The sequence below is a fragment of the Homo sapiens genome, chromosome 2 (assembly GCF_000001405.40).
Source record: "Homo sapiens chromosome 2, GRCh38.p14 Primary Assembly".
Lineage (NCBI taxonomy): Eukaryota > Metazoa > Chordata > Mammalia > Primates > Hominidae > Homo > Homo sapiens.
In genome coordinates this window covers 85,807,959-85,926,496 of record NC_000002.12, presented here as the reverse complement: position 1 = coordinate 85,926,496, position 118,538 = coordinate 85,807,959, and the positions used below count along the sequence as shown (strand labels likewise).

General features: G+C 45.0%; 1 protein-coding gene, 3 long non-coding RNA genes and 1 pseudogene across 23 annotated transcripts, besides 13 other annotated features; 3 read left to right on the top strand and 2 right to left on the bottom strand.

Moving 5' to 3' along the window:
* Positions 1,722 to 1,771: an enhancer, noted in NCBI's record as "active region_16147". NCBI's record gives its function as "activates an Ori minimal core promoter by ATAC-STARR-seq in GM12878 lymphoblastoid cells {active_cell/tissue: GM12878}" and the evidence as "EXISTENCE:reporter gene assay evidence [ECO:0000049][PMID:35858748]".
* LOC124906030 (uncharacterized) lies at positions 21,006 to 21,875 on the top strand. The gene is made up of 3 exons (XR_007087119.1): positions 21,006 to 21,194; positions 21,375 to 21,512; positions 21,804 to 21,875. It is a non-coding gene; the product is annotated as an uncharacterized LOC124906030 (long non-coding RNA).
* Positions 34,245 to 37,217, bottom strand: ST3GAL5-AS1 (ST3GAL5 antisense RNA 1). The gene is made up of 3 exons (NR_110569.1): positions 36,694 to 37,217; positions 35,292 to 35,321; positions 34,245 to 34,806 (listed from the first exon to the last, which is right to left on the bottom strand). It is a non-coding gene; the product is annotated as an ST3GAL5 antisense RNA 1 (long non-coding RNA).
* Positions 37,106 to 37,725: a silencer, noted in NCBI's record as "silent region_11709". NCBI's record gives its function as "represses an Ori minimal core promoter by ATAC-STARR-seq in GM12878 lymphoblastoid cells {active_cell/tissue: GM12878}" and the evidence as "EXISTENCE:reporter gene assay evidence [ECO:0000049][PMID:35858748]".
* ST3GAL5 (ST3 beta-galactoside alpha-2,3-sialyltransferase 5) lies at positions 37,463 to 89,377 on the top strand. 20 transcript variants are annotated; one of them, NM_001354223.2, is made up of 9 exons: positions 37,507 to 37,673; positions 56,239 to 56,425; positions 58,439 to 58,652; positions 63,012 to 63,135; positions 65,205 to 65,316; positions 78,116 to 78,636; positions 79,934 to 80,120; positions 81,943 to 82,101; positions 86,105 to 89,377. In NM_001354223.2, the coding sequence occupies exons 6-9, from the start codon at positions 78,359 to 78,361 to the stop codon at positions 86,351 to 86,353; spliced, it is 873 nt and encodes a 290-aa protein (NP_001341152.1). In that variant the 5' UTR covers positions 37,507 to 37,673; positions 56,239 to 56,425; positions 58,439 to 58,652; positions 63,012 to 63,135; positions 65,205 to 65,316; positions 78,116 to 78,358; the 3' UTR covers positions 86,354 to 89,377. The 20 variants fall into 20 exon arrangements, 18 of the variants coding, with proteins under 18 accessions (NP_001350776.1, XP_047302197.1, NP_001341152.1 ...); NM_001354234.1 differs by lacking the exons at positions 37,507 to 37,673; positions 56,239 to 56,425; positions 58,439 to 58,652 and adding exons at positions 37,750 to 37,889; positions 73,497 to 73,637; positions 74,794 to 75,233 and having other exon boundaries at positions 78,293 to 78,636; positions 86,105 to 87,364; NM_001354233.2 differs by lacking the exons at positions 56,239 to 56,425; positions 58,439 to 58,652 and adding an exon at positions 74,794 to 75,233.
* Positions 37,766 to 37,885: a silencer, noted in NCBI's record as "silent region_11708". NCBI's record gives its function as "represses an Ori minimal core promoter by ATAC-STARR-seq in GM12878 lymphoblastoid cells {active_cell/tissue: GM12878}" and the evidence as "EXISTENCE:reporter gene assay evidence [ECO:0000049][PMID:35858748]".
* Positions 37,766 to 38,327: a biological region, named in NCBI's record as "H3K4me1 hESC enhancer GRCh37_chr2:86115293-86115793".
* Positions 37,827 to 38,327: an enhancer, noted in NCBI's record as "H3K4me1 hESC enhancer chr2:86115293-86115793 (GRCh37/hg19 assembly coordinates)". NCBI's record gives its function as "activates a minimal SCP1, AML or CMV promoter by ChIP-STARR-seq in primed H9 embryonic stem cells {active_cell/tissue: H9 hESC(primed)}" and the evidence as "EXISTENCE:reporter gene assay evidence [ECO:0000049][PMID:30033119]".
* Positions 38,056 to 38,135: an enhancer, noted in NCBI's record as "active region_16146". NCBI's record gives its function as "activates an Ori minimal core promoter by ATAC-STARR-seq in GM12878 lymphoblastoid cells {active_cell/tissue: GM12878}" and the evidence as "EXISTENCE:reporter gene assay evidence [ECO:0000049][PMID:35858748]".
* Positions 38,666 to 38,795: an enhancer, noted in NCBI's record as "active region_16145". NCBI's record gives its function as "activates an Ori minimal core promoter by ATAC-STARR-seq in GM12878 lymphoblastoid cells {active_cell/tissue: GM12878}" and the evidence as "EXISTENCE:reporter gene assay evidence [ECO:0000049][PMID:35858748]".
* Positions 38,806 to 38,925: an enhancer, noted in NCBI's record as "active region_16144". NCBI's record gives its function as "activates an Ori minimal core promoter by ATAC-STARR-seq in GM12878 lymphoblastoid cells {active_cell/tissue: GM12878}" and the evidence as "EXISTENCE:reporter gene assay evidence [ECO:0000049][PMID:35858748]".
* Positions 65,121 to 65,200: an enhancer, noted in NCBI's record as "active region_16143". NCBI's record gives its function as "activates an Ori minimal core promoter by ATAC-STARR-seq in GM12878 lymphoblastoid cells {active_cell/tissue: GM12878}" and the evidence as "EXISTENCE:reporter gene assay evidence [ECO:0000049][PMID:35858748]".
* Positions 72,301 to 72,430: an enhancer, noted in NCBI's record as "active region_16142". NCBI's record gives its function as "activates an Ori minimal core promoter by ATAC-STARR-seq in GM12878 lymphoblastoid cells {active_cell/tissue: GM12878}" and the evidence as "EXISTENCE:reporter gene assay evidence [ECO:0000049][PMID:35858748]".
* Positions 72,801 to 72,900: an enhancer, noted in NCBI's record as "active region_16141". NCBI's record gives its function as "activates an Ori minimal core promoter by ATAC-STARR-seq in GM12878 lymphoblastoid cells {active_cell/tissue: GM12878}" and the evidence as "EXISTENCE:reporter gene assay evidence [ECO:0000049][PMID:35858748]".
* Positions 72,911 to 73,050: an enhancer, noted in NCBI's record as "active region_16140". NCBI's record gives its function as "activates an Ori minimal core promoter by ATAC-STARR-seq in GM12878 lymphoblastoid cells {active_cell/tissue: GM12878}" and the evidence as "EXISTENCE:reporter gene assay evidence [ECO:0000049][PMID:35858748]".
* Positions 78,933 to 78,992: an enhancer, noted in NCBI's record as "active region_16139". NCBI's record gives its function as "activates an Ori minimal core promoter by ATAC-STARR-seq in GM12878 lymphoblastoid cells {active_cell/tissue: GM12878}" and the evidence as "EXISTENCE:reporter gene assay evidence [ECO:0000049][PMID:35858748]".
* On the bottom strand, positions 99,709 to 111,367 carry LOC284950 (uncharacterized). The gene is made up of 3 exons (NR_038888.1): positions 111,142 to 111,367; positions 108,101 to 108,189; positions 99,709 to 102,501 (listed from the first exon to the last, which is right to left on the bottom strand). It is a non-coding gene; the product is annotated as an uncharacterized LOC284950 (long non-coding RNA).
* On the top strand, positions 105,885 to 106,062 carry RN7SKP83 (RN7SK pseudogene 83; annotated as a pseudogene).
* Positions 111,368 to 118,538: the final 7,171 nt, after the last annotated feature.

The following is a 118,538-nucleotide window of genomic DNA, read 5'->3' as shown; positions in this document are numbered from 1 at the left end:
CTTCTTTTTTTTTTTTTTTTTTTTTTAGTTTGAGATGCAGTTTCACTCTTGTTGCCCAGGCCGGAGTGCAATGGCGAAATCTCGGCTCACTGCAACCTCCGCCTCCCAGGTGTAAGTGAAGAATCGCTGCCTCAGCCTCTCAAGTAGCTAGAATTACAAGCATGTACCACCACGCCTGGCTAATTTTGTATTTTTAGTAGAGACAGGGTTTCTCTGTGTTGGCCAGGCTGGTCTCGAACTCCTGACCTCAGGTGATATGCCACCTCTGCCTCCCACAGTGCTGGGATTATGATCATCGCATCCCCATCCTTCTTTACTTGAACAACTTTGACTTGTTTAAATGTCAGCTTGACCACTTGCCTTGTGGGAAGCATTTTTGGAGCCCTCCAAGTCTGAGTTAGTGCCCCCGCTCTCTGCTCCTGCAGCTGGTGTACACTTCCCCGTTGCAGAATTAATCATTCTGTACTCTAACTGCCTTCTGACTTTCTGCAACTGAATCCTGAGTGGTCAGCAGTGTCTGCACATGGAAGCCCCACACATACTTGTTGGAGGAGGAATTAATGAATGACTGCTCAACACCGCCTCTTTCACCGTTAGTCCACCCCGCCCTGTCTCCACCTTGTATTGTACATCTTGTATGAGACACGTTAACACTTTATTTGGTGAATCCTAGCAAGGCCTGGAAGAGAGGCCAAAGCAACAGAGGATAGGACCTTCAGGGGGTTGGGGACAGCAGGTGTTCATTAACTGGTACAGAAGTATTTCAATATTTTAACAACCAGTAACACAACTGTTGTGTGTCCTACTTGTGTGCATTGTTTATTCCACCAATGACTTCCCTGAAGTGATCAGCAACCACGGTCACTGGCAGGATTGTGCAGAGTGGAGTGGGCTGAGAGCTTGGAAGGACATCTCTTCTGCTGGTTGCCCAAAGCAGCATCACTGATGCATATTAGCCAGTTATTCATGGTTGAGATAGGGAGACAATAAGCCTCTGTGACATTTCTCTGGGACCTGGGGTTTGAGAAGCACTCCAGGATAGGGAAGGACAGAAGCTGGTACTGATGTAGCTCCTGCACCAAACAATAGCTTTGTGTGTGTCTGTGTGTGTCTGTGTGTGTGAGAGAGAGAGAGAGAGAGCTTGTGTTTGGTGTGCCATTATGCATGGTTAGCATCTGCATGTATGTGATGGGTATTTGTATGTGGTCTGTAAGTGTATGTGCGGTGTGAGGGGTGGTTTGGTGTGTATTTGTGCTGTATGCCATGGATATGGTGTGTAGATGTGGTTGTGGTTGTGTGCATGTGCCTATGTGTGTGCATGTATGTGTGGTGTGTATTATGAAGGTACTGAGGCAAGTGTTCTGGATGAGACTGAGGAGATGGTGACAGAGAGAGAAAAGAATGGAGGGGACCATCCCTTAGCCAACTCCTGGAAGTTCGTTGTATGTGGTCATCCAAGTGGGCAGAGTGAACAGGAGACCTGGCTGGGACCACCAGCAGCCAGCAGGACAGAAACATAGAGGAGGAAGAGAGAGCCCCAGTGATCACCTCGCCTGATCGGGAGAGTGTCTTCCCTCTGCTGGGCGGGCAGAAAGCATGTTCTAAAGACAGAAAATTTAGCAAAAAAGGGAGAAAGGGCTCCCCAGTTTCCTTTGCAACTTCTGCACCGTTTCTGTTTTGTTTTTGTTTTTGGTATAGCTCTGTGCCAGAAACAGCTTGCCCAATCGAGCATGTGAGGGAAAACTCATGGCCTCTCAGGCCACATCAAACAAAGCAAGGCCTTCAGCACAAGAGAGATTTTTGCTCTTCTTGGCAGGGATGACATCCTGGAGATTATAAAGGATTTGGGTCAGGGAGAGTCATCAAGAACATCCTGTTCCAGGAGCCCTGAGGCCCCGAGGCCCAGGATGGAGGACAGGTGACAAATACATTGCCCAGGGTCACACCACTGTTTCTTTCTGGTGGTTGAGTGTTAGCAGAGCCCCAGACTGATTTATTGATCAGGTTATTGGAAGGGCAAAGTCTCCCCCAGGCTTCCTGATTATCAGTCCAGAGCTCTTTCCACCTCCCCAGCTAACAGGAGACCCATGGTCTCCTCCAACCCTGTGGAACCTTCTTTTTTTTTTTTTTTCTTTTTTTTTTGAGACAGAGTCTTGCTGTGTCGCCCAGGCTGGAGTGCGGTGGCGCAATCTTGGCTCACTGCAACCTCCGCCTTCCAGGTTCAAGCAATTCTCCTGCCTCAGCCTCCTGAGTAGCTGGGACTACAGGCACACGCCACCACGCCCAGCTAATTTTTGTATTTTTAGTAGAGACGGGGTTTCACCATGTTGGCCTGGATGGTTTCGATCTCTTGACCTCGTGATCAGCTTGCCTCGGCCTCCCAAAGTGCTGGGATTACAGGTGTGAGCCACCACACCCGGCCATTTTCAGAAAATTCTTTCACAAATGATTAACTGACAACACAAAATGAAAATGTTGCCAGCTGGCTGCTGACCACATATGACAAACCACCTCTCCACCACTAAAGTCACCAGTGCCCCATTAACACTTGGGACATGGATCTCCTCAGTTTGTTGTTGGAACATTTGAGGAAATAGCCCAACTTAAAAAAAAAAGTTTTAAAAATGAGGTATAATTTATACACAGTGAAATGCTCAGATCTAACCTACAGAGTTTGATGATTACTGGCAAATGCATTCACCATGTAGCCATTACCCCAATTAAGATAGAAAGCATTTCATCACTTAGAAAGTTCCCTCTTGCCCTTTTCCAGTCAACCCCAATTGTTCTGATTTCTATCACCATAGATTGGTTTTGCCTTTTGTTGAATGTCATATAAATGGGATCATACAGTATACAGTCTCCTATGTCTGGCTTCCTTCATGCAGCATAATATCTGTGAGATTCATCTACATTGTTGTGTATATTAGCAGTCCCTTCCTTTTATTGTGGAATACTTTTCCATTGCATGCATATTCCACAATTTGTGTATCCATTTATCTGTTGTTGGATGTTACATTTGGATTTTTCCAGTTTCTGGCTACTAAGAATAAAGTTGCTGTGAACATTTAGGTACCAGTTTTTGTGTAGGGTGGATGGACATAGGTTTCATTTGTCTAAGGTAAAAATACCTAGAGGTGGAATTTCTGGGTCACAAGATACATGTATGTTTAACTGTATTTAAAAAAAAAAAAAGCCGGGAGTGGTGGCTCTCGCCTGTAATCCCAGCACTTTGGGAGGCCAAGGCAGGCGGATCACGAGGTCAAGAGATCGAGACCATCCTGGCCAACATGGTGAAATCCCATCTCTACTAAAAATACAAAAAATTAGCCGGGAGTGGTGGCAGGCACCCGTAGTCCCAGCTACTCGGGAGGCTGAGGCAGGAGAATCACTTGAACCCAGAAGGCAGAGGTTTCAGTGAGCTGGGATTGTGCCACTGCACTCCAGCCTGGGGACAGAGTGAGACTCCGTCTCAAACAAACAAACAAAAAAACCTCCATGAGGAGGGGGTGGCCACAGCTGTTACTGAAAGTAACCATTTTGGCTGGGTGCAGTGGCTTATGCTTGTAATCCCAACACTTTAGGAGGCTGAAGCGGGTGAATCACTTGAGGCCAGGAGTTTGAGACCAGCCTGGGCAACATGGAGAAACCCCATCTCTACAAAAAATAAATAAAAAAAAAAATTAGCGGGGCATGGTGGCAGGTGCCTATGGTCCCTGCTACTAGGAAGGCTGAGGTGGGAAGATCACTTGAGCTCAGGAGGCAGAGGTTGCAGTGAGCTGAGATGGCACCACTGCTCTCTAGCCTGGGCTACAGAACAAAACCCTGTCTCAAAAAACAACAACAAAAGTAACTGTTTAATTTGCTGAACTAACCAATAGATTTCATAATTGGTGCTAACTTTGGGTTGTACCCAAGAAAATGCTTCTTCATGTTACTAATGGAAGCGGACTAAGTAAAGTTGAAATAGATACACTGAGATTATTTACACCAAAAGTTTGACCAAACCTTTTGGAAATTTGCCTTAAGCTCCACTGATTACAATTAAGCAGGATGATTCATTAAGAATGTAAATAATGGAAAGGTCAGCCTTTGAAAACCAATCTGAGTGCTGAATTTTTACTGCTGTAGACTTAGTCTTACCCCAGGAAAGATAAACGGAATTCTTTGTAACTCAAGGGACAAGTTGCCTGGGCTTTCACTCTCTTGTAGATGTACCTTCAAGCCCAATTGTAATAGAAAATGGCATGATGAAGCTTTTGTGTTTGGGGAATTTGAACGGGAAAAATGGGTCTGACTCTGGCTGGCCCCCGGGGAAGTGGGGCAGAGGAAAATGGCTTCTGGCCCTACATAGAGGTGTTGCAGTCTCACCAACCCACCTTAATGTAGCAGTTTCTCTTTGTCTTAACTGGTACCCCAGGTCCTTTGTCCTATGTCCAAGAAAATTAGGAACGCAGACACAAACATGGTGTTGGAGGGAAAGTTTAATAAGTGAAAGAAATAAAGCTCTCTGCAGCAGAGAGAGGAGTCAGAGTGGATTGCCAGGTTACAGCTGAGAAACCCCTCTCATCTCTGTAGCAGTTTGAGTAACTTCTCTTATCAGTAAGGCTGTCTGTGCGACGCCCCTTATCTCATGCAGCTGTGGGTATGTTTTTAGGTAAGCACAAAGCACAGCTTCTCTTGTTTGTATACTGTGAGTTTGTTTTAGGTAATCCCCCCTCCTCCGTGTGCAAGTTCTCACCATGTATCTGACTGAAAAAGGGAGAAAATTTTTTCCTGGGAGCTTGCTAATTAGACAAAGAATAAAGAACTCCTGTGCGGGATCCTGTTTGTTTATCTGTCCAGGTCCAGCCTGAGTTTTGTTTTGTTTTATTTTCCCCAGGTTGTTTTATTTTTGTCTGTTCCAGCAACTTTTCAGGCAGGCTGCTTCTGCACTCTGAATTTTTCCCAAATGATTTTTCCCACTTTCCTTCTCCCTTAGAGGCATCCTGAACTACTCTGTTTGTCTTGGCAAAACCTTAGAGAAAAGGCTGCAGGTGTCTGGTTAGGCTGAAACTAGGGACTGTGGCCTAAAAAGCTCATGTGAGAGGCTGGACTAGCTTAATCTGTAACCGGGGAAGTGGGATCATCAGAACTGGAAGCTACACTGGGAGCTGAATTGTAGGACAGCAGCAGCAGCAGGTTCCTGGGAGGTCTCCGGGGACCAAGACTGCAGACATTGAATTTCCTGGCAATCTTGGTTGTCCTCTGTATAAATGAATCATTGTTTATCATTCTGCAGACGCTTCTGGTGTTAGAATTTTACACTCATACCCTTTGTTATGTGATTTTGCAGTGCCCTCCATTAGTGTGAGTGCAGTATACCTCCACCAAGCCCGGCAGCCCTGTAGCCTGATGCAGAGCCTCCCAGCCAACCCACAGCCCTGAGGGCAAGGAAAACAAAAGCTCATTGTTGTATGCTCATGGTTTGTTATGCAGAATTATTATAGCATTTGCTGACTGATACATCTACCAAATACCTGGTCTTTTCTTTCATAATAATGCAAACCCCAATTTTTAACTGGCTCTTTGGAATAAGGCTAAATTTCCCAGCCTTTCTTACAGCTAGATATGATCATACTAGTGAGTTCTGGTCAATTAGATGTTAGTAGAAGTGGTTGGGCATGGTGGCTCACGCCTGTAATCCTAACACTTTGGGAAGCTTAGGCAGGCGGATCATTTGAGGTCAGGAGTTTGAAACCAGCCTGGCCAACGTGGTGAAACCCCATCTGTACTAAAAATACAAAAAAAGTTAGCCAGGTGTAGTGGCGGGCGCCTATAATCCCAGACACTCGGGAGGTTGAGGCAGGAGAATTGCTTGACCCCAGGAGGCGAAGGTTACAGTGAGCCAAGATCGTGCCACTGCACTCCAGCCTAGGTGACAGGGTAAGACCCCATCTCAAAAAAAAAAAAAGTTAGTAGAAGTGTTTGTGGCAACTTCTGAGACCTTTCCTTAAAAGCCAATGGCATGCAATCTTCATCTCTGTCTTCATCCTGCTGTCTGGAACAAGGATATAACAGCTGGAGCTCTAGCTGACATTTTGTATCCTGAGAAAGTTGCTCGTGCCCTAGGGAAGATGGAGCTGTGAGCTACCTGGAGCTACCTGGATTATTCTATGAGAGAGAAACAAACTGTTCTTTAAGCCTCTTCATCTCTACCATTCCCCTGCCGAACTTACTCCTGACACAGTTCTCAAGCCAGCTCTTACTAAGTCTGAAGAATAATTGTGATATTACTTATGAGCAGACTACTGACTATTGTGTAGCAATGATCAACTGTTATCTATACAAAGCAAAATGGGTACAGCACCAAATAGTTTAAAGTCGATCTCTCAGGAGGGAGGATAGAGAGTGATTGATAACAGTATTGGTTCCATTAGGAGTTATAAAAATGTTCTACTATGAAATAGTGGTGATGGTTGCACAACTCTGTGAATACACTAAAAAACAGAACTGCATACTTTAAAAGGGTGAATTTTGGCCCAGTGTGGTGGCTCATGTCTATAATCCCAGCACTTTGGAAGGCCGAGGCAGGAAGATTGTTTGAGCTCAGGGGTTCGTGATCAGCGTGGGCAACGTGATGAGAGCCCGTCTCCACAACAAAATTTTATAATTAGCTGGGTGTGGTGGTGTGCACCTATAGTCCTAGCTACTTGGGAGACAAAGGTGGGCGGATCGCTTGAACCTAGGAGGTCGAGGCTGAAGTGAGCAGTGATCATGCCACTGCACTCCAGCCTGGGTGACAGCAGAGTGAGACCCTGTTTCGAAAAAAAGCGGGGGTGGTGAATTTTATGGTACTTGAATTATATTGCAATAAAGCTGTTACCAAAAAAATCAATCTCTTGTTTATTGTTTATGCCTTTGTCTTGTTTTTGTTTGTTTGTTTGTTTTGAGATGGAGTCTTACTCTGTCACCCAGGCTGGAGTACAGTGGCATGATCTCGGCTCACTGCAACCTCCGCCTCCCAGGTTCAAGCAATTCTCCTGAGTAGTCAGCCTCCCAAGTAGCTGGGATTACAGGTGCCTGTCACCACACTTGGATAATTTTTGTATTTTTAGTAGAGATGGGGGTTTTGTATTTTTAGTAGAGATGGGGTTTCACCATGTTGGCCAGGCTGGTCTCGAGCTCCTGACCTCAGGTTATCCACCCGCTTTGGCCTCCCAAAGTGCTGGGATTACAGGCGTGAGCCACCGCACCTGGCCTATTTATGCCTTTGTGAGGGATGTATTATTTCTCCCACTTTACAGTACACAAAACTAAGGCTCAGAGAGCTGAAGTGACCCTCCCAGTTTATACACCTCATAAATGTCAAAGACAAGGCTGGAACTCAGGTATCCTGACACCAGCACTGTGATGCTTCCTTTCCAACCCCCGAGTGTGTTTGGCCCTCCTAGGGCCATGAGGCATCTGGATTCAAGGACTATTAGACAACTTTGAGTGATGGGTCAAGCTTGTTTTCAGCTCTTCCTTTCAGCACCTTCTCTTCTGGCTCCCCCATCCTCTGCTCGCCCGCTTGTCATGCCAACAGTCCTGGTTGCTCAGGGTCCCTGCGTGCTCTATTTGACAAGCATTCTTGCCAAGAAATAGAAAAAGATATTTGACTGATCTAAACCAACATAACACAATTGCAAATAGGTTTTCCCATGTTGCCATGTACCCCAACTCTCACATGTCCCTATCCCCAGTAGCTGGAGGTGTAGGACCTTACCATCTGGGGGAATTTCAATTGACAGCAACACACATTTATGGGAGGGTTCTTTGAACCAGCCACTTTGATGGATGCTTTTAGATGCGTTCCTACTGAAACTTCCCCACAGTCCATGGAATATGAGTATAGCTGAGCCCATTTTACAGATAAGGAAACTGAAGCTTAGGAAAGGTTAGGTAACCTACCCAAGTTTTTGCAGATAGTGACCAAGCCAGCATTCCAACCCGGGTATCCTAATTTGAAATTCATCATTCTTTTCCTTATTTTGTATGTGCGTTTGTCAGTGTTCCCCATGAGGTCTAACACATTTCTGGAGCAAGGCAGGAGATATCAAGGAGGTGACAAAAAACAAATAAATGAAAGCCAGCCTTTGCCAGCTTGCCCAGAGGCCTTTTTTTCTTAAGGAAGATTTATGAATCAGCCCTCAACCCAAGCACACACATATGTGGCAACAAGACTCACTCTAAGGTTTTTGTTTTCAACAGAAGACAGCCAACTGCCTGGCATTGGCATGGTTTGTGCATAAAATGGGTAGGAAAAGAATGGGAGGAAGAGATGCAGCACAAGTTTTGCTTTATCTTCTTAGAGGCAACAAGGGCTGCTGAGGGGATGGAAGCCAAACATCCTGAGAGGGGAGTCACTTGAGAGAGTTTGAGGTTGATTAAGTTTCAAGGGAACTCACAAACTACAGAAGGAAAAGGAATGTTGGTAAAGTAATGGGCTGGCAAGATGTAGAAACTCTTGCCAAATTAATGCCATATGATGTTATTTACAAGACCTTACCTCCTTCCAAAATGGATTGTAGGTAGATGAACACTGGGCCCTTTGCTGGTATTGTGGTCACTACTTGGCCTGGGACACTACTCTACTGGCCCCAGTGCCACCAATGCTTTGCCATCAACCGCAGAAGGAATTCCAATTACTTTGTTCAGTCTAGATTTATTTATTTATTTATTTATTTATTTATCCATCTGAAGATGGAGTTTCACTTTTGTTGCCCAGGCTGGAGTGTAATGGTGTGATCTTGGCTCACTGCAACCTCCGCCTCCTGGGTTCAAGCGATTCTCCTGTCTCAGCCTCCTGAGTAGCTGATATTACAGGCACGCGTCACCACACCCAGCTAATTTTTTTGTATTTTTAGTAAAGACAGGGTTTCACCACATTGGCCAGGCTGGTCTCGAACTCCTGACCTCAAATGATCCACCCACCTCGGCCTCCCAAAGTACTGAAATTAAACATGTGAGCCACCATGCCCAGCCCAGTCTAGATTTCAAAGTCCCAGGTGGCCGGGCGTGGTGGCTCAAGCCTGTAATACCAGCACTTTGGGAGGCTGAGGTGGGCAGATAATGAGGTCAGGAGATTGAGACCAACCTGGCTAACACGGTGAAACCCTGTCTTACTAAAAATACAAAAAATTAGCCGGGGGTGGTGGCGGCCACCTGTAGTCCCAGTTACTCAGGAGGCTGAGGCGGGAGAATGGCGTGAACCCAGGAGGCAGAGCTTGCAGTGAGCCGAGATCGCACCACTGCACTCCAGCCTGGGTGACAGAGCGAGATTCCGTCTCAAAATAAATAAATAAATAAAAACTAAAATTTAAAAAAAGTCCCAGGTGAGGATCTGATTAGCTGTACTTGGTTTGTATATCTGTGTTCCTGCTACCAGAGGTCCAGGGGAGTTTTTCACTTTCTCAGCATCCAAGATGAGACCCTCACACAAGGGCAGATTCCCCACAATCAGGAAGTAGTCTCAGATGTCAACAATAATAACAAAAAAAGTCTACTATAATTGAGATAATGATATCTACTTCTTAGAGTTGCTGGGAGCATTGGATAAGATCATTCATTTATTCTGCCACAATTTATTGAGTTATTTCCAATACCCTAAGCACTGTGCTAGGTGTAGGGTAGTGCCTGTAAGTCCTGGCAAAAATAAGCACTCGATAAATAACAACTATCTTAAAAGATGCCATAAATGGACATGGAAAGGAAGCAAATGGTACCTAGAAGTTTTTTTTTTTTATTATTGATTTATTTGAGATGGAGTTTCACTCTTGTTGCCCAGGCTGGAGTGCAGTGGCGCGATCTCAGCTTACCGCAACCTCCGCCTCCTGGGTTTAACCAATTCTCCTGCCTCAGCCTCCCAAGTAGCTGGGATTGTAGGCATGTGCCACCACACCCAGCTAATTTTTTGTATTTTTAGTAGAGACAGGGTTTCACCGTGTTAGCTAGGATGGTCTCAATCTCCCAACCTCAGGTGATCTGCCTGCCTTGGCCTCCCAAAATGCTGGGATTACAGGCATGAACCACCATGCCCAGCCGGAGGATTTTTTTAGTTGAATATTCAACTGAGCTCTGATCTCTGAGCTTCCTGGAAGCCAATGGGAGTAGTAATTCTAACAACAATAACATCAAAGAGCTAATTTATTGGGTATTTTCTATGTGCTAGGCACTGTGCTAAACATTGTACATGTATTAACTCACTCCCAGTCCTCATGATAACTCAATAAAATAGATATGGTGATGATGATGATTTTACAGTCCAGCACATCTAACCAAGATCACCCAGTTAGTGAATGGAAGCACAAGGAATTGAACTCATATCTTTCTGACCGCAGAGCCCAAACTATTAACCACTGCCCTGTAATTCTCTCTAGCACCAAACATCTGGAATGAACTACGGAGGGCTGCCAGCTTCCATTGCCATAAGTCAAGCCTTTGTAAAGCTCCCAAGGTCTGTTTATAAAGGCTGAAAAGGCACATGATTTATCCCTTGCCATCTTTTCCACATTTTTGTTTACTAGGCTGGTTTGCATTTTATGCAATGGATTTAAAATTTCCCTTTCTTTAGCTTGCTTAGGAATAGTGGCAGAAGCAAGTGAGAAGGAAGTGAGAAGGTGCTGAGGATGGATGTGAAGCAAAACCTTTTACCCAGTCATGGTAGATTTGCCATGGCAGCGAGCCTGGCAGGAGATGGGCCTTTAATCATCTATTTTCCATTAATTCTTGGAACCAGTGCTTCCTTGGCACAATGGTGAAAAAAACAAGATTGGTTTTATGCTCAAAAATGTAGGGGCTGGAAGGGACCTTAGATCTTCTAGTCCAGTTGTTTCCAAGTGTTTTTAAAGCAGTGGAACCCATTCCTTAAAGGAAATTTTCACAAAAGCTCACATTCTAAAATAGACCAAACAGGAGCTGCTATGGCAGAAGTAAGGCTGGGGGCCCAGAGCAGCTTGAGAATCGCTGAGTCCGGCCCCCGTGATACAGGTGAGGAAATGGAGGCCTGAAAATGAGAGTGACTTGTCCATGGTCTCATGGCCTTTTAGTGGCAGAGTCAGCTCCCAGGCCCAGCACCTGTACCCAAGGCAGTGCCCTCTCTGCTAGAGCATGGCTCTTGGCTCCTTCCAACTCAGCACCTCCCCACTCAGGACTCCTCCTCCAGCCTCATGAAGGTAAAACAGAAGGAGCCATTTCACTAAAAACCCTAGAAGACATTGGAGCACAAGCAGTTCATCCCCTTAGAATCCTCTAACAGAGTGATGCTGAGCAGGGAGAGCTGCTCCCTTCCTTGTTGCCACAGGTGGCTGTGCAGCAGGAATGCCATGTCACATGTGCTTCAAGAGGACATGAAGAATTATTGATGATGCCTGGGGGAGGTGCAGTGGCCTGAGGACGTGTGCTAGGATGGAAATAGCAATGATGTCTGTGTGGTCAAGGTTCCATCAGGAAGTAAACAGCATCTCAAACTGGGTGTCTCAGGAGCATGTAGTGAAGGACCGCTTGCAGGGATGTGGGCAAGGTTAAGGGGTGGTGAAGCATGACAGAGCTAGCAACAGCAGGAAGCCTTTACCTCTCCTGGATCTGAGGGGGGCAAGGGCAGGTGTGTTTAGAATATCGGCCACTTGATAAGAGTTGCAGCCTTTGTTATGGGAATACCAATTTGTTATGGGAATACCAATTCATTGCAGGGAGAGAGCAGGATATAAATACTCTGATCTCATTCTCCTCTAGCCCCTGCCTCCAGTGCCTTTCGTTGGCTGAACCTGACCAGAAGCTAGGGCAAAGTAGACTGGATGATGCAATTCATAAAGGTCAGCATTTCAGGACACCAAGCATGGCAGAGGAGGGTGGAGAGGAGGGTCTGGAGGGATACTATGGCTTAAATATGTTCTCCAAAGTTCATATGTTGGAAACTTAATCCCCAGTGAAACAGTGTTAAGAGGTGGGACCTTTGAGAGGTGAATAGGTCATGAGGGCTTCACCCACATGAATGGATTAATGCTATGATTGTGGGAGTGGGTTCATTATCGTGGAGTTGGGAGTGAGCTCCTAATGGAAAAATGAGTGTGGCCCCCTTTGGCTCTTGCTGTCTCTTGCGTGTGCTCTCTTACCCTTCCATGTTCCACCATGGGATGACACAGCAAGAAGGCCTTCACCAGATGCTGACTCCCTGATCTTGGACTTTCCAGCTTCCTGAATTGTGAGAAATAAATTTCTGTTCATTATAAATTATCCAGTCTGTGGTATTATGTTATAACAGCACAAAATTGACTAAAACAAGGGGCACACAGAATATAACCAATGCAGTATTATCCAGTAGAAGCAGCAGTGTCCATCCAGTAGGCCTCAGAAAGAGCTGGCTACACTTGTTCATGAGTACATATGAGTCACTCCCAGAAATTCTCATGGGGCACAGGAACTTTGTAGGGCTGATGTAGGGAAGAACTTGAGAAATAAGGTCATAACTATGACCTCATTTATACCTACTGAGGCATGGGGAAACTTAGTACACTTTATTACTAAAGCCTAGCTCCCCTGAGATTGGCAGTGGTGGGATAATGTCTGGGTTAAAGGGGCAAGTGAGGTCCCCAAAGGTTTTCTTTGTCCCTGGAGACATCTTCATCTCCAGCATTCTTGCTACCATGGCAGCCACAGGGAAGTGTGGCTTTCTCCTTGCCTTTGATATCTACAATATTGCAATGCAATTCTGACACTAGCTATCCATAGTGGACCAGACTCCACAAGTTAAGGACACAGTCCTCGGCTGGGCACAGTGGCTCACGCCCGTAATCCCAGCACTTTGGGAGGCCGAGGCAGGTGGATCACGAGGTCAGGAGATCAAGACCATCCTGGCTAACATGGTGAAACCCCGTCTCTACTAAAAATACAAAAAATTAGCCAGGTGTGGTGGCGGGTGCCTGTAGTCCCAGCTAATTAGGAGGCTGAGGCAGGAGAATGGTGTGAACCTGGGAGGCGGAGCTTGCAGTGAGCTGAGATCGTGCCACTGCACTCCAGCCTGGGCGGCAGAGCAAGACTCCATCTCAAAAAAAAAAAAAAAAAAAAGGACACAGTCCTCAACAAAACTGCCCTCACTTCAGATGTCAGTCACAGTATGGGGTCCCCAGGCCACTTGCAGTTTTAATCAACTGGCTATAAATTCAGGGGTTCCTACTATCCCCTCATGTTTGATAATTTGCTAGAATGACTCGCAGAACTCAGGAAAGCACTATACTTATGATTTCAGTTGTATTATAAAGTGTAAAAATCAGAACCAGTCAAATGAAAAGACTTATAGGGCGAGGTCTAGGAAGGTCCCAAACATGGAGCTTCTGTGTCCTCCCCACATGAAACCAGGGCACATCACCCTCCCAGCATATCGATGTATTCACCAGCCAGGAGGTTTGCCTGAGCCTTAGTATCTAGAGTTTTGTTTGTTTGTTTTTTGTTTTTCTTTTTTGAGACAAAGTATTGCTCTGTCGCCAAAGCTGGAATGCAGTGGTGTGATCTCAGCTCACTGCAACCTCTGCCTCCTGGGTTCAAGCGATTCTCCTGTCTCAGCCTCCCAAGTAGCTGGGATTACAGGCATGCACCACCATGCCCGGCTAATTTTTGTATTTTTAGTAGAGACAGGGTTTCACCATGTTGGCCAGGCTGGTCTCAAACTCCTGACCTCAGGTGATCCGCCCGCCTCAGCCTCCCAAAGTGCTGGGATTACAGGCATGAACCACCGTGCCCAGCCAGTATCTAGAGTTTTTATTGGGGTTTCATTACATAGGCATGATTGAGTGACTCGGCCACATGATCAAACTTGATCTCCAGCTTCCTACCCCTCTAGGCTCAAATTCCAACCCTCTAATCACATATGTAGTTGGTCTTTCCAGCCTGGCCAGCCTCCATGGGCCCGCCATTAGTCACCTTGTTAGCATAAACTCAGGAGTAATCCCAGGGGCTCACCACGGATAACAAATATTCTTCTACCACTCAGAAAATTCCAAGGGTTTAGAAACTCTGTCCCATGAATCCAAAAACAAAGACCAGACAAACTATGACACAACAATATCTGTAGCACGGCTGTCACAAGGCAGAAACACTTCAGGATCTGACTAAAGGCTGGCACTGAGAAGGCGGGGGTTTTCCTTGGTCCCAGCCTGCTATGTTCTTAGCGACTGATTGGAGTGTTGTGTAGAGGCTTCTGTGGCTACATCCAGGACCAGCTGGAGGGAGTAATATGGTTAACCAGTCATGACAGCCCTTGCTAAGAAGAGGATAAGAAGGGGAAAGCAGGAGTATGCATGTTGGATACTTGCTAATCCTGGGCTAAGGGATTTTTTTCTTTTTTCTCTTTTTTTAAAGAGAACAACCGCAGAGTAATGAAAATGATAATGCTGTTTGCAAACAAAAGTTTGCTCTCATGAAAAGAATAAAAACCTGGGACTCCAATTCACTATGCCTAAAGGAAAAAATTAAGCTGAAAGCTGACTCATTCAAGAAACTGCCTTTCCTTTTGTTCCTAAGCAGATAGCTACAGAAAAAAAAAGAGCATGGTGATGTATGCCCAGTTACTTGGGAGGCTGAGGTGTGAGGATCACTTCAGCCCACTGCAGTCCACTCTGGGCAACAGAGCAAGACCCTGTCTCAAAAAAAAGGCCGGGCACGGTGGCTCACGCCTGTAATCCCAGCACTTTGGGAGGCCGAGGTGGGTGGATCACGAGGTCAGGAGATCGAGACCATCCTGGCTAACACGGTGAAAACCCATTTCTACTAAAAATACAAAAAATTAGCTGGGCGTGGTGGTCGGCGCCTGTGGTCCCAGCTACTTGGGAGGCTGAGGCAGGAGAATGGTGTGAACCCAGGAGGTGAAGCTTGCAGTGAGCCGAGATGGTGCCACTGCACTCCAGCCTGGGCGACAGAGCGGGACTCTGTCTCAAAAAAAAGAAACAAAAAATCACATTTACCCCAAATGATTGTCTTAATGAATGTGGGCCTCTTCCAGGGACTATCATGTCAACCCACCCATGTAGAGAGCTGATATTCAGCTCATACGTACTGGTTATCAGACCAATTGTTAAATGATTTGAAACACTTTCAGATCGTTGGTAAATCATTGCTGCTCCCCTCTCCCAGAGTGCCCGCCTATCATTCTGGCTTTCCTGGCCCCTCCCCTGGGACCACGATGGCTATATATAGTCATTTGCAGAGTGCAGTGCAAAATGAAAATGCAGAGCTCTTGTTCAAAAATGATTAGGCTGGGCATGGTGGCATATGCCTATAGTCTCAGCTATTCCAAACACTGAGGCAGGAGGATTGCTTGAGCCCAAGAGTTCGAGGCTGTAGTGCACTATGATCACACAGAGCCACCGCACTTCAGCCTGGGCAACATAGTGAGACTACATTTAAAAATATATATATTAATGCCCATAAAGCCAGCCCTGCCCACGTCCCTCTCCAGACCTCTTCACAATCTAATCGAAGGCTAGCTTCATGGCCAACATCCTTCTGATTAATAGTAGTTGGCAGAACACTTCAGCTGTTCACCTCCATTACCCCTGCAAATGCAGGAGGAGCATGTAATGTGACCAAGAAATCAATGTTTTCAGACACTGACCTTTGGGGGTTGTTACTGCAGCATAACTCAGTGCATCCTACTAACAGTCACCAACGCCCTTTAAGTTCCTAAATATTTGATTATCATTTTGCCCACATGGTTTTGTCTTTGCATCACAAACAGGACAACTGAGAGTTGTTTTTTGGCAGGAACATGGTTTGACTGTTACTGGAAACTCTTTCTCAGGATTACACAAGGCAAAACAGGATTCCCAAACCCTATTTTTTTTTTTTTTTTTTTTTTTTTTGAGACAGAGTCTCTCTCGGTCGCCCAGGCTGGAGTGCAGTGGATTGATCTCCGCTCACTGCAACCTCCACCTCCTGGGTTCAAGAGATTCTCCTGCCTCAGCCTCCTGAGTAGCTGGGACTACAGGCGCATGCCACCACACCCGGCTAATTTTTTGTATTTTTAGTAGAGACTGGGCTTCACCGTGTTAGCCAGGATGGTCTCGATCTCCTGACCTCGTGATCTATCTGCCTCAGCCTCCCAAAATGCTGGGATTACAGGCGTGAGCAACCACGTCTGGCCTCCAAACCCTATTTTCAACCAGTGTCCTTTGCCAATACAATGCAGCAGATGCTTTCTACCAATATTCAGATAAAATAGTAAAATGTGTATTTATAAATGTTTTAATATGTCACAAGATTAAAAGACTTATGTCTTCATTGGATGCTTTTCTTTTTGTTTTATTTTATTTTTATTTATTTATTTATTTATTTTGAGATGGAATCTCGCTCTTATTGCCCAGGCTGGAGTACAGTGGCACAATCTCGGCTCACTGCAACCTCCACCTCCCAGGTTCAAGCAATTCTCCTGCCTCAGCCTCCCGAGTAGCTGGGATTAGAGACATGCACAGCTAATTTTTGTATTTTTAGTAGAGACAGGGTTTCACCATGTTGGCCAGTTTGGTCTCAAACTCCTGACCTCATGATCCACCCGCCTTGGCCTCCCAAAGTGCTGGGATTACAGACGTGAGCCACCGAGCCCGGCCGTTATTGTATTTTTATTATTTGAGATAGTCTCACTCTCTCACCCAGGCTGGAGTACAGTGGCATGATCTTGACCCACTGCAGCCTCTACCTCCCAGGCTTAAGCAATCCTCCCACCTCAGCCTCCAGAATAGCTGGGGCTACAGGCGTGCACCATCGTGCCCAGCTAATTTTGTTTATTTTTTATAGAGATGGGGTCTCACTGTGTTACCCAGGCTGGTCTCAAACTCCTGGGCTCTGGCGATCCTTGTGCCTGGGCCTGCCAAGGTGCTAGGATTACAAGTGCGAGCCACCGCCTGGCCTTGGATGCTTTTCTTAAGTGAGTGCCTACAACTCTCACTTCTGATCTGATGTGGCTGCCCGAGGAGGAGGAAGGGGAAGAAAGCAGTAGTTTTAGCATTTCTTGATTTGTGCAGCTGATCTCCTTCCTAGAGGAAAATTGGGTGAGCAGAGAAAAGAACAAAAGGCTGAGGAGGGTTGGCGTCCAAGGGGAGCTCCCAGCCCCTCTCCACCCCTCCCTCTCCTACTCTATCCCACAGAGGAAGGGAATGGAGTTGGGGTCTGAATCGTCAGTGTTGATTAAGGAGCAGGGAATGTAGGATTAAAAAAATAATGTAGTGAGGAGTTCCAGGCAAGGGAGGGTGGGGCAGGGGATTGTTAGGGCAGTGAAACTACTCTGTATGATACTACAGTGGTGGATCCATGTCATCATACATGTGTCAGAACCTATGGAATGTGCAATGCTAACAGTGAATGCTAATGTAAACCATGGACTTCAATTAACAATATCATTATATCAAGATTGGCTCATCAGTTGTAACTAATGTACTATACTATGTTAATAACGGGCAACTTGGTGGTGGTGAGGGAGTATGTGGGAGCTCTGTGTATTTTCTGCTCAATTTTTCTACAAACCTAACACTGATCCCAAAACCGAAGTCTATTAGTTTAAAAATAATAAAATAGACATATATTGGGTGTCTAGCTATAGATTTCAGTTTTATTATAACTGAAACAACATTCTTGCTTCTCACTGCCTGTTATGACTCTTTTTCCACCAGGCCTCTCCTAAGCAACAGGATGGAAAGATAAAGGTAATATTGACTGTGAGCTAAGAAGAAAGACCAAAAGAGGCCACTTGGCCTGCTGTGACTTTGGACTCAAGGCCACTGTGTACAGTTGCCCAGGTGGTGCACTGCACAAGGACACCACATCAAAGAGGATACATTCTCCTTATAGTCATTAGAGCTTTGTATATTGATTATGCAAATTCCAATAAGCGCTTTTTTCTAATTTGCTCAAAGGCTAGTGGTGACCCTGTCTAGGCCCTAAGCCTTCTGAAGGGTGGGAGACCTCCAAGGGGCCCAGCCTTGCTTACCTAGAGGCAGTTTTGAGTTTGAGGGTGAAACCCCTGCACATTTTCCACTTTCCAGAACCTTGATGTGTGGCAGGTTATGACAAGACCTGTGCATGGGAAGCCCAGAAAGGTACATAAATGGAAAACTGTGAAACCTTGTCACCCAGGTGCAGAAAAGAAGAGATTGGCAAGAACTTGGGCTGGCTCAGACACAAGTTCAGGCATCAGAACCCACACATGGTTCTGGTTTCTAGAAGAACAGGCATGGTTTCTAGAAGGGCAGATTAATGTCGTGTATGAGCGTGTCAGTGGGTTCAGGATGCTGATGCCTGGGGGTAGAAACGGTGGAGGGCCTGCAGCTCTTCTCCTCCATCCAAACTGCCAAGACTGCTGAACTTTGGGCGTGCCCACATGAGACACAAGGGTGAGCTGCATCTGCCCTTCCGCCCCCATCTTTACACTGCTGATTCACTGCTTTGAGAACAAGCCCACATAAGACCAAGTATGCCCTGAACCTACGGGGGCCTGTCTTCCCATCTGCACATGGCTCTGGGTGTGGCCTTGCATGGGGGAGGCCTGGGGATTTGGCTGTCGTGGGACGTGCAGGTGGACAACTCTCTATGTAAACCTCCGTGAGTCCACTACCATGGCTTACAGTGATGTTTTATGTTAAAGGATTTTATGGGGAGATAACAACAATAACATTTTGGAAACAGGAAAGCAAACAAATGAGGAATATTTGACTGAAAGCCAAGTCTCGAGCTTGAATTGCGGAAGGCCAGAACCACTGTTTGACACCACAGCCTCCTCAAACCACAGACTTGGGGCTGGGTGCCGTGGCTCAAACCTGTAATCCCAGCACTTTGGGAGGCTGAGACGGGTGGATCACCTGAGGTCAGGAGTTCGAGACCAGCCTGGCCAACATGGTGAAACCCCACCTGTACTAAAAATACAAAAAAAATAGCCAGGTGTGGTAGTGGGTGCCTATAATCCCAGCTACTTGGGAGGCTGAGGCAGAAGAATTGCTTGAGCCGGGAAGACAGAGGTTGAAGTGAGCCGAGATCATTGCAACCAGCCAAGGTAACAAGAGCAAAACTCTGTCCCCCACCCCAACAAAAAAAGAAAAAAAACGAAAAGAAAAGACAGACTTGGAAGTCCCAGGAACGTGGGGACGTGGCAGGCGGTTCACGGCTTGTTAACATGGAAGGGACTAGGAGGAGAGCTGTGTGTGAAGTAGTTCCAGTTAGCGCATGTCAATTACTTAGTAAGCCATATTTACACTTGGTGAGCAATCTATGGGGGTCTTTCTAGGTCTTTCTAAGGCTCCTTAATGCCCTCCTCAACTCCATTCCACTGGTCACCTTCCCTTCTCTCCCCTCAGTGGGCGTCTGGAGCTTTACTCTCTGGAAAGGGTGATAGAGGCAGGTCTCCGGACTGGAGCCCAAGATTGGTGAAGTGTGGGGTGTGGAATGGAAAACAGAGATGGAGGACAGATGTCACTGACTGCTAAACTCAGGGACTCCCAGCCTTTCTCACTGCACAGGGGCCACAGCGTGCTGGCAGCCTCACCCCACCTTCCAGGCAGGTCCCTGGAGGACTCCTCTCTGGGGAGTCTGAACAGCACAAGAGGAAAAACCTAAAGACACTGCTGCTTGGGTTCTGTGGGAAGCAGCAAGTCCAGACCCCCTACAGTCTGACCTGGTACCATCCACACATGCTTAATTAATAAGGAAGTGTCACCCATGGTGGGCCTTAGGGAATTTTAAGAGGACTTACAGAATTTGGGGTGGAAGGAATCATATAAGAAATGTGCAGAGGCTGGGCACGGTGGCTTACGCCTGTAATCCCAGCACTTTGGGAGGCCGAGGCGGGCGGATCATCTGAGGTCAGGAGTTCAAGACCAGCTCGGCCAACACGGTGAAACCCCATCTCTACTAAAAATACAAAAATTACCTGGGTGTAGTGGTGTGCGCCTGTAATCCCAGCTACTCGGGAGGTGGAGGCAGGAGAATCCCTTGAGCCTGGGAGGCGGAGGTTCGAGTGAGCCGAGATCATGCCACTGCACTCCAGCCTGGATGACAGAGCGAGACTCCCTCTCAAAAAGAAAGGGAAGGAAGGAAGGAAGGAGGAAGGAAGAAAGGAAGGAAAGAAAGAAAGAAAGAAGGGAAAGGAAAGGAAAGAGGGAGGGAGGATGGAAGGAAGGAAGGAAGGAAGGGAAAGAAAGAAAAAGAAAGAAGGAAAGAAGGAAGGGAAGGAAGGGAAGGGAAGGGAAGGGAAGAAGGAAAGAAGGAAGGAAGGAAGGGAGGGAGGAAGGGAGGGAAGGAGGGAGGGAGGGAGGGAGGGAGGGAGGGAGGGAGGGTGCAGAGACAGGATTGTGTGATGCCATTCAGAGACATGGTGAGTAGGGCACTGGGCCAGCCACCAGGCAAGGGTAGAAGGAAAAATAGGAAATGAGGTTGAAGAGGCTGGCTGGGACCAACAGGTGCCTGATAAAGGACCCTGGGGGTGAGTAGGTACAAGTCAAATTCCCCTTTCCAAGGCCACACACCCCGGCATGAGGCTGCATCAGCCAGGGGAGACAGTGCATCTAGCCCTGGAGACCAGAAGGAGGAAGACCTCTAAGGCTGGGCTTAGGAGACAGAATTTAGTTCAGGAGATAATGGGGAGCCTGCTGAGAGTTTAGAAACAGGGGAGGAACATGGGGGATTGAGTTAGACTTAAGGAAGAATTAATTTCTGAGCCAGACACTGTAAGAGGTGACGCTGGGCTACATCAAAATTAACTGGGAAACTCTTTCTGATGAACTGGTGTCTGTACAATAGGAAGAGATGGAAGACTAGAAAACAGGAATTGCTCAGAAAGGAATTGAGCTCTTTGGATGGGAAACAAGAACTCCGATGGAATGCAGGAGGAAGGATTGAGCAAGAGAGAAGGAAAGTGGCTGCCAACCTGTCCAAGTGGAGAAAAAGACCTTAAACACAACAGGGGACTTCATGCGTCTCTAAATGCTTTGGCAGGTTTCTTTGCCTACATCAGCCTCACACTGGAATGCAAGGAAAGAATTATATCCTTTTCCCACTGCTGTGGTATTTCAGCTGAAATCAGCCTCATCAAAGCAGCAACTATGTACCAAGGGGTTGACAAATAGAGGAAATTTGTGAAGCTGGGCTTCTTGGCAAGTGTTTTGTCCTTGGAAATTCTGTTCCTCTCAGCCTTCTGGGTAAGGACTTCCCTTACATAGCAACAAGGTCCATCGCCTTAGGATGACAGAGGGCAATGCCAGCAAATTGCCCAGCGAAGGAAGCAGCACCACTGAATAGGAAGTTGCTCCTCCTCCCCAGCCTGCCTGTAAACTTGAAATTTTTTCTTTTTTGCTTTTTCTTTTTTCTTTTTGAGACAGGGGCTCGCTCTGTCACCCAGGTCGGAGTGTAATGGTGTGATCACAGCTCACTGCAGCCTCAACCTTCTGGGCTCAAGTGATCCTTATGCCTCAGCCTCCTGAGCAACTGGGACTACAGGCATGTGCCACCATGCCCAGGTAATTTATTGTTTTTTTGTCTGTTTGTTTGTTTGCTTGTAGAGACAGTGTCTTCCTATGTTGCTCAGGCTGGTCTCAAACTCCTAAACTTGAGCGATCTTCCCATCTTGACCTCACAAAGTGCTGGGATTACAGATGTGAGCTGCTACACCCGGTCTGAACTTGGAATTAATTCCGTACTCTTATCGCTGAATAAAGGCATTGAAAGTTATGGTTACAAGTACAAATAACTGTCTAGAAAGGGGGCAAACACTTCATTACTAACCATTCACATCATGGTTTATTTAACAGGACTCAAAGGAGATAGGAGATTCCAGGATAAAGAATATATATTAATCACACTTTAGAGTACAGTGAAGACTTTCACAAGCATTATCTTGATCCTTAGAGCAATGCAGAGGGCCTTATGATTATCACTCTCTTACAGGTAAGGGAATCAGGACCCACAGAGGTTCAGTGACTTGCCCAAGAATACACTGGTAGCTGTCGGCAGAGCTGGGACTTGAATCCTAGGCCCCTGACCTCCAGTCCGATGTCCTTTCCTAGGTGTGGATGGTGGTGTGGGAGCTGTGAAGGTCCAGGGTTATGTGTGGTGGGGAAGGGTGTCCAGAGGACCTGAGAGGACAAGCTGGGGAACTGCTTTGGGCCAACCCCACCTGCTGGGTTGAAGTCACAGTCAGGTGCCCCAAATCTCACCTGTTGTCAAGGCCTCTTCCCACAGCTCTGGGTGAGATGGAAAAAGAGGAAAAGAAAATAGGTGGCAGTGAACTCCAGGCCATCAGTCCACCCCCAAACCCAACCTTCCATCCTGGTTCCTGGCTCCACTGGAGGGGCTTGTCCTGGAGAGCCAGCCCCACAGTCACTACGAGCTCAAGGTTTCCCTATCAGAAGCAAGACTGCAGGGTAAGGGCTGGGGAACTCTGTCCCCCCGACATGTGACCACGCTAGCTCAGAGTCCAAGGATGCTGAGGTGCTCAGAGCTCGGAGCTGCCTGCCTGTGTGTGAGCCCAGTCCGTGGGTAAACATGGAGGCTGCTCTTGGGGTAGGAGTTGGACACGCTCCACGACGGATTCTGCCTTCTGAGCTCAGGCCCTGGACAGATGTTTACAGGAACTATGAAAGAGATAAAGAAACAGCCATAACTCTGCATTCAAACACCTAGAGCCCAGATGGGCTGCCACTTGAGGCCAAAGCCACCCTTGTTCAAGGTCCGTGGGGTAGGGGAGATCCACGCACAGAGGAAAACGCCAGGGGATGGAACAATTTATAAGTTGTGGGAACTCTGGCCCCAACCTCAGGAGGGGACACCAACAAGACTTCTTTTATCTCTAGGAGGAAGGCTAAAGTGTTCTCTGAAGCTGGACTCCTTTGGGAATTCAGAGCTTTCCTGGCTCACCCCCCACGCACAGTGCACACGCACTTAGCAGTTTGTACACCATGACCAGAGATGCACAGATCCAAGGCTGCCCATCTAAGAACCTCAGCTGGAAAACCCAGGACCCAGAATGAGTCTGGGTGACCACGCCTCACCCCTTTCCCTCAGACCTCTCTGGGAAGAACAAGAGACTGAGCAAGGCCACCCCCTGTCCTACCCCCAACTCAGATCACGTCTCTAGTATACAATGTTAAAATAAATCACTGTTAAAAAAATTACTGGGAGGAGGTTGGATGCGGCAGCTCACGCCTGTAATCCCAGCACTTTGGGAGGCCAAGGTGGGCAGATCACCTGAGGTCTGGAGTTCGAGACCAGCCTGGCCAACGTGGTGAAACCCCGTCTCCACTAAAAATACAAAAATTAGCCAGGTGTAGTGGCAGCTGCCTGTAATCTCAGCTACTCAGGAGGTTGAGGTAGGAGAATCACTTGAACCAGGGAGGCAGAGATTGCAGTGAGCTGAGATCACACCACTGCACTCTGGCCTGGGCGACAGAGCGAGACTCTTATCTCAAAAAAAAAAAAAAAACGCATACACACACAAAATTAGCTGGGCATGGTGGCACACACCTGTGGTCCCAGCTACTCGGGAGGCCGAGGCATGAGAATCGCTTGAACCCGGAAGGTGGAGGTTGCAGTGAGCTGAGATCACGCCACTGCCCTGCAGCCTGGGGGACAGAGCAAAACATTGTCTCAAAAAAAAAAAAAATTACCAGGATGAGCATTCATCTGTCACCCATTAGAACGTCTTTTGTGCTTTAATGTTCTTAATGGCCTAATGAATGCAGCTTGCTCAACGTAGCCCTATGAAGGGCCTATTTGAGTCAGACTTGGTGGGGGATGCTGATGATACAAAGAGGAATTCAGTGTGATCATAGAAGCAGTCACAGTGTAGTCAGGGAAACACATACACTACTTGTCACCATTCAAGCCAGTGCTAAGTAGAGTTGTGGGAGGACAGGGAGGGAATTATTATTTCTGGAAAGAGAGGGAAAGTTGGGCAGCAGGTTTTGAGAGGAAGAGATGTAGGGGGCTTTGCACCTTTGCCAGACAGGACTCCTGATCAAAGGACAGCGGTGAAACACAGGTGTGTTGAAGAAGAGGCAAGACTCTCATAGGGCTGATGCATGACATCCGGGAGTCCTGGGGAAGGGGAGGAAAGAGGTGAGCTGGCCACAATCCCATTTACATCTGGGGCCCAGCAGAACATGGATTAGGATGGGGAAGAAAGTGTAAGAGTGAGAGATTCATAAGAGGACATTACAATATGAACACTTGGGCATTGTTAACAGAACTGACCAATTTCTCCCTTGAGAAGCAGTATGTATGGGGAGAAACACATCCAACCAGGGATACTGTTCCTAGCTCTGGCACTCACAGGCTGGGGGATGTTGGATAAGGAATTCCCTCCTGGGTCTCAGCTGGCACCTATATGGGTGTGAAAAATGTGTGCCTACCACTGGTGGGGTTTGATACTGCATCCCCCTAGCAGGAGACAGATGGCCTCATGAAAGGGGGTAGGTGAGGAGGGCTTAATGAAGGGACTATTTATAAAGGGGTGGGCATAGTTAAGGGAGCCAAGAAGAGGTGGGGAAACTCGGGGGACTTGCAACAGCTGGAAGCATTGTCACTCTTGGACCTGAAGGAGCAAAAGGTTGAAACTCTTTCTACAGCCATGAGAGAGGGGCTGCCTGATGAGACCCATGGCCTTTGTTAGAGAATGCAGCTACTGCCAACTGGGGCAGGGTAGGGTGGAGGTCAGGGTGATAAATATCCCAACCTCTAACTATCCTCCAGTGCCTCTTGGCTGAATACACCCCGAAGCCAGAAGACAAGAGAACCAGTTGAGGTTAGCCTGTGGAGGGCAGCTTCTGAGACAGAGCAGGATGGGAAGTGGATCAGAAGGAGGAGTCAGTGGAAACTATCTCACACAGGTGGTAGGCTGACACATTTATTGTAATAGTTGTATGTTAATTTTAATGGGTAATAAAAAGAATATACCTTGCATATCAAACCTATGAGTACACAGCTGTTATTGCTTAGGATAAAGCTAAAGCAGATATTTAAATGAAAAAAGACAATTTAAAGAAAAATATAATAGTATGGGTGGTATGAGGATATGACAAAAATCACAAAGAGGATGTATGTAAAGATGAAATTTGGGAAATTCTGGGTAGGATGATATATAAGACTTCTTCCAGCTCTGACATTCTGGGTTTCTAAGTGTCTACATGCAGCTGTACCGAGTACAAGGAAAATACCAGGAACCATGATAATGTACTTTCAGACCATCTTAGTTCAGTACAATGTTATGATCGTGAGTAATATGGTGAGATGATCACAGAACTCCTAGTTGTTCCACTGCTCTTTTTAGATTTTTTTTTTCTTAAAGATTAAAAAAAGCACAAGGCTGGGAGGCCAAGGCAGGTGGATCACCTGAGGTCAGGAGTTCAAGACCAGCCTGACCAACATGGAGAAACCCTGTCTCTACTAAAAATACAAAATTAGCCAGGCATGGTGGCACATGCCTGTAATCCCAGTTACTCGGGAGGCTGAGGCAGGAGAATTGCTTGAACCCAGGAGGCGAAGGTTGCAGTGAGCCGAGATAGCATCATTGCACTCCAGCCTGGGCAACAAGAGTGAAACTCCGTCTCGAAAACAAACAAACAGACAAAACAAACAAACAAACAAACCCCACAAGGCTACCAAAAGATTTGAGCAAGAACATTCATAGCAGCATTATCTGCTATAGCCTCCAACTTGAAACAATTCAAATATCCACCAAGGGGATTGAAAAAATACTGTGATCTATTCATGCTCTGCAGCAATGAAAATAAACACATTTAAGCTACCTGCAGCAACATGGATGAACCTTACAGGTGCCATTTTGAGTGAAAGGAAGCAGACACAGAGAGTCCACACTATAGGATTTCTTTTATACAAAGTTCAAAATCAGGCTAACCTAACCTATGTAACGGAAGTCAGAGGAGTGGCTGCCACAGCAGGAAAACACTGAGAGGGTGGTGACCGTAAAGAGCCATGAGGCAGGCTCAGGAAGACAGGCAATGTTCTGTTTCTTGGCCTAGGTGGCTACATGGTATGTTCACTTAGAGAAAATTTATTGAGCTATACATTTATGGTTTTGTAACTTTCTAGTATGCCTCTTATATTTCTGTGAATACATTTACTGTTCTAAGTGTATATGAAAATGAAAAGGTATGATTTTTTTCTTGTTGACCCTAGAAAAATGGCCACAAAGGATGATGTTCTCTGGGATAAGCAGAGATGATGTGTCCCTGATGACTGAAGGCTTGATTAGTTCTCCCATTTCCACTATCTCCCTTCTCCCATTTGCTTCAGTCTCCATTCTTGGTGGAGCTTCTGCAATCCACAAACATTTTGCAATGTGATTGGCATTATGATTGCTTAGAAGCAATCCCGTGGGATTGGCAGTAACAGTGCTCTTGTTCTAAATCTGGTTCTACCTGGTTGACCAGATGGCTTATTTTAGCCTCTGTTTCTTATACAGAGTCAGAAAAATAGGTCAGGGGCCTGCTCCTTGGTCTGTGGTTGGTACTCTTGTTCCTACTTACCATTAGTCTGGCACTTGACATAAGCTGCCCTGGGGCCCACAGAGATGCCACCACCATGCATAGCCCAGCCACAGTCTGGACCATAAGACTTCCAACTTCCTGCACAGCTGTGGCGTTTAGTGGTCAGTACCTGGGTATTCATGGACATCTCTATCATGCACTTCAGGGGAACTGGACACAGGTCCTGGCCTCTCCAGGAAGCCCCACCCCTCTAGTACTGCTCCATCCCACCATACCTCAGTCAAGGGAAACCCAAATCCCTAGGGCGTAGATCTCCTGAAGGGGTGAAGGGACAAAACAACATCTCCAATTGTCTGAGAATGAGACTGGGGGAGGAAGAAGAAATAACTAAGTTCTACCAGGTTGTTTGCCCTACCCACTAAAACCCAGGCACTATGCCCTTTTCCATGGAATGTTCAGAGAAAATGAAGCTCCTGCCTCTAAGCACCTGACAGGCCCAATTGAGAATGTAAGTGCATCCCTGAGTTTAAGAAAACACTAAAACAAAAACTGGCCAGAAAAGCTAGTGTTTGAAGAAGCAGCAGAGGCCTGGTCCCCTCTCCAGTTGATCTTGCATACTCTACCATGTTACCATTTCCACATTACCACTTTTATCAGACCTTTAGGCCCTCCACATAGAAGTTTCGTTTCACCCACACAGTATTTGTCTGCCCTGCAATTAAATACATTTTAAAATTTGTTGTTAACATTTAAAAATTGAGATAATTCAACTTTTAAAAATCCAGATTTCTGACCTTTCTTGAAAAATCTAAAGATCTAGCGACACAGAGTGTTTGACTCCTATAAGCCAGCAATTGGCAGAAGTTGAGCAGGGGCTGTCCCCTTTAGATGGAGCTCTCCAGCTGCCATAGTCCCTACTACCTATTGTCCCCACTTACTATTGCCTCACACCCCTTTAGTTTGCCCTTGATCTTGAAAGATTTCCTTGTTTCTACAATTCAGGGTTGACAGTTATCTTCTCCTAGAACTTTGCAGACACTCCCTGTCTTCTGGCAATTTTCAGCATAATTTCTATTTCCCTGTAGATAATTTGTCTTTTCTCTGTGGCTTCTTTTAAGATCTCCTTTTTGTCTCTAGTGATCAGCAGTTTCACTGTGATGTTTCTAATATTTCTGTTAATTTTCCTGCTTATTGATTTTGGGGAGTTCTTACATCTAAAGGTTGTGTATTTTTGATTCTGGAAAAAATTCCATCATTATTTCTTTAGTTATTGCCTCTGAACCATTTTCTCTATTTTTTATTTCTGGAAATCTGAGTAGGCATGTGCTAGACTTTTGGTTTATTCTATCCTCCACATCCCTTAGTCTCATTTGCATTTCCTGTAACCTTTTTTCTGTCAGTGTTGCATTTTGGGTAATTTCTTTGTGTCCATCTTTCAATTCACTAATTGTATCTTTATCTCTCTCTTTTATTGTTTAACTGGCCTACTGAATTATTGTTGGTAGTCTCTTACTTCCTACTCATACTTTCAATACCTTCTTTTATTTCTAGAAACATACTGAACAACCTTATTTTATGTTTTGAGTCTTCTAATTCATTATCTGAATCTTCATTTTATTATTTTGCCAATTTTTGCCATTTTATTATTTTTGCAGTTAAGTGATGTCTTAAACTGCAAATTCAAATTCCTTGGAATTCTGGAGGAACTGTCTTAGTCTTGGGTCTAGAGAGCATGCTGCTACAGGTGATTTGCTTTTTACAAGTGTCTAAGGGAATTACCAACCTGGGACCACTTTAAAATAATGTTTGGCTTGAAGGTTTTCACTCACAAAGGTGGTATGAATTCCTGTCCCAAATGCATGAATGTGGGCTTTTGGTTAGGAATTCTTAGGGGAAACTTTTGTCTTTGTTTTGGTTCCACTCTGAGCTAAAATGAGGTATCTTAAGGCAAATTGACTATCTATGGCAAGCATTCCTTTGTTTCCTTTGGGGAGAAAAGTCCAACCACCCTTGCTGAAATTTCCACCCTTTGAGGGCTCTGGTGTGCATAAGGATTTCCAATCTGATTTCACCCTCTGCTCCAGTCTAGATTTTGTCTCCTATCTCCAGCCTGCTGCTTGGCCAGTATTAGCAGGTGGCTTCAGGGCAAGTGCTGGCTCCTGCTCACCTCTCGGGATTAACACTTTCTCATTGTTCGACCTCAGAGGAGTTTCCTCCCATTCCTGCCAGCCCAGCCTTGCTACAAAACATGTTTTAATAGTTTCCCCAGTATCTTAGGGGTTTTGAGTTGGCAGATTTCTCCAGAATCTGCTTTGCCATGTTGCTAGAGACATGGCACTCACTTTTCTAGCATCATTTTCCAGTAGTTCCCCAGAATCCTTTGCATATCCTATTTCTTCTTCCTAGACAACCCTTCCTCATCTTCTCCATTTGCTAAATCATATTATGGTGGGCAGAATTCTAAGATAGCTCCCAATATTCCTGGCTCTCGGGATATGCACACTTTCAGTCATTCAAACATGAATCTAAGTGTTGCTGCGGAGAGCTTTTGCGGATGTAATTAAGGTCCCAAATCTGTTGACCTTAAAATAAGGAGATGATCTAGGCAGGCCTGCCCTAATCACATGGGCCTTTTAAAAGCAGAGAGTTTTGTCTGAATGGCAGCAGAAGAGAAATTGATAGAGCTGTGCTCTGGCTGCCCTGGAAGAAAGCAAGTGTCCACACCACGAACTTCCCATGGGACCACATGGCAAGGAACTTCCTATGGGGCCACCCTAGGAGCTGAGGGGGGAGGGTCTCTGGCCAACAGCTAGCAAGAAAATGAGGACCTCAATCCTATTATAACTGTAAGGAAATAAATTCTGCCACAAAGCAATGATCTTGGATGAGGACACTGAGCCCAGATAGGAAATGCAGCCCTGACCACCACCTTGATTGATTTCTTTTTTTCCTTTGAGAAAGGGGTCTTGCTCTGTCACCTAGGCTGGAGTGCAGTGGCATGAGCATGGATCACTGTAGCCTTGACCTCCAGGTCTCAGGTGATCCACCCACCTCAGCCTTCCAAGTAGCTGGACCAGGCATGTGTCACCATGCCTGGTTAATTTTTGTATTTTTTGTAGAGACGGGGTCTCACCATGTTGTCCAGGCTGGTCTCGAACTCCTGGGCTCAAGCTATTGGCCCGCCTCCACCTCCAAAAGTGCTGGGATTACAGGCGTGAGCCACTGTACCCAGCCCCACCATCTTGATTTTGAAAACTGGCCCAATTGTCCCATAGAACTGATATTTATTGTTTCTTTTGAATAAACATGGAAATTGACCCCTCAAGTCTTGAAACTTGAGAAATTACATTTTTGTTATCTGGGTTCCTTTCTCTGGAAACCATCGGGCCTTCCAGGTAGTATCAAGGAACAGAAACTTACATATCACTGAATCTGGACAATGAGATGCCAGACTCCTCATCTGCCAGAAGACCACTTGCTTACTGTTGACCAACTCCTCTTCCTTACTCCTTCCTAATTCCTATTTTCACAGCCGTGGTTACATTTCTTCCTTGGTATTTAAACCCCTAATTTTATTTATTTATTTATTTTTATCTATTTATTTATTTTGAAATGGAATTTCGCTCTTGTCACTCAGGCTGGAGCGCAATGGCACAATCTCGGCTCACTGAAACCTCCACCTCCTGGGTTCAAGCGATTCTCCTGCCTCAGCCTCCTAAGTAGCTGAGACTAAAGGCACATGCCATCATGCCCAGCTAATTTTTGTATTTTTAGTAGAGACAGGGTTTTGCCACATTGGCCAGGCTGGTCTTGAACTTCTGACCTCAGGTGATCTGCCTGCCTCGGCCTCTCAAAGTGCGGGGATTACAGGCATGAGCCACTGCACCTGGCCTAAACCCCTAATTTTAGTAGGTCAGGGAAATAGATTTGAAACTGTTCTCCTATCTCCTTGGCTGTAGCAACAGACTAAAGCCTTCTTCACTGACAATACTTATTGTCTCAGTGATTGGCTTTCTGTGCTGGGAGTAGTGGGACTTAGACCAAAGCCCTATTTTGGTAACAATTTCAGTCATGTGAGCCCCTGGGTGGAGAATCCAGCTATACTGTACCTGACTTAAACTGTGAGATAATAAAGATGTGTCGTTTTAATCTAATTTGTGGTAATGTATTACACAGAAATAAAATAAGTATAGCCTGAAACTAATATGCCTATCAGTATACCTACCTTATCCTTCAAAACCAGTCTCACCCCTTTAAGAGGTGGCCTTGAGCTCCAAGACGGATTCTGCTGTGCCCCCTTGATGCTCCTAGGGCTCTTTTTTTGGGGGTGGGAGGACAGGGTCTCACTCTGTCACCCAGGCTAGAGTGCAGTGGTTTGATCATGGCTCACTGCAGCCTCAAACTCCTCAAGCAACCCTCCTGCCTCAGCCTCCCAAGTAGCAGGGACCACATGTGCAAGCTACCACATCCAGCTAATTTTTTAAATTTTTTTGTAGAGATGAGGTCTCACTATATTACCCAGGCTAGTCTCAAACTCAGGGTCAAGCGATCCTCCCACCTTGGCCTCCCAAAGGGCTGAGATTGCAAGAGTGAGCCACTGCACCCTGCCTTTGGCTCCTTGTTAGTTTTTCTCTTATCTTGTTGTTTTACTGGTTTTTGTTTGTTTGTTTGTTAGAAGTGTCTTTCTCTTCTGTTAGACCATTTGATCCTTCAGGGTGAGGACTATGTCTTAGTGTATTAGTCTGTTTTCATGCTGCTGATAAAGACATACCCATGACTGGGTAATTTATAAAGAAAAAGAGGTTTAATGGACTCACAGTTCCATGTGGCGGGGAGGCCTCACAATCACAGTGGAAGGTGAAAGGCACATCTTACATGGCGGCAGACAAGAGAGAATGAGAACTGAGCGAAAGGGGTTTCCCCTTATAAAACCATCAGATCACATGAGACTTCTTCACTACCACAAGAACAGTCTGGAGGAAACTGCCCCCATGATTTAATTATCTCCCACTGGGTCCCTCCCACAACATGTAGGAATTATGGGAGCTACAATTCAAGATGAGGTTTGGGTGGGGACACAGCCAAACCCTATCACTTAGGTAGGCTTGAGGCAAGAGAATAAGGTCTGGAGGCAGGGAACCTAAGGCTGATTTGCACTGACTTCCTAAAATTGAATCAGATGGAAAACCCCACCTCTCCATACCCAAGTAACAAAAGGATCAGAGGCCACTCCCTTTGCACTGCATCACAGATGAAAAATGGAAAGTACCTCTGACTGGTCCCCTCCCGCAACCAATCAGACTGGTCACGGTTCACTCCTTTGTTTACATAGGGTATAACCAAGTAACCAGTGGGAAACCTCTAGAGGGTATTTAAACCCCAGAAAATTCTGTAACCAGCCCTCTTGAACCATTCACTCGGGCCATTCCTACTCTGTGGAGTATACTTTCATTTCAATAAATCTGCGCTTTCTTTCCTTCATTCTTTTGTTGCTTTGTTTGTGCATTTTGTCCAATTCTTTGTTCAAAACGCCAAGAACCTGGACGACTACTGATTTGTCAGGACCCTCTACTGGTAACAGGCTCTGGACTCTGACATCCTGGGTTTGAATCCTGACTTTGTGACCCTGGGCAGGTTGTTTTATCTCCTTAAGTTTCTCTAAGCCTCGGGTTCCTTGGGTAAGATATGGGGATAAGAGACCCTACCTTAAAGGGACACTGTGAAGATAAAATGAAGTAATTTATGTTATGCACTTAGCATGATGCCTCACACATAATAGGCTCTCAGCAAATATTTGTAGAATGAATATATGGGTGAGGGACAGACAGAAGGGCAGCCTGAAGATGTGCCTGGATCTGTCAATATGCATCACTCCACTAACAGAAGAATTCATTCCATGAGGGATTGTTTCCTCAATCTGAGCCTCCTCTGCCAACCGCCAGCCTTCCCATGATGTTTTTGTGTCATCTTTTTCCCTCCTTTGTTTGTTTTACTCCCGCTTCTCCTGTGATTGCTCACAGGAAAACATTCCTAGAAAAACCTCAAGAGACCAACTTCCTTTGTGCTTCAGGGCAGCAGACAGAGCCTGTGTTCTGTTGGCTACAGCTGTGCTCCAGCCCCCGAGGGCCTGCGGAAGAGACAACGTCTCAGGGGGACCAGACAGAAGTCCAACATAAAAAGACAATGCTTCAGTAAGTAACCTGGGCCTGAAACTCCAACACGACAAGGTTATGTCACAGGGCAAGGGACCCCTCACCCCTCCTGCCTCACAGACTTCCTCGGTCTTGGCTGCCACCAACATCTTTCTTCCCGCCTTTCCTTCTGGCCACCTACAAATCAGTCACATCAGCATCACCCCTAACAGTTTCAAAGACACTGGGCCCTCAGGGAAGGCACAGCTTCTGTCATGGCATGGGATGAGGGCCATTTGGCAGGCAAAAAGAAACAGGCCGTTTGGAGAGACCTCTTTGAGACCTCAGTAATTTGAACCAATGACTCCCTACATTTTTACTTATTGCAAAAAACAACATTATAACAACATTAAAACAGATTTGTTAAAAAGGAAGAAAGATTACTTGTGATCCCACCACCCTAACACAACTATTTTCTTTTTCCAAGTTCTCTTCCAGTTTTTGGCCACATGATAGATGTTTGCATACGATGTGTTGCCTTTTTAATTTTTTTCACTTAATATTATATCCTAAGTCTTTTCCAGTATTGACATATGATCTTCACGTTGGCCACATTTTTCTCCCTGCAAATATTCCAGCCAATTAGACTGAGGCATAATTAATGATTTCTTAACCTTTGGGGATTCTTGTTCATCCCCTGGAATCTCTGAGGTTGGCTCTTGGCAAAGCTGTAAATGAAAGTAAGTTTGGTTTTGGGGCCCATCTGCATCCCTTGCAAATCTTCTTTCTTCCCTGCTAGCAGTTCTAGCCTAAGAGTTCTATTGCCATATCCCATTCCCCAACCTGTTCTCTAATATTGCGCTGCCAGTCATTGCACTATCAAAAAAAGTAATAATATAGGTTCTAATTTTTCCTCAGTGTAAAAGCAATACATATGCATGTTGACCAATATGGGAAATACAGAAAAGCAAAAATAAAAATAAGAAGTAAAAATCTGCTATAATCTTGCTGCTTACGATCATATGCCGCTGAAGATCCCATTTGCCTGAGCTAGGTACTTTCCTCCTGGACCCTTCTCTGCCTTCCAGCCTCATTTCATCATTGCAACTTGTGTTGCATAAGTAGGTACATAGCGAATCAGTTGGGGCATCTGGGGTTGGCTAGTTGAAACCACAGAGGAACTTACTATCTCATACAGGTGAAATGTACGGAGGCAAGATGGACTTCAGGACTGGTTTGATTTAGTGACTCAAAAATGTCATAAAGGAAATGGTTTCTTTCTAACCGTGGTCTTCTGCTTCCCACAGCATTACTTTCTTCCTAAAATAAGCTCTTCTTGTAGTCCAAGATGTCTGTCTTACCAACAGCTTCTGAGGCTACTTACTGCCTAGTTCTTGTCTAGCAGAACATGAAAGCATCTCTCCCCCAGCATCCAATAAATTCCTGAGACTTCCTCTGATTGGATCAGTGTGGTTCCTGTGGCTACCCATGAACCATTCCTAGTGGCAAGGAGGATGGGGCAATGGGGCTATCTGGGTGGCTGAGACCAGTAAGTCTCAAACTCTGGTCTCAGGATCAATTTACACACCTAGAAATTACTGAGGATCCCAAAGAATCTTTTTGACATGGTCTTTCTCTTGATATTTGCCAAATTAAAAATTAAAACTGAGAAATTTTTAAATATTTAATTTAATTTAAATATTTAAATTTTAAAATATTTATTAAGTCATTAAAATAATAAATCTGGCTGGGCATTGTGGTTCACACCTATAATCCCAGCACTTTGGGAGGCTGAGGAGGGTGGATCACCTGAGGTCCGGAGTTCTTGACCAGCCTGGCCAACATGGTGAAACCCCATCTGTACTAAAAATACAAATATTAGCTGGGCATGGTGGTACGTGCCTGTAATCCCAGCTACTTCTGGAGGCTAAGGCAGGAGAATCACCTGAACCTGGGAGGTGGAGGTTGCAGTGAGCCATGATTGTACCATTGCACTCCAGCCTGGGTGGCAGAGCAAGACTCTGTCTCAAGTAAAAAATAAATAAATAAAATAATAATAATAATAAATCCATTGCATGTTAATATATATTGATAAAAAATAACTTCTTTTTTTTAGACAGAGTTTCGCTCTGTCACCCAGGCTAGAGTGCACTAGCGTGATCTCGGCTCACTGCAACCTCTGCCTCCTGGGTTCAAGCAATTTTCCTGCCTCAGCCTCCTGAGTAGCTGGGATTACAGGCACATGCCACCATGCCCAGCTAATTTTTTGTACTTTTAGCAGAGACAGGGTTTCACCATGTTGTCCAGGCTGGTCTCAAACTCCTGACCTCAAGTAATCTGCCCACCTCGGCTTCCCAAAGTGCTGGGATCACAGGTGCGAGCCACCATGCCCAGCCAAAAAATAACTGGTTTTGGCTGCATGCAGTGGCTCACATCTGTGATCCCAGCACTTTGGGAGGCCCAGGCAGGAGGAACACTTGAGCCTAGGAGTTTGAGGCCAGCCTGGGCAACAGAGGGAGACTGCTGTCTCTACAAAAAATTAGAAATTAGCCTGGCATGGTGTTGGGTACCTGTAGTTCCAGCTACTTGGGAGGCTGAGGTAGGAGGATTGCTTGAGCCCAGGAGGTGGAGGTTGCAGTGAGCCAAGATCGTGCCACTGCACTCCAGCTTGGATGACAGAGTGAATCTGTCTCTAAAAAAGAAAAAAAAAAAAACGCTGCTGTCCTGGATTTGTAAGTAGCCTGAGTGACTCTTTGCTAGTCACTATTCAGAAGCTTCTCTGAGATCAGCCACTGACTTGGAGAGATAACAGTAAGGCTTTGAGATCTAGAGGCTGATCTTAGTCTGCTGTTTGGAGATCTCTGCCTTAATCCAGAATAATAGCTGAGGATGTCTCTGTGGCTGATGAAGAAAAGGAAGTTTGCAGGCCTGCTTGTCTTGCTGCCCAAGTGGGTCAACCTAATGTGAGTGGAGTGAATGAGGTAGTAAGGGCTTAACAGATGTCTTGTGATTCTGGGACAGGAGGCAGCTTCAAGTTCCTTTTCTTCCTCACCCCCACCTTACACCCATCCTTGGAAGCTGGGATACTGCTGACTCTCATGGCAGCCATAACGCTATCAGCGCCTGGCTTTGCCGACAAGGGGAATCTGGAAGAGAAGGGGAAGGACAGGGGAGACAAAGAGAGGTAAAGAGTGTTGCATCAAGCACATGTGTCAGAAGTGTTCAAACCAGAGCGCCTCCATTTTGAGTGAGGGCTAGAAAAATGAGGCTGGGACTTGCTAGGCTGCATTTCCTGAAAGCTAGGCATTCCTAGCCTCTAGGTGTTTATGGTTAAGAGAACAAATTAATAATGCTTACTAAACAGACCCAGACTTGAGAGAGTCCAGATATCCCGATATCTGGAGAACAAAGGCATTCCTAATTTTGCTTTAAAAATAATAATATTGATTATTGCAAAATATAGTAATTAGGGAAAATTAATCCTTTATCACAAACCCTTGTAGCAGAAGACATCTGCCCATATATACAAGCATTACAAGCATTGTACCTTAGTTGGATATGTCCCTCCTCTTATTTTCAGGAATGCCCTGCTGGAGTGCAGTGGCGATCTCGGCTCACTGTAGCCTCTGCCTCCCGGGTTCAAGCGATTCTCCTGCCTCAGCCCCGTGAGTAGCTGAGACAACAGGCTTGCGCCACCACGCCCGGCCAATATTTGTATTTCTAGTAGAGACGGGGTTTTGCCATGTTGGCCAGCTGGTCTTGAACTCCTGACATCAGGTGATCTGTCCGTCTCAGCCTCCCAAAGTGCTGGGATTACGCGTGAGCCACTGTGCCCAGCCACCACTTTACTTTCTTAATAAACTTGCTTTTACTTTGCACTGTGGACTTACTCTGAATTGTTTCTTGCGTGAGATCGAAGAACCCTCTCTTGGGGTCTAGATCGGGACCCCTTTCCTGTAACACATGGGCCTTGGGCTGATCTCCAAGATTAAGAGGGCAAGATACTCAGCTGCAAGGGTCAGCTGTCGCTGACCCCAGCAGCTGCTCTGCCTTGGCCAACTTACCGGATTTAAATCGCCCAGTGACAGCTTTTCCTCCAGTATTTTCAAAATGCTCCCAATATCCTCACGTTAGAACAATCCAGAAATAGTCTTATGGTAAAACTCTTTTGGGAAATGTGAAAGTAGAGTCCTCCCACCTTTTCCTTTGCAACGCTTTTGCCCCAACCTCGATCGCCCAGGCAGCACATTTTTTCCGGCACCCCCACCAAGGGAAGAACAGAGACATCTCCAAACCAGCTGCCCTGCGCCAAGCTGTTACAAAATAGAGCCACAAGTCTCCCGGTTTATGCAAACATATTTGGCTCGGTGTCTAGGATCTTCTTTTTCAAACTCAGAAGGAGATCACAGGCACACGGCCGCGGTGCTGTGTACGCCCCTCTGAAAGGAAGTTCTGCAAGTCGACCGACTTCACTGGCTTCACTGAAGTCCGGTCCGAAACCACCGGAAAGTTGCAGGCGCACAGTATACGTTCAGCTGTGTCCAAGAAATAACCTATCAATCACTGCCTTAAGCTTTGTTTCCTTCCTGAATTTTCTTATTTTCACGAATATTTATGCTTTCACAAACTGTATGTCATTTCCTCTCCAGAACCAAGGGGGGCTCGCCCCAGCCTGGCCCCCGCCCCGGGTGCGTCCCTGCAGGGGGCGCCCTGCTCTGGCAATGCCCACCGCACCGCAGGGCTGACTGGCCGCGCGCCCGGGGGCGGGGGCCGCCGCGGAGGCATCGTGCTCTCCGATTGGCCGTCCGCGTCCTCGTGACGTCAGACCCCGCCCACGCGCCCCTCCTCCGCATCTGAGCGGGGGAGCGGCGGCCCCCAGCTGAATGGGCGCGAGAGCGGCGCTGGGGGCGGGTGGGGGCGCGGGGTACCGGGCTGGCGGCCGGCCGGCGCCCCCTCATTAGTATGCGGACGAAGGCGGCGGGCTGCGCGGAGCGGCGTCCCCTGCAGCCGCGGACCGAGGCAGCGGCGGCACCTGCCGGCCGAGGTACGTGGCGCAGCCCCCTCCTCGGCGTCGCGGGGGCCCGCGGGCTGGGGGCTGCGGCGGCGACTTGTCTCTTCCCGGGCCGGCTGGGCGCGGCGTTTCCGCCTCGAACCCCGCGGGCAGCGCCCAGGGCACGACACCCTCAGGCGAGCCCGGCTGGGGCGCGGGCGGAGGGTCGTGGTCCCGGGCCGTGTGGACCGGGCGGGGGGTCCCACGCAGGTGTGTACGCGGTAGAGGGTGGGGCGGACCGCCGGGTGTCGGGTCCCGCCGCAGTGGCCCTTTCCCCGCCGCTTTCCGCTGCAGCTCGGGATTTAATTCATTGCTGGAAGCTTCGGAGTTAGCAGAGCCGAGTTAACTCGTTTTCCTGGGATGGGCTTAGGGAACCCCCTGCAAGGTTACTAGCAGCTCCTGAAACCTCTCTCTGCATCCATCGGGGAGGCGTGATGTGGGGCCGCTGGTAGAAATTTGCCGGTGACCTTCCCTGCACCCTCTCTGCAGCCAGCCTTGCGGAGAAGACAGGTTTTGGCGACCTTTTGATTTCTTCTGAATTGTAAGCCGTGGCTTGACGCGGGTGTGCATTCATTGTACGCCTTGCGTGTGTAAGTAACGCAGGGTTTTCCGAGAGCATCCCCGAGGAGCCCTGCCCTTGCCTCACACCCGCTTGGTGACCTTGGCAGACACTGATCCCCCTGTGGGGCTCGGGCTCATGGTCTCTCCTGAGAAGCTTACCCTGCCGATGGCCGAGGTCCCTTCCAGGCCCCGGGTTTTTCTAATCATAAAAAAATACGTTTACGAGGGTAGAGGATCCTGCAGAATCTCTAGCTGACTCGGAAGACGAATTTTATATCCTCATGTCTTAAGTCATGCATGCGGCTTTTGCTTAATTAGGCATCGTTCATTTGAAGGGGAAAATGGTTTTATGTGCTGCGCTTCATCTGGCACCAGTGGTTGCCTGCTCCTCGTGGCAGGGCCGTGCTGGGTGTCACAGAGAGGAAGGAGACTCATCTCCTGCCCTCTGGTGTTTAGCTGCCCTCCCCCGGGCTTATGGCTGCTAATCCTTTTCCACGGAAGGATACAGCTGCTGAAACTGTGGAAGAGGAATCCATTTCTGCTGCATGAAGGGGCACAGACTTGAATACAGTCAGGACAGGTTGTGGTTTCACTTGTGTAATCCTGAGAGCTTGACAGCTTCGAGGAGTGTCTAACATTGCTAGTAACAGAGCCTAGAAGCACCTGAATTCCAGCTGTCACTTGGAGAAGGAGAGATTCATACGAACTGCGAGAGCATATAACCAGCATGTCTTGAGTCTTTTACCCATGTGCCTGTTATATGGATGCTGCTGTTTTTGTAAGATGAAATGACCCTTGGATATTCTGGGTTATGATCAGCATTTCTTCGTCTAGGCGAGAAAAGAAACAGGTGAGATAGGAAGGCATGAAGGGGCTCATGGAAGAGAGAGGGCTGACAGGCAGAAATTTTGAGAGCTCACATTTACGACTATTTGGACAGTTCTTATAATTTTGGCATAAATTGTAAATTGTTGCATGTTATCAAAATAGATTGGTGATGAACGTTAAGGATATATCCGTGGCAGAATAAGAACACACTCTTTGTTCTTTGGTTTGCTCCTCTAGTTCTTCCCTGCTTGCCTTGTGGGACTATTTGCAGCAATGAGGGGAATTTATCTAGCAGGTTGGCCTCGGGAGGCAATGAATGAAAAGAGGTTGGTGAGTCCTCTGTGGGAGTCCATTCCAGGTCCTGGAGGGCTGAGGTGGGTGTCTTGGAGCCAGCAGTTTCTGGGAGAAGGGATAAAGCTCACCTTCCACACCCTCCTGGCTCCTGAGGAGCGATTTAATCCGCACTGCCTGTGGACACGATGGAGGACTGAGATCACTCCCGAAGGGCATGCTCCGTGGTTTTAGTCTGCTGGGAAGCTCTGGCAGAAGTAAAACAACTGGGAATATACACATGTTAATGATGCTCCAAGCTGCCTAACTGCTGAGGAAGGAAAAGCAAGGGCTGGATCAGTGTGGGTGGCATAAGTTAGCAAAGGCATCCAAAGTGGGGTGAATCACAGGCCTGGTGTGGGAGGAAACCATAAATATGACGGTGACACGCAGGCTCGCCCGGGAGACAGCCAGCTTAAGCACACGTGCAGAGGAGAAGCAAGTGAAATGCGTAAGGGAGCAGGAGAAAAATCAGCTTTGAGGCTTCAAGGACACTACCAGGCTTGTCTTACCTGGACACCAGACAGACAAAACTTTTTTTTCCTCTTTTTTTTTTAAGTATAGCATAGATACTAGGAAAGTAGACATACCATAAGTGTCCTGCTCAATGAATTTTCCAGACTGAACATGCCCATGCACTCAGCACTTAGATCAACAAACAGAACTGGCCGGGACCCTGGGAGCTCCCCTTGTGTTGTACTCCAGTCGCGGCCTCCCCCAGGATCAGCCTTGAACTCCTGGAGTCAAGCAATCCTCCTGCCTTAGCCTCCTCAGTAGCTGAGACTACGGGCACACACCACCAGACCCAGCTAATTTGTTTTATTTTATTTTGTAGAGACGGCTCCCACTGTGTTGTCCAGGCTGGTCTCTGGCAACTCCTAGCCTCAAACTATTCTCCCACATTGCCCTCCCAAAGCGCTGAGATTACAGGCGTGAGCAATTGCGCCTGGCTGGCTAGTGTATGCCTTCTTTCCTTAAGCATTGAGTTTCTGAGAATCACTCATGATGCTGCCCATGGTTGAAGCATGTTCACTCTCATTGGTGATAGGGGCCATTGGGTGAATATACCACATAGTCACGCATTGTTAGTGGACATTTGGGCAGTTTGCAGCATTTGTCTGTTACAGAAAGTGCCGCTGTGACCACTCTAGTGTCTGGCTTTGGTACATATGTGTCTGCATTTCTGATAGGTCCATACCTAGGCATGGTATTGCTGTTTTAGGAGCCACAGGCACAGCTATTTTACTCCAGTTTTTTTTTTCTTTTTTTTTTTTTTGAGACAGAGTCTCGCCGTCGCCCAGGCTGGAGTGCAGTGGCACGATCTCAGTTCACTGCAGGCTCCGCCTCCGGGGTTCACGCCATTCTGCCTCAGCTTCCCGAGTAGCTGGGACTACAGGCGCCTGCCACCTCGCCCGGCTAATTTTTTGTATTTTTAGTAGAGACAGGGTTTCACTGTGTTAGCCAGGATGGTCTCGATTTCCTGACCTCGTGATCCGCCCACCTCGGCCTCCCAAAGTGCTGGGATTACAGGCGTGAGCCACCGCGCCCGACCTTATTCCAGTTTTGAAATGATCACACTGGTAGTTCCTCACTGTTCGCTGATGAGGGCCACAGTTCTAAGGAGACTGGGGAAGGAATCAGGAGTCCTTCTGGCAGTCAGGATCAGTTTCTACCTGGCTGTGTATGGTGCCAGCAAGTGTGGTCACCTATAGGCCCCAGTCTCCCAGTGGGTCAGGCAGCAGGGCAAGGTGAGCTGTGAGGAACCCTTAGCTCCCCAAGAGCCTCTGACCTAAGGGAAGTGTTTCTCTGGTGAAACTGCCTGGCTTGGTCTCAACTCCCACCCTTGTTGCTGCAAACAAACCACTCCTCTCTGAGCTCTCATAATACTGCACTTCCTATACTTTATGTCTACTTCTGTGGCCTGCTTTCTCTGCATTTCTGCTAAAAATTATCCGTGACCTAGAGGAAAAGCCCATTTCTTATTTGGGTTTTTGAGGCCATGTAAGACATTTTTGTTGTCCCGTTATTACAGCATGGAAAAATGTTCAGGATTAAGTTATTGGATGGTTCACCAAGTCCTGTACCCATGAATTCTTTCCTTTTTTCCTTCAATTTTTAACATCTGGGATTATAACAGTTAAGTATCATGTGATAGGATAGGATCAGTTTGATAAAAATAACAGATTAGAAAGGTCTGCTTTGGTGGAATAGTACTTCTGTCTTTTGACTGTTAAGGCTGTTTTTAAGACCATCTCTTTTTCATAATTCAGAGCTTATGTGTATTGAGTTCTGAGCAGGGGCAGTTTTTCTGTTACACGTGTCGTTTCTTCCTCAGCCTTCCTCTCTCCTCCTCAGCCTCTGTGTTTTTATCCTCTTCTGCCCTGTTCTTCACCCCCTTTTTGCTTTTCATAAACATCTTATTCTCATCTCTAATCTATACTCTAGCAGAAAAGAGTAGGACAAGTATGGCCTCTGATACTCTCCTCTCTTTGCTTGTCACTTTCTGCAGTCCAGTTGTTGTCACCCAGGACTTAGGGACTGATGTGGGCTTCTTGCTCATCCTTCGTCTAGATCACCACTGTCCAGTGGAAACATAACCTGAGCCACTTGTCCAATTTTATATTTTCTAGTAACTACATTTTAAAAATTGAAAAGAAACAGGTAGATCAAAGTTTCAATTTCCCAAAAAGTTTCCATTTCTAAACTCTTATGCACCTAATAACACAGCTGCACACTATGTAAATTATTAATGAGCTGCTTTATATTCTGCTTTTCACAGTAAATTCACTCCCTGCCCCCACAAATGAACCCACATGCTACAAAACATAGATATGACAAAAAGAAATAAGTGCTTTCCTACTCACTTTATTCTCATCTATTGTAGACATGTTATATATACTAACTAATGTAATGTTCACCACAGCCCTCAGTGTTTGGTACCATTGTCATCCCCATTTTATAAAGGAGGGTATTGAGGAACAGAGGTTAAGAAGCCATAGGGGGCAGAGCTGGGTTCAGACTCAGGCAGTCTGGCCTAGAGGTGGTAAATGAGGCTGTCGTATCCATGTCTTTGTGGTCTGTAGTGCATTCCCAGCCTGCCCCTTGGAACAGCTACTGGTGAAATTGGCGAGGGTGATCTTAGGGGCCTGAGAGATGGCTCCATCCTGTCAGGTGAGTGGGCTCCTGGGCAGTGCCGTCATCACTTCCCTGGAGCTCCACAGCAGCCTCTTAACTGGTCCTGCTTCGTGAGAGGACTTCCCCATCTCCAGTCCAGCCTCGAGAGAGGTCTCCAAAATCCAATTCCACTTTAAACCACCTCACCACTGGTTGCTCCCTTTTATTCTTAGAGTAAAATTGCAGCCCCCTGTGGCATGGACTGCTTGCTTTTCTAGCGTCTCAGGGTGCTGTGCCCTCCTGGGTAGACCCTTTAGGCACACTGCACTTGGCGTTCTTTAGGCACGCTGCACTTGACATTCTGCCATCCGTCCCCACTGTCCCTGCTCCCGAGGCACCTGCCTCTCCCATCCCATTCCAGTTCCTATTCAGGCCTGGGCAGAAACGTTCTTTCCTCTGGGAACCCTTTCCTAAGACACACATTGTATTAGTCCGTTTTCACACTGCTGATAAAGAGATACCCCAGACTGGGCAATTTACAAAAGAAAGAGGTTTAATTGGACTTACAGTTCCACGTGGCTGGGGAAGGTCTCACAATCATGGTGGAGGGCAAAAGGCACTTCTTGCATGGTGGAGGCAAGAGAGAAGGAAGAAGAAGCAAAAGCAGAAACCCCTGATAAACCCATCAGATCTCATGAGACTTATTCACTATCATGAGAATAACATGGGAAAGACCGGCCCCCATGATTCAATTACCTCCCCCGGGTCCCTCCCACAACATGTGGGAATTCTGGGAGACACAATTCAAGTTGAGATTTGGGTGGAGACAGAGCCAAATCATAGCATTCCTCCCCTGGCCCCTCCAAATCTCATGTCCTCTCATTTCAAAACCAATCGTGCCTTCTCAACACTCACCCAAAGTCTTAGCTCATTTCAGCATTAACCCAAAAGTCCACCGACCAAAGTCTCATCTGAGACAAGCCAAGTCCCTTCTGCCTATGGGCCTATAAAATCAAAAGCAAGTTAGATACAATAGGGGTACAGGCATTGGGATAGCCATTCCAAATGGGAGAAATTGGCCAAAACAAAGGGGCTACAGGCACCATGCAAGTCCGAAATCCAGTGGAGCAGTCAATTTTTTTTTTTTTTTGAGACAGAGTCTCTCTCCGTTGCACAGGCTGGAGTGCAATGGCGTGCGATCTCAGCTCACTGCAACCTCCGCCTCCTGGGTTCAAGTGATTCTCCTGCCTCAGTCTCCCAAGTAGCTGGGATTACAGGTGTGTGCCACCACATCCGGCTAATTTTTTTTTGTATTTTTAGTAGAGATGGGGTTTCACCATGTTGGCCAGGCTGGTCTTGAACTCCTGACCTCAAGTGATCCACCTCGGCCTCCCAAAGTGCTAGGATTACAGGTGTGAGCTACTACACCTGGCCCAAATCTTAAAGTTCCAAAATGATCTCCTTTGACTCCATGTCTCTCATCCAGGTCATGCTGATACAAGAGGTAAGTTTCCATGGTCTTGGGCAGCTCTGCCCCTGTGGCTTTGCAGGTTACGCCCTCCCTCCTAGCCACTTTCATGGGCTGGTGTTGAGTGTCTACAGCTTTTCCAGGCACACGGTACAAGCTGTCAGTGGATCTACCATTCTGGGGTCTGGAGGACGGTGGCCCTCTTCTCACAGCTCCACTAGGTAGTGCCCCAGTAGGGACTCTGTGTGGCTGCTCTGACCCCACATTTCCCTTCTGCACTGCCCTAACAGAGGTTCTCCATGAGGTCCCCGCCCCTGCAGCAAACTTTTGCCTGGGCATCCAGGTGTTTCCATACATCTTCTGAAATCTAGGCAGAGGTTCCCAAACCTCAGTTCTTGACTAGGCTGCCAAGGCTTGGGGCTTCCACCCTCTGAAGCCACAGCCCAAGCTGTACATTGGCCCCTTTCAGCCACGGCTGGAGTGGCTGGGACACAGGGCACTAAGTCCCTAGGCTGCACACAGCATGGGGACTCTGGGCCTAGCCCATGAAACCACTTTTTCCTCCTGGGCCTCCAGGCCTGTGATGGGAGGGACTGCTGTGAAGGTCTCTCACATTGCCTGGAGACATTTTCCCCAGGGTCTTGGGGATTAACATTAGTCTCCTTGCTACTTATGCAAATTTCTGCAGCTGGCTTGAATTTCTCCCCAGAAAATGGGGTTTCCTTTTCTGTCACATAGTCAGGCTGCAAATTTTCTCAACTTTTATGCTCTGTTCCCCTTTTAAAACTGAATGCCTTTAACAGTACCCACGTCACCTCTTGACTGCTTTCCTGCTTAGAAATTTCTTCCACCAGATACCCTAAATCATCTCTCTCAACTTCAAAGTTCCACACATTTCTACGGCAGGGGCAAAATGCTGCCAGTCTCTTTGCTAAAACATAAAAGAGTCACCTTTGCTTCAGTTCCCAACAAGTTCCTCATCTCCATCTGAGACCACCTCAACCTGGATATTTATTGTCCATGCTACTATCAGCATTTTGGGCAAAGTCATTCAACAAGCCTCCAGAAAATTCCAAACTTTCCCACATTTTCCTTTCTTTTTCTGAGCCCTTCAAACTGTTCCAATCTCTGCCTGTTACACAGTTTTAAAGTTGCTTCCAGATTTTCAGGTATCTTTTCAGCTACGCCCCATCTACTGGTACCAATTTACTGTATTAGTCCATTTTCACACTGCTGATAAAGACATACCCAAGACTGGGCAATTTATACAAGAAAGAGGTTTAATTGGATTTACAGTTCCACATGTCTGGGGAAGGTCTCACAATCATGGTAGAGGGCAAAAGGCACTTCTTACATGGCAGCAGCAAGAGAGAATGAGGAAGCAGAAAAAGCAGAAACCCCTGATAAATGCATCAGATCTCATGAGACTTATTCAGTATGAGAATAGCACAGGAAAGACCAGCCCCCGTGATTCAATTACCTCCCCTGGGTCCCTCCCACAACACGTGGGAATTCTGGGAGATACAATTCAAGTTGAGATTTGGGTGGGGACAGAGCCAAACCATATCACACATACACCCCAAATCTGAAACATCATCTGACACTCTGCCCGCATGTCCAACATAGATAAGTTAAAATAGACCTACTTGTCTATTTTTTAAAATGAGATTATGAGAGTTTTTTTTTTTCTTTTTAGACAGATTCTTGGTCTGTCACCCAGGCTGGAGTGCAGTGGCACCATCTTGGCTCACTGCAACCTCAGCCTCCCAGGAGCAACTGGTTCTCCTGTCTCAGCCTCCCGAGTAGCTGGGACTACAGGTGCACGCCACCAAGCCCAGCTAATTTTTGTATTTTTAGTAGAGACAGGGTTTTGCCATGTTGGTCAGGCTGGTCTTGAACTCCTGACCTAAGGTGATCCACCCACCTCAGCCTCCCAAAGTGCTGGGATTACAGGCATGAGCCACCATGCCCAGCCTATGAGAGCTTTTTGAAGGAGGGACAGTGCGTGTGTTTCTTGTTGCTATCTCCCCAGGCACATACTCCTATTTGATCAAAAATGGGTTGTATAATTAAAAACTGTTATGTCTGTTGGGGAGCCTGCCCAAATGCTGGTTTCCCAGAATTTCAGAGCCAACAGTAAAAGAGATGTGAGTGGGGTGTAAAAGAAAATTATATGTTTTAGTTAGACCTGAATATATGTTGTTGGTTTTAGAAATGGAAATGTAACTTGTTCTGAGTTTTAAGCAGCCCAAACAAAATCTCCTTTTGTCTCCTGTACAATTCCTCCCTCTCCTTCCAACCCTAAATTGCCAGGTCCTGCCAAACTCCGGGTTGTCACTGTCCCAGTCACTGTCCCTCCAGTTCCTTTTCTAGGGTCATTATTTTCTGATTTGGGGCTTTCTATGACTCCTCTGGTTCTTCTGTTCCTATAAGACATACAGGATTACTGAATACCATGGGTTATTGGAAAAAACTGCCTAGCAAATTCCCTATCTTCCCTTCCCATCCACCTGGACAGCTGTTCCCTGAAGAATATTTCTAAGATCCTATTTGGTGATATCACTTTTATAGTCCAAAACCTTAAGAACTTTCACCTTATGCTTTCTGCGGCAGTGGGATCTTCATTGTTTTAGAAATTGCCCACAAACTTTCCCATCATCTGATACCCTGTGTTCCCCATTCTGCTCAAGTTTAGTAAAAGGCCCATATGTTGGAGCCTTTGGGTACTGGGTCCCAGAATTGCTTTTTGTTAACTGTCAGTTCTGCTGACTTTCACTTTCTCCTGTTAAGTATTATTTATTCAGCCCAACTACTTGTATTTCCTTTGGGTTAAGAGGGAAATGTTCCATTAAACATTTAGCTTCTAGATTTTGCCTTATTTGGGGTATTCATGGGGTTGCCACAGAGTTGTTCTCTCATAGCAGATTCTGCGTGTATAATGTGCTGTCACACAGGCCCACCACAGGAAAGCTATTATGTAAAAGCTTGATGGGACCCCAGGGGGAGGGGCAGTTCTAGGGGCAATTTCTTCAGTTTACCCCTAGTGTCATGTCTTGCTCCCTCTGGCCTCTTTCTCTTTGAGGGACACCCCTACCTTCACCATTAAATCATTTTGAGAAACAGTAACATTTGAAGCCTTCTTGCATACCTTCTCCCCTGCGACTCCCCTCTTTAGCCACCTGAATTTGTTACACAGGATGGGTCTTGGCTGGCCCAGTGCTATAATAATAGCCCCTCCTGGCTTGGGCACCAAGTCCTGTGGCACCTTCCTCCTCCACATCTCTTGGTTGGCCACCTTCCGGCCTTTCTGGCTGTGGCTCAGCTCCTCCGTCACCCCTCACTGCACTGATCTCAGTGGTCTTTTGATTACCCTGTCCCTTGGCCTCTTTCATGCCAGTATGAGCTCACCACTCTCCTACTTAAGAACCACTTAGGGCCATCCTCCTTTGTGTAACATAAGAGAGCCTGGTTCCTTCCTAGCTGCGTCTTCTGCCCACTGTTCCCCAGGCCCCTGTAATCTGGCCCGAGCACACACCTCTCTCTGTGTGTCTTGGCATTACCTTCCTTCTGTCTGGAATGCCGCCTCCTCTCTCTGTCCTGTCTCCAGAGTCTTAGTCATTCTTCGAGGACCCATTCATACATAACCTCCTCAGGGAGGCCTCCCTGATTTCCTCTGATGGAGCCTGTGGTTTCCTGCCCAGGATGCACAAGGTCTACTGTAGCTCCTCTATCACAGCGTTATTTGGTATTTCGAGTATTTGGGCATTTTCAGTTTTCCTAGCTGGATTATTCATTTAAAGAGGAAAGCGGCTGTGTCTTATTTATTTTTATATTCCCAGTGCTTGGTGTATGGAAGAAGCTTATGAAATTTTTATTTAAAGGATTGTTAGGTAAACAAAGAAAATTAGACAACCATACAGACCAGCCCTTCTCAACTGAGGTTCTACAAGAGACTTTTGTCCCAATACTGTCAGGCGACCATTGTATGTTATGAATTAACTTCTCTCCTTGCTTCTGGAATGATTCTAGTTATAGATCATTCCTGGGAGAATTGAGAAAAATCTGTTCTTTTTTGTAGGACTTCATTCCCGAGTGGAATGCACCTTGAATGAGGCTGGTGTAGATAGCATGACCCCCGTCATGATAGTATATCTATGCAAAGAGCAGAGGCTGACAGAATACAGACCAGAATGTTAACAGTGGGTATCACTGGGTTGTAAGATAACAGTGATTTTTAAATGTTCTGTTCTTATATTATTTTCTGAAATTTCTACTTGTGTCCTAACAGGGTTTTTAAAATATTTCTTGGGTAAGGCAAATCAGAGTTTCTAAACCTGGTCATCAGTTGAGAGTAGAGTTCTTGTTTTTAAATGTAGCTGCCTACATTGTGCCACAGTGAGCTGGGAATCACCAAGCTGAGCCGTGCAGCGTTGCCCTTGGAAAATCAGGCATTGGTGTGAGGATGGCTCCAGCTGTTAGCTCTCTGGACCTGGGTGTCTCTTCTTGCTGCCACTGGACACTTTGTGAATTGAAGGGCTAAGTTTCTAGCAGACATGGAAGCACCAATAGAGAAATTACCATACTCCCAACTCATATATACTGTATTCTCAAAAGAAAATCTAAAGGTTATTTTTTTTTCTTAATAGCTAAGAGTGAACATAAATGGGGAAATTAAGTCTGATAGGAGTCTTACATGTTAATTTTTGTTCATCACCTACTGTTTTATCCAGCCCTAGTTTCATTCCTGAGGTTTGAATTTGTTTGACCTCACAGAGTCATATCCTTCTCCTGCAAGAATCTACTGGTGGATACTGAAACAAGTAGATTTGATGATAAACAGGATATTTACTTAGTCTGTAAGTATCTCCCATCAAGTCACTTATTAATTACGAAGGGAAAATAGTCAACTCGACAGTGGAAGAACCTGGCATCTACCACCTTAACCCTTAATCAAATCAACATCACATGCCTCCTGAGAAGTGCTTTGAGAAGCGCACAGGATCACTTCTGTGATATTCCAGCCAAAAATGCATAAGTTGAATCTAATCATGAAGAAACATTAGACAAACTCCAGTTGAGGGACTTTCTACAAAATAATTGGCTGTACTTTTCAAAAATGCCAAGGTCATGAAAGATAAAGGAACGGTTTCAGATTAAAGAAGGCTAAAGGAACATAACAGTGAATGCCAAATGATCCTGGACTGGACCCTGTAACAGAAAATAAGAAAATGACATATATTCTTGCTATTTTTGTTCTAAGGCCATCACTGGGACTAATGGAGAAATTTATATAAGGTATTTAGGTAACAGTACTGAATCAGTGTTAATTTCCTAATTATGATTATGCTGTGGTTGTTTAAAGGGGATGTCTTTGTTTTTAGGAAATACTAAAATATTTAGGGGTAGGTGTCATCATGTCTTCAAGTTTCAAATGGTCCAATAAATATGCACACAGTATACCAATGGAATGGCAGCACAAATGTGGTAAAATGGTAACAACTGGGGAGTCTGGTTAAAGGGCAGATGGAAATTCTTTATGCTGTTTTTGCAACTTTAAGTTTGAAATTATTTCAAGATAAAGTTTAAAAACTGCAGCCTCCAGGTCTTGGGTGCTGTGGCCAGTCTAGCATCAGAAGCCACCATAGGGCTTTTCAGTGTCTGCCCTTTCCGTGGTCATTATAGAAGTCACGCCCACAGCACTGAGCTTTCTTGCAGAATTTGTTTTGTCTCCTCTGGTACCATCAGGAAACAGTGTAGAGGGTCGGGCGTGGTGGCTCACACCTCCCAGCACTTTGGGAGGCTGAGGTGGGCAGATCACTTGAGGTCAGGAGTTCAAGACCAGCCTGGCCAACAAGGTGAAACCCCGTCTCTACTAAAAATACAAAAATTAGCTGGGTGCGGTGGCACGCACCTATAATCCCAGCTACTCTGGAGGTTGAGGCAGGAGAATCCCTTGAAACCTGGGAGGCGGAGGTTGCGGCGCCGAGATCATGCCACCTCACTGCAGCCTGGGCAACAGAGTGAGACTCCGTCTCAAAAAAAAAAAAAAAAAAAGGAAAAAGAAAAAGAAAAGAAAACAGGGTGGAGGAACACTTAACAGTGTGGCTTTGCTGAACCTGAAGGTTCCTTCCAGCCCCCAACCACCCATTGCCACTGCTATTTTAGGGGACTGCAGTCCTTGTAGCTGTCCTCAGGCATCTGGTCAACCAACTCTGACCCATACATTTACCTGGTTTAGACTAGCCCTACAGCTGCCCCTGAAAGAGGCTTCCCAGGCAGAATATAAGTTTTAAAATATATTTAAACACATTTGAGGGTGTTTATGCCCAGAGATCAGTGCACTTCACCAGGGTGCTTTGGTGGACCTCTTGGAGGGTGCATTTTACCCAAATCCTCAGCATTTGCCAGTTAAAGATGGGTCTCTCCACTACCTTGACAGAACTCAGGTTGTATGTTTTGGCAGAAATCACGAATTTATTATGTCCTGCATGATGAAGAGGGTCCTTCCTCAGCCCCACTTTTAAAACCTAGTTTAGGGCAACCTTCTACGCTTCTGGCTGGAACCTCTCCTGTGGGGAGGGGAGCAGGCGGCAGGTCTTGGAATCAGAGGAGGATCTCTGAGGTGCTGCCTGTAATCGCTTTGTGGGTAGGTCTGCTTATAAGAATTCGCAAAGAGGAGTTCCTCTGAAACTCCCTAGCCCCGGGAAACAGAAAGAAGAACAGTGCTGGGGCTTCTCTTCCTGTTCCTGTCTTTTCCTTCCAGTTCCCCCTTCCCAGAATTTCCTGTCTCTCAACCTCCACTCTGTTTTCTCCGCCCCAGTGTTCCCCCACTCTCTTTCATTTTTATTGTCTTAAATCCACTTCTCCCACTTATTCCAGCTTTCTGGTTTTCTCCCCTAGATGGCTATAACATATTAGCATCAATTGAGTAAGCTAAGCTTCATGTTTCTTGTTCTTCCTTTGAAATGTAGATGAGTGAGAATCGTAACATTTTATTGGAGGAAGGAGCCATAGAAATGTTGTCACCCAACCCTGCTTTCTACAGATTACCAAACATCCTCAAAGAGATTGAGTGATTTGGCTGTTATCAAATAGCCAAACAGTTGAGTATTTCATCTCTTTGCTCTTCTCTTTAAAAAAAAAAAAAAAAAAAATCAGGCAAGTGTGGTAACTCACGCCTGCAAATTCCAGTACTTTGGGAGGCTGAGGTGGGAGGATTGCTTGGGGCCAGGGGTTTGAGACCAGCCTGGGCAATAAAGCTTAGACTCTATCTCTACAAAAAAATTAAAAATGTAGCCGGGTGTGGTGGTATACACCTATCGTCCTAGCTACGGGAGGCTGAGGCAGAAGGATCACTTGAGCCTAGGAGTTCGAGGTTACACTGAGCTGTGATCACGCCACTGCACTCCAGCCTGGCTGACAGAGCGAGACCTTGTCTCAAAAACAACAACAAAAAGATCCGTTTGCCATTTTCTTCCATGGTGGGGGGGAGACAGTCATTTTATATTGTTCCCCTAGCCTCCCCTCAACAAACACATATGGTGGGTCTTGTTTGAAAAAGTATCTCAATCCCTGTTTTCCATCTGCCTGGTGCCATCTGGACATTGAATAAATGCCCAATGATTATGATACTTGGACACCTGGAAGGTCTGGTCTTCACAGTGGTCTCTTGTTAGGACCGTGGTGAATTTGGGTTAACTTTGTGTGGGGATCTAGTTGCAGGCCACTGATCATTCATTCTTCTGTTCATTCACTCTGCAGGTGCTTGTTAAATGCCTTTTATATGCGAGGTACTTTTTAGGTTCCTGGATTACAGCAGCGAACAAAATGGACACAGTCCCTAAGCTGGGAGTCTTATATTTTAGTAGGGAGAGCAGAGAATAGGCAAATATGTATCAGTGGCAATGAATGCTATGAAGTAAAGCAGGAAAGTGAGGGGGTGGAAGTCGTGTTTTACAGAGGGTGGTCAAGGAAGGCAACTTTTGAATGAAAACCAGAACGGAGATGGTGGGGAGGGAGCCATCCAGAGAGGCAGCAGAGGAAGGGCAAGTCGAGCACGAGGCCCCCTTGGTTGACATGGAGTGAGGAGGAGAGTGTGAGATAGGTGGAAGCGGAACTGGGCTCTGAGAGTAACTGCCCTCTTGACATCTTTACCTCTTCAGTAAAGTCTTGGAGAAATCCCATCGTGCGTGCTGGGAACATTATAGTTTTAGAGAATGTTCATATAGTCCAAGGGCTCAGAATTAATTGCCTTAACACTTTTACATTTATAAAAAGCAGGCAATTGAATGACAGTAATGATGTGTTCTCAACACTAGAGGAATAGTAGATTTGAAGTAGATTAAAAAGCACGAGAATCACTGAAGTGCTTGCATCTTGGTTGATGGTCAAAATTAGTACAGTATTGATTGTGCGTTCACACAGCAACATTTTAATTTTTTTCATTGCAGAAGGTAGGTCCTCATAACTCTGCTCAGTTTGTAGGAGAATCTGAAAATATGTAGGCTAAAAATCTGTTGTTAATTACACGGCTTTCCTCCAGCTGTGAGAAACTTGCTGGTGGGCAGGATTTCTCAAAGTGCTGCACCCACATAACACTGGGGAACTTGGTTAACATGCACAGTCAGCATCCTCACCTGGACCTACCACCAGGGGGGACATTCTGGGGATGAAGTGTGGGAATCTGTATGCTTTGCAGCCTCTTCCAGTGGTTGTTTTTTTGTTTTGTTTTTTTGTTTTCTCCTGATGCTCCAGCTAAGGTCCCTCCTGGGGCGTCAGGCCTGGTTCTTAGCTGTTTGTGGGATTTACCGACCTGGCAGCCCACAGGCGTTTGGGACTCTGCAAGGCCAAGCTGAACTTAGTGTCTCCATGGCATTTTCTCCTCTTCATGGCCTCTCTCTACAGAGGGCTCCTCTTTCCTCCCTGTGACCTGAGTCATCCTCTCCCTTGACTCTCGCCTCATCTGATCCATCCCAGGTCCTGTCCGTGCTGAGCCTGTGGTGCCCAGAGTGCTGTGGTAGCCCCTCAGTAGCCTCCCTCCTCCCTTGTCCCCACTGCTGCCCCATGATTTTCTCCACGTTTCATGTCCCCTTCCTGAATAAAATCCTCCAGGGCCCTTCATCATCCATGATCTTTTTGACCTTTACCTTAATCTACCTTGACCTTGCTAACCCAACTTGACTCCTGATTTGCTGAGGGAGTTCCCAGGATGAAGAGAGTAGGCCTGGGCAGAGCTGAGCAAAGCCATGGTCTCAGCCCAGAGCTCGGGAACTTGAATTGCTCTCACGGTGGTCCCATCTCCAGGCGAGGGGGCCAGCCTTTAACATGTCAGTCATTCAGTGTCTGGGGATGGAAGGCAGATGTGCAGAGAAGGGGACACCCGTGTTCTAGTAGCAGCCAACATTCAGTGGCCACAGCAGGGCCACAACGCTGCTCTCGTCCTGCCTGCACCCCCCAGCCCCACCTTGGGGCAGGACTTGCTTGGCCCCTTCATTCTGTCTGCCCACAGCACACCATGTCTTGCCTCCTCTCGGCCGCCCCATGCCGCTGCTGTAGTTGTAGCTGTTGCATGTGGTCGCTAGGCGGCTTTAACCTGCATGCATCCCAACACTGTCTTCTTGGCTGAGGTAAGGCTTCCTGCCTTGTCTTCCGTTCTCCTTTGCCAAGTGGAATTCTTCCTCTCAAACACAAAACTCCAACGGTGACTTGAATGGCTGTTTTCTCCCTTCCCCACGGATGGTAGGTCCCTGTCTAGGTGCACGGGTACCAGGTGCACAGATGGTAGGTACCAGTCTAGGTGCACGGGAGAGGGCAGTTCATTTGTTCTGCACAGTGGGTGGCTTGGGGCCTACTTCAGTCAGACCTGCTGCAGAAGTTCCAGCCGGCCCCGTGCACGTTCCCAAGTACCTCCTGGACATTTTTTTTTTTTTTTTGAGATGGAGCTTTTCTTTCTGTTGCCCAGGCTGCAGTGCAGTGGCACAATCTCGGCTCACTGCAACCTCCACCTCCTGGGTTCAAGCGATTCTTCTGCCTCAGCCTCCCAAGTAGCTGGGATTACAAGCGTGCGCCACCATGCCCAGCTAATTTTTGTATTTTTAGTAGAGATGGGGTTTCACCATGTTGGCCAGGCTGATCTCGAACTCCTGACCTCAGGTGATCCGCCTGCCTCGCCTCGTGGACAGTTTCATGTGGTAATTTATCATCTCAAATTCATCATCTCCCCTCAAGGACAACAATTGACTTCCATTCCTATTTCTTTCTCTGATTGGGACCGAGGTTTGTCCCTGTTCTGCTTCTGTTCATCACCACTCTTGCTTTTGTTTGTCTTCTGTTCGTCATCAGTCTTGCCTTTGTTCTGGCTCAGAGACCTCTGTCCCCATTCCTTCCCCGTCCCCCTCACCAGGGTAGGCCTCGGGCTCCCCTCCTGCCTGGACACCACAGTAGGGAGGGCCCAGGATCCTGCCTTGTCGCCCACCCAGCATGCAGCAGACTAGGCTTGTCTCCTGCTGTGCTGGGAAGTCCTTCTGCTCTTGGAATCCTCCCACCCCACAGAGTGTGCTCTGCTGGCCATATTAGCCTATAAGCTGCACCTGCTTGCCTTCCCACACAGTCCACTGCAGCTATGTTGGTTTATTCTCTGCTTTCCCAACTTCAGATTTTTGTTTATAACCGTCTGTGCCCTGGTGTGACTTCACTATTTTAGAAAGCAGCCCCCTCCCGACATTACAAATACCCTCCTCTTGTTCCAGGTCCTCCCCATTCTGACCACCCTGCTGCTGGAAAAGTATGGGTGTGGAGGTGCATAGATGTGGGCTGGAGTTCTCAGCTCTGTGTCTACCCATGTGTGTCCTCTGGCAGGTTAAATGCAGACAGCAATCCAGTGATATAAGTTTTTTTAGGTTCACTAGATCATATGTCGGCTTATCCCTCTCAATAAATATCAGTGCCTTACTCATGCACCAGTAATTATCTGTATAGTTAATTTGGCAATTCATCATGTACTGCTTTATGGCATTTATTCTACTCTTACATTAAATGGTTAATTCTTAATTTTGAAGAAGTTAAATGTCTTACAAATTGACTGAAAGCCCAAATTTGCCCTTATATTTCTTCATTAGGGCCTTAAGAATTATTGAAAATACAGAAATAAGTTCTAGTGTTTGATAGCATAGTAGGGTGCCTATAGTAAACAGTAATTTGTTGTGTAATTCAAAGTAACTAGAAGAGAAGATTTGAAATATTCCCAACACAAAGAAATGATAAATGAGCCTTGGCAGCATAGTGAGACCTCGTCTCTACTAAAAATTAAAAAAATCAGCTGGGTATGGTGGTGCACACCTATAGTTCCAGCTACTTGGAGGGCTAAGGTGGGAAAATTGCTTGAGCCGGGAGGTCAAGGCTGCGGTGAGCCATGATTGCACCACTGCACTCTAGCCTGGGCAAAAGAGTAAGACCTTGTCTCAAAAAAAAAAAAAAAAAGATAAATGGTTGAGGTGATGGATATCCTAATTACCCTGATTTGATCATTGTAAATTGTATGCATGTATCCAAATATCACATGTATTCCATAAACATGTAGGATTCCAGCACTTTGGGCGGCCAAGGCGGGCGGATCACCTGAGGTCAGGAGTTTGAGACCATGGTGAAACCCTGTCTCTACTGAAAATACAAAAATTAGCTGGGCATGGTGGCGGGCACCTGTAATCCCAGCTACGTGGGAGGTTTAGGCAAGAGAATCACTTGAACCCAGGAGGCAGAGGTTGTAGTGAGCCAAGATGGTGCCATTGCACTTCAGCCCGGGCAACAAGAGCGAAACTCCGTCTCAAAAAAAAAAAAAAAGTGTACGATTATTTATCATTTTAAAAAGCACACAAAAAAGAATTATTTCTTCATATGGGCTCTTTAAGAAGAATCTGTTACATTTTAATATGTGGGTAGAGAAATATAATTTTGAAAGTCAGGCCTTTTCTGCATAAAGGTGGTTGCTGAAGCCATGATGCGGAGGCTGTTCCTGGCAGCCTGAGTGAGAAGAGTATCAAATTGTTAAGCCCTGGGGATCCTAACTCTTAGGAGATGAAAAAGGAGAACGAGGAGGGAGCCACAGGACAGAAGAAGACAGGCCAGCCTTGTGATGGCCTGCCAACAAAAGCCTTGGAGGAAGGCCTATAACCACCATCGCCTCCGAAACCCTCATAAGAAACTGCGTATTTATTCAGTAAACAGATATGGATGCCCTTTATATGCCTCTTCCCTTCCTAGGCACTGTGAAGACAGTGGTGTGCAAAGCAGAGACCCCTGCTTGCATGGAATCTGCATTCTAGTGGGGGAGACAAGACAAACGTGTAATTCAAAAGTAAAAAACTTATGAAGAATCACATGTCTCATGATTAGTGTTATAAAGAAAAAAGAAAGCATGCATACAGGAATATCCACATAAGCAATTTTGGTAAGTAGGGCATGTCTGTAGTTTTATTATTCTAACACAAGCATTCACATTATGTAAGTTAATTGAATTAAGGAGAGGGTCTCGTTTGCTTAACTGAACGGAGGCTATGTGTGCGTGTGTGTGCGCGCTCACCATTGGCTGGGTGGCTTCAGTGTGGGGAGCTATTTGTGACACCCTGTGTCTCTAGCTGAAGCTGCAGTGCCAGAACAGATCAGGTGAGAAAGTGTGAGCCTTCTGAAGGGAGGGGCCTCTGTCATCCTTTGTCCGTTGGGATTCACTCACCATCTCTTTGGAAGCCCAGTGAGGCTTCCACAGAAAGGGAGCAACCCAGTTCCTGCCCGCTGAGGCAAACTGGACTTGCTGAGTGCTGACATCCTTTATTTTGCACCTCCATAAATCTGTTTTTTTCCAGTTCAGCAAACGTGTGGTCCTTTCTTAGTGAAGTTCCTCATGATTTGTTTCTGCTTTTTAAGCCTAAATGCTTAATTTTGGGGATATTTTTGTCCCATACTAAAGAGATGATCAAGGGATCCTAAAAATATTTTATTTGGGTGATTTTCAAATGTCTTTTCATAGCTTAAATTTCAATCGTAGCTTAAGGATTTCCTCCCTAAGTGAAAATAGTTTCAGTTTTTCAAAAATAGAACTGGTAATGTATGGAATTCAGGTAGTAAAAAAAAAAAAAGGAATGCAAAAAGAAATAAACTCACTCACAATTGCACCACCAGGCCATGCATGGTGGCTCACGCCCTTAACCCCAACACTTTGGGAGGTGAGGCGGGAGGATCGCTTGAGGCCAGGAGTTTGGGACCAGCCTGGGCAACAGAGAGAGACCCCATCTCTACAAATAAACAGATAGCTGGGTGCAATGGCACATGCCTATAGTTCCAGCTACTGAGAAGACCAAAGTGGGAGTATCGCTTGAGCCCAGGAGTTTGAAGGTGCAGTGAGTTATGATCACACCACTGCACTGTTGCCTTGGCAACAGAGCAAGACCCTATCTCTAAAAAAACAAAGACAAAACAATTGTACTAACTGTTGATGACAGGTGTACTTTCTTCCAGATGCCTCTACGCCTATAATTACCTATGGCTACGTGAACACTCTTCCCCTGCAGTCTGATCGTTTTTTGTTGGTTAAAAGTATAATTGCCGGCTGGGTGCGGTGGCTCACGCCTGTAATCCCAGCACTTCGGGAGGCTGAGACGGGTGGATCACCTGAGGTCAGGAGTTTGAGACCAGCCTGGCCAACATGATGAAACCTTGTCTGTACTAAAAATACAAAAATTAGCCAGGTGTGGTGGCGCATGCCTGTAGTCCCAGCTACTCGGGAGGCTGAGGCAGGAGAATTGCTTGAACCCGGGAGGCAGAGGTTGCAGTGAGCCAAGATCACGCCACTGCACTCCAGCCTGGGCGACAGAGTGAGACTCCATCTCAAAAAAAAAAAAAAAGTTTAATTGCCAGCTGGGCATGATGGCTCACAACTGTAATCCCAGCACTTTGGGAGGCCAAGGCTGGTGGGTGGCTTGAGCCCAGGAGTTAGAGACCAGCCTGGGCAACATGGCAAAACCCCGTCTATACAAAAAAAAAAAAAAATACAAAAATTAACTCGGCATGGTGGTGTGTGCCTGTAGTCCCAGCTACTCAGGAGGCTGAGGTGGGAAGATGGCCTGAGCCTAGGAGGTTGAGGCCGCAGTGAGCTGTGATCACACCACTGTACTCCAGCCAGGGTGACAGAGCAAGATCCCATCTCAAACCAAAAAGCAAAAGTATAATTGCTATTGAAATTTATGACACAGTTATTCTAGCAATTAACAAAGCATGCCCCTGATTCAATGTTCATGTAATCCAACCTTCAACTGCCACCTTTTCACCGAACAGAAAATCGCAAACAAAAGAAATGAGTGAAAACAGTCCAGATGGTGTCAAGGTGATCATGACTTTCAGCTGATAAGCCCTGGCTTCTCCAAGGGATCATGGAGAGGCCACTCTGCCGTTTGTCTGTTGTTCCCAGCTTGGCCCTTCTCTTGTGATGTTGAGGGACGTGGAATCCACATGGTCCCTTGCAAATCAGAAGAAGTAATGCCTGCTGAGCTGAAGTAGAGGGATTTGATGAAACTTCTTGGGAAGTCAAACTCTTATACTGTGGAGGCTAAAGCAATGCCATCTTGGATGCTAATCTGCCATGTTGACTTCTGACTAACCCCAGTCCCAGGAAGGCTTCTAAGGTTTCTACTTTCATATACTTACTGTAAATCTTGCCCTTAGGTCAAAACAGTCTTGCCGTTATACCATAAGTCCTGCCCTTCGGCAAATTCTTGCATTTTCCTGAGGGTTGGATGTCAATGTCCTATACATTCCTTCAGTATGGTATTTAAGACCTGGGTGTATACACCCTCAGTCTGGGGAGTAATAGCATGGGCAACCATTATCCTGTCTCGCCGCCACCCAGGACATGGCTTCTGTTCGTAAGTCCCCATCACACGTTTCTTTCTGAGAAACTGGATTCGTCAGCCTCTTCCTTGGCCTTTGGGGGTGGGTTTGCATATGCCTGCCCACCACAGAGCACATACCTTTAATAGATATATCCCAGGAGGTAACTACATGTGTAGATGCATAGATTTTTATAAAACTGCCTTTTTCTTATATTTTTCAGTGTCAATAAATGTGAAGTACTGAGTACTTTAAGCTAGTGCTTCTCAAACTTTAATATGCATATGAATGTCCCAGGATCTCATTAAAATGCTGAGTCAGCAAGACTGGGGCGGGCCTGAGACTCTGCATTTCTAACCCACTTCCAGGTTACACTGATGCTGTCAGTCAGAGACCCTGCTGTGTAGCAAGATCTTAAGGACTGTAGAGTATTCATGTAGTTTGTGCTGTAATTTACCAACAAATTTCCTGCTGTTGGACATTTTTGATGTTTCATTTATTATTATTTTTTTGTAGAGGCAGGGTCTCACTGTGTTGCCCAGGCTGGTCTCAAACTCCTGGCCTCAAGTGATCATCCCATCCCCGTCTCCCAAAGGTGTGAGCTACCACACCCAGCCATTTTAGATGTTTCAATAGAGTTTATGCTTTATTCTTGCCATTATAATTTCTGTTAACATTCAGTTTTAGTTTTACTCTTAATCAGTATTGAGAAAATGCTTTTCTTGGAAGTTTATCTTGTTTGATGACAGGCTACAAACATGTAATGCACATTTCATTCCATTCGAGATGTTTCTTAAGGGGCTGCTGTGTGCCAATCTCTGTCCTAGGTTTTAGGGATACAAAGGTGAACAGAGTTCTGGCTCTGCAGCTCATTCCTCCAGGAGTCTGCAAAAGAAAATTCAGTTCATTGTGGTAAACAGAGATAGGGACGTGCCCAGGGATGGATGTGGTGGTGAAAAATGACCTCAGAGATAAGGAAAGAGATGCTTGAGCTGGGTTTAAGGATGAAAAGTAGCTCAGCAGGCAGATTATTGGGTGGGATTCCAGATTGTGAGCACATCCTGTGCAAAGGCACTGAAGTAACAATTTGGCACATCCAGGTTTCTAACAGTACTTCTTTGTGCAGTGTGATAGACAGGTTTGTCACATGGAGTCACAGAATCTGAAATAAGCTGGGAACCAGTAGGCAGATATGTATTTTTGAAAGACGGCTTTGAGGCGATAAAATTGAGATCAGGGCATTCGAGGTAAGTGACTTCTATTAAAGGCATGTAGTGAACAGGAAAAATTCAGGAGGTATTATTGGCAGGCCCTGGGGATTGACTGGGGTTGAGAATGAAAGTCTGGTTGACCTGCAGGTTTTCATCTTATGGCTGAACAGATGGTTCAGATACCAAAGAATGAAAGGAATAGAAGAAAATGCCAGGTTCCATTTAGGAATGTTGCTTGAGGTGAAGATAGCAAACAAGACATTAGGTATACAGGTCTGGGCTTAGGTGAGAGGTCCACATTAGAGAGATGGATTTGGTCTTCAGGGAGCCATTGTCACCCCTAGTCTGAAGCTTGTACTTGTCACAAAGTTACTGGAAGTGCCACAGCATCTGCTGCCTAAAAACCCAAGAATCCGAATGCACACGACTGCTGCAGGAGTCACATGTAGACACCTTCCCTTGCCTGCTACTACTGCTATCCAAAGCTTCACCAAGTCAGGGGAAAAGAAAGATTGCCTCCCAGTCTTTCACCAGCACATCCTAGGATCACAACTTTACGAGAAGCCAGCTGGTAAGAGAGAGTTCGGAAAATATTTACAGGCTTATAGTCTGACGGGCAGAGTAGAACAAGAGCCAGAGCACTGTCTGGCTCAGCAACAGAGCACCTGGAGGCGGAAGCCCTGGAGTCTTTCTCATACTCTTACCACAGTCATCTTTGTTCTCTGGAGGTCCACTTTGGTGTGAACTGAGTATCATTCCAGTCATCTCAGAAGTTTCCATTTTAAATATGCACAGGCTACAGGTAGCCTGCTGATTCCCACCACTTGGCTGACTGTACATGAAGTAACCACAGAATTGTGGTATTTGAAAACCTTCCAGGATCTCAGTTGTTCTAACTTCTCATTTAATAATTCAGCAGATTCTTCAGCAAAGGTTTATTAATAAGGCCCTCAACACTTATTGAAACTATTTTGATAGAATTATACATAATGATAAAAACTCTTGCTACACAGAATTAGAATTAAGGAGTTAAGGAAGAGATTGTTTACAGTAGCAGAAAAAAAAAACTTGAATGCCTGTTTAGTTTAAGATAAACAGATTTTTTTCAAAGAAGATGGTAAAACCCTAACGGGAAAAATGAAGTGAATAATGAATGAGATATAACTTCTTCCATCCAACTAAAAACTATAGTGAAGACATTATTTCTTAAATTAATATATGCATTTATTATAATAGTAACTAGTGCCTATATTAGTTAAGATATAATTTTGCCTTTAATTAACCATTCCTTAAACAAGACAGAAGCTTATTCCTCTATCATAGACCAGTCCAGAAGTAGAGTGGCAGCTCTCTGCCCTATGGGATTGTCCCAGGGGCCCCAGCTCCTTCTCTTGTTGTTCCACCATCCTTGAGTAATGTCCTCTCTGTGTGGTCCAGAGTGGCAGATCATGGTCCATATTTCAGTCAGGAGGCAGAGGGGATACAGGAGAAGCCAGAGTATGCCAAGGGAAGCACCTTGAGAATTGCACAGGATGCTTCTGCTCATATCCCATTGGCTAAAACTTAGTCTTGAGTCCTAGCTCCAAGGGAGACTGGGAAATGTAGTCTTCATTCTGGGAGGTACTATGCCCCACTAAAAATCCAGAGCTGTATTAAGTTGAGTTAGGGGAAAGCGAATATGGGGGAGACGGACCAATCCCTACTACAGTACTATTGGAATATTATTTAGAACTTGAAAATTGCTAATAAAATTATTTCAAAAGAATAAATAGGCAGGCACACAACATATTTTTTAAGAAAAGTGTTTTTAAATTGCCATATTCTCTCTTTTTCTTTTTTTTTTTTGATGTAACACTTCTGCTTTTAATGTAACTTTCTTTTTAAACTTTTTTATTATATAAATTTTAACCATACACAGAAGTGGGGAGAATTGTGTAGTGAGCCCTAGACCCATCTCCCAGGTTTAGTAAGTTATCAGCTTAAAGTTAGTTTTATCTATTCTCCCTGGCCCTCCACTTATCCCCTTCCTGAGTTCTTGAAGCAGATCTCATTTTTGCTATTTGATCTGTAGATATTTCTGTATGTAGCTCTAAAAGGTAAAAGGTCCTTTTTAAAAAAAATAAACTTTAAAGTTTAGGATAATTGTATTCACATGCGGTTGTAAAACATAATCTGGAGAGATTTTGTGTATGCTTTACTCATTTTCCCCCATGATAGCATCCTGCAAAACTATAGTACCATATCACAGCTGGAATCTGACATGGATACAGTCAAGATGTAGAACATCTCCATCCTCACAAGAGTCCTTCGTGTTGCCCTTTTATAGCCATATCTACCTATCTACCTCCCCTTCCACAACCCCTGACACTCACTAGTCTGTTCTCCCTTTCTATAATTTTGTCATTTTAAGAATGTTAAAAATCAGCCGGGTGCAGTGGCTCATGCATGTAATCCCAGCACTTTGGGAGGCCGAGGCAGGTGAATCACGAGGTCAGGAGTTCGACACCAGCCTGACTAACAGGGTGAAACCCTGTCTCTACTAAAAATACAAAAATTAGCCTGGCATGGTGGCATGCGCCTGTAATCCCAGCCACTCAGGAGGCTAAGGCAGGACAGTCACTCGAACCCAGGAGGCAGAGGTTGCAGTGAGCTGAGATCACGCCACTGCACTCCAGCCTGGGCAACAGAGCAAGACTCCGTCTCAGAAAAAAAAAAAAAAGAATGTTGAGAATCATACAGTATGTAACATTTTGGTATCAGCTCAGCATAGTTCCCTCTAGATTCACCCACTTTGTTGCATGTAACAACAGTTCATTCTTCTTTATTGCCAGTTACTATTCCATGGTATGGATGCAACATATAAAGGCTCTTTGAAAACCATAATCCATCCTCCTAACTCTCTCCTCTCTTTTTCCCCACTGCCCTCTTCGCCTCTCTTCACAGCAATGCCAAGTGAGTACACCTATGTGAAACTGAGAAGTGATTGCTCGAGGCCTTCCCTGCAATGGTACACCCGAGCTCAAAGCAAGATGAGAAGGCCCAGCTTGTTATTAAAAGACATCCTCAAGTAAGTACCGCCCCTGGGACTGTAGATCCCCCTGCTTTGGGTCAACTGTGTAGAACTAGGAGAAAAATTCAGTGAGAGCCCTCAAGATGGCTAATGTTGGAGAGGCATGCTTGGTCAAAGGATGCCTCAGACATTCAAAGGCACGTCTGAGTAAAGACTGAGTGCACAGCCGGAGTGAGCCTGTACAGCTGGCTGTATTTGGTAAGTGCACAGTGCCCAGTAGCTGCTCAGGCTCTCTACCTTGGCCTGGATGCCTGGGAGAGCAGCTCTCACCGTGCACTGCTCTTCATGCCCTTATTTAACAAAAGAGGGCTTTTCCCTTAGCTATTGTAAGTTAATCTAAAATATGGTTAATTAAATTTCCCTGAAGGCCCTTGAATACTGTTAAATATCGAATACTAAAAATGATGACAGGTGTTTGAGCCAGGTCACCCTTATATCCTAATAAGTGATAGAATTAATCAAGGAGGAACTTGGCAGGTGTCTTTTTTTACATATATACCAGTCAAACCTAGTTGAAAATTGCCCTTTTTTCATGTCTAAACATAGAAATCCAACCTTGCAATCTAGTCTTCTGTCTCACTTTACTGACTTAGGAAGTGTAGGGGAAAAGGAAATTTATAAGAATAAGGCTTATGTTACATTCAGCCTCCCTTGAGTCACCAACCAATATTTATTGAGGCCCACCACGTTCATGACGTCATGCTGGGCGCCAGCCACAAGGCAGCAGGGGAGATAGACCTGCGCCCTGTGCTGCTTAGGCTGTGGGTGAGGTGGACTCGCTCCAGGAATTAAGGCACAGTCTGATATGTGCTACAGACACTGGGCTTGCCTTCACACCCTTTTCTTTTATTTTTTTTTTAAATCAAAATAAGGGAAGTGTATGCACTGAATGTAACACCTTTTCTGGGGCTGAAGAGAAGAATAGGTAATATTAGGTTTTCAAGATTGAAAATTCAAAAGGTATTAAAGAGTCTCAGTGAAACACCTTCTCATCCCTGCTCCCCATTTACCCTCCATATTTAAAGATAACCAGTGTCACCGGTTTCTTGTGTATATGAGAAATATTTTGTGTGTGTGTGCTCTGCCATGCCCCGTGCCCAAACCCACTTTTACACAAATTGATAGCATCCTGTTCACTTATCATTATACATAATCCCAACTTGTCCAAGTTGTCATGGGAAGCCTGTTTTAAATGAGAATTTTAAAGTTTTTAAAACACTCCCAGCAACACTTCATTGTATTCTCATCCTCAAATATTAAGAAATATTTTGCATCTATTATGTATAATATATTATGCTAGATGCAATTTTTTTGAAAAAAAAACTGCCCCTTTATTTAGAAAATGGATTACTTTCTCTTTATTTCTTGCATTTGTTTTTTCAAGAACAGAATTGTTTAAAGCAGTGGTTCTTAAATTTTGGTTGAAACTTTTTAGCTTGCGGTTTGTGTCACTGGAGAACTTAGTAAAAATGAGATTTCTAAAACTAAGACTAGACTCAGCTCTTTTCTCCAAGTCGTGTGTGTGTGTGTGTGTGTGTATTAAACTATATAATAGTGTGAATTTATCAGATCTGTAAAAAATATTTTTTAGGTCATCTTAAGGGTAACTAATGGTCCTGTCTCATTTCCCAGTCGGCCTCACTTCCGGGTAGAATTCTTTAGACGTACTGTGAATAAACTGTTTCTTTTCTTTTCTTTTTTTTTTTTTTTTTTAAGGACTGACAGAATTTTCAGGTCACAAAAGATTGAAGCCGAGATTCTGTAGTTCAAGTCTATTACTTGATTTTAAGTTCAATAATTGACATTGTGATTCAGATTTTGTTACAGTGCTCTTGCAAAAAAAGTTTTTTCTGTGTTTGCTTATAACAAAGACAGTCATAAATGACTAGTTTATCTTGTCAGGAAAATAGGAAATGGCCCCTTCCTTTCACCCCAATGTCAACTTAAAGATTGTAGTTTTATGCTGCATAGCAGGCAGACTCATTTAGGATTCCGTTTTCAGTTTCACATTGCATCTCATGATTCTCACATGACTACATCATAATACCTAATTGATTTTTTTCCAGATGTACATTGCTTGTGTTTGGAGTGTGGATCCTTTATATCCTCAAGTTAAATTATACTACTGAAGAATGTGACATGAAAAAAATGCATTATGTGGACCCTGACCATGTAAAGGTTAGATATCCCATTGGTGTGGTTTAAATGAAAACATTGCCAAGCATATGCTCAAACTATAATATCATTAGTCTACTGTGTGACAAATATATGTTAATAAAAGTTTGAACTCAGAGGGGAAAGCACTTAATCTCAGCACTCCAAAACCAAAGACAACCTTCTTCTAAAAACCCACCACTAACTACTCCACAGTATCCTTCTCCCATTTACTGCAGCTGGGGTGTGGGATGAGGTGGGCTCAACCCAACAGGCTCTAGGGCTCCTCTCCTGGAATTAATTTGCCCTGATGCTATAAAGTAAACAACAAAGAAATTCTTTCTTTTTTCTTTTCTCCCTTTTTTTTTTTTTGAGTCAGGGTCTCGCTCTGCACCCAGGGTTGAGTGCAGTGGCAAGAACACGGCCACCTCAGCCTTCTGAGTAGCTGGGACCACAGGTGTGCACCACCATGCCTGACTAATTTTTTTATTTTTTGTGGAGATGGGGTCTTGCCATGTTGCCCAGGCTGATCTTGAACTCCTAGGCTCAAGCTATCCTCCCGCCTTGGCCTCCCAAAGGTCGGGGATTACAGACATGAGCCACCATGCCTGGCCAGAAATTCTCTTAGTATCATCTGTCCTTCCTGTGTTTTATTTTTAATTTTAATGAATTCACATTGCATTGCAAGATTTTTCTTTCAGCTTACATTTATGTTTCCAAATCAAGTGACATATCAAATGCTTATGTCACTGATTATTTTAGTGGCTGGATTATCTGATAACATTTAGCCCAGGATGGAGGAAGAGATGATTTTAAATAAAGTAGCATGAGAGGGATGATAACTGACATGTATGGATGCTTTATATATATTATCTCCTTTAGTCATTGTGACTGGGAGATATCCCAGTATCATCTCCATCTTACAGATGATGGCTTGAAAGGTTGAGCTGCTCACCCAAGTTCACGTCTAGTTTAGCTAGTTTATAATGTGGTTTAGTGCTCCCGTGTGCCAGGAACTGTTCTAAAAGTGTATTAGTAATATTAGCTCATTTAACTTTCATCACATTCCTGGGGATGTAGGTGCTACAATCATCCCCATCTCACAGGCAGGGAAACTGAGGAGCAGGGAGATTTAGTAACCTGCCCAGGGTCACCAGCGGCAGTACGTGGTGAAGCCCGGCTTGAATTCAGTGGTGTGGTTTCAGAGTCTGAGCTCCTGACCACTCTGCTCTCTGCCTGGTTAGGGAGTGTCCACAGAGAAGCCCAAAGTTAAAAGCAGCATGGTGCAGAGAGGAAAGAGCTTAAATGTTTTACCCAATTCAAATCTAACTGCCACTTAGTAATGGTGAAACCCTAGGCAGGTGACTTGATTGTTTTGAGTCCCAGTTTTCTCAACTGTGAAATGTAGAAGTTGAGTAAGAGAATATATACAAAATTCCTTTCTTGATCCTAATTTTTATTCATACGTTTCTACTTTAATTTGTACATCCTTTGAAGTGCCTCCAATTTTTTTTGTGGTACAGACAGGTATAAACAAATAAATGAAGAGCTCAGTTAGCAAAGGCACAGCTTGGCTCCTGCAAAACTATTGAGTCTCAGGGTCTTGCTGGTCGCAGGGCCAGCCTTCCCAGCATAGGTGTCCTCAGGTGTCTGCTGGCTCATGTCATTTCATCAGCATTAACACATCTGCTTTGGTCGAGTAGGATGTGTCCAGTACCCTCTGCTCAGGCTTCCCTTTCTTCCTGGACTGTCTGGCCTTGCAGACATACCTCCCCCAGTCCTTTGCAATTCCACGGCGCTTCACAGCTCTCTTGGATAAAGGTTTTAGACATCCTGTCTCTGTTTTTGTCTTCTGAGAAAGTCTTTAAATGATGGCACTTGGTATGGCTTACTGATGGACTGGGAACTCTTCCCTTTGTTTCTCTGCTGCCCTTCTCCACTTTCTCTTTGCATCCTCTTTTTCCTGTCCATTACCATCTGACCAACTGTAAAGTGATTGTTCTAAAGTCTGGGTCAGCTGAGGAGAGAGGTGCGCTCTCCTGTACAAGGGCCAAGAATACTATTCCACAAGCACAGGGTGGAGAAGGTGTGTTTTAGTAATACCCTGGGGGAAATCAACTTAGTAGTTTTCCTGTCCAGCCAGGCACATCTGTGTCAACCTGTGCCCCGGCTGCCTGTGATCATTTTGAACTTAAGCCACGTGGTCTGCTTGTCTCTGCAGTGGTCAGTCAAGTGCTCTGGTTGTTAGGCTGTTACTTGTTAAGGCTCCCCTAAGGAATCCTAGTGATTTCTAAGAATGACCAGAGGAGAAACTCAAGATCACCTCCCTGAGGAATCATGGAAGGGATAGGAACATCTGTGTAGCCTTAAGGAGAGAAGACCTGGTACAGGGCACATGGCAGTCAGTGTCAATGAGCCAGAGGTTCAGACCGCAGAAGGATGGGCCTGCCCAGGTGGCCTTAATGGCAGAGCTCTGTATAGGGATGGCAGCCAATCTCAAAGGAGAAAGGTTTGACGGTCCCAGGCATCCAAAGATGGGATAAACAGACCACCTTTGTGGTGACTCTCTGGGGATCTTTAAGAAAGTCAGGGGTCTGACCGGGTGTGATGGCGCACACCTGTAATCCCAGCACCTTGGGAGGCTGAGGTGGGCGGATCATGAGGTCAGGAGTTCGAGACCAGCCTGGCCAACATGGTGAAACCCCGTCTCTACTAAAAATACAGAAATTAGCTGGGCGTGGTGGCAGGCACCTGTAATCCCAGCTACTCAGGAGGCTGAGGCAGGAGAATCACTTGAACCCAAGACAGGGAGGTTGCAGTGAGCCAAGACTGTGCCATTGCACTCCAGCCTGGGCGACAAGAGTGAAACTCTGTCTCAAAAAAAAGCCAGGGGTCCTGTAGGTAGAATTCAGACATTAGACAGGGAGGGGCTCAGGGGCCTTTCTGATCCCTTCCAGGTCTGAGATTCTGTGGTTCTCAGCAATTTGCCAGTGCCTGACTGGAAGATGGAGGCTGGTTTCGTAACCTGGGGCTTTCAAAGTTCTGAATTCTGGGTGGAGTTGTCTCAAACGGTAGGCTCTCAAAGAACACCTGCATGCAGCCTAACCAGTCCCCAACTCAGTGACTTTCAGACTGAACCTCACTGCTACTTCCAAGCTCCTCTGAAGCTTGCCACATTCCATCGGTATTATCCTAATTCATACGAGCCTCTCATCCTGCCATCTAAAGTATAAGTTACTTGAGAGTAGGGACTATGTCTGTAAAAATACATAGTACGTGGCATTCTAAGGAAAGGTGTAGTGAGCGAGGGCTGCCCTTTAGAGTCACCTGCTCTTCCTGTTTCCCTGGTTGTGTGTCTTCTCACCTGCCTTCCTGCATCCAGCCATGCCCCACTGTGGCCGGAGTAGTCGTGTTCTACAATTTGAATCTAATATATTGCTTCCCTCCTTAAAACTCTTTGGTGCCTCTCCTTTACCTTCAGGAAAATACCCAGACTCCTTAGTCTGGCCCAGAAGACCGTTCATGACTTGGTTCCTACTGATCTCTCCAGTCTTTTTGTGCCACCTCCATTGTCCCAACTCTATGTATTTTAGGCACACTCAACCCCTCACAGGTCCTTGGGTAAACCTCTTCTCTTCTTTCCTTTTCTCTTTTTTTTTTTTTTTTTTGAGACGGAGTCTCACTCTGTCTCCCAGGCTGGTGTGCAGTGGCATGATCTCAGCTCACTGCAACCTCCACCTCCTGGGTTCAAGTGATTCTCCTGTCTCAGCCTCCCGAGTAGCTGGGATTACAGGCATGTGCCACCACACCCAGCTAATTTTTGTATTTTTAATGGAGATGGGGTTTTGTCATGTTGGCCAGGCTGGTCTTAAACCCCTGACCTCGGGTGATCCACCCGCCTCAACCTCCCAAAGTGCTAGGATGACAGGCATGAGCCACTGAGCCCAGCTTCTTTTCTTTTCAGCAGGGCCTCACGCTGTCACCCAGGCTGAAGTGCAGTGGCCCGATCATTGCTCACTGCAGCCTCAACTTCCCAGGCTCAAGCAATCCTCCCACCTCAGCCTCCTGAGTAGCTGGGACTATAGCATGCACCACCATACGTGCCTATTTTTTTTTTTTTTTTTTTTTTTTTTTTTTTGGTAGAGGCAGGGTCTTACCGTGTTTCCCAGGCTAGTCGCAAACTCCTGGACTCAAGTGACTCAAGTGATCCTCCTGCCTCAGCCTCCCAAAGTGCTGGGATTATAGACATGAGCCACCATGCCCTGCCCTTAAAACATTTTTATTGAGATATAATTAACACACCACATAGTTCACCCATTTAAAGCATACAGTACAGCCAGGCATGGTGGCTCCTGTCTATAATCCCAGCTTTTTGGGAGGCCGAGGCAGGAAGGATCATTTGAGGCCAGGAGTTTGAGACCAGCCTGGGCAACATACCAAGACATCATCTCTATTAAAAATAAAAACATTAGCCTTGTGTGGTGTCTCACAACTGTAGTCTTAGCTACTCCAGAGACTAAGGCAGAAGGATCACTTGCGCCCAGGAGTTTGAGATTACAGTGAGCTATAATCATGCCACTGCACTCCAGCCCATAAAACAGAACAGAACAAGACACTGAGAAAAAAAAAAGGGATACAGTGCAGTGATTTTGTGCAATACACTATGGTTTTAGTGATTTACAGAACTGTGCAACCATCACCATGATCTAAGTTTAGAAGGTTTTTAGTATCCCAAAAAGAAACTCCATATCCATTCATAGTCACTCCCTATTTCCCCCTCCCCACAAATCCTAGGCAACCAGTAATCTACTTTCTGTCTGTATAGATTTGCCTATTATGGACATTTCATGTTATTCATTTCATGGTCTCCTGTGACTGGATTCTTTCACTTAGGATAATGTTTTGAAGGTACACCCATGTTGTAGCATGTATCGGTACTTCATTATTATTTCTGGATAATACCTCATTGTATGGATATACCTCATTTTGTTTATCCATTCATCAGTTAGTGGACATTTGGGTTGTGTCCACTTTTGGCTATTATGAATAATGCTGCTGTGAACATGTGTATGTAAGTATTTGTGTACCTGTTTTCAGTTCTTTTATGTATATACTAGGAATATAGTTGCTGGGTCATATGGTAACTATGTTTTGCTTTTTGAGGAACTGCCAAGCTGTTTTCCAAAATGGTTGCATTATTTTACATTCTTGTAAGCAAGGTACCAGAGTTTCAGTTTCTCCGCATCTTTATCAACATTTGTTATTATCTTTCCTTTTTTACTACTGTCATCCTGATAGATGTTAAGTGATATCTCATTGTGGTTTTGATTTGCTGATAGCTAATGATGCTGAGCATCTTTCCCATGTGCTCTCATTGACCGTATGTGTGTTTTCTTTGGAGGAATGCCCATTCAGATCCTTTGCCCATTTTTAATTGGGCTATTTGACTTTTTATTCTTAAATTGTAAGAGTTCTTTCTGTGTTCTGGATACCAGTACCCTATATCTGGTATGTGATTTCCAAGTATTTTCTCCACTCTCTAAGTTGTCTTTTCACTTTCTTTAGGGTATCATTTTTAGCACAAAAGTCTTTAATTCTGATGAAACCCAATTTACCTATTTTTCCTTTGGTCATTTATGCTTTTGGTGTCATATCTAAGAAACTATTGTTTAGTCCCAAGTTTTCTTCTAGTATGTTTATAACATACTACCTCTTACATTTAGGTCTTTGATTCGTTTTGCATTAATTTTTGTATATGGTATATTAGTCCATTTTCACTACTGATAAAGACATACCTAAGACTGGGCAATTTACAGAAGAGGTTTAATTGTAGTTACAACTCCACATGGCAGGGGAAGCCTCACAATCATGGCAGAAGGCAAGGAGGAGCAAGTCACGTCTTACATGAATGGCAGCAGGCAAAAGAGAGAAACTGTGCAGGGAAACTCCCATTTTTAAAACCATCAGATCTCATGAGACCCATTCACTACCACAAGAACGGCACAGGAAAGACCTGCCCCCATGATTCAGTCATCTACCACTGGGTCCTTCCCACAACACATGGGAATTATGGGAGCTACCAGATGAGATTTGGGTGGGGACAAAGAGTCAAACCATATCAGTGTGAGGTCAGGGTCCAAGGTCATCCTTTTGCATGTTGTTCTCCAGTTGTCCCAGGACCATTTGTTGAAAAGAACTTTCCTCTATTTGCTGCATTCTTTCTTTCTTTGCTGCCTAGAGCCTTTCCCTGCCCTTCGCCCTTCTGTTACTCGTATTTTAAGTCAAGTCTCAGCTCAGCGGTTACCCCTTCTAAGAGGCTATCCCTGATCGTCCCTCTGTGTGTGTGAGAGAGCCCCCTCATGCCTTAATCCTGATGTTTATCATTGTAGGATTTCAGCTGTTCATCTTCCCCACTTGTTTTCCAGGCCAGGTCTTGGGAGACAGGGGCTGTGTGCTTAACATCTTACATTACTTAATATGCACTTACATATATTCAACTTCAGGGGGAAGGGGAGATAGTACTTGAATCACAGTGTAATCTTCCATTACCTGTGAACTCTAGATTGTACAGAAAATCCGGTTATAACTTGTAATTCTTTGAGTACATCAGTAATGCACCTTAGGTTTAATGTGAGGAACAGGACTGATAGTTCTCTTCAACCTAAACATCCACTGGTAGACAGGGAAAAGCCCAGCACCCGCTCCCTGCCCCTTCTCCCTGAACCATGGAATGTAAGTCCTTTCATTAGGCTACTGGGCCAATTTTTAGACCTAAGCTCATGGCTGGACCAATAGTAGCCTTCATAGATGCCAATGCCCTTCCTTGATGGGCTTCAGTGAGGACTCCTGACCAATCACTGACGAGGGGGGTTGGGAGGACTTCTGATGGGGGAGTTGGCCTCCCTGGTCCTACACCTACCTGCCTGGAGAAGGAGCCAAAGCCACTTAAGCAAAACTGAGCAGCAGCCCACAGTGTCCATCTACCATGTCACCCCAGTGCTGAGCGATTTCTAAAAGGTTACTTTTTTCAATTATTTAAAAAAAACACCAAAAATTCAAGTAATACGGAAATAAGTAAAGGAGAAAGTCCCCTGTAATTTTTCATAGAGAAAGAGGAAGGAATGGGGGGCAGCTGTGTAAGTCAAACATGTTTGTAAAACTCCGTGAGTTTGAAACTAGTAAAATAGAAAGTGAAAGCCTGCTATAATTATGGTGGAATTGAGGGTGTCTTATTGTGTTACTAGAGAATTTTTTTAAGTAGGTTTTTAACATTTTGACCTTGTTAAAATGCTCCACTTTTCAAAACGGTCCTGACAGGATATCCTGCTTCCTTCCACGCAGAAGAGGTGGTTTGTGCAGAAGTGCAGGCCTCAGAATGCTTTGCACATGAGAGGAATGGCAAGAGTTGCCTATCACTGAGGATTTGGGGAGGAGGGATCACAGGATATGGGACTGAAAATGAGACAGGGCCAGATAGCAAAAGGCCTTGAATGCTACACTAAGCACGAAGCAGCTCCTTAATTTGTGCATCACTGAAGCAAGAATAGAGTGGAGGACATGGCCCGTGTGGTCCTCGTGTTCTGAGTGGCTATGACATGGAGTTCTGTGTGAGCTCTCCATGAAGAAAATCCCGTCTCCAGGCAGTCAGTGGAGATTTGATCCTTACCACAAGAGCACGTGGACAAATTTGAATTATCGTGGATGTATATGGGCAGAAGAAGGTCTCAGAGCCATAAGGGTGGGGCCCTGTTAGCTCTGTTGGTTCCACTCAGCAGCCCACAGTGTGAGTGGGACCCTGCCAGCCCTGCTAGACTTGAGCATTGTCTGGTGACGCTGGTCCCCGCCTTCATTACTGCAGCAGAGGAAGTGTGGCTGTGGCAGTTGTGGGTTTTGTATTTTCTATTTAAATATGTCCCTTAATGTGCCAGTTGTTAAAAAGACTACCAGTGGGCTCTGAAGGGATGCCTGGACACTTTGAAAGTGTGGTTCAGATGTGAAATTGCACTCAAAAGATGTTTTAAGAGAGACGAGGGCACGTTGATGTCAGTTTCGGTTTGGGCTGTGTAGTAGCAGCATTTTGAACTTGGCCCTCTCTCCTTTCTGAGAGCTAAAGACCTTATCTCCCTGCGGATGGCATTGCGTGCAGTTAATTATGGCCAGATGGACTCAGCCGCTTCTTCATCGTCTTCTCTCGGACTCTGCAGACCTACACCGTGCCTTTAAAGGAAGCAGGGCCCTCCCTGCTGAAGCATTCAGTGAGCCCAGGCACCAGCATCTTCAAACCGAGTCTTTTCTCTCCTTAGTGCTGCTCCCCGCTTTCCAGGCCTTCCTGGGATATCTTAGAGGTAAGAAAACTGAAGCCTCGACCTAGGGAGAAATGCTTTAACAAAGACGACGCTGCTAGTTAAATCAATCTAGAACTGAGTCCAGCCTCCAGATCTCCTGATTATTTTTTTTTCTAACAGTTGATGGGATGAAATCTACATAAGATTTAATCCTTTGAAGCCCATTGTTTGATGAGTATTAAAAACTTATGCAGCCACGCCTCTGTCACCACAATCCCGCTTTAGCACATTCCCATGGCCCAAGCGAGTTCCCCGGAGCCCCTCTGCAGTCAGTCCCCACCCTCAACCCCACCCCAGGCTTCCACCAACTGGTTGAGTTTATAGTGTAGTGTTATTTCCATGACTTGGTTATTTAAATTTTTTTCTGCTTCTAACTGGGTAAGAGTTATAACTTAAATGTGAGTAAAATATGTCAATAACGTGACCCTCAGTTATTGTCCTTGTGTGATATCATACAAGTCTCCACACATGCCAGGTACTGGGCAAAATGCTTAGGGCATCAGAGCAACCTGCGAAGAAGCGACCAGCACCAGAGTTTACAGGTGTGGGAAATGAAAGTTCCACAAGGTCACTGATGCCCCCAGATCACGTGATCCATGGCAGAATTGAGCTCCTTCCCACATCTCATTAATGCCAGACACAAGTTTTCTTTCAATCTGAATGCTCTGCCCTGTTCCGGATTTTTAAAAAATAATAAGTGCAATAGAACATTGCCTTTTACTAAGAATTATGCCACTTACTTGTATTTCTGAGAAGGGTTGTCCTTAAGATTTCAGAGTGGAAATGAAAGTGGGGATTTTGCTGAGGAAAATTACTTTGATTGTTTTTAATACCTTTCTGTGAATTTCACATGATGTTTTTATGGCACACTGCCACAGCATTAACAATTGGCACTACCAGATGTCTACTTTGTCTTAATTGTGGGCAACCTGCAAGCGCAGCCTGGAAGATGTTAAAAACTGAAACCTTTATTTTTGTCCCTGGATATAAGACGAACGGGAGTTCTTGTATTTTACGAGAGAGTCACCAGCTCCTGGCTTCCAGTGAGCCTCATCTGGATGAATGCCACCCAGGCCCCAGCTGACGCCTCTGAGGCCTTCCTGGGAGCTCTGGAGTCCTCACAGCCTAGTCACACTGCTTCCTCTCTTCATTGCAGCTCCTGAAGGTGCGGCACTCGCCTTGAGGCACTTTCTTCTGAGCTGTGAGCTATGGGCAAGCAGTGGAGGGGGAAGAGAGCAGCTGAAGCAGATGCCGGTTCAACTTACTTAAAGATGTGGGACAAGCTCTGAGGAAGCCCCCAAGACAATGATGTCTGGTTGTGCACCATTGAAGCAAGAACAGAAACCATCCCAGAGTGGAGGACATGGCCCATGTGGTCCTCCTGTTCTGAGTGGCTATGAGATGGAGTTCTGTGTGAGCTCTCTACAGAAAAAGCCCTGTCTCCAGGCAATCAGTGGAGATCTGTTAAACGAGTTGAAACAAAAGAGGACAAGGAATTGCTGTGGCTTTAGACGTTGCCAGGACATGTAGAAACTCACTCAGGATTTACTACTGCATCCACTGTCACTTAGGCGCAGGAGGGGTCACAGTCAGAAGGTGACTACTGAGAAATGTGCCCTACCCACAGTCTAGAAAATTAAGTTTGGGCTGGGCGTGGTGGCTCACATCTATAATCCCAGAACTTTGGAAGGTGGAGGCAGGTGGATCACTAGGTCAGGAGTTTGAGACCAGCCTGACCAACATGGTGAAACCCCGTCTGTACTGAAAATACAAAAAGTAGCCGGGTGTGTCAGTGCACGCCTGTAATCCCAGCTACTCAGGAACCTGAGGCAGGAGAATGGCTTGAAACTGGGAGGCAGAGGTTGCAGTGAGCTGAAATTGCGCCACTGCACTCCAGCCTGGGTGACAGAGCGAGACTCTGTCTCAAAAAAAAAAAAAGAAAAAAAAAGAAGAAAATTAAGTTTGAAACCTGAAATTAACCTCTTGGTGAGAATGGAAATGGAATGAAATTTCACTCCTTTCCAGATGCAGCTTCTGAAGAGGAGACCTGGCAGCCTGGCGAGCATCCAGCTCGCTCACGCACCTCTTTCTAGTCCCGTGGCCATCAGTGAGCTTCTCCGGGTCCCTCTTGCCACTTCTCAGATGTTCCTTTCTGTCCTAGGAGATTTGTAAAACCAGATACTTAGGATATGATTCTCTAGTGGAGGGTTAGGCCTTTAGGTCTCTAAAAATTGCCATTCATGACCTTCGGGCCTAGGGTTTTGAGATGAATGTGCAGTGTGTGTGGCCGCTCTGTGTGTCCCGCTTCCACCAGCTTGGCATTAAGCACCCGGAGCATCACCTGCTGGGCAGGCCTGGCCAGGGGTGAGCCCCTCCATTCGGGGGCTCAGGGTCAAGGCAGATTCCTTGCTTGGCTTTCCTGCTGATTTCCTCATGAAGATGCCAATTCGTATTTAAACATTTGTTATCAATGGTGGTGTTTGTGTGCTGATTTCTATAGGTAGAGGCTGTTGTTTTAGGAGCCAGGTTTGCTGGGCCAGCTCAGACCTCTTACAAAGTGAAGATACTAATGATCGTCTTGCAAGGTGCCATAGTGTCGTGAGGGTGAACTGAGGCAGTGGCTATGCATGGTGTCTGCAGCAGCGTTTCTGAGGCTCCAAGAATATCAGTTCCTTTTTCAGAAATGGGGCCAGATTCTTCGGATGTAGACAGTGTTCTCTTCACGGATGCTAACAACTTATCAAAGCTATAATATATTAAGTATCTCTGTTATAATAGGATAGATGCATTCCTAAAAAAATGTGTTAAGCAAAAATCAGAAAATGAAAATAAAAATAACAAGGCCTTGAGGAAAAGCATAGTTGGGATGAACATTTAAACCTATACCCCAGTAATAATCCTCATAATGATACTGACAAAGTTGAAAAGATATGTTGAATTCCTAATAAATATCCCAGTAAATATAGGATTACACACACACACACACACACACACACACACACACTTCTGCCTGTGAGAAGGTAGTGAATAGGAGGAGTAATGCAGGGCCAATTCCAAGGCTGCTAAATATGGAGACAAGGATAAAAAAGCACAAAGATAGGAAGAACTACCTGACAGGGGTTCTGAGTCAGCATTTGTCCAGCTGAGCCAAGAGGAAGACTGGGGTGAATGGACACGCATACCATATTCCTCCAAGGTTGCGTTTTTGTTTTTTGGGGGGTTTTTTGTTTGTTTTTTTGTTTTTTGAGACAGAGTCTCGCTCTGTTGCCCAGGCTGGAGTATAGTGGCACGATCTCGGCTCACTGCAAGCTCTGCCTCCCGGGTTCACACCATTCTCCTGCCTCAGCCTCCCGAGTAGCTGGGACTACAGGTGCCCACCACCACGTGCCCGGCTAATTTTTGTATTTTTAGTAGAGACGAGTTTCACCGTATTAGCCAGGATGGTCATGTTTTTGTTCTTGTTTTTGTTTTAGAGACAGGGTCTCCCTCTGTCACCCAGGCTGGAGTGCAGTGGCACAATCACAGCTCACTACAGTGTCAACCTTCCAGGTTGAGGATCACTCGATACTCATGCCTCAGCCTCCCATGTAGCTGGGGCCACAGGGGCACACCACCACTCCTGACCCATTTTTTAAAAAATTTTTTGTATAGGTGGGGTCTCACCATGTTGCCCAGGCTAGCCTCGAACTCCTGGGCTCAAGCAACCCTCTCACCTTGGCCTCCCAAAGTGCTGAGATTATAGGTGTGACCCGCCATGCCCGCCTTTCCTCTGAGTTTTGTTGCATTCACGCAGCTCCTGGCTGAGGCAAAACATTAAAATGCATATGGAAATGCAGGCTGGGAAAATGCTTTGAAACCAATGCAATTTCTGTGTTAAGGGGACATTCCCTGATTCTTTCAGGTAATTTGCATTCTAGACTGTGACATTCTGTATCTCAACTGATAAATAAGCCTGTTTGTCATCCTGCTAGATGAGAACCTGATATATGAAACCTTTTTTTTAATCGTGGTTAAAAAAAACATAAAATTTACCATCATAATTATTTTTAAATGTACCATTTGGCAGCATTAAGTATATTTAAACTCTTGTGAAACAAATTTCTAGAATGTTTTCATCTTGCAAAACCGAAACGCTGTACCTATTAAACAACTCCCCTTTTCTCCCTCTCTTCAACCCTGGTAACCATGTTTTTATGAATTTGACTACTTTAGATACCTCATATAAGTCAGGTCATACAGTATTTGTCTCTTTGTGACTGGCTTCACTTAGCATAATGTCCTCAAAGTTTAACTATGTTGTAGCATGTATCAGAATTTTATGAAACATGAAGTCTTAGACACCCCGAAGTACATTTTCACCCCAAATGTATTTGAACAGTGTTAGGCTGGGGGTGGGAGGCGGGAGTCCTTCTTGCTTTGCCTGTGCAATGAAATGAATACCCTGCTGTGTTTATCTCCTTGTCATGTGATTCTCCCAGGTTGTTTCTTCAAGTTTCTGAGCCAAACTTAACTCTAAAAAGCAAATATTCTGTGTTAAAAGACAGTAATCAACACGGGAGCTACATCAGACATCATAGGACAAATTGTCATCTAGAAGAGTATATTTTTAATGCAGGAGAGTTTTTAAAACCCAGATTGGTGTGATTTCATTCCAGAGAGCTCAGAAATATGCTCAGCAAGTCTTGCAGAAGGAATGTCGTCCCAAGTTTGCCAAGACATCAATGGCGCTGTTATTTGAGCACAGGTATAGCGTGGACTTACTCCCTTTTGTGCAGAAGGCCCCCAAAGACAGTGAAGCTGAGTCCAAGTACGATCCTCCTTTTGGGTTCCGGAAGTTCTCCAGTAAAGTCCAGACCCTCTTGGAACTCTTGCCAGAGCACGACCTCCCTGAACACTTGAAAGCCAAGACCTGTCGGCGCTGTGTGGTTATTGGAAGCGGAGGAATACTGCACGGATTAGAACTGGGCCACACCCTGAACCAGTTCGATGTTGTGATAAGGTACATTGGTTTTTTTTGTTTGTTTGTTTACTTATTTTTATTGTTTTTATTTTATTTTATTTTTTGAGGCAGGGTCTCACTCCTGTTGTCCAGGCTGGAGTGCAGTGGTGTGATCTCAGCTCACTGCAGCCTCAACTTCCCAGGCTCAGGAGATCCTCCCACCACAGCCTCCCCAGTAGCTGGGACCCCAGGCACACACCACGCGTGGCTAATTTTTTATATTTTTAGTAGAGATGGGGTTTCTCCGAATTGCCCAGACTGGGGTACATCGCTTTTAAAACCAACCTTTCTCCTCTAGAACTCAGTGCACTGCTCTTGGTCAGTGTGGCTCCAGGAACAGTGAGGGACACAGGAAGCTCTTCACAGTCCCTGCCCACAAGGGACTTAACGTTTGAGAAGTTGAAACAAAAACACAAAATGGTTGGATGCTCCAAACTGTCATACTGACCCTAAGTTGGAGGAGCATGCTGCTGGCTACAGTAAGTGGCAGAACCTTGTCAGAGGAAGTGAGATTTGGAAGGTGGGTAGATTCAAGTAAAACAGCAAAGGACCACAACTCCCAGACAGGGGCAAGAAGAGGACACAGCAAGAGACTTGAGTCAATGAGGGGCCTGGCTTCTGGAGAAGGGGCTTGGGGCCAGTGAGTCCTGGAAGGCAGTGCTGGCTGGGACATGGAAGGCACACAGAGAAGTTCAGACTCACCATGATAGCCAATAGGCAGTCATCCTAGATTCTTTTTTGGTTTCACTGTTTAAAAATTGTTTTCTGGCCAGGCGCAGTGGCTCATGCCTATAATCCCAGCACTTTGGGAGGCCAAGGCAGGAGGATCGCTTGAGCTCAGGAGTTCAAGACCAGCCTGGGCAACATAGAGACAGCTTGTCTCTACAGAAAATCAAAAAGTCAGCCAGGCATGGTGGACTAGATTTTCCCTTCTGATTCCTTTTTTGAAATTCTGGCAAGAACTAACATCTGAGCACAATGGAAAATTTCTGAGGATATTTTACTGGCACCCAGAGAAAGTCCCAAATGTAATATGCTTAGATTGAGTAAAAATATTAGGGCTAGATGAAATTGCTTGACATTCAGGGATTAGATACAAGTGTTCGCTCAAGTACTAAAGGCTGCATTCCTCGAAATCCTAGAAAGACAGAGCTGGGAGGGGAGATGAGGCTGCAAACCATGCACTCATTCTTAGTCATAAGAAGACGTGGAGGACATGACATGGATACTGCCTGGTGTACAGAGATGGTTGATGGCCTGCTTTGTCAGTGTGTCTTTGTCCTTTTTATTTAAATAGGTTAAACAGTGCACCAGTTGAGGGATATTCAGAACATGTTGGAAATAAAACTACTATAAGGATGACTTATCCAGAGGGCGCACCACTGTCTGACCTTGAATATTATTCCAATGACTTATTTGTTGCTGTTTTATTTAAGAGTGTTGATTTCAACTGGCTTCAAGCAATGGTAAAAAAGGAAACCCTGGTAAGCACTAATACTTCTATTAAATCTGCCTTAGTAAAAAGTGAAGGAGTCTTACTTAGTTGTAATTATAGCCTTTTATTTTTAAACACGCAGAGCGGAATGCATACTTATGTGTTGTCTTTCAAATGATGATCACTCTCTTTGTAGAAACCCCTCAGCAATTCTTTTTTTTGGGGATGGAGTCTCATTCTGTTGTCCAGGCTAGAGGGCTGGAGTGCAGTGGTGCAGTCTTGGCTCTCTGCAGCCTCCGCATCCCAGGTTCAAGCAATTCTCCTGCCTCAGCCTCCCGAGTAGCTAGGATTACAGGCGCCTGCCACCACGCCCAGTTAATTTTTGTATTTTTAATAGAGATGGGGTTTCACCATGTTGGCCAGGCTGGTCTCAAACTCCTGACCTCAGGAGATCCACCCGCCTCAGCCTCCAAAAGTGCTGGGATTACAAACATGAGCCACTGCACCTGGCCCTCTTCCAGTGGTTCTTGCACATGGGCAGGTTGGAGAATTCCTGGTAGAGACAGTGGTGAGGGTGTTTATAATTTAAACTGAACAAATACTAGGAGCTAGTGGGAGATTTGTTGGGTGCGGTCTCAGCACCGGCACTTCCTCAGTGCTTTTGATTTCATGGGTGAAATTTCACACTCCTGAGAGACAAATGAGACCCTGCCCCCCAGTTGAAATCGGAAAGTACCATACAGTGGGAGTATTTTTCCTTTTGGTGGCGGGAATGGAGTGAGATGGTTATAAAGAGGCCCTGCTGCAGTTGTGTCAATCCAGGAGTGGGTGCTTTCCTCCTATGTCTGTGTACAGCTGTACACTCTGCATGGATGGGCCAGACCTAATTAAGAGTCGCATGAAAATGGTGATCATTGCTTAATGGGAATATCCAGATTGTGACCAAAATTGCTGTTACTGAGGTTGTTCACCCACCTTGTTCTCCAGACATGAACTTGCATAGCTTTTGGCTAGTTCCAGAAATTAGACTTACTTAGATGGATATAAGCCTTTTTGAGGGTATTCAAAAGCATATAAAAATCAAGGAATACTCTAAAGAGCTCCAAAAATGCTTTGGTCAGTGGTTCCCTTGTTGGAATAAATTCATGGCATTCCAGAAGGGCAGCTATGGAGGAGATGGCCCTCACTTGGTCATATTCCTTTTGTCTTTATTGGTCACATTACTTTATAGTCTCACCCATTATATTCAAATACATTTCAGAGGTCAGCTGTCGAGGAGTGTATGCACATGTATAGACATATGCACAAACTAGCTGTCTGTGAAACTAATGGGACGTATTCAACTTTTCACGTAAACTCCATGTGATGACAAATTTGTATTTCCAAAGCTGATTCTATATCAGTCATCATGGTCTTCTGGATTTTCTATTGGGCAGAAGTTCTAGTTGGAAGATGAAGCATATATGAAACGACTTCATGGGACTAGGAAATAGAGTAAGTGAGAGAGGATGCGAGGTGAGGGCAGTTTCAGCACTTAATAGCCTTAAATTGGACCTATTCACTTGGGCTTCCCTAGACAAAATGATGGTGTTAGCACCATTGAGGAATGTCTACCTCAAACAAATACAAGCTGGTTCTGCAATTCATCTCTTTGTCCAGTGCCGCCTGTGTGAAGTGGCTATTTCAGAGTTACTTTTTTGAGTTGGAGTGCCGGATTTGCGTAGCTTTTGCAATCTATAGGAGTAGATTGCTTCAGAAGGCAGTGCACAGGGCCACATGGGGTCACACCCACAGCCTTGGTCTGATGAGTGGGAATGCTTTCTCCCCTCCCCTAGAAGGATGACTAACAACTGCTTGCTTGCTTTCCTTAGCCATTCTGGGTACGACTCTTCTTTTGGAAGCAGGTGGCAGAAAAAATCCCACTGCAGCCAAAACATTTCAGGATTTTGAATCCAGTTATCATCAAAGAGACTGCCTTTGACATCCTTCAGTACTCAGAGCCTCAGTCAAGGTTCTGGGGCCGAGATAAGGTATTTTTGTTGCTACTCAAAGTTAATCATTCCCTGTTTGAGGGGCGATGTGTACAAATTTCACTTTGGCTCAACTGTATACCCAGAAGCATCTCCAGTGGAGAAACCCAGCCTGTGATTAGATGCTCCATGTGTGTTTACCACTCTGCACTTGGCTGCAGGGCTCCTCATTGTTTAATTGGCCTTCTCTCCAGTGACTCTTCTCTTTAGTGTAGGCAGCACATTAACACTTGAATCACTGAGATACTATTTTAAGGTATTCTTACTCCAGGACTCCATATAACTGCAGGACACTGAAAGGCACTTTCATGATCTGAAAAGTTATTTACATTTTATTTTTTAATTTTTTAAAAATTTAAAAAATTTTGTACCCCAGAGAAAAGTCATATTTACATTTTCACTCTGTGGGCCATTCAGGTGAGTATTGATTTTTATCATCACTTTGTAGGTGATAGTTATAAAAGTTAATCCTCAAGAACAGTGTTTTTCAGTTAATGCCTGGGTCTCATCTCAGACATTCTAATTGTTTTGTGTTTTAAGATTTTCTAAATTCCGTGGACGATTTTTATTTTGCAGCCTAATTTGGGAACTTTGTGCTCTAGGCTGTTTATTGCAGTAGAGATTCTTTACCTGCAATTAGCAAGTGCTGCCACCAGGGGCGTGGGGGTGTGCATGCCTTTATTACTTGCGGCTTCTTGATCTGAATAACTTGACTGGTGTCTTTAAAACTTAAGACCTGTGTGGAAATTATCACATGTACAATGAGAATAAACACTCTCAGAATACAAAGAGCTCTTACTAAATCAAAGAGAAAAAGATGAACCAATAGAAAATGGGCAAAAAATAGGAATAGACATTTCACAAAAGAAGAATTAAAATAGCCAAAGAATACATGTAAAAATGTTCAACTTTACCAATAATCAAATAAAAGCAAATTAGAGCCACAATAGTATTTTTGCCCATTTTCTTAGCAAAGACTTAAAAGTTTGATAATGTCCTTGTTTGGCAGGAATGTAGGTAGAATGATCAGCTGGCACTTTTTCTGGAGGATATTTTGGCAATATTAAACCATTTTAAATACGAATCATCTCTGACCCACCAATTTTACACTAAAAACATTATTACAAGGAAATTAGAGAAATTTATAAAGATGGATATTCTAGGATGTACACTATAGCATTAACAGCAGAGGACTAAAAACAGCCTAAATGTTCATTATTATGGGATTGTTTAAACAAATTATGATAAAGTCAATGCAGTATTGTCTGTTAAGGATGAAGAATATAGGAAAACACCTCCATAGTATATTAAGTGAGAAAATAAACATACAAAACACTAGGCTGGGCGCGGTTGCAGACGCCTGTAATCCCAGCACTTTGGGAGGCTGAGGCGGGCAGATCACCTGAGGTCAGGAGTTCGAGACCAGCCTGACCAACATGGAGAAACCCTGTCTCTACTAAAAATAAAATTAGCCAGGCGTGGTGGCGCGTGCCTGTAATTTCAGCTACTTGGGAGGCTGAGGCAGGAGAATCGCTTGACCTGGGAGGCGGAGGTTGCAATGAGCCGAGATCGCCCCATTGCACTCCAGCCTGGGCAACAAGAGTGAAACTCCATCTTAAAAAAAAAAAAAAAAGATACAGAACACTTTAACAATAAAAGTATGTGTTTAGTATAAAAGCTTGGAAATAGACACCAGCCTGTGAAGAATGCCCTTCTTCAGAGGGGAAGTCTATAGAAGACTTCTACTTTCTGCTTTATAATCTGTCTGTTAGTTGAACTGAATATTTTCCTATTTTTATAATTGATAAAATGGCATTTTTCTTTTGGATAAAAACAGTAACTTAAAAGAGGACTTCTGATCTAAAGTTGCAGTATCAGAAACTTCCTCATGTATATGTCCTTCCAGCAGATGAAGAAGCCTGTTGAGCAGTAGGAGATGTGATCTCAAAGGGCATGCTATAGAGATGACATGCTTTGGGGAGTTTTTCATCGGTTTTTTAGTTCTCTCCATATATCACCCCAATGGACAGTTGATTTCACACACTCCTTCGACAAACATTGAATATTCCCTGTGTGACAAGATGGTCACTGGGGGTACATGGTTGGAGAAGACAGAACAACGCCTAGAGCCCTGGCTAAACAGGAGGAAAGTGTCCTTTGTGTTAATTTCTCTTGGTTTCTATTTCCAAGCATGCAGAATGGCTGTTGAGTTCCTTTTTAACAGGTGAGGTTGGCTTTGAGAGGTAGATGCATCAAGGAGCAGGAAGCAGATTTTAACAAATGATGGCTTCAGTAGATGTTCCCTAATCCCACCTGAATCTGTGAACTCTGGAGGGTCCACTGTTGTTCCACTTTACAAAAAAGAAGAGTTATATTTATGGCAGCCACAAGCTCAACTAAGATGAATGAAAAGAGAGGCACATTTTTCCATGAAAAACTATACAAAAGGATGCTAATAGTAAGAGTAGTAGTAGATTGGTGGCAGCCTTTGAGGAGGCCTAGTGAGCTGCAGGGCCTTCTGTATTCCTCCCTGTCCTGTGTACTGTTTTTACCCAAGGCTGGCATGGAGATCCAGAAAGCACGATGTCAGATTTGCACATTCCAGGAAGCAAGACAAGATGCCAGACATGAGGAGGGAGTGGGGACACCATCAGAATCTAGAAAGGTTTAGACAATGGAGATTCTAGGCCAAGGTCAGTAGGATACATTTTTAAAGGAACAAATGTGGAAATATTTAATTCAGGACTAAAAATGTACTTGAGGCTGGACATGGTGGCCCATGGCTGTAATCCCAACACTTTGGGAAGCCAAGACGGGAGGATTGCTTGAGCCCAGGAGTTCGAGACCAGCCTGGGCAACATGGTGAAACCCTATTTCTACAAAAAAATACAAAAAGTAGCTGGGCATGGTGGCACATGCCTGTAGTCCCAGCTACTCAGGAAGCTGAGGTGGGAGGATCACCTGAGCCTGTGAAGGTCAAGGCTGCAGTGAGCCGTGATCGCGCCACTGTACCCCAACCTGGGCAACAGAGTGAGACCGATGCTGTCTCAAAAAAAAAAACAAAATTTACTTGCCCAAACAGACGGTGGGAAGAAACTGGCTTAGCAGCTCTACATAGGGAAATGGCCTGGAAGTGCTATTTGCCAGCAAAGCCAATGGGGCCCTTAAGTGGGATGTAGCTGCTGGTGTGTGAACACAGTCTTCTGCAGTGAGAACTGAGAATCCTCTGTTCTCAGGAAGGGATGGGCTCCAGAAACTGTGCCCTGGGAAGGACCGTGGAAGGTCCTGTGGCCACCTCTCCCAGAGCAGACCTCATAGACATTTGTCATTGAGAGAGGAAGTAGGCTTTTTTTTTTATTTTTTTTTTTAATGATTCTGGGCATCACATATAGGAAGGACCAGTGGGGTAGACATTTTAGAAGGAATGCCTTTTTTTTTTTTTTTTTTTTTTTTGAGACAGAGTCTTGCTCTGTCGCCAGGGTGGAGTGCAGTGGCTCGATCTCGGCTCACTGCAGCCTCCGCCTCCTGGGTTCAAGTGATTCTCCTGCCTCAGCCTCCTGAGTAGCTGGGACTACAGGCGTGTGCCACCACACCTGGCTAAATTTTGTATTTTTAGTAGAGACAGGGTTTCACCATATTGGCCAGGCTGGTCTCAAACTCTTGACCTCGTGATCCGCCCACCTCGGCCTCCCAGAGTGCTGGGATTACAGGCGTGAGCCACCGCACCTGGCCTAGAAGGGGAATACCTTTTAACTTGGTGTAAGAATTGTCAGGCTGCCCCTTGAAAGTGTGTGAACATCACAGACCATGTTTTAGAGCCTAGATTCCTGACTTAAATGGAGAGTTGGACTCTAAAGTTCATGATGTATAAAATTATGTGATGTATGAAATTGCAGCCCCCAATGTAGCTTTCATGACTCTGCGTAGCATGTGTAATACCAGCAAAATGGTGACTTGTGCCAAAATTTTTTTTTACTTTTTGGTCTTCTTTTCCCTTTCTCAGAACGTCCCCACAATCGGTGTCATTGCCGTTGTCTTAGCCACACATCTGTGCGATGAAGTCAGTTTGGCGGGTTTTGGATATGACCTCAATCAACCCAGAACACCTTTGCACTACTTCGACAGTCAATGCATGGCTGCTATGAACTTTCAGACCATGCATAATGTGACAACGGAAACCAAGTTCCTCTTAAAGCTGGTCAAAGAGGGAGTGGTGAAAGATCTCAGTGGAGGCATTGATCGTGAATTTTGAACACAGAAAACCTCAGTTGAAAATGCAACTCTAACTCTGAGAGCTGTTTTTGACAGCCTTCTTGATGTATTTCTCCATCCTGCAGATACTTTGAAGTGCAGCTCATGTTTTTAACTTTTAATTTAAAAACACAAAAAAAATTTTAGCTCTTCCCACTTTTTTTTTCCTATTTATTTGAGGTCAGTGTTTGTTTTTGCACACCATTTTGTAAATGAAACTTAAGAATTGAATTGGAAAGACTTCTCAAAGAGAATTGTATGTAACGATGTTGTATTGATTTTTAAGAAAGTAATTTAATTTGTAAAACTTCTGCTCGTTTACACTGCACATTGAATACAGGTAACTAATTGGAAGGAGAGGGGAGGTCACTCTTTTGATGGTGGCCCTGAACCTCATTCTGGTTCCCTGCTGCGCTGCTTGGTGTGACCCACGGAGGATCCACTCCCAGGATGACGTGCTCCGTAGCTCTGCTGCTGATACTGGGTCTGCGATGCAGCGGCGTGAGGCCTGGGCTGGTTGGAGAAGGTCACAACCCTTCTCTGTTGGTCTGCCTTCTGCTGAAAGACTCGAGAACCAACCAGGGAAGCTGTCCTGGAGGTCCCTGGTCGGAGAGGGACATAGAATCTGTGACCTCTGACAACTGTGAAGCCACCCTGGGCTACAGAAACCACAGTCTTCCCAGCAATTATTACAATTCTTGAATTCCTTGGGGATTTTTTACTGCCCTTTCAAAGCACTTAAGTGTTAGATCTAACGTGTTCCAGTGTCTGTCTGAGGTGACTTAAAAAATCAGAACAAAACTTCTATTATCCAGAGTCATGGGAGAGTACACCCTTTCCAGGAATAATGTTTTGGGAAACACTGAAATGAAATCTTCCCAGTATTATAAATTGTGTATTTAAAAAAAAGAAACTTTTCTGAATGCCTACCTGGCGGTGTATACCAGGCAGTGTGCCAGTTTAAAAAGATGAAAAAGAATAAAAACTTTTGAGGAACTCTCGTAGTCTGGTTAATTTGGGTGCTTATGTCTATGAATCTACCCAAAACCTCCTTCTTGGATGCTGCTGCTAGGCGGAGACCTCTCTGTGGATGCCAGTAGTGAGGGACAGAGAATTAAGGCACCTGGTCCTGCAAGCTGCTTGAGTCCAGACAACTGTGAACCCTTCTGAAGAGATGCTGGGTGTCGGTGGCTTCCTCCCCAAAGACAGGCTGCCCCTAGCTTCTGTCTCTTAATGGCTCTAGCCTCTGATATCAGAAGATCTGCTACTCTGTTCCCAGCCTGCCCCAGACTCGGCTGCCGCCATCGCTGTTCTCCACTCTGTGGCTGCTCTTGTCACTAATGCTACCTGCCTCCACTTTCCCTTCCTGCAACTGCTTGTGCAGCCCCAGTGCAGCCTTGGCCCCAGCCCATTCGAACGTCTTCCCATCTCCCTCCTCCTCACCATATGCAGGGCCAGGAGTCAGGTCATAGCATTCAAAGCAGAGTCCCTTCTGTCTCCTGGGGTCTGGGATCCAGCTCAGAGTGGCCAGGAGAGCAAAAGTCATATTTCTCTCGTTTTGTGTCTTTACAGATAATTTTGTATGAATTTTATTTCCTACTCTATAAGCTACTGCTTGTTTAAGAGAAAATGTTTTAAGATTATCACCCATCAAATGAGTTTAGAAAATTGAGACTCTGGAAGATGGTCCACAGCTCCCTTGTGGCTCAGGTGGTGCTGGGCTTACACCACACAGCTCCACCCCTACATCCCTCAGGGGGTTATTGGAGAAGCCGGAACTTCCTCAGACAACGTTCTTAATGCTACGAGCGCCTCCTTGCTGGTATGAGGAGACTTGCCTACCTGCTTCTCAAGGCTGCTGGGATGTGTGGTGCTCAAAGCTTCCACTTGGTCAGCTTGCAGCCATTCTCAGGCCTGCTCCCATCCCCATCCCTCCTCCCTGTAAGGCCCTTCTTGCATCCTTAGGTTGCTTTGCTCATGTCTCTCAACTTTTACTTACTCAGGTGGTAAGCAGATACCCTAAAAAGGTATATTTTTGTAGACCTTTTATAGAGTCCACCAGCCAATAGGAGTTGGCTGGAGATCATTCTCAAGAACTTTTCACACTTTGGCATTCATTTGTTGGAAGTTGCATCTTCACTTCAGAGCTGTGCCCCCATTACTCCCCCACCCCACACACACTCTTCTGAAAACAGACCTTTGCTAGGTGCCTCTGGGTGTTCTAAAGTTGATCTCCAGTAACTGAGAATTCACTGCCACACTAACAGCTTTGTATTGCATTCTAGACCCGCACACACACCCTCCGACATAAATGAAATCACTGGTTCTGAGGCAACTTAGGAAGACTTACACATGTTCTGTATTTTAACATGCTTCTAGAACTTTGAGCTGCAGAAAATTTCAGTTTTAGGGTTTTTTAATTTTAATTTTTGATTGATACATAGTGATGTGCATATTTTGAGGGTCCATGTGATAATGTAATACATTTGTGTAATTATAAGGAGCAAATCTGTGTAACTGGGATATCTGTCACATTAAATATTTGTCTTTATGGTAGAAACATTTGAATTATTCTAGTGATTTTGAAATACACAGTAAATTATTGTAAACTATAGGCATTCTACTGACCTATCAAACACTAGGTCTTGTTTCTTTTATCAAACTGTATGTTTGTACCCATTAATCAACCTCTCTTCATTTCCCCCTACCCTTCTTGGCCTCTGGTAACTACCAATCTACTCTCTATCTTCATGAGATCCACTTTTTTAGCTCCTACATAGGAATGAGAACATGTGATATTTGTCTTTCTGTGTTTGGCTTATTTCACTTAACATCACCTCCAGTTCCATCCATCTTGCTGCAGATAACATGATTTCAACCTTTTTATGGCAGAATAATATTCCATTGTGTATATATACCACATTTTCTTTATTCATTCACCCATTGATGGACACTTAGGTTGATTTCATGTTTTGGCTATGTGAATAGCGCTGCAATAAATATGGGAGTATAGATATATCTTCAATATGTCTTTTGTTTTGGATATTGATATGGTTTGGCTCTGTGTCCCCACCCAAATTTCATCTTGAATTTTACTCCCATAATTCCCATGTATTGTGGGAGGGACCCTGTGGGAGATCATTTGAATCATGGAGGTGGTTTCCCTCATACTGTTCCCATGGTAGTGCATAAATCTCACAAGATCTGATGGTTTTATCAGGGGTTTCCACTTTTGCATCCTCCTCTCTTGCCACTGCCATGTAAGAAGTGCCTTTTGCCTCCCACCTTGATTCTGAGGCCTCCCCAGCCATGTGGAAATGTAAGTCCAATTAAATCTCTTTTTGTTCACAGTCATGGGTATGTCTTTATCAGCAGCGTGAAAACAGACTATTATGGATATATAATCAGTAGTGGAATGGCTGGATCAGATGGTAATTCTATTTTTAGTTTTTTGAGGAACCTCCATGCAATACTCCATAGTGGCTGTACTAATTTACATTCCCACCAACAATGCGCAAGGGTTTCCTTTCTCTACGTCCTTGCCAGCATTTACATTCCCTGTCTTTTTAATAAGATCCATTTTAACTGGGGTGAGATTATATTGTGGTTTTGATTTGTATTTCTTGATGATTAGTAATATTAAGCATTTTTTTCATATACCTCTTGGCCCTCTGTCTTTTTTTGAGAAATGTCTCTTTAGATCTTTTGCCCATTTTAAAATCAGTTTGTTTTTTACTTTTGAGTTGTTTGAACTCTTTATATATTTTGGTTATTAACCCCTTGTCAGATGGATAGTTCACAAGTATCTTCTCCCATTCCATGGATTGTCTCTTGACTTGTTGATTGTTTCCTTTACTGCACAGAATGTTTTTAGCTTGATGTAATTCTATTTGTCTGTTTTTGCTTTGGTTGCCTGTGCTTTTGAGCTCTTACACAAAATATTTTTGCCCAGACCAATGTCCTGGAGTGTTTCATAGTTTTAGGTCTTAGATTTAAATCTTTAATCCATTTGCTTTGGTTTTTGTATATGGTGAGAGATAGAGGTTCAGTTTTATTCTTTTGCATATAACTATCCAGTTTTCCCAGCATCATTTATTGAAGAGACTCTCTCCTTTCCCCATTGTATGTTCTTGGTGCCTTTGTCAAAAATGAGTTGGCTATAAACGCATGGATTTATATCTGGGTCTGGGTTCTCTATTCTGTTCCATTGGTCTGATGTCTTTGCATGCCAGTACCATGATGTTTTGGTTACTATAGCTTTGTAGTATATTTTGAAGTCAGGTAGTGTGATTCCTATAGCTTTGTTCTTTTTGCTCAGGATTGCTTTGGCTATTTGGGGTCTTTTGTGGTTCCATGTAAATTTTGGAATTATTTTTTCTATTTCTGTGAAGAATGTCATCGGGTCCATGAGCGTGAAATATCTTTCCATTTTGGGGTGCCCTCTTCAGTTTCTTTCATTAGTGTTTTATAGTTGTCTTTGGATAGATCTTTCACATCTTTGGTTAAATTGATTCCTAGGTATTTTGTATTCTTTGTAGCTACCATAAATGAAATTGATTTCTTGATTTCTTTTTCAGATTGTTGTTCTTGGGATATGTAAATGCTATTGATTTTTGTATGTTGATTTTGAATGCTGCAACTTTACTGAATTCACTTATCAGTTCCAACAGTTGTTTGGTGGAGTCTTTAGGTTTTTCTAAGTATAATATCATGTCATCTGCAAACAAGACTAATTTAAACTTCTTTCTTTGATGCCCTTTATTTCTTTCTCTTGCCTTATTGCCCTGAAACTTCGAGTAGTAGGTCAAATAAAAGTGGTGAAAGTGGGCATCTTTGTCTGGTTCCGGATTTTAAAGAAAAGGGTTTCAGTTTTTCCCTATCAGTATTATATTAGCTAGGAGTTTTTCATAGCTAATGACCTTTATTATTTTGAAGTATGTTTCTTCTATACCTAGTTTGTTGAAGGTTTTTTTCTTATAAAGGCATGTTTAATTTATTGAATGCTTTTTCAGCATCTATTGAAATAATCATATCGTTCTTGTTCTTGGTTCTCTTAATGCGATATATTGTGTTTATTGATTTGTATGTTGAACCATCCTTGCATCCCTAGGATGAATCCTATTTGATCATGATGAATTATCTTTTTAATGTGTTGTTGAATTCCATTTGCTAGTATTTTTTTGAGGATTTTTGCATCTATGTTCATCAGTGATATTGGCCTATAGTTCTCTTTTTTGGTTGTGTCTTTGTCTGGTTTGGTATCAGGGTAATGCAAGCCTTATAGAATGAGTTTGGAAATATTCCCTTCTCTTCAATTTTTATGAAGCATTTGAATGGAATTGGTCATCATTCTTCTTTAAATGTTTGGTAGAATTCAGCAATAATGCAATCAGGTCCTAGACTTTTCTTTGATGGGAGACATTTTATTATGGCTTCAATCTCATGACTCATTAGTGGTTTGTTGAAATTTTCTATTTCTTCATGGTTTCAATCTTGGTAGGTTGTATGTGTCCAGGAATTTGCCCATTTGTTCTAGGTTTTCCAACTTGTTGGCATGTAGTTGTTCATAACAGCTTCTAATGATTTTTTGTATGTCTGTGGCATCAGTTGTTATGTCTCCTGTTTCATTTACAATTTTATTTATTTGAGTCTTCTCTCTTAGTTAATCTAGCTAAAGGTTTGTCAATTTAGTTTTTGCCAAAAAAAAAAAACCTTTTCATTTCATTGATTTTCTTTATTTTTTAGTCTCCATTTATTGCTGCTCTGAATTTTATATCTTTTCTTCTAATTTTGAGTTTAGTTTGTTCTTTTCTAGTTTTTTGAGGTACATCATTAGGTTGTTTATTTGAAGTCTTTCTACTTTTTTGTTACAGGCATTTATTGCTATAAAATTCCCTCTTAGTACTATTTTTGTTGTATTCTACACATTTTGATATGTCATTTTCCATTTTCATTTGTTTCCAGAAATTTTTAAAATTTTCTTAATTTCCTTATTGGCCCTAGGTCATTCAGGAGTGTGTTAATTTCCATGTGTTTGTGTATTTCCCAAGGCCCCCCTTGTTATTTCTAGTTTTATTCCATTGTGATCAGAAAATATACTTGATATGATTTCTACTTTTTTGCATTTGTTGAGACTTGTTTTGTGGCCTAATATACAGTCTGTTTTGGAGAATGTTCCATGTGCTGATGAAGAAAATGTGTATTCTGCAGCAGTTGGGTAAAATGTTCTGTAAGTGTCAGGCCTAATTTGATCTGGTGTGTAGTTTAACTCCAGTGTTTCTTGATTTTCTGTCTGGATGACCTGTCCATCACATATAGTAGCATGTTGAAGTCCCCTACTATTATTGTATTGCAGTCTATCTCTCCCTTTAGATTTGTTAATGTTCGCATTATATACTTGAGAGCTCTGTTGTTCAGTACATAGATATTGATACATATTTCCTCCTGCTGAATTATTCCCTTTATCATTAGTGATCTTCTTTGTCTCTTTTTACAGTCTTTGATCTGTAGTCTGTTTTATCTGATGTAAGTACTTACTTATATCAGCTACTTACTCCTGCTCTTTTTTGGTTTCCAATTACATAGAATATCTTTTTCCATCCCTTCACGTTAGAAGTGAAATGATCTTCTTGTAGGCAGCATATAGTCAGGTCTTATTTCTTTATCCATTTAGCCATTCTATGTCTTTTAATTGGAGAACTGAGTCCATTTACATTCAGTGTTTTTGTTGATAGGTAAGGACTTACTACTGCCATTTTGTTGCTTGTTTTCTGGTTGTTTTGTAACTCCTCTCTTCCTTTCTTACTGTCTTCCTTTGTGGTAAGTGATTTTCTCTGATAGTATGTTTTAACGCATTGCTTTTTATTTTTAGTGAATCTATTATAGATTTTTGCATTGTGGTTACCATCAGGCTTACCAAAAAAATCTTACAGATACAACAAGTTATTTTAAAGAGATGGCAGCATAGATCACACAGAAAATAGAAACAAAGAAAAATGTAAAAACAAAAAACTGAAAAAACCTCTACACTTTAACTTCATCCTCCCCACATTTTGGCTTTATATTATCTCAATTTATATATCTTTATATTCCCTATCTCCCTTTTTTTTTTTAATTTTTTTTTTTGAGACAGAGTCTTGCTCTGTCACCCAGGCCAGAGTGCAGTGGTGCAATCTTGGCTCACTGCAAGCTCCAACTCCTGGGTTCTCACCATTCTTCTGGCTCAGCCTCCTAAGTAGCTGGGACTACAGGTGCCTGCCACCACGCCCAGCTAATTTTTGGGATTTTTAGTAGAGATGGGGTTTCACCATGTTAGCCAGGATGGTCTCGATCTCCTGATCTCGTAATCTGCCCACCTCGGCCTCCCAAAGTGCTGCGATTACAGGCGTGAGCCACCACACCTGGCCGATATTCCCTATCTCTTAATAGGTTGCTATAACTATTATTGTTTTTGATAGATTTGTATTTGGGGCTTTATACTAGATAGATAGATTTGTATACCATAGTTATGATGTGGATTATATACCACAATTACAGTATTAAAGTAATACTGGGTTTATCCATGTATTTAATTTTACCAGTGGGTTTTAAACCTTCAAATATTTTCTTTTTGCACATTAGTGAGTTTTTTCTTCTTTTCCTTTTTTTAGTTTCTTTTCTTTTACTTTTCTAGTATCTTGAAAACTATCATAGCTCACTGCAGGCTCGAATGCTTGGGCTCAAGCAATCCTCCTCCCTCAGCCTCCCAAGTAGCTGGGACTACAGGCACTGCTGTGCCCAGCAAATTATTTTGTGTAGAGACAGAGTCTCACCATGCTGTGCAGGCTGGCCTCAAACTCCTGGGCTCAAGCAATCCTCCCACCACAGCCTCCTGTGTAGCTAGGACTACAGGTGTGCACCACCACACCCAGCTAATTTTTAGTTTTTTGTAGAAATGGGGGTATCACTATGTTGCTCAGGCAGGTCTTGAACTCCTGGACTCAAGCAATCCTCCTGCTTCAGCCTCCCAAAGTGTTGGGGTTACAGGTGTCAGCCACCATGCCCAGCCTGTTAAAGATTTCTAAAACCATGGATCACTTCGTTTTGGCTACATTCTAACCCTATCACTTTGGGACCTGGGAGGCAGAGGTTGCAGTGAGGGGAGATCCCTCCACTGCACTCTAGCCTGGGTGACACAGTGAGACTCTGTCTCAAAAAAAAACAAGAACAGTAGTCAAATGAAAAAGTAGTTTCGCATTGACTGTTACTCATAATATATCAAGATGTCCCATCAGACTGGCTCATTTGAAGTGGGAAGAAATTGACCATCAGCCCTAAAGCAATGAGTAATTCAAGTGTACATCTGTAACTAAGTTATAAACTCTGCAGTGAAAGAATTTTATTATTCCATCTCAAGAACCTATAACAAGGCCTCGCCTGTCGTAGGCATTAAATAAATATGTTTTGATTTTATTTGATTTCATATCTTTGGTGGAACATGAAGATGGGCAGTTGATGGTCTAAGATTGAATACAATGAAGAGCTCTTGAGTCTAGAATCTGGGATAAGGGAGTCTTATGCTAAGAGGAATGGAATATAGGTAACTGAAGCAATAAATGAACAGTTGCTTTTTTTTATATGTAATTGTCCTAGTGATTTAAATCGTATTTTAAAAAGTGTCAAAAGCCAGATAGGCCCATTTAATGTCTGTGTACATATCCATACATTTTAGAAAACCAGCTTACTGCTGAAGTTTACAAAATACATGTGTACCCTACCTTTTCAGAGACCTGCCAAGGTATATCAAAGTGTGGGCTGGAGCTTCAGACTCTAATAGGGAAATTCCTGAGTCAGAGGCTCTGTGATTTGCGTTCAAGGCAGTTGTCATGAGTTTATTACATGGAATTTGGAAACCAATATAATATAACTCTATTGTATTGCATATTTGCTTTTTAAAAATTTTTGGCCATCATTATATACTCAAAGATTATTTTTAAAAGATGGTAATTACTACAGATCTGATCATTTAAATACAACCTTGTATTTAAAATAATGGTGGACAAAAGACCTTTTGATTATGGGGTTTTGTTCTAGAGCTGCGTGAGCTTCCATTGTGATAAGCTGAAAAGGGGGTCACTTTCAAAACCTTCACACACACACACACACACACACACACACACAGTCTTCATGTGTTCAGGCTGCTACAACAAAATAACATACAGTGGGTGGTGTATAAACAACAGAAATGTATTTCTCCCTGTTCTGGTGGCTGGGAAGTTCAAGATCAAGGTGCAGTGTCTGGTGAGGTGCCACCTGCTGGTTCATAGATGGCTATCTTTCTGCTGTGTCCTCTCATGGTGGAAGGGGTGTAGGAGCTCTCTGGGCCTCTTTTGTGAGGGTGTTAATCTCACTCATGAGGCTCTACCATCATGACCTAATCATCTCCCAAATGTACCACCTCAAAACACCGTCATATTGGGTGTTTGATTTCAATATATGAATTTGGGGGTCACAAACATTCAGACCATAGCACACATTGATTCCAAACAAATGAAACTATAGATTCCAGCCTAAACCAAGCATCTTGTCCTCGAACAAAAGGTTGAGTGGAATAGCATGTCAATGGCCTTCCCTTCTCCATCTTTTGCCGATGGCTCACCTATATCACTTTTGTCGGCAAACTTGGCCTAAATTTAAGAACATGGTGTGCACTGTGATGCCAGGGGGGCAGCTAAGGAGAGGTCAGAGGGACAGGCCTCCTGTCTTCTTGCTAAACTCTCCAGCTCTCCCAACATGACCACTATTAGTCCCACAGAAGACTGACAAGGCATAGAAAAACCACCTCATTCAACCTCCTGCTTCACAGAGGAGCAGCTCCTTTCAGGTTCATGCACACTGGGGTGTGCAACCTCACTTCCTACACTGCCCAGTCAGCAAGTCAAATATCCTGAGGTTGTCTTTGGACAATATGACCAGCACACTCACTGCTTTATATACTTATTCCTAGTGACCTAGTTTATGTTTTTAACACCTTTATCCCAAGATGTTTGGAGTCACTTTCAGAAGGGGCTCTCCTGATGACATCTGTCTCAGCCTGAAGCTACTTCAAAGTGTCTCCAGAATTTTCCTCAGTCCCCCTCCATACAGAGGCAGTCCTGATTTTCTTTCCCTCTCCCATCTCTCTGCCCACCCCTCTCCCTCGCTCACTTCCTGCCAGGAGTTCAAGACCAGCCTGACCAACATGGTGAAACCCCATCTCTACTACAAATAGAGATGTATATAGTTTAATTTTCATTATCTGGATGACTACATTGGACTAATTTCCAATGTTAAATTTCAATCCATTTAGCAGAGAATCGTTATCCCAAACTTGCCCACTTCCTGCATTGTACTTCCCCACAAGAAAGAATCATCTGTCTTCAGGAAGTGGGCAAGTTTGGGATAACGATTTTGAGGAGATTCTGGCTGGAGGTAAAGAGCCAGATTCAAAGACCACAGTCTTGTTCCTGTTTGTCAGAGTCAAAGCTTCCTGCAGAAACAAAGAACTGCCTAATTTTTATTTATTTATTTATTTATTTATTTATTTATTTATTTTGAGATGGAGTCTCGCTCTGTTGCCCAGGCTGGAGTGCAATGGCACCATCTCGGCTCACTGCAAGCTCCACCTCCCAGGTTCAAGTGATTCTCCTGCCTCAGCCTTCTGAGTATCTGAGATTACAGGTGCCCACCACCACGCCCAGCTAATTTTTGTATTTTTTTAGTAGAGATAGGGTTTCACCATGTTGGCCAGGCTGGTCTTGAACTCCTGACCTCAAGTGATCCACCCACCTTGGCCTCCCAAAATGCTGGGATTACAGGTGTGAGCCACCATGCCCAGCCCCTGGACTGCCTAATTTGTATTGTCCAAGTTTGAATACTCCCCCAAAAAAAGATTTTATATATTTGTAACACTGAAATATGAAATACAAAGGAGAAAAGCTCATTTAGATCATTTTTTATTTCTTTAGCCTTCTGGAAGTCTCTATGTACATAAAGAGATAGGTGACTTCCTTTGTGTAATAAACTTGCATTCATGGAGCCCCTCAGCCGTCCCGCCCATGCACTGGGAAAATTCAGAACCTCTATTACCACCCACTGATGCAACTAGCTGCAAGAGGGAAGGGAGAGGGAAATGTTGTGAAGAGTTTGTCCTATGGGCCAACAACCCTCGTATCCACAGGAATGGCATGGCTGGGTGCTTGTCACCCCTAGGCTTTATGGGTACCTCCATGTTGTCATTGTCTGGCTCAAGGATCTACTGGCCCCAATTCTGGTTGAGTTCTGACTGGGTTGGAACAAAGGCCGTGCTGAGACCTATCTACTGCAGATGCACCCACACGTTTTCCAAAACTTGGGACTGAAATCGAACTCAACGATTGCTTTATTTTCCCACACACTAAAATACCCCCGGTTCTGGAATACGGAAGTGAGAATGACAAAGGGGGTCCTTCTGTAGGACCCTCAGTCCTGGCAGTCTGGCTGACCATTCTGGCAGAACATGCTGTTCTGAACACCATTTGTTCAAACTCTGAAACCAGTTGATGCTCTGCCCATCATTCCAGACACTCTTGGCTGTATCTTAGTACCCAGCAGGGCTGTCCTCGAAATACTGCCCTGTGGCTCCTGGCGCCACCTCCTATCCTGCCCTGCCAGCACCGCCACCTTTAGTTCCCATGGCCTGCAGAGAGCCATGGCTGGGCGCTGATGACAGGCTGCACCTAACATGGACCCTGCCTACTGTTCTGGATCCTCAGTCTAGAGGGAAAAGATGCTAAACAAGTCAACATGACAAAGGCGGTGTCAAAGCAAAGGGGAGGCGCACCACGGGAGCGCACCAGGAAAACCAGGTGAGTCTAAACTGAGACCAAAATGCTAATTAGGGGGCCGGCAGGAGGGCAGGAGGAGCGTTCCAGGCAAAACTAGCAGCTTTCGAGAAGGGTTGTTAAAGCAGGACATGCTTTAACAACCAAATCACAAAGTGAGCATAGGCTCAGGGTGTGGCTGCGATGAGGGAGATGAATGTAGGGGTAAGGAGCAATTTGGAGCCCCTGAGGGATGTTACAGGGGCGGGGGGGGCGCGGAGAGTGACTCAATTCAGCTTAAACTGAAAATCATGTGGCTCTGAGTGGAAAGAGAATGGGGAGTGGGGAACTGGGAGCAGAGAATCGATGGGAAAGCTGAGGAAGGTGATCTCACCGCAGGCAACACTGAAAAGCAGGTGGTGCTGGGGACCTAGACGGGTTTGGTGGACCTCAAGTCCTTCCAGGCTGCCTTCTGACCGGGTATTCCGCCAGCCACTTTTCTAGATCCCTTTGGGGTAGGTAAGGGGTGACTGGAGAGAGATCCTGGGACAGGAGCCAGGAGGCCAGGAGGCAGCCCCACCTTTGCCACAATGCCCCTGTAATGCTTTCAGGAAGGTCACAGCCCCTCTCAGAGGTTCCATCGGTTGAACAGGGGCTTGGCGAGGCCCCAGCTCTTTCATTTGTCGTTAATGAAAAGAAACCACCAGGGCTAAGAGGAGTGGCTGTTACAATGGTCCACCGCGCCACCTGGTGTTGTGAGGCCGCGTGCACAGCTCTCAGCGCCGGGCTACCAGGTGGCCCCCAGTGGGTCTGGCCCATTCTTCTGCAAGGTCCCCCCAGCCAGTAGGCTCTGGCACCGTCTTCAGCTGCTGGGGCACTTCTCTCCTCCCTGCACAGTCTGGATTTTCTCCTCCTTCTCTGACCATTTCTCGGGCTCCCCTCCCCTCTCCCACATCTCTGCCCCGATGCTCTTTTCTCTTCCCGAGATGGTCCACTCCCACGGGTCCAATTACTGCCTTTGATATTGCCTTTTTATTCCCATACCCAGGTCTGCAGCGGGGACTCCCCTCAAGTCCCCAGAGCCCCAGCCCATCATGTCCACATCCTTCAGGACATCATCTCCTCCCAGCCAGCCGGGACCTCAGACTCAGAAAGCTGACAATGCTGTGCGTCACCTCAGAGCTGACACAGCTCCTCCTCTGAAGAACTCGGTCTCCTCAACCTGTTAAAGGACATCTAGAAAAGGCCACAGCTAAAGGGCTTTCACTCAATGCTGAAACACAAAATGCTTTCCCCAGAAGATCAGGAACAAGACAAGGATGTCTGTTCACACAGCTTCTGTTCAACATTGTACTAAAGAGGCCAGCCAGGGCAATGAGGCAAGGAAATAAAGTAAAAGCCATCCATATTGGAAAGGAAGAAGTACAATTGTCTTCATTTGCAGATAACATGATCTTGTACGTTGAAAATCCTAAGGAATTCACTGAAAATGATTAAACTAATAAATGAGTTTAGCAAGTTTACAAGGATATGTGATCAGTGTACAAAAATCAGTTTATTTCTATACAGTAGTTATGAGCAAATAAAAAATGAAGTTAAGAAAACAATTCCAGTCTGGGTACAGTGGTTCAAGCCTGTAATCTCAGCACTTTGGGAGGCCGAGGCAGGTGGACCACTTGAGGTCAGGAGTTCAAGACCAGCCTGGCCGATATGGTGAAACCTTGTCTCTACTAAAAATACAAAAAATTAGCTGGGTGTGGTCGTGGGCACCTGTAATCCCAGCTACGCAGTAGACTGAGGCAGGGGAATCACTTGAACCCGTTAGGCAGAGGTTGCAATGAGCTGAGATCACACCGCTGCACTCCAGCCTTGGTGACAGAGCAAAACTTTGTCTTAAAAAAAAACTCATTTATATTAGCATCAGAAAGATACTTATGAACATATTTAACAAAAGAAGTACAAAACTTATGCTCTGAAAACTACAAAATATTGTTGAAAACTAAAGAAGATCTAAATGAGTGGAAAGACATCCCATGTTTATAGATTGAAAAACTTAACATTATTAAGATAGCAATACTCCCAGATTCCAAATTCAATGCAATCCCTATCAAAATTTCGACTTCAGCAATGGACAAGTTGCTTTTAAAATGCATATGAAAATGCAAGAAAACACAAATAGCTAAAGAAATCTTGAAAAAGTTGGATAATTTATGCTACCCAATTTTAAAACCTGCTATAAAATGACAGTAATCAAAACAGTGTGGTATGGGCATAAGGACAGATCTATACATCAACAGAATGGAACTGAGAGCCCAGAAATTAACCCACATATCTATGGCCAGTTGATTTTGAGCAAGAGTGCCAACTTCTTTCAATGGAAAAAGAATAGTCCCCTCAGCAAATGATGTGGGGACACCTGAATTTCCACATGCAAAAGAATGAAGTTGGATCCATATTTCACACTGTATAAAAAAACTAACTCAAAATGGATCAATGACCTATAAAGAAGAACTAAAATCATAAAAGTCACAGAAGAAAACATAGTGATAAATCCTTATGACCCTGGATTTGGCACTGCATTCTTAGATTGACACCAAAAGCATGAGCAACTAAAGAAAAAAACAGATAAACCAGCCATCAGAATAAAAAACTTTGGGGCTTCAAAAGACACTATCAAAACAGTGAAAAGACAACCCAAAGAATGGGAAAAAATTGTTTGCAAACTATAAACATAATAAGTTGCTTGTATCTAGAATATATAAAGAACAATTACAACTCAAGAATAAAAAGACAAATAGCCCAATTCAAAAATAAGCAAAGGATCTGAATAGATATTTCTTTAAAAAAGATATACAAATGGCCAATAAGCACATAAAGAGGTCCTGAATATTATTAGCCATGGGAGAAATACAAATCAAAACCATAATGAGATATCACTTCATGTCTGCTAGGGTAGCTTTAATTAAAAAGTCAGATGAGGCCGGGCACGGTGGCTCATGCCTGTAATCCCAGCACTTTGGGAGGCTGAGGCAGGTGGATCATGAGGTCAAGAGATCAAGACCATCCTGACCAACATGGTGAAACCCCGTCTCTACTAAAAATACAAACATTAGCTGGTCATGGTGGCATATACCTGGAGTCTCAGCTACTTGGGAGGCTGAGGCAGGAGAATCGCTTGAACCCAGGAGGCGGAGGTTGCAGTGAGCTGAGATCACGCCACTGCACTCCAGCCTGGCGACAGAGTGAGACTCTGTCTCAAAAAAAAGTCAAATGATTAAAAAAAAAGTTGAAAAAAATGTGGAGAAACTGGAACCCTTGTACATTGCTGGTGGGGATGTACAATGGTGTAGCCACTTTGAAAAACAGTCTGGAAGTTCCTCAAATGGTTATAAAGTTACCATGTGACTCAATTCCACTCCTAGGCATATGTCCAAGAGAAATGAAAACACATGTCCACACAAAAACTTGTACATGAATGTTCATGGGGACATCATTCCTAACAGCCAAAAACATGGAAACCAACCCAAATGTCCACCAACTGATGAACAGATAAATAAAATGTAATATATCCATACAATGGAATGTGATTTGGCCATAAAAAGAATGAGGAACTGATATCACGTGGATGTACCTTGACAGCATTACACAAAGTGAAAGAAGGGTCGTATATTGCATGATTCCATTTATATGAAATGTCTAGGATAGACAAATCTATGGATACAAAAAAGATTAATGGTTGCCTAGGGCTGGGGGAGATAGAGGAATCAGGGTGATAGCTAAGGGGTGCTGGGGTATTTTGAGTAAATGAAGAAGTTCTATAATTAATTGTAGTGATGAATGCACAGCTCCGTAAATATACTAAAATCCATTGAATTGTACCCTTTAGATGGATGCACTCTCTGGGATGTGAATTATATCTCAAGCTATTTTAAAATGTTGTTCAAGTTTTCTTCATCCTTCTGAAGACACTAAAGCTGTTGGCTCTGTGGCCTCCTCAAAACCCATGACATCTCTTTGTGGCCATTTGGGTGCTGCAGGTCAGGAATCAGTGATGTTCAACCTCCTTTGCTGGAGCCAACCTCCAGTTCCAGCTGAAGCCAACTTCCCTGACAAGCACCCCACCTCACCCCACCCAGCATGGATCCAGCTGTCCTTTCTGCTGCTTGACCAGGCTCCACTTCCAACAAGCATCTTGGAACCTCAAAGATTACACGCAGGCAATCCTCAGCTGCCACCGCACAACACATCACAGCTGCCAGGGAAGACAGTGGAAATGTCCTCCAATCTGGTCAGCTGCTGCTGCTCACTCTGAAGTTGGAGGGACACTCCCCTGCAGATTCAAGGAAGTGCAAAAGTCAGTGAAGGGGACATCATCTCCTTGACCCGAAGAAGGGCTCCATGCAGCTACCTGCATAGGCCCCTGCAAGGCCAGAGGGAAGACTCTGATGTCTCTTCAGGACCATCTTGTGAGATACCTTCCACTTCCTCACTTTCCTGTCTACAGAAATCTCCTGTTATCAAGTGTGAGGGTTAATACTGAGTGTCAACTTGATTGGATTGAGGGATATAAAGTATTGATCCTGGGTGTGTCTGTGAGGGTGTTGCCAAAGGAGATTAACATTTGAGTCAGTGGGCTGGGAAAGGCAGACCCACCCTTAATCTGGTGGCCGCAATCTAATCAGCTGCCAGCGAATATAAAGCAGGCAGAAAAATGTGGAAAGGTGAGACGGGCCTAGCCTCCCAGCCCACATCTTTCTCCCATGCTGGATGCTTCCTGCCCTCAAACATCAGACTCCAAGTTCTTCAGTTTTGGGACTTGGACTGGCTCTCCTTGCTCCTCAGCTTGCAGACAGGCTATTGTGGGATGTTGTAATCCTGTGAGTTAATATTTAATAAACTCATATATATATAAATACTTAATAAACTCATATATAAACATATATGAATTTATTATATATTATATATATTTATTATGAGTTTATTATATATATTAATTATATATAATTATTATTTATTATGAGTTTATTATATATATTAATTATATATAATTATTATTTATTATGAGTTTATTATATAAAGTATATTAAGTATATATAATTATATATATTATATATTTTTATAATAATAATTATAATATATTTTATATATAATAATAATAAATTATATATATAATTAGTTCTGTCCCTCTAAGACAACCCTGACTAACACACCAGGCCTCCAAATGGTCACCGAGGCTAGCTGGCTGTGCCCTGGAGGCTGAGTCCCTATAACCTGAGAACTTCCTTCTTCACATGTCCTGGTGCCCAGCCACAGAGAGAGGGAGACAAGTTTGCAGTGGACAGCTGTGCACAGAGAGGCTGACCCGCCCTGCCTGGAAGGGGATCACCAGCAGAAGCAGATTTGCCTGAAGCCAATGGAGCTTAAACTCCAGGGCACTCACGTGTACGTGCCCTTTTCAATTCTATTGTGATTTGACACCATACTTTGTATGATTTCTATTCTTCTACATTTGTTAAAGTGTGTTTTATTGCCCAGAAGTGTTCTTTCTTGATGTCTTCGTCTGCTCAGGCTGCTAAAACAAAATACCATACACCAGGTGGCTTAAATAACAAAAATGTATTTTCTCACAGTTCTGGAGATTGGAAGTCCAAGATCAAGGTGCCAGCCAGGTTGGCGTCTGGTGAGGGCTCTTCCCTTGGGTTGCAGACAGCCACTTTCTGGCTTTGTGGTCACACGACCAATGTGGAGAGAGAGGGAGGAAGGGACAGAGAGAAGCACGGGAGAATGCAAGCGCTCCAGTGTCTCCTCTTATAAGGACATTAATCCAACCGAGAGCCGTGGCTCACACCTATAATCCCAGCACTTTGGGAAGCCTAGACAGGTGGATCATCTGATCCCAGGCATTCAAGATCAGCCTGGATAACATGGCAAAACCCTGTCTCTACAAAAAACACAAAAATTAGCTGGGTGCAGTGGTGCCCGCCTATAGTCCCAGCTTCCTGGGAGGCTGAGGTAGGAGAATCTCTTGAGCTCTGGAGGCTGAGGTTGCAGTGAGCTGAGATCTCACCACTGCACTCCAGCCTGGTCGCCTGAGTGAGATCCTGTCTCAAAAGAAAAAAAAAAAAAAAAAGACATAAAAGACATCAATCATATTGGATGGGGTCACCCCCCATAGGACCTCATTTAACTTTAATTACATCCTTCAAGACCCCATCTCCAAATACAGTCACGTGGGGGTTAGGGCTTCAACCTATGAATTTTGGAGGGACACAAACATTAAATATCAAACACTTGCTGAATGTTTCATGTGAGCTTGTGTAGACTGTGTATTCTTGCTGTTGTTAAATGAAGTATTCCATAAATGTCAATTTAATCCAGACAATTGATGGGGCTATTCAGGTAAACTATGTAATTACTGATTTTCCACCTTCTGGGGCTGTCAATTACTGATAGAGGGGTATTGGCCTCTCCAAATATAATAGTGGATTTGTCTATTTCTCCTTGCAGTTCTATCAATTTTTGCCTCAGATAGTTTGACAGTGTTGTGAGGTGCCTGCATGTTAAAGATTGCTATGTTTTCTTAGAGAATTGATGCCTTCATCGTTATGTATTCTTTATCCCTGACAGCTTTCCTTGTTCTGAATCTGCTTTGCCTGAAATTAACATAGCGGTCCTAGGTCTCTTTTGATTAGTGACAGCATAGTTTATCTTTCTCCATTCCTTTACTTTGAATTTATCTGGGTCTTTATATTTAAAGAAGGTTGCTCTTAACATATAGTTGGGGTCTTGCTTTGTTTTATCCACTCTGACAGTCTCTTTTAATTGGTATATGTAGACCATTCACATTTAGTGATTGTTGATATAGTTAGATTGATATTCTAACAGGTTGATAGCTGTTTTTTATTTGTTGCACTTGTTCTTATTTCCTTTAAAAAATTTTCTCTCTTTTTCTGCCTTGTCTGGTTTTAATTAAGCATTTTATATGACTCTGTTTTCTTTCTTCTCCTAGCATATCAATTATATGTCTTTACATTTTTTAAAAGTTGCCCTAGAGTTTTCCATATACATTTACAACTAATAGAAGTCCATTTATAACAAGACTGTTCCCAATTCCTCCCTACTATACTTATAAGACAACTAGCTTTCATTTCACTTATCCGTATTCTATAATCACCCAACACATTGTTGCTATTATTACTTTGAACAAAGTAATAATCTATCAAAGTAATTAAAAATAGGAAAATTAAAATATTTTATTTTACCTCATTTATTCCTTTTTTTTTTTTTTTTTTTGGTCTACAGTCAGCCAATCTAAACTTATTCCTTTTCTGGCATTCTTTATTTCTTTAGTTCCAAATTCCTGGCCCTATATCATTTTCCTTTTCTCTGAAAATTTTATTTTAACATTTCTTGGAAGGTAGGTCTAACGGCTACAAATACCCTTTGACTGAGAGCAAATCTTATTTCTCCTTCACTTTTGAAGAATAATTTCATTAGCTACAGAATTTAATGGTTGTTTGTTTCTTTCAACACTTTAAATATCTTCACTTTCAACAAGCATCTTGGAACCTCAAAACTGACACATAAAATTAATCATTACAGGCTCTAATGGAAAAAGTAAACAACATACAAGAACAGATGGATAATATAAGCAGAGAGATGAGAAATCTAGGAAAGAATCAGAAGGAAATGATAGAAATCAAAAGTCTGGTAGGATGTGAGGCTGGCTAGGTGGGTATCCCCTTCCTCCCTCACCACTTCACATGCGTCCCTCTTGAAGCTGTGTGCTCAGTCGAAGAGGACAACTTTCCCTGATAGAGGAGGACCGTTCTTCAGTTACAGGCATGCAAATAACTGCACTCCCTTTGGGAGGTGATTAGGTCCTAACGGTGGAGCTCTGCTGATTGGGGTTCATGCCCTTTTAAAAGATGCCCCAGAGAGCTGACTTATTCCTTCTACCAGATGAGAACATAGCAAGAAGGCATTGTCTCTGAACCAGCCAAGAAGGCCCTCGCCAGACACTGAATCTGCAGTGCCTTGATCTCGGACTTCACAGCCTCCAAAACTGTAAGAAATAAATATCTGCTGTTTATAAGCCACCTAGTCTATGGTATTTTGTTATAGCAATCTGAACAGACTAAGACACATTGCAATTCTCAAATCCTCCCAGCAACACAGTGAAATAGGTATCATTCCCATCTTACAGATGAGGCAACAGAGGCTCAGACAGGTGGCATCACTTGCCTAAGATCACACAGATGCTAAGCCACGGAGCAGGGATTTGAATCAATGCTGTCCCTTCATGTCATGCAACTGTGCACAGACATTCTCCTACCTGACCTGAGATTAGGACTGTGGAGTCTCACCCACACCAGAAGCTCAAGCTGGCCCTGGCCAGGGGATTGGCAATGCAGAAATCAGGAAACCATCGGAAGGGGACTTCCAGCCACAGGTCTTGACCATGCAGCAACTGGAACAGGCAGTCTGAAGAGACCCTGTTACTCTAAAGAGATCCAAGAGTCCCAAGCCAAAAGGTTGTTAGACCCAGGCTCGTGTTTGCTGCCAGAGCTCTAGTGTGAGTACTCAGGTGGTCACTCTAGAATCTGACCTTGCATGGTAAATGTGATGTTATATGTTTTTTACCACCATAAAAAAAAAAATCCTGAATGTCATTGGAGCATTGTTGAGAAATAGCAAAAAAACTGGAAATTACCTAAATGTTCAACAATAATAGCCAACAGTCATTGGGTTCTTGCTATGTGCCAGGGAATAGTCTAAATACTTTATGTACATTATTTAATAACATCCTAAAATAAGGTAGGTACTATTATTATATCCATTTTACCAATGAGAAAACTGAGGCAGGCACAGGGAGGTTAGGCTATTACCCCAGGGTCACACAGTTAATGAGTGGTAGACAGGCTTTGCAGGCTGACTGTAGAAGCTGTTATCCTATACACAGTTTCAGTTGTTTCCACAGTTGATTAGAGTTTGCACCTTAATTTTTTTCTTAAATTTCCCCAGTTGGAACCGTTTAAAATTTTGTCATATATGAAGTGAAAGAAATCCAGTTATAGAATAATATATGTAGTATTATCTGGGTGGGGAGCATGGCTAGTTTGGAGTGTAATCTTATAGTACGTAGCATATGACATAGCTATGATCTATGACCAAGCAATTTCACTCCTGGGTATATACTTTTATCCTGGGGAATTCTCACACAGGTCTAAAAAGACAACACGTTTAAGAATATTTATCAGCCGGGCGCAGTGGCTCACACCTGTAATCCCAGCACTTTAGGAGGCCAAGGTGGGCAGATCACGAGATCAGGAATTTGAGACCAGCCAGACCAACATGGTGAAACCCCGTCTCTACTAAAAATACAAAAATTAGCCAGGTGTGGTGGCGTGCACCTGTAATCCCAGCTACTTGCGAGGGTGAAGCAGGAGAACTGCTTGAACCCAGGAGGCAGAGGTTGCGGTGAGCTGAGATTGTGCCATTGCACTCCAGCCTGGGCGTCAGAGTGAGACTCTGTCTCAAAAAAAAAAAAAAAAAAAAAATTATCACAGCATGTTGGGCGGCAATCTGAATGAGCAATCCCCCAGGGAGGGGGAGGTACAATGTGGCCGACGCATGCTCCATGGTACTATGTGGCAGTCAGAAGCAACCAACCTGGTGTCTACAGTGCAAGATGGACCTATCTTAAAATCAAAGAGCTGAGCGCAACAAGCAAACAGAGAATGAGATCTGTATCAGTCAGCGTCCAATCAGCAGAGTGGAAACGACGGCAAACATTTTAAACAGAAGGATTCAACACAAAGCATTAGTGAGTGACAGAGGTGTCAGAATTGCTGTAAGAAGACTACCTACAGATTTCTACCTACAGGAAGCAAAAGGGAAAATGGTGTTACCCAGGGGCCCATACTCACCAGCTGCTGCTGCTGTTGCTGCCACCACTGCTACCGTTGCTGCTTGGGAGAGATGCTGCCAGATGTCCCCTCCCCACTGTTAGCAGAACCTAACAGGTAGAAAGACAACGGAGTTGGAATATAATTTTCAGATTCCCAATCCCAGCAGTAGAGAGGATGGCAGAGACGGTGAGTGAGAGACAATAGACACGACCCAGCGCACTCCGCCAAACAGTTCCCATGTCACCCATGTTTAAACCTCCATATGACAACACTGACTACAACCCACGCTTCTGCCTAGCAGGACACAGCCGCTACTCGCCTAGATGAAGACACACTCATCCTCTCCACGAAAAATTCGACACGAAGTCCACTGCTTCCATCTCTGGGCTACGTTAATTCCTCATCTAGTTCAGTCACCAGTCCCACCGGAACTTTCTGTTACCTAAAAACTATATTGTAATGCTAAATGCCACCAACTTTTAAAATGTAAACGATTGGGAGAAAGACAGTGTGGGAAAATGGTGAATGTATTTCACAAGGAAGAAAATAATGCATAGCTCTCACAGTTCACATCTGTAAACGGTCACACGTGGATATCAGAATTTCCATGTTTGTAAGGACACACACCTGTGGCCGTACTTTGGGGTTCAAATCTAGGCAGCCAGGATCTGCCCACGTCTTCTGTTGAGCACCAAAGTGGTTGAGCAGGTGGGAGTGCTGACTAGACAGCATTCACTAGAGTATGTTAGGGAAGTGTTAGCCCTTCTCCAGGGACCTCAGTTGCAGACCCTAGAAACCAAGACCCAAACATCCTCCGACACCGTGGTTAAGAGAGCAGCCTCCGGGCCGGGTGCGGTGGCTCACGCCTGTAATGCCAGCACTTTGGGAGGCCGAGGCGGGCGGATCACGAGGTCAGGAGATGGAGACCATCCTGGCTAACATGGTGAAACCCAGTTTCTACTAAAAATACAAAAAATTAGCCGGGAGTGGTGGCGGACGTCTGTAGTCCCAGCTACTCGGGAGGCTGAGGTGGGAGAATGGCGTGAACCCGGGAGGCGGAGCTTGCAGTGAGCCGAGATCCTGCCACTGCACTCCAGCCTGGGGGACAGAGCGAGACTCCATCTCAAAAAAAAAAAAGAGTGCAGCCTCTGGAGTCAAAGAGCCAAGCTCCAGTCCAACTTCCTAGACGCAGGGCCTCGAGCAAGTTACTAACCTCCCAGTGCTTCTCATTAGTAATGGAAGAGAGCATTAGTGTAAAACACCATACAAACGTTAGCTATTCGTATTAATATCTGTCATTGTGAATTGTTTTGTTTTTTATTTTAATGTCTGAGGGCAGTCCAGAAAGGGCTACTCACAGTTGCTTGGGTTTTAAATTAATGTTCCATTAAAATGAAATAAACTAGTTATCCTTAGCTGTTATGTTCAGTCTACAAATCTTGTTATTCTGTTTATAAATGGGGCAAAATAAAAACAGTGACCTTCAATTTTCTTTGATTAATGAGCTATTAACTCAACTTGAAGACTCTGTTTCCTTAATAATTATTTGTAAATTTAATTAATTAAATTCTCTTAAACTCTGAACTGCATTATAAATGTAATATATTACATTTCTTTTGTAAGCACTTCAGTTGCCTAACAAAGCAATTGTATTGCCTTAACAAGCAAAATATCTTCAAATAATAAATTCTTATAAATCTAAGAAATAAAATGTTATTAAAATAGTGAAGCATCAGTTTTCCTTGAAATTCCAATAATTATTCAGAAAAATAAGGTCATTTTTTTCCCTTTGCAACTTAAAATCACAAGTCTAAATTCTTTTAAATTTTTTTTAAATTTTAGATTCAGGGAGTACATGTACTCGTGTGTTACATGGGTATTATATGTGTAATAGTGGAGACTGGGTTTCTAGTGTACCCATCATCCAAATATTGAACATTATATGCAATAGGAGATTCTTCAACCCTTCTCCCTGCTTCAACCCTTCTCCTCCTCCCTCCCAGCCTCCTCCCCAGTTTTGGGGTCCCCAGTGTCTATTATCTCCATCTTTACGCCCATGTGTACGCATCGTTTAGCTCCTACTTATAAGTGAGAACATGAGGTTTTTGATTTCCTGCTTCTGAGTTAGTTCACTTAGGATAAGGGCCTCCTGCTCCATCCATGTTGCTGCAAAGGACATGATTTCATTCTTTTTTATGGGTGCATAGTATTTCGTGGGGTATACAAACCACATTTTCTTTATACAATCAACAGTTGGTGGACACTTAGATTGGTTCCATGACAAGTCTAAATTCTAGTACATATTTAAAACTGGAGGCATCAGGCTAATCTGTCGGTCTTTAATGTTAGATTCTTTAGACTATTACAGTATTTTAAAGAAACAAACATACGAAGATTACTCCTAAACTTAGCATGAAAGTTTTGCTTCTAAAGGCTTACCTTATTTCACTATCTTCATGTTTAAACTCAAGCTTTCCCAGGTTAGAAAAGGGCTCTCGAAGCAGCAGATGCACCATCTCCAGCAGGACGAGGGTGTCACCCTTGGGTAACTGGTGACACTGGGCTGGCAGTTTCATTGCCACGAGTGCTTTTTTTTTTTTTTTTTAAGAGAGCTTAGTGTCTTCAAGTTGAGTTAATAGCTCATTAATCAAAGAAAATTAAAGATCACTTTTTATTTTGCCCTATTTATAAACAGAATAACATGATTTGTGGACTGAACATAACAGCTAAGGATAACTAGGTCTCTAATTTGGATCTCTAACCAAATCTCTTGGTTACAGATTTAAAACTGAGGACTGCAGATCTGGCTGTTGCAGAGTCCAGAGGGCCACAGTTGGACCTGCCAGGCCATTTTTATAGTTGTGATGACAATAAGGGGTCCCCAAGTTCATTCTTCTCAGATAGGATTGGCTTTGCAACCCAGGCTCCTGGGCATTTAGCCCCTTCCCCAATTTTCCATAACCTCCTTTTAACTTTCACTGCTTTAGATGGGGAGTGGCATGCCACATTCGTCACAACCAACTCCTTGCCCCAAGTTTCTGCAAATGGATTCAACCAACCTGCTCCCTGTCTGGGCCGTGTCTTGTTGGCTTCAGTTGCAGCGTGCAGGGCACTCCAAGGACACAGCACTTTCCCACGGGCACGTGTGGCTGCCCAGCACAGAGTTTAGAGGGGCAGGAACTTTTCCTGAGATAATCATTTGTCTTTTGTTCTTGACATATTTTCCTTCCCTGTTCAGCCAACCTTTCCTTTCCTGCTTTTATTTTCTAGGATCTGGAGCAATTTAAGGGGATTAGGCTGCGGGTTGGGGAGGGGAGGAAAAGGTTTGAGAAAGGTTTTGAGAGAACTCCATGGCTGGGAGCAGCAGTACCTGCTGAGGTGGGGGCGGGGGAGCAAGACCTCAGATGGCATAGCCAAGCTGTAGGGGGCCTCAGGGGAGCGAGTGGCATGGCCTCAGGCCCAGGCTGCCAAACTGGGCAAGGAGGCAGCACAGACCCCCTGAGGCTTGGACACGAAGCTCTCACAGTGGTGCTGACGCACTGAAGATTTAAACACTACTCCCTCACACCCATTTTCTGGCATCACCTTAGACTCCCTGGCTCTTGCACAGGCCTAGGGAGGAGCAGCACCCACTCCCATCTCCAAAAGCAAGTCAGAATGAAGTTTTCTGCAGCCCAGCCAGAGGCGGAGTCAGATCTAATTTGATTTTAATAGAATAAAGAAGGGTACTGTTTCCAGCATCCCTGAGTCCTGTTATATTTTGCATAAAATGATTCAGTCTGGGGTAGAAGGAAGGGCATTGCAGGATGAGTCTGGCTCTGCCATTTAATAGCTACGGGACCCTGAGCAACTTTCTACACTCCTCCTAGCCTGTCTTCTCATTTGTAAAATGGGAATGAGTTTCCCATCTACCGGGGTCCCTCCTGCTCCTGAGCCCTGGCTGCTTGAAGTGGAGGTTCTGCTCATGCCAGGTGTGAGGATCACCCTCCTCCTGTACCATCGATGCCAGCCCAGCCTGGACAGCAGAGGGCGCTGTCACGCCATGCAGACTGTTCCTGTTCCAAGTCCACCAGCTCTCCCGGCTGTACCCAGCAGCTGATGGTGGCCAGTGTGCATTCTCCCTTATTCACTGGAGCAGTCCAGATGCCCTGACCCTCGATCTGCCAATTTTTAGACACAAGTAACACGCCCCCAAGTTCTCTGGCCCCCTTAGGCTCCTTACTCGTGATCCTCAGCTGCCTTGGCACTGCGCCCTTCTGGAAGCCCCTGGGGTGGCTCACGTGTGGTCCCAAACCAGTCTGCACCCATAGGGCACCACTGCAGCTCTGCCAGATGTCTGGGGTATCCCACATGGCACCCCAGACTCCCAGCAGCCTCCACCTGTATATGCATCCCTCCCCCAAGCGTCAAAGGTGTGAAGTGGTTGGGGCCAGGAATACCCCCACTCTAAGGGGTGGGGAGACTCAACTACGAGTCCTGCAGAGGCCAGACCAGGGGACGCCAGCCTTTCCATCATCAATTCCTCCCTTCTTACTGCTGGGCCAGCTCACTGGGTCATCCTGTCACCCCTCAAGTCTAGCTCCCCACCACAACTGTGACTCCCACTTAAACCAACACTTCAGCTCCCACAGTGTTCCAGGTGCTCTCATACCTCTCCTGTCTCTCAATCCCAAAGTAAAATATACATGATTACCACCATGGGGGAACTGAGGCTCACAGGAATGTTAAGTGATTTGTCCAAGACCTCATGGAACTGCAGTATCAGGACCCACACCCAGATCTCTGGATTCCAAGGGCCATGTTATTTCCATGACACTGTCGTGCCTCTTGGGTGTGGGCACTGGGGGTTTGGGCTGTTTGGGGGAAGTGGGATGGCAGCTCTAGCTGCCCAGCAGAGGTCTGGGAGATCCACTATGTGGTCTCAGGCCTGGCATGGCCCACACTGAGGTTGGCATCATGTGGCTCATGGGCAGGCCTGGAGCCCCTCTGATCCCAGAATGGAAACCCTTTGCAGGCTGCTGGTATAGGGAAGCCCAGCCAGGAGCTCACACACCTGCCGTTACCTGAGGTTTCTGCCATTACCTGAGACAGCATGGGCTCCTGGGAGGCCCTGATGACAGAACAATTAAGGGGGTTGTAGGGGGAAGGGTGGGCAGAGGAGTTACACCCCCACGTGCTTGGCAGCAGACGTCAGGAACACGGGGTGATGCCCACATTGTCTCCTGCCTCCTTATACAAACTGTCTGGGGCTTCTCTTTTTCCTTCATACAAGTCACCAGTGAGGACAATGTCACCAATCACCCAATATTTACCACCAATGAAAATTCGTTTCCACAAATGGGAGACCCTGCTCTGCACAAGAGACTAGACCAGACCTGTAGGGTTTGGGGGATTTTTTGTTTTTGTTTTTTGAGATGGAGGCTTGCTCTGTTGCCCAGGCTGGAGTGCAATGGCATGACCTCGGCTCACTGCAACCTCCGCCTCCCAGTTCAAGCAATTCTCATGCTTCAGCCTCCTGAGTAGCTGGGACTACCGGCGCATGCCACCATGCCTGGCTAATTTTTGTATTTTTAGTAGAGACGGGGTTTCACCATGTTGGCCATGATGGTCTCGAACTCCTGACCTCAGGTGATCCACCCTCCTCAGCCTCCCAAAGTGCTGGGATTACAGGCATGAGCCACTACGTCTGGCCTCAGATCTGTAGGGTTTTGACGAGTGACCAGAATGAGGGAAACAAACATATCACAGACCAGCGTGGCCCAAGTCGAAGGAAGGGAGGCTGAAGGCACTGGTTGGGGGTGGAAGTGTTGCAGCTCAGAGGAGAAGCCAGCCCCACCGGAGGGGTGGCCAGTGAGTGGCCTGATGCACAGGCAGGCAGCCAGCGAGCTTGGGGGTGGGGGAGAGGCTGAGCCAAGGCCGAGAGGTAGGAGGGGGCAGCTCGGGCTCTTGGTGGGCCAAGGTGGGAAGTGCTTGAGGGCACTTGGCAGAGCTGGAACTGGGACAGTGGGATGAGGCCCAGGTGTGGGGGGCTCGGTGCCAGGCTGAGGATGCCATGGACACACAGCTCATCAGCAGCTCTGGCCACCACCAGCTCCTCCTCTGTTACAGTTCAGAGTGTGGCAAATCATCTGCACTATGAAAATGATGGCCTGGGTTCAACTGTTCATTTGTTCAGTTGACTGGCCGGCCAGTCACCAGCTTTGTGACCTTGGGTAGGTCAATGAATTGACCTAGTTTCTGCCCTTAAAATGGGGTTACAGTATTATCCCATGGGGCTGCTGTGAGGATTAAATGAATTGATTTGTAGGCAGCACTTAGCATGTGCCAGGCTCAACATGATGCTATCACTATTAATCCATATAAATACTAACAGCTACCACTTAGGGAGCACCTACTATGTGCCAGGCTCTGAGCTAGTTCCCCACCTACATCATGTCTTTAACCTCCAAGGTAACTTACCATGATCACGCCCATTTTACAGATGAGGAAATAGAGGCCCTTGCCCACAGTACAGTCATAGTGCTGCCAAGTGGGGAGCCGGGTTCCCACCCAGGCCTGCCTAACTCCCAAGCCCAGGCTCTGAGGATCCAGCATCCGACAGCTGCATCTTTCTGCAGGGGAAGGGGCCTGGGCCATGCAGAGTGTGTGGTTTATGGACCACAGGGATTTCTGAACCCAACTTTGGGCGCATGTGTGCCTGGCACGTGGGGGCAGGAGAAAAGCTTAGTTCCTCCCGCCGAGCCTCAGCTCACACACTCCGCAGACCCTCCTGCGCCCACACCCAGGAATCTTGGTTTTAGGCGACACATCGTGATGCCTGCTAAAAGCAGAGCAGGGAAAAGGAGCCCTTAAACAGTCCAAATGTGTCCCTCGCCGCGCCTGATTTTCCCAGAGCCCCGGCGCGCCCAGACAGAAGTTGTGTACACAGGATTTTAGTATTTCCTCTCCGGCTCCAGCCCCAATTTGAGGGCCTGTAAAAGCTTGAATGGCGTCCAGTGCGGCGTGGTTTGCCTAAGCTCGGCTCCCGGCGCTGAGTCAAAGCAGCCCACACAGGGACCGGGGCGCCTGCTAGGGGGGTGGGGGGCGCCTGCGGGGGCGGGGGGAGGCCGGGGGCGCCCACACCCACGTCCAGGCCCAGCCGCCGCCTTCCAGCCGCCGGGGCTGGCCCTGCTGCGGCTGAGCAAACCTGGTGACTCGGGGTACACTCGTGGCGGGAGGCAAGGACGTGGTTGCATGACCCCTTTCCTCCCCCTGCGCCTGGGAACCTCTCCCACTTCATTGGGGTGGGGGCGGGGGGTGCTCCGTGTGGCTCAGAGGCTGCTTCAGATGTCTTCTCTGAGGCTGAGAGGCTCTTCCAGTCCCTGATTTTTAAACATGCCTCCAGCACCCCTCTCCCTGCCAGGAATCATCCAGTACAGTGCCCAGACTGACCTGCTGTGTGAGTCTAGGTAATTCACTCACTCTCTCTGGGTCTCAGTTCCCTCATCTGTAAAACCAGGGCGGGCCTGGGCTCCGTCTCTGGCTCCTGCCAGACCCAGCACCTTGGAGTCTAAGAAGATTAGGAGCCACCTGGGCTGCAGATAAGGTGCCCATGCTCTCTGGAGGGGACAAAGGTTGGTGGGGGTTGGGGGATTTTCTCCAGGGGCTGTGACACCACGACACCCACAACCAGCCAGTAACGGGAGGAGTGTGTTTCAGGGTCCAGCAGATCTAGGGGCAAGTGGCCAGGTGTGAAGGTGACAGCTGGGGAAGCTCTGAGCCCCTCACTCTCAGGAGCCTGGGATCCCTGGCACCCTGAGGCGCAGTGGCCTCTTGTCCACACAACCCATGGGTCAGACAAGGCCTGGGCCTGGCACCCGAGGAGTCACGGTAGGCACATTCGGCCATGCTGCACAGCCTCTGCTCTGCAATTCCCAGATCCAAAAGCTCGGAAAACCAGCCGTGCGTGCATGCGTGTGAGCACGTGTGTAATGTCTAGGGCTAAATCTGACCTGAACAGAACTCATTTGGTGACTTGAAGTGACACAAGATAATTTTAGTCTGTATTTATCTCACTCCTTGGGAGTATTTATACCTTACATTTGTGAATATTAATTACATTAAATGTGTTTGATGACAGGGTCTGCCCCACATCCTGTTGGGGGAGGGAGAGTTACCTAATAAACACCACAACCCTAGACAACTTTTCTAACTCCCCTTTAAAAAAAAATACACATCTTTGAAACTTCCTGGCCCCAAGGGTTTCTGATAAAAAGCTGTGGACCAGTGTAAACGATAAAAGTGACAGAGCCAGAGAAATGTCAGTGGCAGTGATTCAGGTGGTTCTTCATGTATTCCATGCAATGACACTCTGGGGGATGGGATCTGCTGGCCCCTCAGCCCATCGGGAACATGTTGCAGGACTAAGAGTGACTTAGGTGTTTAAATATACGAATGCTTATGATCCCCAAAGCAGATTTCTTTATGGGTGGCTGAAGGGATTTTTTTTTTTTTTTGAGACATGGTCTCAGTCTGTTGTCTAGGTTAGAGTGCAGTGGCACAATTATGGCTCACTGTAGCCTCAAGTTCCCAGGCTCAAGCAATCCTCCCACTTCAGCCTCCCGATGAGCTGGGACAGGCGCACACCACTATGCTCAGCTAATTTTTGTATTTTTTGCAGAAAAGAAGACTCACTATGTTGTCCAGGCTGGTCTCGAACTCCTGAGCTCAAGTGATCCATCCGCCTCTGCCTCCCAAAGTGCTGGGATTACAGGTGTGAGCCACCGTGCCCAGCCAGGATTCTTTTGGTCTCATTTTGTAGTAATTACAGATCCATAGAAAGGTGCAAGGAAATGTACAGGAAGGTTCCATGCACCCTTCACCCAGACTCTGCCAATGTCTTGATAAATTACCATAGGACCATATCAAAACCAGGAAACTTGGTATAGTCCTTAGAATGTATCCGGATTTCACCAGATATATGTGCACTCATGTATGTGTGTATGTGTCTGGGTGTGTGTTGCTCTTTGCAATTTTATTATATGTGTAGCTTTGTGTAATTTGTCTTTGACCCTGTTAACAGGATCTGTTGCAGAGCAGAAGTTTTTCATATAGGATTTTTTAATGAGGCCCAAGTTATCAATTCATGATCCATGTTGAACCAATTTTCTTTTGTGGATCATGCTTTTGGTATCAGGAATAAAAACCCTTTGTCCAGCCCCAGATTCCAAAGATTTGCCCTTATGCTTTTTCAAGTTTTATAGTTTTGTAAAGTCCATTTACGTTTGTGATCCATTTTGAGTTAATTTTTGTATGGGGTATGAGGTTAATTTGAGGTTCATTTTTAGCCAATGGCTATCTCCAGTGGCTGGAGGGATTCTAAGAGCCATTTTAACCACTCTGTCTTTGCTTTAAGAACACTACTTTCAGGTGAAAAAAAGGAGGCCCAGAGAACTAAGACAACTTTCCCAAGGTCACTGTGGTTGTCATGAATGCATTCCCTACTCTCTGTCTTCCAGGCCCGTGGTAAGATCACACTCAGGGCCCCTCTGTGGTAGGGCAGGGCCATGAAACTGGCCCTGGCCAATTTGTTGTGAGCAGAAATTATGTGAGTTTCTCCCAAATCAGGGCATTTAAATGTCATAGTGAGGCTGGACACAGTGGCTCACCCCTGTGATCCCAACAATTTGGGAGGCTGAGGTGGGCGGATCACTTGAGGCCAGGAGTTTGAGACCAGCCTGCCAACATGATGAAACCCCGTTTCTACTAAAAATACAAAAATTAGCTGGGCATGGTGGTGCATGCCTATAATCCCAGCTACTCTGTAAGCTGAGGCAGGAGAATCTCTTGAACATGAGAGACAGATGTTGCAGCGAGCTGAGATCACGTCACTGCACTCCAACCTGGGCCATTGAGTGAATAAGAGACTGTCTCAAAAAATAAATAAATAAATAAATAGTAAGGAAATGCCACAGTAAACCCTCCAGATCTCTTCTTTCCCTCTCTCATAGCAAGCAGCAAGTTAGAAATGGTGGCTGCTCCATCAGCCTGGATCCCAGAGTGGAGAGACATGGAGCAGAGCCCCTGTGAACTGACGATGGACATTCAGAGTGAACAAGAAATACATCTTCGTGTTTAAGCAATTATACTTGTCGGGGCATTTGTTACCACGCATGACTCAGCTTATCACCAAGTTGGATTTTGGAAGAATCCAGGTCCTCCTCGTTCCACGGTAAATGCACTTTGCTAGGAGTTTTCATATGACCTTCCCATCTGTCCTCAAGAGTCCTCATGGCTTACTATCATGTGCCACAAGAAGAGACCAGCAAGATGGGTTAGATGGCTTTCCAGGAGCCTTCTGTGCTACCAGAATACCAGGCTGTAGACAGCCTCTGTTCCCAGGACCTCTGTGCCAGCTCAGCTCAGAAACGGTCAGTAGGGAACTCAGTGATGGTGCTCTCGTCCCACTCTGCTTAGC

What these genes read in the sequence shown, in the direction of transcription:
- ST3GAL5 (NM_003896.4), top strand. Translation starts at nt 37,592, where the DNA reads ATGCGGACGAAGGCGGCGGGCTGCGCGGAGCGGCGTCCCCTGCAGCCG. An exon ending in GGCGGCACCTGCCGGCCGAG is followed by an intron (nt 37,674 to 63,011) that starts GTACGTGGCGCA and finishes CTCTCTTCACAG; the next exon opens with CAATGCCAAGTGAGTACACC. An exon ending in TGGTAAAAAAGGAAACCCTG is followed by an intron (nt 80,121 to 81,942) that starts GTAAGCACTAAT and finishes TGCTTTCCTTAG; the next exon opens with CCATTCTGGGTACGACTCTT.